At 42.2% G+C, this 144179-nt stretch overlaps 2 protein-coding genes across 3 annotated transcripts; one reads left to right on the forward strand and one right to left on the reverse strand.

The window, feature by feature from the left end:
• Positions 1-20061: 20061 nt before the first annotated feature.
• Positions 20062-68066, forward strand: LOC147439772 (protein MEI2-like 2). Of its 2 annotated transcripts, none has more exons than XM_086485541.1 (13): positions 20062-20863; positions 47102-47435; positions 47519-47964; positions 48057-48215; positions 48674-48790; positions 48867-49018; positions 49204-49289; positions 49715-50122; positions 50197-50893; positions 66234-66318; positions 66412-66480; positions 66570-66749; positions 66970-68066. In XM_086485541.1, exons 2-13 carry the CDS (start codon positions 47198-47200, stop codon positions 67084-67086), a joined length of 2754 nt encoding a protein of 917 aa, XP_086341667.1. In that variant the 5' UTR covers positions 20062-20863; positions 47102-47197; the 3' UTR covers positions 67087-68066. The 2 variants fall into 2 exon arrangements, with proteins under 2 accessions (XP_086341667.1, XP_086341666.1); XM_086485540.1 differs by having other exon boundaries at positions 20063-20863; positions 47120-47435.
• Positions 24254-24646, reverse strand: LOC147439773 (uncharacterized). Its single transcript, XM_086484065.1, has one exon. The coding sequence runs from the start codon at positions 24644-24646 to the stop codon at positions 24254-24256; it is 393 nt and encodes a 130-aa protein (XP_086340191.1).
• Positions 68067-144179: the final 76113 nt, after the last annotated feature.

Consider the following 144179-nt stretch of genomic DNA (forward strand, 5'->3'; position numbering starts at 1 on the left):
TTGAGAGCAAAAATAAAGCTATTGTTGAAGAAGCAAGTAGATAACTTGTAGATGATAGCTTGATAGAGCATGTAACTAAGTGTAAGACCCAACACATGTTACGATGTGTATGTTAGTGATGTGAACATACTTAGGACCAACGAAGCGCTTTTTTCACTCACTAAGAGGTGTCTTTTCCCTCGTGCTTTATATATATACCCATCACTCTAGGGATATCTTATCTTGTATTTGTACACTTAGTAACAGAGTCTCTATTGTGTGCCTTAAGCTTCTTCTCCATCTTCTTCAAGGTGTCTGTGCATTCTTGCAACCCTAACTCCAACCACTAATGTCACAGTAGGTTACATCCTCCCAGGCATAGTTGTCAGTGTCACCAGCACCCCTTGCTCATGTTATCCAATTTTCGTGAGCTTTGGCAAGCATCAACGGGTCGATAAATACTTTGGGTAAGCTTGGTTTACTCAAAAATTTTATTTAGGCTCATTTTGCCCTCCATTTTCTCTACTATAGGTACTACGTAGGCAATTTTGTCCTTTGGTGCAAAATTTCTTCCGCTGTAAATTTTTGCATAACACATCTTTGAAAGTCTACTATGGTTTGCACTATATAGCATGTGCAGGTTTTATTTGATTTCTACTCACTTTGGGCATATTCTACATTAGGTTTAGTCTTTCACCATGCCTGAGAGCAATTATGTTTTCACTTGTTTTCACATGTGCAGATTTTATTTAATTTCTACTCACTTTGTAGCATGTACTTGTTTCCAATGGTGTATGGAGCATTGTTAAAGGTTATGATGAATGCCCAAGTTCAATGGATCTAGGTTCTAGAAGGGATGTTGCATTTTACGTATAGCTGAACAGGCTCGTCGAGATAGCAGAGATGCACAGGCACGTGTATTGATTGTGATGTCTATTTGCACCATTACTCTTCACATTCAATAAGCCAAAATAGCAAAACATGCTTAGGACATTCTAGCTAGATTGTATGTGGGTTGTAATGAGGCAAAACTATTATTTTTGCACAAACAGCTAGAATCAAAGAACATGCATATCAATAAGAAACTTATTGCTATAGGTGAATTCATTCTTGACCATTCACTTGTGCACACTGTCTTGGAGGCATTATCAGATATGTATCAGCAGATATGTACCAGAGCCTTTTGCTTCTACTTTGAGGCTTGTTACAGAGGGCATTGATAATGCTGTTAAGTTTGATGCGTTGGTCGCGTTTTGCTATTATAAGGGGCTATGTCAGGAAAAAATAGGGCTAAGAAACAGTTGTTGATCGAGCTTTTGTTGCTACACAAAAAAGAGGTAGCGGTAACAATGCTTCTTCTTCTACAATTCCTCTTTTGGGTAGCAATCCATCCGTGACAAATGCCTCCCATAACAACAATGCATCTGGTAAATTTCTTGAAAGAGGAAAGAAAAAGTTACGTTGCAAGTATTGTAGAGCTATTGATCATATGATAAAGCAACTTTCTAAGCTAAAGGCTCAAAAGTTAAGTAAAAAAGAAAGGGAATCTTCTTCAAATCTAGCCCTTGTAGAATCTACAAATTTTGTTGTTGATGTAGAATGGACTTTTAGTGCACAATGTTAGTATAACCCTTCTGTCCATGATGCATGCATGATTGAGATTGTGGATTCACATATGTGGTATTTTGATAGTGGTCCTACAAAACACATTACATCTCATCATGACTTGTTCACTTCTCTTGACATTGTCCCCAATGGGAATATTGTCACTTGTGCCAACAATGCTTATCCAGTTCAAGGAGTTGCAAAGATTGTACTCAATGCACTTCAAGGGAGTTCCTTCACACTTTTTGATGTACTTTTTGTGCTTGGGATCAGGAAGAATCTGTTGTCTATTTCTACATTAGCAAGACTTGGACTTTTTGTGTAAATTTTATAGATGATAGATTCACTGTTCAAGATCTCAATTTGGGTGATACTATTGTGGCATTAGGTACCTTGTCTCATGGGCTGTACAAGCTCAATTCTTATGACGTGTGTGGAAAACTTTACAAATATAGTTACGGATTCTAAAGCTATTTCATTTTGCTAAACTATGGAATGCACATTTTACACGTGAGTTTTGCGAGTTTGATGCGATTGTAGAATATGATATGGTTGCCTCATTGTCCCCTTCGGAGGCACCATCTAAGCATGTTTGTGAAGGTTGTATTTTGTGAAAAATGAAACATTCTAGGTTTTTGACGGGTGGTTCAGTGCGGGCTCCTTGCAAGTTGTAGGTTGTTCATAGTGATGTTTAGGGCCCGATGCACAATTTAAGGAAAAATTTTGAAATGTTTATATGCTTCGAATAGTTTTGTCGTCAACTGAAAATGTATATGATTGTAATGTGGGTACCCTTCGTTGTGATTGAGGGGGTATATGTCAAAAGAATTTAATGCATTTTTTACTTGCCATGGGATAAAACACCAATGTACAATGCCTTATACACCTCAACAAAATGGTGTTGCTTAGAAGAAAAACACGTCATGATGTATGGTCAAAAGCCAAGCTTTCCATGCACTTTGTGTCTATAGGTTTCATGTGTGCTGCTTACATATTTAACAGGTGTCCCACGAAAGGTTTGCATTCTATGACTCCAAAGGAGGCATGGCATGATAAGAAGGTATCTATTGGTCACTTGTGTGTTTTTGGTTGCTTGGCTTTTTCTCTAATGCCACAACAACAATGCAAGAAATTGGATGATAAGGCTATCAAATGAATCTTTGTTGGTTACATAGTTGAAAGCAAGGGTTATATGTTATATTATCCATAGTAAAGACATATCTTGACTTCTCGAGATGTTTTCTTTTGTGGAAGATGCATGTCTAAGCCCTTGTAGTCATGTACTAACAAGACATGTGTAAACCCAAAGGATGTTTTTGATACTTTCTTGCCTCTTTTCAATTGTGGGAATACAAACTTAAGTCCACGAATGAAAATATTTAGCTTACGTAGGTTTCAAGTGATGTAGAACCTTTTATCTATATCTACAATTGCAATACTTGCTTTTGTTGTCAAATTTGTGGATGATAGATGTACAATTTATGATCCATTTTTTGGTGATGAAATTATTGCATCTGGCATTTTGTGTCATGTGTTCAATAAGCTCACTTTGTATAACAAGGGTGCGTAAAATTTTGCAAATGCAATTGTGGATTCAAAGGCTATTTCAGATGCTAAACTTTGGCATGCATGTTCTAGGCATCTGAATTTTAGCAGCTTGCTGCATTTACAAAAAGTTAATATGGTTCCTTCTTTGCCGCCTCTTGAAGCACCTTCTAAGAATTTTGTGAAGGTTGTATTTTGGGTAAGATGCAGTGTTCAAAGTTTCCAAAGGGTGGTTCAATAAGGGTTATATGCAAGTTGCAACTTGTGCATAGTGATGTTTGTGGGCCTGTGCAAACTCCATCCTTAGGTAATTACCTGTACTCCCTGACTTCTATTGATGATTACTCCAGGCATGCATAGGCGTACCCACTTAAAGCTAAGTCCAAGCTGTTCATGTGTTTCAAGCAATTTCTGGTTATTGTTGAAAATATCTCTAATGTACTATGGGCACTCTCCATCCAATTCAAGGGGAGGAGTATATGTCTCATGAATTTGATGCATTTTTGGCTAGTCATGGGATAAAAAAGAGCACTCTTGTAGCCTCTTTTATATGCTTAATTCTTAGTTTCATTTGGGTCTACACTATAGACTAATCTTTATTGCTTAACCCTAGTTGATTAAGCTTGTAAATAGCATGTCATTATCATGAATGCCTCTCTCTCTCTCTCTTATCCCCCACAATCCTTACAATTGGTATCAGAGCTTGTAAGGGATTAGCATCTCCTAATCTCATTAGTTAGGATCATCTTAATCAATTTCCTAATCAATTTATGTGTGGGCAAGTTCTTGGTAATCCAATGAGTCACTACTCTCCATTGGTCGATTAGAATTGATAAGGGTTGCATTTGCATCAACTCTATGCTAGATTAGTTGGGAATCTCCTTAATCCCAATTGATTGCTAATCAATTTCATCTCATTTAGGTGCATTTTAGTGCAAATTTTTTGGTGTCTTTGAGCTCCGATTACTCTCTCATCTGGCACATGTTGGACATGCCACTTGTGTGTGGAGAAAGCTCTTAGCGTGGTCTTTCTATTGAGCCCTCAAGCATCTCAATTGAAGTTCTTTTGGTGGTTCAACTACCTGCACAAATCCTTTCTTTTTCAGTTTCCTTTTTTTTAGATATCAACCTCTGATTTTAAATTTTAATTAATAACCTAATCATTATCCTAAAATTGTGTGTGTGTGTGTGTGTGTGTGTGTGTTGATTCTACTTTCTGGGTGGGAACCCAATTGCAAGAGCCGACTGGTCCAGTTGGGAAAAGGCAAAAACGAGAGCATTAAAGGTGGTCAAGGGCTCTAACTAACGCCAACTGGTGGATCTCAAACCGGTGCTCAACCACTCTTCATAAAGCTTTCGGGTTCGTGGCTGGCATTTCTCATCGGATGAAGTGATCAGGGCATAGACCTGCGCAGTCTGCTGGCCGCTTGTGGGTTCAGCAAGCGCCACGACCGAATGCTAGTTGGAAACTGACTATGATCCCCAATCTGTTTGGGGCAGATCCGTCCCACCGACGGCTGCTCCCACCTGCCGGCATAGCCGGCTGCACCTGCCAGTGCTCCCAACGTTCGACGATCGACCGGTGCTACCAGACCAGCCCAGCAAGGGAGCTCTCTCGCATAGCCAGAGTTGAGGCCCCTAGGCCCAGCAGCCAAGGCCTTTAGAGCTCCATTAAGCACCAAGTGCCAAACCCATCCAAGGGAGCACTCCCACTGCATCACTCAGTGCTCTTTCAAGTAAGATGGTTGTCACACAAGGCCTTAAGGTCTCAGCAACACTCCCACCCAAGGACTTGGTTTCACCTCCTACTAGGATACCCTTCACACCATAAAAGGTACACTTTATTTTACGCATATGTACAGAGTTAGACACTGTTCTTGGAGAGTCTCCAAGTGATAAGACCTCTCCACAATGAGTGAAAAGGGAATATAAATGTTCAATGGGGCCAGGTTCACACATGGCAGATAAAACGGCGGGGTTACTTAATGAAAAAGGAATTATGGGGAGTCATCAAGCAAAACCAAGAAAAGAGTGAAGGGGGTACAGACAAGGGCCGCTAATGCACAATCTTTAGCCAAGGATGAGCAAGCATTGGGTGTCATTATCACTTCACTACACGACAACTACATTCATTTCATTGGGGAATGTGAAAGTGCATAATAAGCATGGGCAGTGTTAGAGACCACTTTTGGTGCCAAGACCAAGAATTCCAAAGTGAGTTTGAAACGTCAGTTATATGAGCTAACTATGGAGCATGCCAAAGACATAGCCAACCTAGTCAACATGCATTAGAGTCTTCTCACACAACTCACCTACCCAAAGTGCAACATCCCTGAAGATGACCAAGTGGTGGTACTTCTTAGTGCATTACTTGAAGCATATGACAACATAGTCCCCATTCTGGACGAGAGAGCGCCAGAGCCAACAAAGCTTCAAGAAGTGATCAGTTCTTTGCAGAAGGAGGAGAAGAAACATGCAAGTCTAGCATCATCATCAAGAGGATCTTTCATTGCAAGGGGAGGAGCCTTTGTAGCCTCATCCAGCAACAACATCAAAGCATGCTTCAAGTGTGGGAAGCAAGGACACATTGCCAAAGATTGCCTCTCTTCCAAGGCATGCAGCAATTGCGAGAAGACTGGGCATCTTGCTTCAAATTGCTTCTTCAAGGATCGAGGAGCCAGTACCAGCAAAAGAAGCGGCAGCGGCAACGGCAGCGGCAGCAACAACAACCGAGCATATCAAATATGATTGAAGAAGAAGAGAAGGTAGCGAAAGAAGTCGGCAGCAACAATATTGTTTACATTGATGTTTTGTAAACTCTGACAAAAAATTTTACCCTTGTAATGTAGTCATGGTATTTGACCTCATTAGGTCAAGGGGAGATGTATTATCTCTTGGATTAGAGATGTTGGGTCTCCTCGATTGAAGACGCCATGTATTGCTCCTACATTGGAGTAGATTCCTGGATTCGAGTTGGTCAGAGTCATCATTGTCATCATCATAGACCAAATCCCGTGGGGAGACTTGTTGGGTTTGTGGTCTTTATTCTATGAGTGGGAACTACCTCTAGTCTACTAGGATGCTTAGTTGGCCTAGGGCACAGTGGATACCTAGGTGGATGGTGATGTGGAAAGCTTGTACTACACATTGTACTACCCTCGAGCTCTCCTATATAAGAGCACTCTTGTAGGCTCTTTTATATGCTTAATTATCTAGTTTCATTTGGGTCTACATTATAGCCTAATCTCTATTGCTTAAATCTAGTTGATTAAGCTTGTAATAAGCATGTCATTATCATGAATGCCTCTCTCTCTTATCCCCCTAATCCTTACATATTTGTGGAAGATTCTGCTCAACCTTTGCTGTTATGTACCATAGACAGTAATTTAAGCTTACAAGACATTTATGACACTTTGTTGCATCTTTTTAATGGTGGAAACTTAAATGTAAATTCTAATGAAGAATATGTACAACCTTATGGGGGTTTCTAAAAATGTTACGAATCAGCCTATTACTGATGCACATGTACATGATGTACTTGATGTGGAAAGGGTTGAGAATGAAGAGGCTAGAGGTATACCAATATGGCTAGTACATATTTTGTGTGATAGTAAATTGGACACACCTATGTCTAGTTGTACTTGTTCAAGTTCTTGCCATGCATCTTATGCATCATATTGTTATGATTTGGATGTTTCTAGTTTACGTGATGAGGAGAAAAATCTTTCTTTTGATGAAGCATAGAATTTAGAAAATTGGATGGCGGCCATGTGATCAAAATATGATGCACTTATAGTGAATGACACATGGACTTTATGTGATTTTCCTCTTGGCAAAAAGGCCATTGGTATGAAGTGAGTTTACAAGTTGAAATGTAAGTAGAATGGTGAGATTGATCGCTGTAATGCTAGACTTTTTGAAAAATTTTATGCACAATAAAAAGGCATTGACTATGAAGGGACTTTTGCTCCCACTTATTGTATGACTAATGTTTGTTTTCTATGTGCATTGGCAACTCATTTTTTATGGAATGTATTTCAATTAGACATTGTTACTACTTTCTTGAATGGTGATATATTTGAGGAAGTACATGTAACGAAGCCGTGCAATTTGTCAAGAAAGGACAAGAAAATAAAGTGTGCAAACGTAAGAAAGAATTGTATGGGTTGTAGCACTCTCCTCATGCTTGGTATGAGAAAGTTGACACTTATTTGGTTAAACAAGACTTTTGTAATAGTCCAACTGAGAGAATTTTGTATGACAAACATGAGGGTGATGTATTTTGCATCGTCGTTTTGTATATAGATGATTTTCTCATTACTGGTCTGAAAGAGACACGCATTGTTGAATTCAAAGTTGGGTTGAATTCCACTTTTAAGATAAAAGACTTGGGCCTTTTGCATCATTACTTGGGCATACAATTTAAGTAGTGTGATGGAGGGATTGCTTTGTGTTGGAATTAGGGTTGTAGGAGAACACACACAGCTTGGAGAAGACGAAGGAAGCTCAAGGCAGACAACAGCAGTGAGTGTATTACTTAGTGTGAAATGGAAAGATAAGTTAGCCCTAGAGTGATGGGCGTATATACAATGCCCGGGGGGGAAAAACTCCTAGTGAGGGAAAAGATGCCCCCACGGTCCTAAGTGTGTTCACACACATCACTACCACATGTATATGGTAACAAAACCCCTTGGGAGTGATGTGGTGAACGAGAGCTGGCACCTAGAGTAGCGGGAAGTGTCATGCCCTGTGAGAACATGATCAATCCACAAGGGGAGTAAGATCAAAGCTTTGCAGAAAGCTTCAAACTTCTCACGAGACAATGCCTTTGTGAAAAGATCTGCAAGGTTGTCCTTTATTGGCACATAAGCCAAGATGATCTCTCCTGTTGAGACCTTTCTTGACAAAACCGCGAGATTGCATTACATAAACTTCCTCAAATATGTCACCATTCAAGAAAGCAGTAACAATGTCTGATTGATGTACATCCCAACCAAAATGAGATGCCAATGCACATAGAAAATGGAGAGTAGTCATACGACAAGTGGGAGCAAAAGTCTCTTCATAATCTATGCCTTTTTGTTGTGCATAACCTTTTGCAACAAGTTGAACCTTATAACGATCAATCTCACCATCCGGTTTGCGTTTCAACTTGTAAACCCACTTTGTACCAATGGCCTTTTTTCTAGGAGGCAAATCACATAAAGTCCATGTGTCATTTTCTATAAGTGCATCATATTTTGATTGCATGGCAGCCGTCCAATTTTCTAAATTCTGTGCTTCATCAAAAGACAAAGGTTCCTCAACATCATGTTAGCTAGACACAGCCAAAGCATAACTTGCGGAGCAAGATAAGCTTGCAAGAGAATCATAAATAATCACATAGAGAATTATTGATATTGATTTTAATCCTTGAGGATAAACACTACTGATCACAATTACACTTTAACAAAGATGCAGCAAATAATTACGGTAAGAGAGAGAGAACGATTATGATGGAGGAGGAGAAGAGCTTATATATGAGGCCGATCAAAGCCTAGGTGATGCAAAGGTGAGAGAGGGTATCCTCATTGAGGCAAGATGAGTTAGTGAGGTGGCAGGTAAGGAGGAAAATGTAGACATGTATCTTTTTTATTCTTTTTTACTAAACTTTCTTTATTCTTCTCTACGTATGGGGTTGACCACTGTTATGTAAGTCATTTAATGGCCATGGAACAACTAGCCATGATGATACCCACCCATTTCCACTCCCTAACCCTTGTTTCCCCCTCTTCTGAGTATGGCTAGAGAGAGAAAATCGCTATTTCTTGGTCATTTTCACTCATTTCGATCTTGAAAATTCCTATTGGAACCACAATGGTATTTCTCCAAAAAAAAAAGGGCCATTACCACTTGGACCCATCAATCACCACTTCCAGAGAGAGAAAGTCACATTCCAAGGCTTTTTCTAGATTATGCTAGTCTCGAAACAACTTGTCAAACTAGCAAAAATTTATCTTGCATCTTTTGAATGCTTCACATGTCTTGCCCATTCTTATTATTTATAGCTTAACTAGAAGCACCTTTAGGTCTCTCTCTCTCTCTCTCTCTCTCTCTCTCTCTCTCTCTCTCTCTCTCTCTCTCTCTCTCTCTCTCTCTCTCTCTCTCTCTCTCTCCATCGAGAGAGGGATCACTATTTCAATTTCATTCATACATTCCGACTTCACAACTAACATGGAATGAGATCAAAGTGATTAATTAAAGCTCTAGAGACCCCTTTTGATGGCATTGCTCCATCTTTATATCACTTTCATCCTTGATTATGCATGTCTTCAAGAAAGGTAAGTACATTTCTCCTTTGGATCCAACCTGTATAGTTGAGACATCTTTCCACAATAGATGGCTAGTCTACTCGGTGCTTGAGGGGAGTTTTTCGTCACAAGCATGTCATTATCATGTAGCCTACACCATTCTACCGACAATGTCTACTTTATACAGTGCTTGTGAGACATAGCCTACTGCAAGCACGTATGTTGTACGTATATCTTGACACACGTCATACGAAAAATGCTTCGTTACTATATTCCATTAGAGAAGTTAGTATTCCCATGGAAGGAGTCTTTGTTCCCAAAACTCTTTATAAGTATTCACACTTAATCATCACATAAGTAACATTAACTAAATCTTCTCATGTCCCGCAATACGTTGAGGACATCTTTTATCTTCAGGTTGAGTAGTCACAGGAAACTTGAAAGCTTTGTTAGCATCTCCTTCATTTAATTGATAAAAAGTTTCTTTCAATTGAGTCATGGATATTCCAACATTATGTATGTCATTTAATGGCCATGGTTTGATCAGCCATAATGATCCCCACCCATATCCACTCACCATATCCTACTCCTTGTCTTTCGAGGATGGCTAGAAAGAGAAAATTGTCATTTTGGACCATTTTCTACAGTTTGGTCATGAATTTTGATGGATTTTTCTTAAGTCTTTTGGGTTTAATTCAACCTTAGCATACCACTTGGGCACATCAACCTCAACATTACCACTTATAGAGAGAGATATTCATAGCTTAGTTAAGAGGCATTTTTTAAAGCATTTTCTTCGGTGAGTGGGGTCGATGGGTGCTGCATGGCGCTAAGTTTAAAGCCATGCTTTGTAGTGGCAATCGTTGCCAAGGCGAGCGCACACCTCGCACACACACAAGCATACTATTTTAGCCTAAGAGTAGTTTCACACAGACGAGAGTAGAGCCCTTGCCACTTGTCAATAATTTCATTGAATTCTATTACCAATAGTTGAGCACCACACAATAGGTTTTCAGAAGGGTAGGGATGGAAGACTAAGTTTGTCAACTCTGATGATTTTGACAAGGTTTAGACCTATTGGGAATAGTTTACTGATGTAAGTGGGCATGCTAAACGTTGCCCATGTGAAATCACTCTAAATTTTGCGGAACATATAAGTTTAGGTCGTTTACACATAGGTTGCCAAACTTGGGAGGAGACGAATGGGCTCCCACAAGTCAAAAGAAGAGATGTCACGCAAAACAAGGATTGGTCAAAACAATGCGACGGACGACCCAAAAATGGGTGTGAATTGTGCTCATGACCCCACCTCAAATCAACACACTCCCAACCAATATGATAACTACACAATAGATATCTTTTGGTGTGTAACCTTGTGTCATAAAATCTAATATCTAATATCTAACCAACCCAAATGATTTTCTCATATTAAGTTGATCACTTAATGTGGGAGAATAAACGGGAACAAGTGTTAAGATATAGACATGTGCTTATAGATCTATCTCAACACGGGGCCAATGGTAAAGGGGCCCAAATGAGAGATAGTCTATCAAAGAGCAAGGCTAAAAAATGGAGCACAAGACCTTAGGGTTAGCTTCATTGAAGACCTCCAATAATGTGTGTAAAAGTCCTTTGACCTTAGGTAAGCTAGGGTTGAGCTTGAGGCGCGGGAACCCAACCCAGCTCGAGGTGCTTGTCATGCTTGATGACTAAGGTGCTTGTGGTGCTTGATGATTGAGGTGCTTGAGGTGCTTAATGATTGAGATGCTTGAGGTGCTTGACATGCTTGAGATGCTAGGGTTGCACTTGAGGTGAGAACCTAGCCCAAGCTTAAAGTGCTTAAGAGCCAAGCTTGTGGTGGGAACTGGGCCTATGCATGAGGGGCTTTAGGTGTCAAAAAGTCAAATATTCAATCCCTACAAGGAGGGAGCGAGCCCTACATGAGGGGGGATGAGAGAGAACACCCAGACACTCACACAAGGCATGCATGGTACAAAGAAAGCAAAAGGGACACTTGTTAAGTTCCTCCTCATGTTGCCCTCATGGTGTGCCTGAAGCCAATCGTTGGCCACCCAAGGGGTCCAATGATAATTTAGGAGATTTAATTAATTGATTTAGCATTTATCTAGCCCTCTCTCTCAAAGGGGAAAGGGGGACACTTGTCTCAAGGCTACCCTTGCTGCTTGTAATGCCTCCTGCTTATGATTGGCTAGGCGTGGAGGGGTCCAATGAGCTTCAAGCATGAGCTACAAGGGGGGGTCGACCCAAGCAAGCTAGGGGGTTGCTTAGGGGGTATACTCACCCACACAAACTCACAAACACTCTCATTGTGTGCTATGCAAAGTGCAAGAGCTCCCTCTCCTTCTCCAAGCAAGTAGAGGTTGAGAGCCTACACCAACACTCTTGAATATGGAGTGCAAATCCAACCAAGAGCCATGCTTCAATGCTTAAGCTTGCCATCTCCTTCTTCTTCATTACTATGCTATTATGTATGCTAGCAACAAGAGTTATGATAAGTGAGGAACTAATTCTTTCTCCTACGAAATGTTTCTTCTTCCTCTTCCCTACTCTCATTCCCTGATAGCTCTCTCCACCTTCGAAGGTGTTTGAGGTCTTGGGACTGAGGCTTGGGATAGTTAAAGATTTCTTCAAGTTTATGTTATGTTTGTGATGCATGAAGCTTTCCATCTTCATTGCATCACCTAGGTCACAAGGAACACAAAGATGTATTGTAACAAGTCTCTCTTAATGGGAGAAATCATAATACAAATGCCTATTGGAGGGGGGACCGGCTCCACATAAATCCGGTCCTCAACTGTTGTCATGTTCTCTAAATTCTCTCTCTTACAAAATTATTGTTCATGCCAAGTTAACTAATTGCTATGATTATGTTGCTATCTTCAACTATGTTCACCCGCTATGCTCACAAAGTCATTCTCAAAAGTACTTTCATTAATTTTAGCTACTCTCAAATTAAATAGGCCAATTCCATTACATTGGTATCAGAGCATTTGGTTTCTCTTTTCTTGCTTAAGAAGAGAGGTCCTTAAGTAGCCTATAAATGGTTGATGTTGTTAATTATATTAGGGTAAGTGGAAATGGGATCTATTATCGGTTTTGTTGAGTCCACTATGTGGGGATGGTGCACACCTCGGGAGCTTTGGACTTAATAATGGAGTCTTTTTAGACTTGCCTATGGCTTTACCATTATTGAGCCATAACAAGTCCGAAAGGAGCTAGCCCTCGGCAACTCTGCTATGTTAGACCTACTCCTCTACTCTCTATAATTAACCACTTCGAGCCGTGGGTGTAGATACTTAAGAGCCGATTTTCAAAGGCTAAGAGGAGTGGCTACTAAGGTTTTGAATTGCCAAAGCATACACTAAGTACATACATAAATTTTGCTAACATGGCTGACAATAATCAAGAGAGTAGAATGAACATTGATAGCTTTGATTTTGCACATGAAGGTGCTAATGATGATGCTCCCATGTTTGTGAATTATCTCGTCACTAGGTTGCAACAAGCTATGGGCAACCCTGCTTTGCAAGCCAAAGTTAACAACTTCGTGCTTATGGAACCTTCCTCTCCAAGAAGAGAGAGAGCTTAGGAGGCCTCTTGAAGAGACCCCCAAAAGAAGACTCTCTCCCATTCGGGAGGAGGAATCCAAAGAGCAAGAAAGCAGTGAAAAATTAAGTTTCTCTGAAGATGTGGCTCCACGAAGACGGCAGTCTAGACGATCGTCCACTCCTCCCAAGAGGAAAAGATCAACACATAGTCCTTCTCCTCATCACTCTGAAAGGCAAGAGAGGAAACGAAGGAAGAAAAGGGCTAGGAAGAGGTCACCCTCTTCTCCTTCTTCTTCACCTTCCTCCTGTTCCGACGAAAGTTATGGCTATTCTCCTAGAGAATACAAGAGGGGAGGACATCGCAAATCATTTCCTGCATGGCGAAGGTCACAAAAGCTAAAGAAGTTCAAGGAGGGAGGAAAGAGTATCTCTTTTCTCACCTATGATGGCACCTTTGGTGCTACCGACAAAGTGTTGGCCTTCATCCTTCAATTTGATGCGGCCTTTGGAGATGAGGGCTTCACAGAGTCCTCCAAGCTATGCCATGTAGCTATGCAATTCCAAAAATCAGCTCGTCAATGGTGGGCTAGCCTTCGTGGCAATGTGAAGCCCCAAAGACATGGAAAACTCTACGAGTTTCCATCATGAAGCAATTCCTTGCAAGCGATGCAAAAGACAAAGTGCTTATTGATGGTGCAGCTTGAAGCTTCTCTCTCATGAGTCTATCCATAAGTACGTAGACAAGTTTTGGGATTTACATCTCAAGCCTACTGTCTTTCAAAAGATAGACTTTGCCGAGTAAAGGCAGCAATTTTGTGTGGGATTACCTGAAGAGATGGCCAAATACATCAACTCTCAACGGCCTGGTACTATTAGCGAAGTAATCCATCACACCATGGTTGCTTCGCGCATCAATTTCCATCAAGGGGCTAGACGTAATGTCAAGCCCATGGAAAACAAAGACAAAAATGATGCAAAGGGGAAAACCGATGTTCAAAATACTTCCCAAGTCACTTCCAACAACAACAACAATCGGTCCAAGGAGAAGGGAGTTTACAAAGGTAAAAACAAACTCTCTCTTGAAGAGCTTGAAGCTTTTCGCAAGGACCATAAGTGTTTCAAGTGTGGGAGCAAGGACATGGCTATCGTTCTTGCCCCAAGAAGAATACTCACAATGAGACTCCTAGGGCTTCCACCATCGAAGCTCCAAAAGAGGATGCTCATTGCAAAGGATCATCACTTTCCTATGCTTGGGGAAAGGTAAGAGAGCATGATGCCTTCATCTTGTTTGACCCTGGCTCTACTCTGAACTTCATATCAATGGAGTTGGCCACCAAGTTGGGCATTCAAGCTTTTGATATGGGAGATATGGTAATGGCTGACGCAGCTTTCAAGGGACAGCAACCCTCTGTTACTCCCTTGATTGGGAAGTTGAGGCTTCATGTCCAAAGCTATGTCGACAAAGAAGACTTCTTCATCTCTCCTCTCCAGCATGAGGATGCTATCCTAGGGGCGCCATGGTTTGATCGCGTGGCTGCCAACATGAAGTTCCCTGAAAGGAGAATCTACTTCACCTAGAGGAGAAAGAACATGTATATAGATGCTAGTGAGCGTGGTCGCACTATTCCACTTGTAAATCCTGTTGCTTTTGATAAGTCAATGAAGAGCTCAGTTTCTGCGTACATGATTTTTGTCAAAGAGTCTCTAAAAGATACTAATGTTTCATCAAATGTAAATGGTAGGAATCAAGAAGAGTTAGACTTGTCTAATTTTCTAAAAGGATTCCAATGTGTTCATTGATGATATCCCTATGGACTTACCTCCAATACGAGCGGATGATGATCATCGCATTGAGCTCCTTCCAGGAAGCTCAACGCCTAACAAACCTCCTTATCGAGTCTCACAAGCTCAACAAGAGGAGATCATGAGGCAAGTACAGGAATTGGTAGACAAAGGGATGGTGAGGCCTAGTTCCTCTCCCTTTTGTTCTCCAGTCCTTTTAGTGCAAAAGAAAGATGGTACATATCGTATGTGTGTGGACTATCGAGCACTAAACCATATCACTATCAAAAACAGATTTTCCCTGCCTCGGGTAGAAGATTTGTTTGATAAGCTACAAGGCTCTACCTACTTCAGTAGGATTGACCTTAAGAGTGGCTATCATCAAATAAGGATAGTGGATGAAGATATCTTAAAGACCGCATTTCGCACAACATTTAGTCTTTATCAATATCTAGTCATGCCTTTTGGCTCGACTAATGCACCAGCTACGTTCAATCGTCTGATGGAGAAAATTTTTAGAACATACCGCAAATTCACTGGAGTGTTCTTTGATGATATCATAATCTACTCCAAGTCTTTGGAGGAACATAAGCCACATCTCCGAGTGATTTTTCAAGCATTGAGGGAGAACGAGCTTTTTCTGAACCAAAAGAAAAGCGAATTCTTCCTTCAAGAGATTCAATACCTAGGTCATATTATCTCTCACGATGGTATCCGTATGGATCCATCAAAGTTAGAGGTAATAAAATCATGGCCTAACCCAAGAAATCTACATGAGCTAAGAAGCTTTATTGGTATGTACGCATACTATAGACGCGACATAGCAAAATTCTCTCAAGTAGCAGGACCACTACACGACTTAACTAAGAAGAACGTTAAGTATGTATGGACTGCTAAGGAGCAAAATGCTTTTGATAAGCTCAAAGAGAAGCTTACTTCGCAACCAGTCCTCGTGCTTCCGCATCTCTCAAAGCCCTTTGAGGTCCAATGTGATGCTTGTGGTGATTGCCTTGGAGCAGTTTTGCTTCAAGAAGGGCATGCCATAGCATATGAGAGCCGAAGGCTCAATACTGATGAATGAGTCTTGGGCATTTATGAGAAAGAGCTTTTAGCTGTTCTACATGCCCTAGACACATGGAAGCACTACCTATTGGGGACTCCATTTATCCTACGAACCGACCACCAAAGTCTCAAGTATTTCATGATGCAAACCAAGCTTTCCGACAAACAAATGAGGTGGAAAAATTTTCTTTTGCATTTTAATTTCCATATTGCTCACATAGCTGGTAAGCACAATCAAGTGGCCGATGCACTTTCACGACGACCCAAAGTTAATGCGGTGTCTTAGCTACTCACAATGATCTATCCTCTATGATAGATGAGTATGCTACTGACCCTGGTTTTAGAGACATAATGTCAGCCCTTGCTTTGGGAAAGAAAGAGGAACCATTCACCTTGCAGGATGGTTATCTTCTCCACGGCAATAGGCTATGTGTTACCCATGCCCTTCATGAGAAAGTTATGTATGAATCCCATGCTCCTCCATATGCAGGGCATAGAGGTATTCAACCTACAGTCCGAGGAGTAGCGACGTACTTCTATTGGCCTACCATGAAAGTGGACATACAAGAGTATGTTTCAAAATGTGTAGTATGCCAAAAGACCAAGTATGATAGAGGGAAGCAACCTGGATTACTCCAGCCATTGCCTATCCCAAATTCACCATGGGAGAGTATATCCATGGATTTCATCTTTGGATTACCCAAGTCTATCCATGGGAATATAGGAATATGGACAATAGTCGACAGGTTTAGCAAGCAAGCACATTTTATTCCTGTCAAAAAGACTATTAAGGCACATCAATTGGCAACTCTCTTCATATCTCAGATTTTCAAGCACCATGGATTACCCACATCCATCGTGTCAGATAGAGATCCTAGAATGACCAATAATTTCTGGAAAGGTCTCTTTGAAAATCTAGGAACAAGATTGAATTTCTCTTCGGCCTATCACCCACAAATGGATGGCCAAAGTGAGATAGCCAATCTTACGATACTCGATCTACTCAAGACTTATGTTACCGAAGTAGATCAACGCTCACAATGGGAAAGTACTTACCTCTTGTAGAGTATGCCTACAATAATACTGTACATACTTCTACAGAAAAAGCACCTTTTGAGATCATTGAGGGAAGACCTAAAAGTCCCTTGCTACTCAAAGTACATGGGAAGATCTTTGCCACCGATGAGTATAGCCGTGACCTACAAGAATCTTTTCAAAAGATTAAGGAGGCTATATCCATCTCTCAACAAAGGCAAAAAGCTGCTGCTGATAAGCACAAAAGAGCCTTAATGTTCAAAGAAAATGATTGGGTCTTACTCAAGTTTCCTAAGGCTCGATTAAGGCAAACGACGAGCAAAAATCCTACAGGCCATCAAAAGTATTATGCTAAACTAGCAAAAAGATACTATGGTCTTTTCCAAATCTTGAAGCCCATCAATGAGACGGCTTATCAACTCAAGTTGCCCAACCATTGGCTCATACACAATGCCTTTCATGTAAGCCTACTTAAGCCCTACAAAGGAGAGCCACCAACTGAACCAATTATTGAAGACCCTCCCGAAGTTGAAGACCAAGAAAAGGTACTACAACCCGAAGCTATCCTGCAGCATGAAGACAAGGTACTACGACATGATAAGATTATCCGACGGTATCTTATTAAGTTCAAAAATTATCCTTTTGAAGATGCTAGATGGATGCAAGGAATACAGCTTAAGGATAGTATGAACCTTGTCAATGCTTACAATGCTACATTAGAGTAAGCAAATGTACAAATTTCTTTTAAATGACTCATGTTTTTGTCTTATAAGACTAGTCCTTTTTTTAATTGTGCACAAATTTAACTAGTACGCATGCTTAGAATCATGTTTGTGATGACGACGTCTCTCAAACACCAAGTAGAATTTGTCACTCTACTTTGGAAGAATGAAATGGACTAAAGAGCAGACATGCTTGCGGCAGCTATGTCTTCTAAGCACCAAATGGATTAGTCATCCATCTTGGAAAGATGTCGTGGGGTAAAAAGGGATCCTCTACTCGTTAAGTAAAATTGACTAATGACTAAGGCTTTATCTCTTCTACCTCATAGTTGAGGACGACTAAGATTTCAAGAGAGAGGTAATGTCATAAAATATAATATCTAGTATCTAACCAACCCAAATGATTTTCTCATATTAAATTGATCACTTAATGTGGGAGAATAAACGGGAACAAGTGTTAAGATATAGACATGTGCTTATAGATCTATCTCAACACAGGGCCAATGGTAAAGGGGCCCAAATGAGAGATAGTCTATCAAAGGGCAAGGCTAACAAATGGAGCATAAGACCTTAGGGTTAGCTTCATTGAAGACCTCCAATAATGTGTGTAAAAGTCCTTTGACCTTAGGTAAGCCAGGGCTGAGCTTGAGGCGCGGGAACCCGACCCACCTTGAGGTGCTTGTCCTGCTTGTCATGCTTGATGACTAAGGTGCTTGAGGTGCTTGAGATGCTTGAGGTGCTTAATGATTGAGATGCTTGAGGTGCTTGACATGCTTGAGATGCTAGGGTTGCACTTGAGGTGAGAACCTAGCCCAAGCTTAAAGTGCTTAAGAGCCAAGCTTGTGGTGGGAACTGGGCCTATGCATGAGGGGCTTGAGGTGTCAAAAAGTCAAATATTCAATCCCTACAAGGAGGGGGCGAGCCCTACATGAGGGGGGATGAGAGAGAACACCCAGACACTCACACAAGGCATGCATGGTACAAAGAAAGCAAAAGGGACACTTGTTAAGTTCCTCCTCATGTTGCCCTCATGGTGTGCCTGAAGCCTATCGGTTGGCCACCCAAGGGGTCCAATGATAATTTAGGAGATTTAATTAATTGATTTAGCATTTATCTAGCCCTCTCTCTCAAAGGGGAAAGGGGGACACTTGTCTCAAGGCTACCCTTGCTGCTTGTAATGCCTCCTGCTTATGATTGGCTAGGCGTGGAGGGGTCCAATGAGCTTCAAGCATGAGCTACAAGGGGGGGTCGACCCAAGCAAGCTAGGGGGTTGCTTAGGGGGTATACTCACCCACACACACTCACAAACACTCTCATTGTGTGCTATGCAAAGTGCAAGAGCTCCCTCTCCTTCTCCAAGCAAGTAGAGGTTGAGAGCCTACACCAACACTCTTGGATATGGAGTGCAAATCCAACCAAGAGCCATGCTTCAATGCTTAAGCTTGCCATCTCCTTCTTCTTCATTACTATGCTATTATGTATGCTAGCAACAAGAGTTATGATAAGTGAGGAACTAATTCTTTCTCCTACGAAATGTTTCTTCTTCCTCTTCCCTACCCTCATTCCCTGCTAGCTCTCTCCACCTTCTAAGGTGTTTGAGATCTTGGGACTGAGGCTTGGGATAGTTAAAGCTTTCTTCAAGTTTATGTTATGTTTGTGATGCATGAAGCTTTCCATCTTCATTGCATCACCTAGGTCACAAGGAACACAAAGATTGTATTGTAACAAGTCTCTCTTAATGGGAGAAATCATAATACAAATGCCTATTGGAGGGGGGACCGGATCCACATAAATCCGGTCCTCAACTGTTGTCATGTTCTCTAAATTCTCTCTCTTGCAAAATTATTGTTCATGCCAAGTTAACTAATTGCTATGATTATGTTGCTATCTTCAACTATGTTCACCCGCTATGCTCACAAAGTCATTTCTCAAAAGTACTCTCATTAATTTTCGCTACTCTCAAATTAAATAGGCCAATTCCATTACATCTTGTCTCTGCTCATCCCGTGTATAAACGCCCTTAGGCTTCGTTTAGACTGCACGGAGGCATCGAGGGCAATCAAAGAGTTTTTCACAGCAAGTTGTTCACAGTGTGTGGGGAGCACGTCATGTTGTAATCTGAGAGCAATCATGTATCCAATCATGTGCACCTTCATGGCTAGCTCCTATGAATCTGCTCAACAACATTTAGAGCGATGCTTCTTCGCAACCTGCGCTGCAAAAGTGCTTCGCTCAAAGATGTCTCGTCTCTATTCCAGGGGGTTGAGGCCGCTTGCTACTTCGTGGGTCCGGAAGAAGCCACACAAACTTTTGAGCAAATAATCCTTCACCACGTCGGTCGCAAGTCCCTGTACTTTTGCATTTGCCACGCAGTCTGAACGCTCTCTTAGAGCCTCCAATCCGTGAGCACTGAGTTCAACTCCTTGCCTTCAAAAGATATAAGCATACATCAAAGCCACCTCAACATTATCAGGATTCTCCAATTTCTTCTCTCTCTCTCTCTCTCTCTCTCTCTCCAGACAAACGCACTGCAGCACAAACCTTCTCAGGTAGCCAGGCTTTTATCTCCACACGTGGGTGGGTCGTTGAGAAAGCGAGCTGCATCGCATGTCTCTCTGCTGTCTTGTACTTTTCCAGCTTTCATGGAAGCTCCAGACTCATTCATTTCAGTGATAATTGGTTTCTTTCAAACCGAGCGCAAGCGACCAGAGTTAGGGTTTCCAGCATTTGAGCAGAGAGGATACCGCCATTTTAACCGTAAAGTAATCTAACCGTGAGTCATTAGGGAGTGGATTAGGGTTTGAAGAGTTCCACAGTTGAAGCAGTAAATGCTCGAAGAATTGGTCGGGAGAGTTGCAGCTCTTATTACCGCAGTTACTGAGGTCTCTTACATCTCAGGCTCCAAGTAGTCTAGCCAGCGGTTTGGGATTAACCGAAGATTACCTCTGCACCTGAACGAAAGAATTGCAGCCATTTGAAGCTTTCTATGGCGTTGAGAGGGTGACATCTTCAAGTTGCAGCACGAGTTACTGCATTTTTGCAATCCAGCATTTTGGGTTTTCAGAATGTGGTGATAGTGTCGAACCAGTTTTGAAGAGCCCTTTATTGGAATTATATGTGGCATGGCTATCAGCTGATTAGCTCGAATGTCGTTGAAAGCTGTACGGCCTGCATCTACATGGAGGCAGATCATGTTGAGTGGAAGAAGACCTAAGAGTGCTCTAATTGGCAGATCGTCTTGCCTGTTTTCTGATATTGGATACTACCAGCTCAGGTATGGCCCTTTTGTTCACCCTTTTTGCTTTTTCGTCGAGTTTCCTTGTAGTCTAACATGTCTGCAATTTCACATCTGGTCATCCCATTCTAAAGCTTTTGCACTCGCTGTTGTGACTGCTGTTTCGGGCTTTGGAATTTGTCTTCATCTTGCCTTCAAATGCCTTAATGCATGCTATCTTGATTTGTATTGTTAATGTCTGTTTTCATTGCATACCTGCCTGGTATAATCCACTGCATGTAGGGGTAACCTCATCTCTATGAGATGCACAGGGAACTTGTGATATACTTTGCCTTTCAAAGTTAAGTTGCAGGAAACGTATCAAGCATGTTCGCAAATTTTTAACTGTCAAAATTTTGAAATGCCAGGAGTAGACTCTTAATACGTAGTAAATAAGCTCAAGTTCAGAGTCTTCTTGCGGTTCACAGGACTATATAATTAGTCACTCTACGACCTTCGTCGTGATATGCGATCTCATTGGGAGACCCTCTTCATACCACCATTGTTTGCAGGTTTACTTTGGAACCCCCCCTTCCCCTCTCTCTCTTCCCTCTCCCCTTTTTCCGCTTTCTCTTAATCCACTCAATTGCTTGTTTGTTGGTTCTTTTTTGTCCTTTCTGTTTTAAAATTTGTTTCTGTTGTTTTCTTTTCATGTTTGCCTTTCTGCACTTTTCCTCTTTGTTGTCTTTCTTTGCTTTTGTGTATATTTTTCACTTTTACAACCAACAACACCCCCACCCCAACACACACACACACACAACCCCCTTCCGGTTAATCCCTTGCTGGATCCATCCTGCACACATGACAACACAAGCCAAACTCACACTTAGACACACGTAGTGAGCGGACAACAAGCTCACCTCCCAGCCATAGAGCCAATACGGGCTCATCCCCGAGCTTGGGAGCATGTAGCCAAGCGGGCTAGCCTCTTGCCACAAGGGCCGGTTTCCCATACCACGAAAGCCACACCAGTATGGGTGTGCGGGTAGAGCTGCCAAGGGCCAAGAGTCCAAGTGTGGTGATCACACAAGATGTCTCACAAATGAGGCTCAAGTCCTATTTATAGGACTTTATAATTAAACGGCCAGGTTCACACTGGCCGGACATACTGCAGGCGCCCAAACATCCACGAGAGGAATGCGCTTCCGCGTAGATTACAAAGGTCTCAATAGAACCTTTGGCAAGATAGGCTTGAAACTCCCTAGCTATCTCATAACTAAACGGTTCACACTGGCCGGACATACTGCAGGCGCCCATCCTTATGTCTGGGGACGTACCCCCCCCCCCCCCTCCCTCCCCCCGTTTTCTTTCCCCCTTCTTCAAACAAGTTTTTCTTTTGAGTCTCTGTTTTGTTTGTCACGATTGTGACTATGCTGCAGTATTACATCTACTCCTAGTTGGAGATACGCAAAGTGCCGTGTCAAGGAGAACCCCTACGCTTGGATGGTCACGACCCTTCGCTCAAGAGACGTGCCTCTTCTCCAAAAGCCACACTCCTTCGACAATTGGTCACACCCCTTCGCTCTATGGTTGCGACTCTTCGTCCAATGGTTGCAGCTCTTCGTTGAAAGGATGTGTCTTTGCGTCTAAAGTTACGTCTCTTCACCATGAGACGTGTCTTTTCATTTGTGTCTCTTCGTCTCCTATATAAGGAGCCTATTGTACTCAGTTTTCAAACATTCGTTCAATCAATCAAACACACATTCAGTGTTTTGAATCTCAGTTTGATCTTAAGTATGAAGTTTAAGTCTTAATTATAGGATTAGCACCACTAATCCTCACAGTGGTATCAAAGCAATTTTTTTCCCCGGGACTCCAAGGTTGTGAGCCTCTCACCCTCGCCGCTACACTCTACCCCCTTCCCGGAGTTCTATGGAAGCAGAAGAAAGGTGGTACACGTGTGCATGCAGGCATGAGGTAACTTGAATTTTTCCTTCTTTTAGTGCAATACACTACAGGATAGAAGAGCTGTGTGCGTGCGCCTGCACATACCCGTGAATGGTGATGCTCATAGTTTTTCCATACGTCAATCACACGTCGGACACACACGGGTATGGAAGTACGGATCAGACCACCCGAAATTCCACATGTTAGTCTTCAGATAGCCTACTACATAGAATGCTACATGGTAACATTGTACATACTATACTACACCACCATGTTTAAATCTTCATAGACAAACAAAAGTTAAAACTTAAAACCATAGAAACTTTAGAAATTAAAAGTGGACTCTGGAGAGAATCGAGATGGTGCCTCAGACCTCTAAGTAATGATTCATGAAGTAACCTCCAAACAAAAAGGAGTCAGGAGTCAGGACTATAGAAGCAGATCAAAAACATTGAGGAGTGTAGTCTCCTGAAGGTTGAATCCAAAACATAAGTAGAGAGGCGAGACTAGAGGCTAGAATCTAAAGTGTACACTGTAGAGTCAACAGTGAACAGTGAACACCATATGGCATAAGTAAATGTCCAAAACCATGGTCCAGACTCCATAAGCAGGTGGCTAGGCACAATGAGCTCTAACTTTCACCATAGCTCACATCCTCATCATCATAAGCAGCATCATCCTCGTCCTCGTTCTCATTCTCATCCTCATCCTCATCACCACCAACTGAGCATGATGCTCCAATATGACTGGTACCAACAATGGAAATAGGCTTATTGCATCTGTAGTACTCTCTGCAATGGCCTCCTGAATCTCTTGCAAGACAAGCAAGTGGTCCTCATCTTTTTCCTTATTGAGCATTTCCAATGTGACCTCCATTCTCTCATAGTTGCACTCTTTGATTTTGGATATGAGCCTCAAGCTTGTGTATGTACACAAGCTTCTCTGTATGAGATGGGAGTAGCCTATTTCTTCTCTTGGCATGAATGAGAGAGAAGATGCTTCAATTTCTCACATGGAGAGGCACATGTCCCTTGCGAAAGCACTCTCAAAGCAGGAGCTTGCAAAGCGGGTGTGCAAGCAAGTTTCCCACCATTTCACTCCTTCTTGAATCCTCAATGCATCTTTTGCAATTGGATGAGCAAACGACTTGCTTTCAGCTTTATAAATGTCAAACTCATCAATAAGGGTGCCTTGCAAGGTCAAATCACCCTTGGTGTACCTGTCCAAGAATGTCATCCATTCTTCATGCACCTCGCCATCACTTTCTTGCCCTCTTCCTCGCCATATGGGATGCAACATGTATCCAACAACATGTAACGATGTGTGCAACATATTCCATCTTTCAATGCATAGATCCCTAATCTCTCTCATCCTTGGAGCATCAATGCCTTGCATGTTTTCAATTTGCTCTGCCATGCGATCTGTAAGCTCGTACATAAGCCCCATGGTGGCTCCTTCCCTATCAGCCAAACGGAGAATTTTCGAAATCGGAGCACACATTTTCTAAATCAGCCTGGCCTCTTCCCAAAAGGATGCATTAAACACAATGTTCAAGACCTCGATAGCCCTTTCAATCTTGGATCTCTTCATCTTCACAAATTTGTCATCAATCATAAGCTTGTGCGTACCTTGCATGCATCTCTCATCCACAAGATTGGCCAACATAATAAAGTAGTACGCAAATCGAGTGGCTGACAACTTGACCAAGTCCTTCTTGCTAAGTTGCCGAAACAATGCCAACAGAGTAGACTTTCTTGTCACAAATGTGACAATCTTTGTTGCATCCTCAAGCACTTTTGCAACCCAACCAATCTCTCCAATGTCCTCAAACAGAAGGTCCAAGCAATGGCAAGCACATTTGGTAAAAAATATGTGTTGCCACTCCCTTCCAATCATTTTCGAGCACCAACACAATTGGTTGCATTGTCTATGCATACCTGCATAACATTTGCTGGGCCAATCTCTCTGATAACCTGTTTGAGATGCTTAAAAATGAATTCCGATGTCTTTGTTTCCCCAGATGTGTCTATAGCTTTCAAAAACACCGACCCATGAATAGAGCATGCAAGAAAGTTAATGATAGGCCTACGCCTAGTGTCAGACCATCCATCACACACAATAGAGCATCCATATCTTTTCCATTTCTCGCGCACACCCATGATCTCAGTCTTTACGCATTTGACCTCCTCATTCAATTGTGTGGTGCGCTAAGCATGATAAGAGGGGGGAACATACGAAGGACCTGCTTGTCCAATAGCTTTCACCATTTGCAAAAAGTAAGGGCTTCTTACTTTCCATGTAGGAACGTCCTCAGCATAAAAAAACCTGCGCAAGGCTTTGCTTCCGTGCTTGCAAGCCAAATGCACTTGCCAAACCCCCTTGAGAAACCTTCCCCTTTTTGCTTGAGGACCCCACATTGGACTTGGAAGAGCCACTTACATTAGTTGTTGTTGGGTTAAAGGCCTAAATAACCCCTTTTTATACATTTTTATACTTTGTCCAGGTTCAGGTTCCTGTTCATGGACACATTTTTTAAAGGTCACTTATAATAAAAGTGGGAAAACCCAAAACTCACTTATTGAGTTGTCCCCAAAAACGTGAGCCCTCTCTCTTCTGCTAGCGCTTCCTCTCCTGCTGGCCTTCGCCTCCCCTCTCTGCACACACACTGCACTTCCTCGCGTGCTCTTTCACTTGCACATAGCGCCGCGCGCTCATCAACTGGTATCAGAGCCTTGATTAGGGTTTGCCCCAAACCTGCAAACGCTGAATTTCAGCCAAGAAGGTCAACTTTCACGCGAGATTTTGCAATTTCGTCGCCAAAGGACTTGTCCCCGGACACTAGAGAGCTCCCGACAACCCTAATTGACCCAAAACAGGCTGAAATTAGGTCGAAAACAGGAAATTACAGGTTATGACAACAAAATACAGGTTTTGCAAATGATGTATTAAGGTGTGGGAATACTTTTGCTAAGTCTCTGCTACCCGAAAACGAAATTGCCGAAAAACAAGCCCTAAAACAGGTGTTTTAAGCAAATTTCAGATTTGCGCAGGTTTTTGCAAGTGTTTTTATGGTGCGATTACATTGGGGAAAGTGCAAATTGATGCAATCTACGCACATTTGACAAATTTTGTTGATGTATGACCATTTGTGGCTCAATTTCAAGCAATTTTGATGCTACAAATTGGGGCTTTTGCGCTTACATGCTTCTAAAGGCTGTGTATTAGTCTTATGTATGTCTTCTGAGGTTAAAAACAACTAATATTTGTTGTTTTTGAGCACAAATTTGCTCGCTGAAATTTTCTGCGCATAAATTTCAGAAATTGAAATTTGTGTCCAAATCGACCTATTTTACCCCAAATTGCTCCTGTGACCATTTGGAGCTGTAGTGCACATCTGTGTGAGGCTATACTCCGATTTTTGCGCATTTTGCCCAAAAATTCAGCGTATTATCCCTCTTATCTCGTGCAACTATGGCTTCATCTTCTTCGGATGTGAAGAATCTCTTCGAGATTAGGAGGTTCGATGGAACAGGTTTTGATCTTTGGAAAGACGGGATTCAAGGAATCTTATTTCTTAAGGATTGCGAAGGGGCACTTGAACAGGTGAAGCCACAGAATATGACGGATGAAGCATGGGTTAGCATGAACAGGAAGGCCGTTACATACATTAAAATGGCCATGACCGATGAGACTGTCATTGATGTGAAAGGTCTCACGACTGCTTTGATGTGTGGGAGAAGTTGAAGGGAATGTATGAAAATACGTCTGTCAACCAGGTGCACTTGATGCGAAAACTTGTTGGCATGCAACTAGATGAGTCCAAGAGCGCGGTAGAGCACTTGTCATTATTCGCAGGTACTTTGTCGCAGTTACAGGATTCTGGCTTGCCCCCTTTTGATGATAAGCTGAAAGCTATCTTCTTGCTTATGACCTTACCTGAGTCATGGGAAACTTTGGTGGTTTCGTTGTCTAATAACCCCAATTTGACCTTTGATGGTGTTAGGGGTTCTATCTTGAATGAAGAAATCAGGAGGAAAGCAAGTGGAGAAGGAGGCAACTCTGCCAACATGGTTAGAGGCAGGACAGAAAAGAAGAATGCTTATGCACAAAGGAGTAAGAGTAAGAGTAAAGAAAGGGGAAATGCAAGCAAAGGCAAGCGTGATGTGACTTGCTATCAATGTGGCAGGAAATGTCACAAGAAACCCGATTGCAGGTACTATAAAGCTGAGTTAGAAAGGAAAAAGAATGGTGGAGACAAAAAGAAAGAGAAGAAGGAAGTCAAGGCAGATGCACAGGATAGCTCAAAGGACAAAGAGAAGGCCAATGTGGCTTCTAGTGTCGTGATTGAGGAGCTGTCAGACGTAGAGGACATCTTGTGTGCCACTTTGTCAGATGATGATGCTTATGACTTTGATGCCTCTCTAAATGTTCATTCACAGGACATGCAGATCACCAAGAGTGATCTTATTGATGCTTTGTTGACTGTCAATGATGCATTGTCCCAGACTTGGATTGTTGATTGCGATGCTTCATTTCATGTGACTCCTATTAAGGAGTGTTTCTCTACTTTTGATGCGGGCAAGCGTGGCCATGTATACCTTGGAAACAATCATGCATGTTCTGTTGAGGGTATTGGCACTGTGCATCTCTCCATAGATGGCACAAATGGCTTGTCTTGCATGATGTTCGATATGTGCCGGGAATCAAGAAGAGTCTGCTTTCTGTTGGTCGGATGGATATGCATGGTTACAACATCTTGTTTGAGAGAGGGTCATGGAAAATGACTAAAGGCTCAAGGCTGATTGTAAAGGGCACAAAGAAAGGGACACTTTACTGCATGCATGGAAAGGCTGTGTTGGGCAAGTTTATTGCATTGGCTGAAATTAACTCTCACATGGAGTTGTGGCACAAGAGGCTTGGCCATATGAGCCAAAAGGGCCTTTCTAAGCTTTGTACTTTGAACAAGCTTGATGCTAAAGGCACAAAGCTTGACTTTTGTAATGAATGTCAATATGGCAAGCAAGTAAAGTGTTCTTATTATTCTGGTGTCTCTCGTAAATCTTGTGTGCTTGATCTTGTACATTTTGATGTATGTAGCATGCCTACTAAGTCTATGGGTGGTGCATGTTATTTTGTCTCCTTTGTTGACGATCATTCTAGGAAAATTTGGGTTTATTTGCTTAAATCTAAGGATGAAGCCTTTGCTGCGTTTAAGAAATTTCATGCATTTGTGACCACCCAAACAGGTAGAAAGCTAAAATGCTTGCTTACAGACAATGGGGGGGGGAGTACACAAGTGCTGTAACAAGTTTTGTGAAAATTTGGGCATTAAGAGGGAGCTTACTGTGCCATACAGTCCCTCTTCTAATGGTGTGGCTGAAAGAAGAAGCTTGATGTTAAATTGCTTGAATCATATAATGGTCGCCGCGACAAGCGCGTGTTGGACCAATGGCTGTTCAAAATGGAGGTTTATTTATCAAACAGATTTGGTCGGGAGTAAAAAAGTTGCACTTACTAGTTCTCTGCTCAAGGACACAACATTTCTTTCGTGGCAACGACGGGTTGCTGATGGTAAACACACACCCTCTTGGGATAAATTCTGGCATGCAATTCATAAGGCGTTCGAATCTGCCAATGCGGTTTCATGCCCGATCCTCTCTTCGCCGCCTGAGCCAAACAGGTTCCTTGGCCACATACATCACAGAGTTCCAAAGGCTAACTCTGGAGATAGAGACTCTTGGTCCCTCTAATAAACTTCACAATTTTATCGACGGACTCGAACCCAACGTGAAGGATGATGTGCACAAATACAACCCTACCACCTTGGATGCTGCAATTGCCTATGTGGAGCTTCTTGGCGATAATCGGTGCCTTACACGGAATTTTCTATCTGGTGACAGATCTTCAAATAGCACTCGCTTTTCACAACGCGATCACAAAGACAATTATAGCCAAAGTCAGCGACATCAATCTCAGTTCAAATAGCAAGCCACAACACCTTATTCAACTTCAAGGTTCTATTCTCAAGATCGACATCTCAAAGCAGATCTTCTTCAAATGCTCCACTTGATCGTGGTATAGGACGTGATTTTTCTCTAGATCGGCGTTTTAATCCTCAGCAAGGTTCTTCCTCAAATGCATCTTCGACTTCATAGAAGGATTGTTTATGTACAATTTGTGATGGTGACCATTGATGGTATCAATGTCCAAAGAGACCAAATTTGTCTAATCTGAAAAGAAATTCCAACGTTGAAACATCATCGAATTCTGAACATCTAGATTCTGCTAAGGATAAAGAAAAATCAGTGGTCAATACAATTCATGTCTCAGAGGATACGACTATTCTTATGAAGCATGCTCATTGTGGTTCATCAGTTTTGGAGCCTCTTTTAAAGCAAGTTTTGAGTCTTATTGGAACTCTCAATGGTCGCTCCATCAACGTTTTGGTGGACAACGGATGCTCTAATAATCTCATGAGCTCTCAGATCGTTCAACAGCTTGGTTTGCAAACTCAAAAGACATCTCATTTGTATGATGTGGAATTAGCAGATGGATCAATTTTAACTTGCGATGAGACAATTCGATATTCAAAATTATGCAGATCAACTGGATTTCGAAGTCATGCATTTATCTTATTACGACATGATTCTTGGTCAGCATTGGTTATTCCAATATGATCCAGCCATTAGCGTTCGAGGACATACTATCAATTTGTTCAAAGATGGACGTGAATTGATTTTGCACGGGCTTTATCATGCGGAACGAGTGTGTCACAGACGGGAGCGCATAACAATATAAAATATACTCGGATAAATAGAATTTATCACTTAATACTGAAGGATATAGAGAGAAATAAATATAGAGAGAGAGAGAGTGAGAAGATCGACACAGTACGTGATTAAGTGATAAATTCTATTTATGCGAGTATAGTTTATATTGTTATGCGCTCCCGTCTGTGACAGTGGTATCAGAGCATAGTCTCCTCTCTTTTTCTGTAAAGGAGGACGACTCTGGGAAGATACGGGAAGAAGCCATGACAAGCCAAGAGAGAAGTAAGCAGGCTGAACCCTAAGTCCTACAAGAAAAGCTTACAGAGTTGGGAAATTTTATTTTCTCTCTGCAAGAAGTCGACACAAGACTTGGGATTCTCTGAGAAGGCGACAAGAGCATGATGCTCAAGAACCTAGAGAATCCAAGGAGCAGAATGCTCAAGATCCTTCAGAATCCAGAAAATATCCATGAACATCAATCGAGAACCATAGCTAAGAAATCTGGTCATTCCAGGAAGGATATGAAGAAGGTCTTTAGACCTCAGAACACTCCGGTTAAGTTTGATACTTTTGACGGAAGGGAAGATGTCCCGAAAGCTACAACTTTCACTCAACAGTTTTAAGTTGCCTTTGCAAATGGCAATTTCTGAGAAGTGTCGAAGGTGAGGCATGTGACCAAACACCTCAAGGGGGATTGCAAGTACTTGGTGGTATACCAAAGCTTTGCAAGGAACTTACAACAAGACTTGGATTCAATTCAAGGTTGAATTTTCGGACAAAATTTTTTTATTCTACGCTTTGAGGAAGGCATTTAAGAAGATTGGGATCGTTTTGCCCAATAGGAACACAAGCGAGTCAAAGCAAACAGTGGAAAACATTGCTGGTGGTATTAACTCGGAAGAGGTAAAGATTGGAAAGAAGTGCCGCCGTGCACAAGGAATTTTCGGATTAGAACCGTCTGCCTACGTTGAGCGACGGCCCGAAACAAGAACCTTCTTTAGCGAACTCTGTTTGTGAAAGAAAGACATCAAGCTTAATGCTCTATGACTTGGGCATTCCCTATGTGGGAGGACACAAGAGGTTTAATACCCTCTGGACTAATAGCGCATGATTATGCGCAAGGACAGATATTTAGATTGATTTCTAGGAGGAATATTCTTCTCGAGGTTGAGAAGGCGAAAGTGAGTTAACAGATTCTCAGAAAGATGTGAATGATGAGTTCTTACATGGTTCGTAAGTTTATGATTGATGAAGGATATCCTCGAGGTACTAGAGGAAGGACATGAACCGGTAAGGTAAGTATTGAATTATTGGATTTTTGTTTAATTTAATTTTTAAGTTCTCTTTTGAGAAAGGACTAGCTCAACTCACCATTGAGCAAGCTTTGAAATTTTCCGGCAGTTGAGTTCGACCTCTACAATTGAGGAGAACTGTTTATAAGTGAGAGGGATGCTAAATTGGCTTTATTTGACAGAAAAATAATTCTAAATGAATTATTGGATTTATAAGTGAGAGGGGTTTCTCGCTTGGAACACCAAGAAAATAATTCTAAAAGAATTATTGGAATTTTAAGTGAGAGGGTTTTTCTCACTGGAGACATCCGAGTACAGAGTATCTCTAGTGCGTCATTCAAAGTAATGACAGGAGCACTGTGAAAGGGAATATCTGTAAGGCCACCAGGAACGGGTACTTCTGATGCGTCACAAAGGATGAATGACATGGAGCATCAATAAGAAGTATTCGACCATCTAGGAACGGACATCTCTGATGCGTCATAGGATGGGTGACATAGAGCATCGTGAAGGGGATTGTATCGTAAGTTCGGTAGGAAAGAACTAGGTGATGGGTATTCCTGATGCGTCATAAGGTGGGTGGCGGGTGCATCGAAAAGGGGATATCCATAGTAAAGAGGAAATCCGAACTAGAAAAGAGGAATATGCGTAAAGACGCAAGCACAAGAATAAAGATGGGTTTTGAGAAGCTTTTCTCAAAAAGCGGAATATTTTAACGAGTTTTGTGAGAAGAGCAAACGCTTTCTCGCGAGGAATCTATGTCTGCATTGCATTTGTGCATGTGGTTGCATCCAGGGACGCTTGGGAAGTGTTGTGAAAAGCATTGTTTTAAGCGCCCACTTAATAAGTGGGCAGCCACTTAGAAAATAAAGCAATAAAACCAACCAACGAATTCTTTAGAACAACAAAAAAAATAAAAATAAAAAAACCACGAAAAACAAAACGACCGCGATCTCTACGCGAGCAGCTATTTGTGCCGTGGCCAAGGAGCTATAAAAGCACCACATGCCCTCACCGAAAAGGAGTTGCCAGCGCCAACAAGAGAAGACTCTGCTGCCAGTAGACGCAAGAGATCGCGAGACTACGAAGCAAGGAAGTCGCTTTTCCCGCGAAAGAGCGACAGGTATCTATTGTGGAATTCGTCATACGAATTGTTGTCCCGTGTTTGTGTGTGTTTGCAAGTACTTCATCGCGAAGGAGAAGTGGGAAGGCTTCGGCCTACGCTTGGGAATTCCGTTTCAATTCCGGAAACGGAATTTGGAAATTGTCTGCCGAGTCTCAACTCCGAGTACAGACGGAAAAAGGATTGAGAGCTCGTCTCTCGGATTTTCCTTACGGGAAGGAACGACCATCGAGTAAGAGAATTAGAACGGAGGGGTTTTCTCCGGTTCTTGTGCTTGTAAAAAGATTCTCTCTAATAAAGGATTCTCTTTGAGGGCGGGGACCAGTCCATCTTCTGGTCCCCATTACTGTGTCGATCTTCTCACTCTCTCTCTCTATTTATTTCTCTCTATATCCTTTGGCTTCAGTATTAAGTGATAAATTCTATTTATCCAAGTATATTTTATATTGTTATGCGCTCCCGTCTGTGATAGAGTGATTCAAGCCTCACGTGTACTAGTCAAACAATATGATACAGTGGATTATGAAGAGAATATGATTTTCGATGCAGATGTGGATATTATTATTGATGAATTTTTGAATTCATTAATGTAAGGATTCTAGGTGCTAATCCTTAATTAAGTACTTAAACTCATAATTAAGACTTTAGAAACTTGAACTGAACTTAGAAACAAGACTCAAAAGACTCTGTGTTTGATTGATTGAAAGTGTGATACAAGGGCTCCTTATATAGGAGATGAACAGGTACATATGAAAAGGTATGACCCTTCACGAAGAGACACATCCTTTAGGTGAATAGACATGTCTTTAGGCGAATGGACACATCCATTCGATGAAGAGCCGCAACCATTGGTCGAAGGGACATGACTGGTTGTCGAAGGAGTGTGGCTGTTGGTGAAGAGGTATGGCTTTTGGGCGAAGGGTTGTGACCATTCGAGAACAGGAGTCCTCTCGGGTTGGTCACACTTCGCATCTGCATCTGTAATGAATCAAGAAGAGTGTAATTAGTCACAATCGTGACATTCCCTCCCATTTAAATAAAAACCCTGTGTTCAAATGAAAGTCATCCGCTTGTCAAAGAACTCTTGAAGAAGGTTTGGGTACTGCTGCATTTCTTCATCCGTCAGCCAAGTTGAATCCGACTCATCAAGATCCATCCACTTAACAAGAAATTCTGTTGTGATCTTTCGTCTTGTCTCTTTTTGTTGAGCATCAAGAATCTTTTCTGGAACAAGAATTATGTGTTTATTCTCAATTTCTGGCACATAAGAAGATAAGTCGGGAATTGGCGAATCTCCTTGTATATACTATTTGAGCCAAGAAATGTAGAAGGTTGGATGAAGTTTTCCCCATGAGAGAGGAAGCTCCAACTTGTAACTGACAACCGAGTACTTCTTGATTATTTTGAACGGTCCATAGAAGCGATGGCGCAACTTTGGAAGACCGATTTCGCAGTTTTGTAGCGATGAGGTGCTACATATAACAAGACCAAATCTCCTTCTTGGAAATTTGCATGTCATCGATGCTTATTGGCTTGTTTTTGGTACTTTTGTTGGACATGAACCAATTTGTCACGTACTTGAATAAGTACATCTTGTATTTCTTGAACCAACGATTGCTAGAGCTACTTTGTGTTGAAGAATAAAGTTTGTCGGTACAAGAGGAGTATGCCCATAAGCTGCTTGGAATGGAGTCATGCCAGTTACTGAATGGATAGTTATTGTATGCAAACTCTACAAGTTGCAAATATTCTTCCCATGACCCCAATCGAATTTGTATGTAATGTCGAAGCATTTCTTCCAAAATTTGGTTCATTCTTTCTGTCTGACCATCAATTTGAGGATAGTATGCTGAGCTAAATAACAAATTTGTACCAAGAGATCTGAAGAGAGATGTCCAAAAATGTCCTGTGAATTTTGGATCTGTGTCTGAAACAATAGACTTTGGTAATCCATGTAATCTGAAAATGTGTTGCACAAACAATTACGCAACGTCTGGGGCCGAAGCAGCCTTCTTGCAAGGAATAAAGTGTGCCATCTTTGAAAACCGATCAACCACTACGAGAATGTGTGCATTGCCTTTTTGAGAATGAGGCAAAGTAGTGATAAAATCCATGCTGACACTTTCCCATCTTTCTTGAGGTATTGGCAAAGGATGAAGTAACCCTTGCGGAAGTTGTCGAGAAGCCTTCATTGTTTGACAAGAATGACAAGCTTTGACAAACTTGATGACATCTTGCTGCATTTGTGGCCAAAAATATGTTGCAGGTAACAATCTGTATGTCTTGTTGATGCTTGGATGAGCAGCAAAAGGGACTTCATGATGTTTTTGGATCAAAATTTTTCTCAATGGCGCATTGTGTGGAACACAAATGCGATCAATGTAATACAGCAAGTCATTGACGATGGTGTAAGCTGCAAACATGTTCATCTCTGTAGGAGTTGGAGTAGAGGATTTAAGAGCTTGAAATGCATCTCCAAAATCTCTGTCTGTCAAATACTCATGTTTGAAGCAAGCAGGTATTTCCATCTGCACACCAGAAATGGCAAAGTTGATAGCGCGAGGCATGCGGCTCAAGGCATCTGCAACTACATTTGCAAGGCCTGGCACGTATTGAATAATCATATGAAAATTTGCCAAGAACTCAACTCATCGTCCTTGACGAGGATTCATCACTGGTTGAGTAAAAATGTATGTTAATTACTGATGTCTGTCTGCACCACGGAATCTGCGCCAAGAAGATAGTGTTTCCAAGTGCGGTAAGCATGAACAATGGCTAAGAATTCCTTGTCATAAACTGGGTATCTCATTTGAATGGTTGAAAATTTTACAGCTGTCAGAAGCAATGACGCGCTCATTCTGCATAAGGACACCTCCAGAAGCACGATCTGACGCATCCGTCATTACCTGAAAAGGTGGAGTGGGATTTGCAATAGCCAAGACTGGAGTTGTCGTCAAGGCATGTTTAAGGGCTTTGAACGACTGTTCTGCTTCTTCAGTCCATTGAAGTTTATCCTGCTTGGTAAGCTCAGTCAAAGGAGCTGCAATGTCTGAGCACTTGTGCACCTTGGTATGATAGAAATTTGCAAGTCCCAAAAAAGAGCGCACATCTGAGATGGTGAGTGGTAAAGGCCAATCCGCAATGACCTGTATTTTCTTGGGATCTACTGCAATGCCACTAGCAGAAATAATATGACCAAGGTATTCCACCTGATTCTTGAAGAAATCACTTTTCTTCTTGTTGATGTATAGCACATTGGTTCGCAGAATTTGGAAGACAAGCTGAAATGTTCCTTGTGATCAGCCATCGTTCGACTGAAAACTAGAACGTCATCCAAATATACGATCACGAACTTGTCCAAGTAAGGTCCGAAGATTTCGTCCATCAACGTCATGAAAGAGGCCGGGGCATTGGTTAACCCGAATGGCAATACCAAAATTCATAGTAACGATACTTTGTGCGAAAAGCTGTCTTGTACTCATCACTAATGCGAATGCGAATTTGGTGATACCTTGACTTTAGATCAATTTTGGAGTAGATCCTCGCTCCCAATAATTGATCAAATAACTCGTCAATGTGAGGCAGGGGAAACTTGTTTTTAATCGTCAACTTATTCAAAGCACGATAGTCGATGCAAAGAAGCATAGACCCATCTTTCTTTTTGACCAACAGGACAGGAGCTCCAAAGGGACTTTTGCTTGGGCGAATATGATCTTTATCTAGCAAATCTTCTAGCTGCCGTTGTATCTCTTGAGATTCTGAGTATGAAACTCGATAAGGGGCTCGAATTGGTGGAGGTTGGCCGGGGATCAAATCTATGGGATGATCCACTGGACGTCGAGGAGGCAACGTTGTTGGTAGCTCGTCGAGAAACAAGTCCAGATGGGGTTGAAAGAAGGGTTGTTGCAAATAAGCAATGTTTGACGAGGATTTAATTTCTTCTTCTTCTGCACCAGGTTTGACATCTCGCAACATGATTAAGGCAGTAGCACAATCCCTTTTCCGAACCAGCCGTTTGACTTGTAAAGCAGAAACCAATATAATGGGTTTGGTACTGAAAGACAACGAAGCTCTATTTCCTGTTGCCTGTGATAGAGCCGAATTGAGTGATCTCTGAAACTGATTATTGGATCATACTGAAATAACCAAGATTGGCCAAGGATCAAGTCGTAATGTGAAAAGGACATAACTAAAAAACCAAGTTGATCTTGGTAATCCTGAATCTGATAATCCAGCTTTTTAATCCTTTTGTTGCACTCGAGGAAGGAACCATCATCAAGTTCTACTTGGTAAGCCGCCTTACTAGGTTGTGTTTGAAGGCGAAGTTTAGTAATCAAAGATGTGCTGACGAAATTAGTAGAACACCCACGATCCACAAGAACATTGATTGGTTGCTTGCCAACAAAGCCAAGGAGGCTAAGAACCTAGTTCAAAAGATCCACTGGAGCAGCGACATGATTTCGAGCATTCAAGATTAAGGCAATCACCATCTTAGAAACTCGAACACAACGGGCTGCTTGCTTGCCTTTGTCTGGGATAGGAGGTTGGCTGTGGATAGGTTCTAAAATTGTGGTCTCCATGTGAGAATTCTGGCGGGGATTTAAAGGGTTTGGCTTCTTGGGGCATTCATACCACTTGTGCGGTCCATTGCAAATTGTGCATAATCCTGGACGGTTGGAGTGGGAGTTTGAAGCAGCCGATGAAGAGGCTTGCTGCCTAGAAGAAGTATCCTGTCGAAAATCACGACGACCATTTCTTCTATGATTGTGACGATTGTGTCGTCGAGTCTGATTATTTGCAGAAGAAGAGGCTCTAGAAGTGGCTACTTGTCCAGAAGATTGGGTCGAAAAGAATTTTGTCCAACAAAGTATTGTCTCGAAGATTGAGGTCCTGAGAAAGAACGCTGATTCTGACCACCTTGTCCTTGATGATTACGCTGTGAGGAGCCTTCAGGATTGGAAGCTCGATCGCCAGAAAGGAAGGTTCTGAATGATCGTCGATTATCGCCGAGACGCTCAACATAAGCAATTGTAGCATCTAGTGTGGCAGGGTTAAATTTATGGACATCATCTCGCTGGGAAGGCTCAATTTCGTCAACAAAACTGTGGAGTTTGTCGGAAGGACTGGGAGTCTCTATTTGAAGAGTTAGTTTCTGAAACTCCGAGATGTACGCGGCCAAGAAACCAGTTTGGCTCAGGCGGCAGAGAGAAGACCGGACGTGAAAATCTGCATTTGCAGGCTCAAAAGCCTTGCAAAGAACGTGCCAGAATTTGTCCCAAGTAGCGGTGATTTTTCTATCTTTAACTCGTCGATGCCACCAAAGGAATGCTGTATCCTTTAGCAGGGAACTTGCCAAAGCAACCTTCTTACTTTCAACGAGATCGGTGTTTGCGAAATAAACATCCATCTTGAAAAGCCAATGGTCCAGCACGCGCTTATCGTGGCGACCGTTGTATGGCTCGGGCAACTTTGCATCAATTTTCTTTTTCTGTGCTGTGTTTATTATTTTAAAAAGTACTTTAATTCTTGATTGTCTACCTCTGGTTCTGGAGATTCGACTTGCTCAGGAACTGACTCTGCTACCTACAGAGGAAACTGAATGTGTAGCTGACTGCGTCCTCGAAGAAGAAAATACCTGTAAGACATCCAAGCTGGCTGCCATCGATGCAAGACCGGTGGAAAGGGCCTCTTGGAGGACGGACATATGCTCTCTGAGGATGGCTATCGGATCGTCGGGTGGAACAGGAGCACTGCCTGTCTCTGACATTCTGACAGCTCAGAGGGAATATCTTGGAGAAGTGTGGTTGCCATAAAAAAGGCGAAGCTACTGCTGATGCTGCGTCGAACTCCAGAAATCTGCCCCAAGGTCCGAATCCTCTATATCTTCCATCTCGTTGATAGGAGGTGTGTCGTCTGGGGTCAAAGGGGTATAGTCCAGAAGCTGTAACTCTGTGTGAATCCGAACTAGAGGCCGCTGTGAGATGGTCTCGTTCACTGTATCCACTCGACACTCCGTCAGAGAATAGACCAAGTGAGGGTACCGTCCCAAAATGTGCTCGAAATGTGGCAAATGAAGAGGTTCGCACGTAACAATTATGTGCCACACCACTTAGATCTGTAATTGAGAGGCGTAGCGATGGGTAACATATACCAGATAATTCTGCGGCAAAACTGCTGGCTGTAGTGCAGGAACAGGAGCAAGTTCTGGTGCTAGAACGGGTTCGGAAACGGGTATCTCTTCTGGAACTGGTGCGGGTTCTGGAGACGGGGAGTCCGGAATGATAATCACTTCCGGTTCGTGTGCAGGTTCCGGTTCCGGGGTATCTAGTATAACGATCACTTCGTGAGCAGGAGGAGGATTTTCTGGCAAGATGTCTCTATGCACGAGAGAAAGGGGATTAGAACATCGAAGGCATTGTCGGCCATGATGGAGAAAAATCCCGCGCGCGCAGTAGGTGATGGCCAGACTCTGCAGCGTTGGAAGTTGGCAGACGAGGGTGCGGCACCAAATTCGTACACTGGTTCGATTTCTTCATTGCGTTGGCTGGCGTGGAGTATTTTTTTAATGTTTAGTAACAAGAGGGTGCCCACTTGCACTTTTTGGGCGGTCGGCCAAACCTATTAAAATTTTAATGGGTGGCAATTTAACAAAATACTCCAGCGTTGGTAAGTGAAAAACGATACGTTGCCTAGGAAAAAGTGCCAAACGCTACCAGCGTGGGCCGTAGCGTGTGTGATGCCGGGTGAAGGGACGGCCAGATGCACATGCCAACGTTGGATGCGCAAGGGGGGGTGCGACTCTTCATGGGAAAAGACGCAACTCATCTACGCGAAGAGGCACCACCTGCTGGAGAAGCTTACTCCAGAATGGCAGCCGGTATGCCGCAACACCCATCTCCATCTTCTGCTTGACTTTATTTATTTAGAAGAGAAGGTTACCTCATGTTGGGTTGTGTATTGTCCATCTTTCTTCTGCTCCCATGCAACTCCGGGAAGGGGGGGAGAGGGTAGCGGCGAGGGTGAGAGGCTCACAACCTTCGGGTCCCGGGAAACAATTTGCTCTAATACCTCTGTAAGGATTCTAGGTGCTAATCCTTAATTAAGTACTTAAACTCATGATTAAGACCTAAGAAACTTGAATTGAACTCAGAAACAAGACTCAGAAGACTCTGTGTTTGATTGATTGAAAGTGTGATACAAGGGCTCCTTATATAGGAGATGAACAAGTACATATGGTATGACCCTTCATGAAGAGACACATCCTTTAGGTGAATAGACATGTCTTTAGGCGAATGGACACATCCATTTGATGAAGAGCCGCAACCATTGGTCGAAGGGACATTAGTGGTTGTCGAAGGAGTGTGGCTGTTGGTGAAGAGGTATGACTTTTGGGCGAAGGGTTGTGACCGTTCGAGAACAGGAGTCGTGTCAGGTTGGTCACACTTCGCATCTGCATTTGTAATGAATCAAGAAGAGTGTAACAAAGTCACAATCGTGACAATTAACTTCTCTCGAATCAATTGATGAAGACAAAGATTATCTCGAGCAAGAAATTTTTCCAAGTGATACTTCATTACGAGACAAAGAAAAGGACATAGTTGCAGATTCTGAGTCTGAAGACGACTATGCTTTCTTTGATTCTTGGTGGATGATGATATGCCAATTACAAGTCATGATGTGACAATTTCTGAAGTCGATTTTGAAGAATTTTGGGATTCTTTATTGGAAGATGATTACAATCTCAATCCAAAATTCTCTCCAGTGATTACTAAAGTTGAAGTTACCCAATCTGAAGAATGCTTTGAGAAGATTTGCTCTTCAACAAATATTTCACAGTTATTGGAAGATTTTGAACCAGAAATCTTACATCGCATGAAGAATTTTGAAGATCAACCTCTTGTTGCAGTCAACCTGATTATGCGAGATTCCTCTAAAAAGTCTTTGAATAATGCAATGACATGGGATTTAGCAGTCAAAGCAAAAAGGTTTCGCAAGAAGCAAAGGTTCAAGACAAAGGTTTCCGATAACTCAAAGATTAAAGATTTTCGGCGGTTCAATGATTTTCCAGAGTTTTATCAACATCAGAAGTCATTTCTTTGACACGGGCTCTGATTTTAAGTGGGAGGGAATGTCACGATTGTGACTATATTGCAGTATTACATCTACTCCTAGTTACAGATACGCAAAGTGCCATGCCAAGGAGAACCCCTACGCTTGGATGGTCATGACCCTTCGCTCAAAAGATGTGCCTCTTCTCCAAAAGCCACACTCCTTCGACGACTGGTCACACCCCTTCGCTCTACGGTTGCGACTCTTGGTCCAATGGTTGCAACTCTTTGTTGAAAGGATGTGTCTTTGTGTTTAAAATCGCGTCTCTTTACCATGAGACGTGTCTTTTCCTTTTGTCTCTTCGTCTCCTATAGAAGGAGCCTATTGTACTTAGTTTTCAAGCATTCGTTCAATCAATGAAACACACATTCAATGTTTTGAGTCTCAGTTTGATCTTAACTATGAAGTTTAAGTCTTAATTATAGGATTGGCACCACTAATCCTCACACTGTTTCTCCTCTTTTGATTGGCACTTGTGGGTGTATGTGGTGCGCTTGTGTGCATCTTGTGAGTTTGTGCCATGTGGGGTCATTTTTGCAAACATGCATATGCAATATGAAGATTTTGTCCATGAGTATCAAGATTTGCTAGCTACATACGATGACAAGGAGAGGTGACATCCAAATTAGCCTATTGTGCCTGCAGCCTTGGCTTTGTTGGGAAACCATCTCTTCCATCTCCATTTGCAGGAGGTATGGGATCATCACCAATGTGTATAAATGTTTGGTGGCACATCAAATCCACACCATTTACATCTTCTTTGAAACCGGGAGACACCAATATGGAGCCAAAGGGTTCCAATTAGAGGGATCAGCCTATTACTGATGCAGATGTACATGATGTACTTGATGAGGAAAGGGCTGAAAATGAGCAGGCTAGAGGTATGCCAAAATGGCAGTAATAGGCAGATGTACATGATGTACTTGATGAGGAAAGGGCTGAAAATGAGCAGGCTAGAGGTATGCCAAAATGGCTGGTGCATACATTGCGTGACAGTAAATTGGATGCACCTTTGTCTAGTCGAACTCGTTCATGCTCTCGCCATGCATCTTATGCATCATATTGTTATGCTTTGGCTGTGTCTAGCTTACATGATGTTGAGGAACCTCTGTCTTTTGATGAAGCACAAAATTCAAAAAATTGGATGGCTGCCATGCAATCAGAATATGATGCACTTATAGAAAATGACACATGGACTTTATGTGATTTATCTCTTGGCAAAAAGGCCATTGATACAAAGTGGGTTTACAAGTTGAAACGCAAGCCGGATGGTGAGATCGATCGCCATAAGGCTCGACTTGTTGCAAAGGGTTATGCACACCAAAAAGGCATAGATTATGAAGAGACTTTGGCTCCCACTTGTCGTATGACTACTGTGCGTTTACTATGTGCATTGGCAGCTCATTTTGGTTGGGATGTACATCAATCAGACATTGTTACTGCTTTCTTGAATGGTGACATATTTGAGGAAGTTTATGTAAGGCAGCCTCGCGATTTTTTCAAGAAAGGATAAGAGGACAAAGTGTGCAGATGTAACAAGGCTTTGTATGGGTTGAAGCAATCTCCTTGTGCTTGGTATGAGAAAGCTGACACTCATTTGGTCAAACAAGGCTTTCGTAACAGTCCAACAGAAAGCACATTGTATGTAAAGCGTGAGGGTGATGTACTTCTCATTGTGGTTCTTTATGTAGATGATTTACTGATCATAGGACCAAATGAGAGACATATTGTTGAATTTAAGGCTGATTTGAATGCTACTTTCAAGATGAAAGATTTGGGGCTGTTGCATCATTATTTGGGTATACAGTTTAAGCAGTGTGATGGTGGTATTGCCTTGTGTCAGAAAAGTTACATAGAGACATTGCTATGTAAGTTTGGACTTGAGGATTGCAAACCTATTGCCACTCCCATGGAAACAGGTTTGAAGTTAAGTTTACATGATGTTGGTGATCCTGCTAATGTCACTCTTAACCAAACTACTGTTGGCTGCCTCATTTATGTATGCAACACGAGGCCGGATATTCAGTTTGCAGGCTCACAGGTCAGCAGATTTATGCATAGCCCAAGGTCTAAGCATTGGCAGGCTGTCAAGAGGATTTTCGGCTACCTTAGTGGCACTTTACATCTTGGCTTGTTTTATCTCAAGGGGGGATCATTGCCGCCAGACTTGCATGCTTTTTCGGACTCAGATTGGGCTGGTTGTTTTGACACGCGAGTGTCCAGAAGTGGTTTTTGTTTCATGCTTGGCAGTTCATGTATATCATGGTTGAGCAAGAAGCAACCTACTGTGGCCACTTCGAGTTGTGAGGCTGAGTATAGGACAGTCTTCACAGCTACGGTTGAGTGTGTATGGCTGAGACGCCTTATGGCTGATTTGGGTGTTGGACAGTACACTGCCAACACTATCTACACTGACAGTCAGAGCGCATTGGCAGTTGCGAGGAACCCAGTTTTTCATGCTCGCACAAATCACATTGAGGTGCATTACCACTATGTCAGAGAGAGGCTCTGAGCAGGAGAGGTCAGCTTGGCTGATGTGCCAACACAAGACAACCTTGCAGATCTTTTCACAAAGGCATTGTCCCGGTGAGAAGCTCGAAGCTTTCCGCAAAGCTTTGGGCTTACTCCCCTTTGTGGATTGATCATGTCCTCAGGGTATGACACTTCCCTTTACTCATGTGCCAACTCTCGTTCACCGCATCACTCCAGGGGGGATTTGTTACCATATACATGTGGTAGTGATGTGTGTGAACATACTAGGACCGCCGGGGCATTTTTTCCCTCTTTAGGAGGTTTTTTTCCTCGTGCATGATATATACGCCCATCACGCTAGGGCTATCTATCTTTCCTTTGCACACTAAGTAATACACTCTCAGTTGTGTGCCTTGAGCTTCCTTCGTCTTCTCCAAGCTGTGTGCGTTTCTCTGTAACCCTAATTCCAACAAAGGTTAACCGGATGATTATCAATTTCAGCTTGCCGTAATGCATCATGAGGCTCTTTTTCAATATCAATGGGTGGCACGAGAGGCTTAAATCTGACAGTTTTCTTGTCAGAATCAGATTTTGTAGCATTCTTAAGCAATTTTGCCTCATTGAACACTACATCTCGGCTGCGAATTACCTTTCTAAGTTGTGGTAACCACACTCTATAGCGCATTTCACCTTCTTTCCCATAACCTAGGAAGACTCCCTTAATGGACTTCATATCAAGCGTTGTTCTCAAGTCATTGCGTACATGAACAAAAGCTTCACATCCAAATACTCTCAAATGATCATAAGAGGCAGGTTTGTCAGACCAAACCTCCTTTAGAATGTCATTTTTCGGAGAGCGATTGCAAATATGAACTGCAGTTTTTAATGCCTCTCCCCAAAACTCTTGGGAAAGATTAGCGGTGGACAACATGCAACACACTCTCTCACATAAAGTACGGTTGTACCTCTCAGCCACACCATTAGAAGACGGATTATAAGGGCGTTGACTCCCTTTAGATCCCATTATCATTACAAAAACGGTGAAATTCTACAGATAAATATTCTCCTCCATTGTCAGACGTGAGACATTTAAGCTTAGCACTCTTTTGAGTAGTGACAAAAGCATGAAACTTCTTAAAAGCATTAAAAGTCTCATGCTTACTTTTCAACAAATGCACCCATCCTTTCCTAGTACAGTCATCAATAAATGTAACAAAATACAATGCACCACCAAAAGACCTAACAGGCATAGTGCATACATCGGAGTGAATAAGATCAAGAGGATTAGCTTTGCGAGAGACACCAGAGTAATAAGAAGATTTCTTTTGCTTTCCATACAGACAATCGTTACAAAAATTTTGCCTTTTACATCAACCTTTAAAGAGGAAAGCACATCAATACCCTTTTGGCTCATATGGCCAAGTCTCTTATGCCACAATTCTGTATGTGAAGCAACTTCAGCAAAGCAAGAAACTTGCTAGGCAAAGTTTTGCATCGAAGATAGTACAAAGTATCTCTTTTAGACCCTTTTGCAACAAGCATAGAGCCCTTAAGCAACTTCCATGAACCCCCAGCAAAGATGGTAGTAAAACCATGTGCATCTAACCGGCCAACTGATAGCAAACTTTTCTTAATGCCTGGTACAAACCTGACATCATTCAATAAAAGCTCTTGACCATTGTTAAGAGCCAAGCGCATGGTGCCCATTCCCTCAATATTGCAAGCAAAATTATCACCAAGGTACACCTTGCCATAATTGCCTGCAGCATATGTAGCAAAACACTCCAAAGATGGAGTCACATGGAAAGAAGCACCAGAATCTACTATCCAAGACTGGGATAGGCCATCATTAGCACTAAGCAATTCATCAATTACATCTTTCTTTGGGATAAGCATGTCTTCTGCATTAGCTATCACCAAATCTGAGGGGCACGAAACCGCAACCAAGATTTCCTCGACGTCTGACAACTCCTCAATGACCACACTAGAGGAAACATTTGCATTTTCAGTATCCTTGGAGGAATCACCTGTTGATTTTTTCCCTTTCTTCTCATCTTTCTTCTTCTTCTCTTGCGCTTCCTTCTTCCTATCCTGTTCTTTCTTGAAATACCTGCAATCGGTTTCTTGTGACCCTTCCTTTGTCTTGCTCTTATTTGAGTCGTGTTGCCAGCATCATGCTTTTGATTTCTACCTCTTGCATAGTAGGCAGAGCTGTCACCTTCCCGACTAGACTTGCGTCTGATCTCTTCATTGAGAATAGACCCTCTTACACCGTCATACGTGAGGCTGGGACTGTTACTCAAGGAGACAACCAATGTCTCCCAAGTATCTGGCAATGTCATAAGCAAGAAAATAGCTTTCAGCTTATCATCAAATTGCTGAAGCCCACTGTCTTGCAATTGACTCAACACACCTGTAAAAGCACTCAAATGCTCAGAAGCTGACTTCAAGTCATCAAGCTACATATTCACCGACTTTCGCATCAAATGCACCTGGTTCACAGGTGTGGTGTTCTCATAATTGGACTTTAGCTTTTGCCATATAGCATAAGCAGTGTCCAAACGAAACGCTTGATGTCCGTCAAAATGTTTTCATTGATAGCCATTTTGATGTAGGCCATGGCCTTCTTATTCAACCTTGTCCACTCTAAGTCGGACAAACCTTGCGGCTTATTCTCTTTCAATGCATTTTCACAACCCTTTAAGAAAATGATACCTTGCATGCGTTCTTGCCAAAGGTCGAAACCTTGACCATCAAACCGTTTGATTTCCATCAATTTTTTGGTGTCAAATGCGGAAGAGATAGCAGCCATCTTAACTCAACCACAAGTGTGTATACAAGATAGATGCAATAGGCTGAAAATTTCATCAAATAGGAGCAATCACAAGACTTTGCATACAAAAGACCACAGTTTCTTTATATGAAATAGTCCATCTGAATTTTCAGCTGAATATACGATTTAAATCACCTGTACTCAGCTTTTCACTCAAATCCTTGCACTAAACATACCACTTGTAAAACACCTGTTTTGACCTAAAAACAGTCTGTTTTGGGCTGTTTTGGTAGTTTCGGTGACCTTCTTGACCCCGGAAGCAAGGAGCTTCGTGATGGAAGTGAAAACCGTCGCAGGAAAGCAATATAGCTTGCTGTCCAGCAGCTTGCGCAGGTCTTGTTTCGGACCCTAGGGATCTGATACCACTTGAAAGCGCGAAAGAGAGGCTACCGGGAGATGCGCGAGGTGGAAGAGTGCAGGTTTGGGCCGGGTGGAGCCAGGCGTGAGTGCAGGAAGGCTATGGCGTTGCAGATCGAAAGGAGAGAGAGAGAGAGAGAGAGAGAGAGAGAGAGAGAGAGAGAGAGAGAGAGAGAGAGAGAGAGAGAGCTTGTACGATTTTGGGGAAACCCATGTCAGTGGTTTTGTGGCCTCCCACTTTTATTATAAGTGACTTTTAAAAATTGTGTCATTGAACCTGGACAAAGTATAAAAATGTACATAAAAGGGGTCATTTAGGGCCTTTAACCCAACAATACTCACCGACTTATAAAGTCTCGTCGAGGGGCCTAAATGACTTTAATTAAGCCTAGCCACTTCTTTACTAGTCAGATTCCAGTGCCGATCAACCCAACCATCTCGTGCTACCTGGCCTTGACTTCTGCGGGTGAAACTCTCGGCCAACGATCGTTTCACACTTGCCATGCAATGTCCGGACATTTGTGATTTTAACAAGAGGGTCCCAAAAATCAAATAAAATCAAGGGAAAGAAACTAACAAATATATATAGTGGGGGTGTTGGCAATGCTGACAACTATGCCTTGGAGGACGCAGATGCCTTTAAAATAGGAAAATAGTAAACCAATAAACTGTACATACAGGATGCTCTGTCCCTCTCTTTCCGTGTTCTCTTTGGCATAGCCTAACATAATATTGATAATTGATACACGGGAGGAGGTGGCGGCCAGCTGAGCCGAGTGAAGAATCGAGTAGCGGCGAGCGAACCGGAAAGAGCCCGGTTGTCACAGTCTCGTGACAGGTTTTCTGGGTTTTGTTGTTTTGGTTGGTTGTTTGTCATGGTTAGTTAAGGCTTGGGGGTCAAGAATTCTGCTGCTTAGTGTAGAGACGTATTGTTTGGCGGCTGGCATACCCAACTTCCTTATAAGGGAAAGGTGTCTCGCTGGCAGGCTATGGTGGGAGGGCTTGCATTGGCAGCGAGTTTGTGTAATTGTTGTCTTTTCTTTTGCACCACTTTCAAAAAAGACAATAGACATCGCTTTATTATTTACTCTCTTGCCAAGAAAATATGGGCCTTTGTTTCATCCATCTGGTTTCATGTTGCTGGTGAATCTTTTTCTCCTCGTGACTGGGTTTTTGGAAAGCGCTTTCATGCATGTCATCCTCAGCATTTTCGGTTGCATTTTGATATGCTAAGTTACTGGGCTTATATCAAGGTGACTGAATGGCAGCATTATTTACACTTTAATACTGAACTAGGTGCTTAAAGGGAAGCCACAGAACAATGGTGTTTGTAAATTTGCAAACAAATTACATGCAATTTTGCAGTTTAATTTTGTCTTACACAGTTGCAAGTAGATAATCATGTGATTGCAGGTGCTGACCATTTACTGGGAGGGTAACTGCACGGAAGATTGAAAAGCATATTTTCGACTCTCTTAAGAGTAAACTTCGATGGCGAAAGACGTATTGTCAAAATGTTCTCCACCACCAGAAGGTGGGATCTCCATTGCACGTCATCGGTTGCCTGGCGAAGAGAAGAAGTCCAACATATCCTTAATTGATGGGAGCGGAGACAGCTCCACGATTGTCCCATCAAGCTTAGAAGTGGGCCAATCTCCCAATTTGCCGGCCATGATTACATGTGAAAAGGCTTTTTCTAGCTCACTACCTGCTTTACTACATGAGAAACGTGAGATATATATCTTTTAGTTTGTCATTTTCTTTTTGTTTCGTATGACAAACAAGTTGATGAGGATGTTTTTTGAATCGCAGCAAATGTGGAAAAGTTGATCGTGGATTCCAATGAAGAGGGTGAAGAGACCGCTGCTGAGAATCTTGAGGATGATTTGATGCCACATACCATTGGAGACCTCCTTCCTAATGAAGAGGAGCTTTTTGCAGGGATAGTGGATGGGTTTGACATGATGAACCTGCGTCACAACACAGCAGAAGACAGTGAAGAGTTTGATCTATTCAGCAGTGGAGGTGGTATGGAGCTGGATGGTGATACACAAGAAATCATGGGATCACACTTGGATGGTTCTAGAGGTAGCATGAATGGTCTCTCTGGCTCCAGTGTAGCATATCAAGGGACATCTAATGGGGGTTCAGGATGCATAATTGGGGAGCATCCATTCGGCGAACATCCCTCCCGGACATTGTTTGTTCGAAATATCAATAGTAATGTTGAAGATGCTGAGCTTCGAGCTTTGTTTGAGGTTTGTTTTACACTTGCATGATACAAAAATGATTATGTTGTCTTGGGTTCATGGTGACTTACTTTTCCAGCTTTTCTGCTTTGTAACAACAGCATTATGGTGCCATTCGAACTCTTTACACTGCGTGTAAGCATCGAGGTTTTGTCATGATCTCATATTATGACATTCGTTCTGCTCGAAATGCCATGCGTGCCCTGCAAAATAAACCATTGCGTCGAAGGAAACTGGATATTCACTTTTCAATACCGAAGGTACTACTCTCTTCTTGCTCAGAGATTCTACCAGATAGAGGAAGCACTCAAAAAGGTGCTTTGCAAGTGACTGACAGCAGGATTGTGATAGCACTGCTGAGTTCCCAACTTCAAGAAAAAAGGAAACACAGATCAGTGAAAAATGTAGGTCAATACAAACATCATGTGAAACTTAAAAGGGCCTTCTTTGTTTGAGCCCAAGAAAGAGCTTGCTTTATCTAGTTAGATACAAGTGTATATTGGATTGTCACAAGGGCAAGAAAATGCTTGCCTATTTGCTTTACCTGAGTGGGTTAATCCACATTTTTCCGAACGACTCTTTTCACTCCCCCACCCCCAAAGAGAAAAAAATAAAAAACCTTTTCCTCTTCCTGCTCGGTATACTACTTCAAATTGCTGATTCCTTCTTGATGCATACAAGTAAGTTATGCTCTAAGCTTGCCTATGTAAACATGCAGGATAACCCTTCCGACAAGGATGTCAACCAGGGAACTCTTGTTGTTTTTAATTTAGAGGCATCCGTTTCTAATGAAGAACTTCGCCAAATCTTTGGGCAGTATGGAGAAGTGAAGGAAGTAAGACAGGAAGAATTGTCAAACTGTTTCATGTTGTCAAGTCCCTTCGTTGATGTGGATTGGAATTCTTTTACAGATTCGTGAAACGCCCCACAAACGTCACCATAAGTTTATTGAATTTTACGATGTGAGGGCTGCTGAAGCTGCACTGAAAGCGCTTAACAGAAGTGACATAGCAGGGAAACGTATCAAACTGGAGCCAAGTCGACCAGGTGGTGCTCGAAGAAGGTAATTTCTCTTTTTGTAATTATTCAGCAAATGTGTCAAGCCAATCATTTTACAGCTCTTCCTCATAAAGTTGATTGCAAGCTTTGAGCTTGAATTTAAAAAGGGAATCAATGTGTTGCATGCTAAGTTTGTGAGTTATTCTCTCCGCACTAACGCACTAATGGTGGTTTTTCTCATTTTCTCAGCTTGATTCAGCAACCGGGACCAGATTCCGAACAAGATGAAAATCTTTTGTTCGGATTCAGCTCACCCATTGCGTTATCTCCTCCAGGTGCGTTCTTGTATCCTGACATCTTAACAATCCACAAGAAGATATATAACACTCGATAGGTAAGGCAGGTTGCCTTTCTCTTCATGTATCTCACTCTGGTTTTGAGGATAAAATTGTTTCTTACCATAAGATACAGAGAGGTAATGTATGCTTCAAGTGGTTTATATTGATGGTTTTCTCGGCAATGCTCAAATATGGGCAATGCTATATTATTCAAACAATAGGCTTGTTTGAACACATACAAGCACCACTCTGGACAAATGCCTACTAATTAATTTTGAGTACATTTGAACTGACTATACTTTGAGCAGTGGGATTGCTTTCAAGGTTGTATCATTTGTATGCCTGACCTAAAGACAAAAAATGGTCTGGGAGATTTCTTGGATTCAGTGGTTTACTGATGTAACTTGGGTGGTTTTACGCAGGGAACATTTCTTCTTGGACACAATTTGGAAGTCCACTGGAGAACAGCCCCCTTAGGTCTCTTCATTCAGCGCTTGGAACCCTAGCTGCTAATGTGGACAAGCTTGCATCAACCTCAGGTTCTTTACGGGTTGGAACGATAGGGAGTCACCTAGGCAGAATGGGCTCAATAGATTCAGCGTTTTCTCCTACGCCTGTAGGAGCTAAAGGACCATCACCTTATCGGGCCCATTCCTTACCGGATCATAGCAATAGCTCATTGCCTTTCTCAAAGCCACCAATACCTTTCCCTGCAAGAGGCGGGGATGTATCTCGTGGCAGTTATGATGTCGTCGACTCTCTACAGCTACCAAGGTGTTCTGCTGGTGGAAATGGAGATTTTACATCTATGTATGAACATGCATCTGGAGGTTAGCGTTTCATCGTCTGACATAAACATTCGCAGTTATGCCTATTTTTGTTAACAGCGTTGCCATCAATGCAGCTATCAAGGTACCAGGAGGGGGTTCACTACAGCGATCTGGGTCTGCTTCATTGTCAGGGTCTCAATTTCTTTGGGGACAGTCAAAGTCAAGTTCCCATCAGCCAAGTTCAGCGTTAAGCGGATGGGCTGGAACATCACCCATAGGCCACAATCTTCACCCTTCTTCTCATGCTCAGCCTCGACCCTTCGTGTATACAGGTGCTCATGGACTTACTCCTGTTACAGTTGTGCCACCTCATAGGTATCAACTAGGGTCTGCTCCCTCTGGTGATCCGTCCTTCTTAGAAAAGCATTTTGGCTTTTGTATGGAGTCACCTGATATGAACTACCATTTTGGTCCTAGCTCACTAGGGCCCATTGGAGTAATTGGAAACGTTGGTTCTCCTTCTTCGGTTTTGAGTATGAATGTGAACACTGCCCATACCATGGTCAACCCGGGCAGTCTTGGTTCAAGTGGTGGTAGATATGAAGGTGGCTCTTCTCCAAATTTTGGATTGCCACCATATCGGAGGAATTCAATGTTCCAAACTGCTGCATCAGTGGGCTCGGATGGTCAGGCTGATCGTGGGAGAATCCGGAGGCGTGAGAGCAGCAGTATTCAACTTGATGGTAACAGACAGTACCAGCTTGACATCGAGCGGATCTTGCGCGGAGAAGACACTCGTACTACCTTGATGATAAAGAATATTCCTAACAAGTATGTACACTGGACCTACCCTCATGAGATAATGTTAGTTGTGTTGTTCTTCTCTTCTCATTCCCAGGCTTCCATTTTCATGAGCTTATCGCACTCAAAATGTAGATATAGACACTGGCAACCATATGTGGCTGAATTGGAGCATGGGCAGGCATGCACACCGTTTTAACTCCCCCCCCCCCTTTTTCTTTTGTGCGCTCAAAAATAAGAAAGCACGCGCATACTAGATACACAGGGAAAGCAACAAAAACATCAGCTTGTTCCTGGAGGCTGGGGCTGAGCCCTGCTTGCTCACCATTGGCTGTGCGTTGTGTGTGTGTGAAAGAGAGAGACTATGTTTTCGACCCAGCAGCAGTCATGGTCATGACTCATGGGTTCAAGTCTAATTTGCCACAGGTGGTACCATTCCAGTTGACGAATCCAGGGGTTGCTCTCTTGGCCACCTTTTTATATGGGTTTGACTGCCATCTGGACTATCATCTGATTCTCTCTCTCTCTCTCTCTCTCTCTCTCTCTCTCTCTCTCTCTCTAGTACTAGTATCTTTGTTAGTACTTTTCTACCCAGACATGGTATTAGATTCCATTTTGGCCTTTTGAAGACGTTAATATAACATTTCATTTCATCTCTCTCTCTCTCTCTCTCTCTCTCTCTCTCTCTCTCTGTGGATAGATCTTCGAAGGTCTCTTGGGATAGTTTCCTACGACGTTAAAATTCTCTTCTTCTTCTTCTGCCTCTCTCTCTCTCTCTCTCTCTCTCTCTCTCTCTCTCTCTCTCTCACTCACACACACACACACACACACACTCACACACCAGAGGCACACTGATCGACCGAACAATTGAGCTGGTGAGATCCAGACGCCCACGACTGCGGAAGATTACACAACATCGACAGAGGCTGCATCAGAAGATTCTGATCACTTTGGCTAGACATGCACGACGCCCGGTCAGACTACTTACCATGGAGGAGATTGATGAGATCTGCCAGCGACCGATGTCTTATGAAGACATTAATATAACATTTCATTTCATTTCATCTCTCTCTCTCTCTCTCTCTCTCTCTCTCTCTCTCTCTCTCTCTCTCTCTCTCTCTCTCTCTCTCTCGGAAAAGGCCTTATTTTGTTAAAATATAGAATCGTATAGACTATAGTATCCAGGATAAATACTAGTCTCTATTGAAAAGAATGGTCTTGCATGGCGAGGGCATCTCCAACATCTTTGTTTTGATATTTTTCCATGGCATCTCTCTCTCTCTCTCTCTCTCTCTCTCTCTCTCCATCCAGAGTGCAAATGAGGATGGTTTCTAGTAGTAGTATCTTTGTTCTAGTTCTTTCTTTTGTACCTAGACATGGTATTAGATTCACTATTTTGAAACAGATTGGTCTCATAGGTCATTTTGGCCTTTTGAAGACGTTAATATAACATTTCATTTCATCTCTCTCTCTCTCTCTCTCTCTCTCTCTCTCTCTCTCTAGAGGGGATGCAACGTCATTTGGATGCATTGCATGTATTTGCACGGGACTGTGGATTGCCTGTGAACCTTGGTAAGACCAAGGTAATGGTGTTTAACACCACGACGCAGTGGGTAAGGAGGTCCGTCCCCACTTAAACATATGGTCGAGAGACTGTGGAGTATGCAGATACATACACTTATCTTGGGGCGGTTTTCAGTGGTCCAGTATTTTCCCTGAGGCGTGGAACAGATACGCGATTGACCTGAGCCTATGCAGCATTGGGGAGACTTGAGAGGATATGTTCGCAGGTTCAGTTCCAGGAACCTCGGACAAAGCTTTGGCTCGTTGACACTTTGGTCACTTGGCCATGCTGTACGGAGTGGAGATATGGGGCCCCTCATTTGATCATCATAGCAGAGCTGGCAGTACTGATGGATGGAGATGTATGGAGAAGCCCTTGGTGTCTATGATTTCTCGGATGATTAGGGCCAAGGCCTCAATACCACATGACATTGTTAGGGCGGAGCTCGCTGCTCCTCCATTGGTAGTGGAGGCACTCACTCGATCAGTTTTATCTATGCATAGCACTTGGGCTTCCTAGAGACAGATATGCTCGATTAGCACTAGAGTCTTCGCGACAGTTGGCATTACAGGGAGATAGATCATGTTGGTATGCAGAGATGGCATCTTGGTTTCAGTTACATGGCTTTAGTATGGACCGGCTACCCCCATTTCAGTACTCTTTGGATGCACCCTCCATCTCTCTCACTAGGGCAGAGATTACTAGGCTCATCAAACAGGACTCGATTCAGTTGGATACGAAGAGGACATAGATACAGTCTACACATGAGCTAGGTACGAAGATGACTTTCTATAGAGAGCATCTTCTCCAACACACTGAAGATGGTTTTGTGATCAGACCAGGATACATGGATACTAATCTATCCCATGGGATACGATGTGCTATTGGTCAGATACGCACATCCTCACATCAGCTAGAGATCAAGGCATGCAAATTTAGAGGAGTACCCGCTGAGTCCAGGATTTGTAAGGTGTGCCACATAGAACCAGAGATAGAGCTACATTACATGTCATTGCCCAGTATACTATGAGATACGAGGCCGCTTTCACTGTCTATTCAGAGAGGGTTTTGGGCCACTTTCTAGAGTCATGAGATACCAGGATCAGAGATGCCTTGGATTATACTTACTGGAGATTCGCAAACACAGAGAGGACCTCTTGAAGAGGGGCACAATGAGAGAGATCTAGCGACAGCGGAAGATTACAGATTTCTTTCAGTCACAGACAGAGGAGTTCGAGAAACCTCCACAGCATAACAACACCAGAGGCACCAGACGCATACTGCTTGATCGGGCGATAGAGTTGGGGCGGTCCCGTCGCCCACGGATGAGGGGGACCCTCTCGATATCGACGCAGATTGCGACAGAGGATCCATACCATATTGTCGCGACATAGGAGCTGTCTCGGATACTGAGGTATATGTATATGATGCCTCGACTGTCAGAGAGCTCCATTGTATCAGCTCACCCTTTGTATTCCCTTTGTATCAGCTTTCACCCCACCCCACCCTTTGTATCAGCTTTCACCCCACCCCTACCCACTACTTTCTTTTGAGTTCTTTGTACTTTTTGTACCCATACCTGGTATTAGATTCACCACGTGTAACCTTTTGGTGTCATAGGTCATTTTGGCCTTTTGAAGACGTTAATATTACATTTCATTTCATTTTCATCTCTCTCTCTCTCTCTCTCTCTCTCTCATAAGAGGTCTTGAGTTCAACTCTCCTCATCGGATAGATCTTTAAGGTCTCTTGGGATAGTTTCCTATGACTTTAAAAATTCTTTTCTTCTCTTCTTCTTCTCTCTCTCTCTCTCTCTCTCTCTCTCTCTCTCTCTCTCTCTCTCTCTCTCTCTCTCTCTCTCCGTGTGCCCATACTCACACCTACGGCACTGTCATTGACCGAGCATTGGAGTTAGGGAGATTGAGATGCCCCCGACCGAGGAGAGGAGCTTCACAGCATCGACGAAGACTTTAGCAGAGGATTCGAGCCATACTGTCTCGACATCCAGAGTGCAGATGAGGATGGATTCAATGATCACTCATACCTACCCACACAGTTCCAGCTAGTAGTACTGCTAGCTTCATTTTATTTTTTGTACCCAGACATGTTATCAGATTCACTAGATTGTATCAGCTTGGTCTTATAGGTCATTTTGGCCTCTTGAAGACATTAATATATCATTTCATTTCATCTCTCTCTCTCTCTCTCTCTCTCTCTCTCTCTCTCTCTCTCTCTCTCTAGTAGTAGCATCTTTGCTCTAGTTCTTTTGTACCGAGACATGGTATAAGATTTTTGTCATGTGACACATCCAACCCCATGAGCAGGGTTCAGTTAGTCCAGACAGTCTAGATTAGAAGTGATCTGACACTTTTGTGAGTCTATTTGTAGACCATGCATGCCCAATCACTTAGTGTAGATGCATATCCTCTGGTTGCACACAGCATGATCATAAGCATTCCCATTAGAATCCATTAGAATCAGTTAGGGGAATTTTCCAGTGCATTTAGCCTATTTTACCTATTTTTGACATTTTTCACTTATTATTTTTAAGTGACTTTTGTTGGAAAGTAGGTAGGGCAAATTGAGTAAGTTTGTATATAAGCAAACCTAAACTAGCACTAAATGGCAGAAGAGGCAACAGGAGCCAAGCTTAGCAGGCAACTTCTCAAGCAAGAACTTGGTGGATTTCCTCCAAGCAAAGACCATCCCTCACCTAGCGTTTTGCATCAACATGTACCCTTGGCGTTTTCTCTAGCATGTAGCCATCGCCAGCAGATCTAGACCACAAGCCTAGCGTTTGCATCAACAAACCATCGCCAGCAGAGCTTCCACAACCCTAGCGTTTTTCCCAGCAGCTAGTGTTTTTGGAAAGCTACAACCCTAGCGTTTTTGATATCCCAGCGTTTGCAGATTTTAGCCTTTGCAGTCTTCAGCCTGGCGATTTTCAGCAGTAGAAAGAGTAGCAGATTCAGCCCGGAAAGACTATCAGTTTTCAGCCTTAAGAACCTCAGTTTTCAGCCCTAAACCTGCAGATTTTCAGCGACAAAGAGCTACAGAAATAGCCCCAAAATCAGCGTGTTTGGACTAGTCGCAGATTTCAGCCCATAGCGTTTTTGGACAGCAGATAAAAGATTGCAGATTTCAGCCTTAGTGTCGGCCTCGTCATCTCCGTCGTCGTCGTCGACATAGCCTAGACTTGCATCAGTCACATGCATACAGTTTGTACCAGTTTGTGCAATCATAAGTAGACCACTCTCGCCGACGAGAGTGGGGCCTTCGGAGGAGGGTTTTACAACGTCTCTGGTGTCGTATCTCTCTTCTCTCTCTATCTCTCAATCTCATACACTTGCACGCACAGTGTCCATTCACTTTGTTTGTGATCATAGCATTCTCTCATTAAGAACGGAAGGTTCTACCTTCCATAAGAACAAAAGGAACCTTGAGCACAGTTTGGAGCACTCATCTTGAGCAAAGCGCAAACATTCATTCCGCTGCACCTAACAATTTCATTTTGGCCTTTTGAAGACTGTAATATAACATTTCATTCCTCTCTCTCTCTCTCTCTCTCTCTCTCTCTCTGTGGATAGATCTCTAAAGGTCTCTTGGGATAGTTCTCTACGACGTTAAAATTCTCTCTCTCTCTCTCTCTCTCTCTCTCTCTCTCTCTCTCTCTCTCTCTCAGAAAAGGCCTTAATTTTTTAAATATACGATTATAGTATCGAGGATATACACCAGTCTCTATTGAAAAGAATGGTCTTGCGTGGTGAGGGCCTCTGTAACATCTTTGTTTTGATCTATTTCCATGGCATCTCTCTCTCTCTCTCTCTCCACATCCAGAGTGCAGATGAGGATGGTTTCTAGTAGTAGTATCATTGTTCTAGTTCTTTCTTTTGTACCCAGACATGGTTTTAGATTCACTATTTTGAAACAGATTGGTCTCATAGGTCATTTTGGCCTTTTGAAGACGTTAATATAACATTTCATTCATCTCTCTCTCTCTCTCTCTCTCTCTCTCTCTCTCTCTCTCTCTCTTTGAATAAGAGGTCTTGAGTTCAACTCTCCTCGTCGGATAGATCTTTAAGGTCTCTTGGGATAGCTTCCTACGACGTTAAAAATTCTTTTCTTCTCTTCTTTTTCTTCTTCTTCTTCTCTCTCTCTCTCTCTCTCTCTCTCTCTCTCTCAGGCCATACTCACAGCTGCTGCACTCTCATTGATCGAGCATTGGAATTAGGGAGATTGAGACGCCCCAGATTGAGGAGAGGAGCTTCACAGCATCGACGAAGACTTCAGCAGAGGATTCGAGTCATACTGTCTCGACATCAAGAGTGCAGATGAGGATGGATTCAGTGATCACTCATACCCCACACAGTTCCAGCTAGTATTATTGCTAGCTTCATTTTATTTTTTGTACCCAACATGGTATCAGATTCACCAGTTTGTAACGGTTGGGTCTCATAGGTCATTTTGGTCTCTTGAAGACGTTAATATATCATTTCATTTCATTTATCTCTCTCTCTCTCTCTCTCTCTCTCTCTCTCTCTCTCTCTCTCTCTCTCTCTCTCTCTCTCTCTCTCTCTCTCTGCGCGTCTCCCCCTGGGCGAGGGCGGCCCTGTGGGGGGGCGTTACCGCTCCAGCACCGCCCAAGGCCGAGCCCGTTGCTGCACCTTCTGTCGAGCCCGTTGTTGCCCCTGCGCACCAGCTGTCCCGATACCGGCCCTGCACATCGGTTGTCAAGCCCGCCGCTGACGAGCCCCAGTACTTCGTCGAGCCGCTCGATACCCCGCCACAGTGCGGCCTCTGTCTCAACCTTATTTTTTTGCAAACCCAGTCAACCTAGCCTTATTTTCTTGCAAGCCCTACCTTCATACTGTGTAAGGGTCAGTTCCCCCAAATGGCAACTCGTGCTTCATCCCGAAGCAAGCCCACTTTTGCGGGGATCATTACGACACCCCCTAAAATGGACAATACTACTCGCCTTCAGCATGAAGTTGAAAGGCTCCGCAAGGAGAATGACGAGCTGAAACAAAAGCTCACCGCCATCGAGACACGACTAACCGCCGTGGAGCACCATCAGAAGGAAGAAATGGCACAACTGCAAACCAAGCTTGACAAAACAAAGGAAGAAGTGGAGACCACCCTTACAAAGGCGGTCGAAAACCGTACAGGAAGCCATCACCCACAAGGTTGACGATCGTGTGGCGTTCACCGCTACGCGAACGACAACGACAAGAGGAGATCGCCCTCAATGTTCGCATTGGTGGGCTGCCAAGTGACTGGAAAGGGGAGGGAGACCTCAACTTCCATGAATCCATTGGCCGCATCCAAACAACAACCCACATGATAGAGTGGGGACCAGCAACAATCGCCTCTATCACACATGAGCATCGCACCAATCATGCGATCCTCACTTTCAAGATCAAAGTGGACCGAATTAAACTCCTTGAGCAATCAAGGCTTCTCAAGGGCACCAAAATCTGGTTTGCAGAAGATCTTACCCCCACCCAACTCAAGCAGAAGAAGGTAGAACTACAAAAGGTGCGGACAACGCGTACGGCAGGAAAATTGGCAGTCTATCGAGAAGGCAAAGCCATTATTCAAGAGTTTCGCACTCCCAAAATGGTTCTCCTCTCACCCACCCCCCCTTAGGTTTTTAAATTTTGTCTTTTGTTCAGCCCTCATCAGACCCTCAGTCCTTAACTGAGATGTATCTGATAATCCCCTCGCTTAGAAGGAGCCTTTTGTAATGTGTTGTTTTACGGTCCCATAGGTCATATCTGACCTCCGTGGACAATAATTCAATCTCTCTCTCTCTCTCTCTCTCTCTCTCTCTCTCTCTCTCTCTCTCTCGTGCGCGCAAAGAAAAGAGGTTGGTTTTTATAACTTGAAAATCCCTCAGAATGCTCAAATGGTGCCGATTATGAGGGTAAGTACGAAACTGTTTACAAGAAGGCCCAAAGGCGACAATTGGAATAATCGGGTACATCCAGCCACTTGGACAAAACTGTAGATACTGAAAAGCCAGGGGAGAAAACCTCTCTTAAAGAGATCTTAAGGAGAAAAAGAAGTGCCTTAGCAAAGCTATGGAGAGAGAGGATGACATTTATCTTTGAAAGATAGGCACTTCCACCAAAAGTTCTTTGCAACTGCATACCTTAAGCGAGATCTATCAAAAAGCTAACAACGGTGATATGGAGAATGGAACAACTGCAATTGCAAGAGCTCAAAGTCTGGAATTGCTTGCCAATTGGTGCTAGGTGACAACTAAGGCATAGGAACAACAAATGGGAGGGAGCAGTCGATGACGGAGATGATAGATAAAAAAAGTTGACATCACTAAGAATGCTGTAGAAGGTATCCACAAGATGGCTCGTGAAATCCGGAGTTGGGAAGGGAACTCCAAGAAGGCAGTGAAGGAGGCTCTAATGAGAAATATGAGATATCCAGCCGACCAAAAACAAAACACCAAAATGAAAAACGCGAGCTCAAACGAAAACAAGTGCAAAAGACTAAACTTTACACACACACACACACACACACACACACACACATTTTTTTTTTGTAAATCAATTCGATTTATCTATCTGTGGGAAACCTCAAAGAGAGGAAAACCCACCAAAAACATGAAGTACAAGAGAAGGAGCACAAAAGTATTCGGCTCTACAAAATAGCTAAAAGCATTCCTAGGAAAGCTGATGTATCTCTGCAGTGATATCACCAACTTCCAAGGCGAATCGTAAAGACTGGCTAACGGAAAGCTTGAAGAAAGGCAGGGGATCTGCATGAATGCGATGGAACATATAGACATTACGCTGTCGCCACAGGCTCCAATAAGCCCAAAACCTGACCCACATGAAGATGACTGCAAAGCGCTGCAACGCCGGTGGGAAGATACCAAAAGTCCAAAACCGTTTATGGAAGACCGTCGTGGGAAAATGGAGCCGTATACACGCACATACCCGACGAAGGAAATCTCGAGTAACACACACCTTTTTTTTTAAAGAGCACATAACTACTCAGCTGTATAGAGTAGCTAAAAACATTCATAGGAAAGCTGATGCATCTCTGAGGTGATATCACCAACTTCCAAAGCAAACCGTAATGATTGCCTAAGAGAAAGCTTGAAGAGAGGGAATGGGTCTGCATGAGTACGATGGAACATGTAAGCATTACGCTGACTCCACAAAGTCAAGTAAGCCTAGTATCTGACCCACATAAAGAAGACTGCAAAACGCTGCAGTGACGGTGACAAAATGCCCAGAACCTTTTGTGAAAGACAACCCCAGGAAAACGGAGCGGTATACATGCCGACACACGACGAACACACACACACACACACCCACCTTGAAGCTAGTCTCAAGAGTAAGAATAAAGCATGCATAACGTGCTCTGTCACAGACTTGGGCACCCCAAGTCGAGAATCCGGTACGACACACGAGAGAATCACTTAAAAAACTTCACAACTTTAAAAATCAAGTCGACACATTGCGCCATAGTTCATTGCCCGCCCAAAGGCGTTGGCCCCAAAACCTGGCGTTCCTTTCGGTATTTCTTTATTATATTAATGCTTGAGCAAAGTACAACACTCAAGGGGTCCTCTGCTCTCAGAATGTGCATCCAGATGCTTTGAAGAGTGAGGCCCCTAGGGCTTATTTATTCTTACTAGGGATGCCCAAAAGCAAAGCTGCAAAAGCAAAAAGTCCCAAAAGCTAAAGCAATTTGCGGAAATCCAGGAGGTTGTGGCAACCACTAACCTTAGTTGCTCCTTTCTTTCCCTTAATTTTTATTTAATTTTTGGGACCCTCTTTTTAAAGGTCACAACTGGCCGGACATTGTATGGCTAGTGTGAAACGATCGATAGCCTAGAGTTTCACCCGCAACAGTGGAGGGCAGGCCGCCATGAGATGGTCGGGCTAGTCAGCATTGAAATCCGAGCCGTAAAAGTATGTCTAGGCTTAGTTCAAAGTCGTTTAGGCCCCTCACGACATGTATAAGTTGGGGGGTACTAGGAAATTAACTCAAAAGAGGCATAAGGGACTCGGGCGGCTCCAGGTGAAATTGCCAGACTCATCCCAAGAGGGGGGGTGCCCCATTTGAGAGTGGAGGCTGATTTTTGTTGGTAAGTGACTACAATGTGTGTGTGAGTAGTGGATGCAGGTGATCACAAAGCTTAATAAAAAGTTTGCCTTCTCCCTTGTCTCATGCAGTGCGACGACTTGCTCGTGCATCTCTCTCTTTGCAAATATGGTAAACATTGGTAATGCCCCACTAGTTGGGCTTCTCAGTTGACCATGTACAGGTGTCTCGGGGTTTTATGCCCGTTTGCCAAGGCAAGAGCCCTTCGAACAGGTACGGGATTAGCTAATTGCTAATCCCCCATAGGTACGCACAATTCCATCGCGAAGGATTGCGAAAACGGAGAGTTTTTGCGCGTGAAAACTCGTATGATTCAAAGGGGAACTATTCCATTGTGTGCAGGAGCATTTGAGACATGCGTGGACGTGTTCGCCTTGCTCGAAATGATTCAAAAGAAAAAATTACAGCTTGCTGTGTTTTTCTGCAAGTGTAGGGTTTCGCACCTAAACTGCAAGAGATCACAGGGGGAGCCTCAAGAATGCCTTGGGATGCGTGCACAGGGTTTTGGGCACGCGACATTGACAAAACAGAGAATTACAGCAGGTTGAAATGGACTTGCAGCTCATTGGAAAGCTTCCTAATTGCAAGGGAAAGTGTCCTTGATGTGTACTTTTGACCTACATGGGTTTTTGTGCCGTTGGCAAAATTGGATCAGAAACCTGCAATTACAGCCATGGACAGGTTTGGTGAGAGTTAGGTGAAAGCGTTCGGATTGTGTATTTGCAATAAGAATAAAGAAACCGAAAGGGGCGATAATCTTTGGGGCCTACAGGGTGTCGTTGTGTGCTTGGAAGTACTCTAGCTCTCAGGCCTTGTTTTGTTTGAAGTGTAAATTTCCAATCACAGGTCTATTCGTGAAGTTCCTCTATGTCGTAAGGTTTAACGGTGTAAAGATCGGGTGAAAGCTAAAGTCTACCACCCTACGGTCTCAAGTTAAGAGAGAAATAACACGCTCTCAAAAAAAACATAAGAAAGTTGCGGACAAGCACAAAAGAAATTTAGACTTAACAGTCGGTCAATTGGTCCCACTCAAGTTTGAGAAGGCAAGACCAAAGAAACAATCGCCTTATCAAGGGAAAGTGGTAAAACTTTCCAATCTTTATTAAGACGGTTTAAGTTAATCGACCAAGTGAATGAAGCAGCTGATGGTTATATTGTCTTGTGGATATATTGTCTTGTGGGTGACTACCATGGGTCTATACCTTGCACTTTCCTTCAAGGGTGATTCTGGGCTTATCCTGGATTCATCTAGGTATATTAGTTAATTGACTAGGTGAATGATGTGACATTTTGATTAGTGCTATTGCCTAATTGGAGGATCCATGATGCTTTCTATGTTAGTTTACTCCGGCTATATGCGTGACCATCTCCAAGTCAGCCTATTGCCGAGGAAGCTCCTGAGGTTGAGGAGACGGAAGAAATACTCCAACTGTAGCTGGTCATTCATCATCATGAGCGGCCACTAAAGTTCGAAAAGATTATACGGAAGTATTTGGTAAAGTTCAAGAACTATTCTACTGTGGACAACAAGTGACCGAGTAGGAATTAGCATCTTATTGCGAGATGCTGGACGGATATGTACAAGCACTATATTTGCGGACAAGTGTTTAAAAGCCAAAGGGATGTTGCTAAATGGACTATTTTCTTATTTTTTTGAGTAATTTCTAGTTATGAAATTAGGATATTTAAATGTGTACACTTGAATTGTCAGAATTAGGAATTGTAGATCTATTGGAATTGATAAAAGGCATTAGGAACGGACAACTTTGATGTGTCATATGATGGGTGACATTAAGCATTGCGAAGAAGTTGTACCGTTGGTTCGGAGGAAATGGGTAGTTTCGATGTGTCTTATGATGGGTGATGGAGCATCGGATAGGGAATATCCCATTGCTCTCGGAGGAAATCCGAACTGGATGAAGGAATATGCGTAAAGACGCAAGCACAAGAAAAAGATGGGTTCTTAGAAGCTTTTTCGAAAAAGCGGAATTTTTTGTGCGTTCCGAGAAAGCTAATGCTTTTCCTTGCGGAATTGGTGTCTGCATTGCATATGTGCCTGAGAACTGCGTCTAGGGACACCTGGAAAGTGTGATGTAGCATTAGTGTTTAGCTCACTTAGTTTTATTGAGTTCTTAAACAGGTTTACATATTTTATTAAGTGATCGGCTGGCCACTTATTAGCCGCCGCCCACTTAATAAGTGGGCAGGCACTTAATAAGTAAGCGGCCACTTGTTAAAATTGGAAGCAAGATTAAAAGAAAACACCAGCGAACCGCTTGTTTGAATTTTGACTAAGATTCTGAACTTTGTTTGAGAATCCTGTTTGCAGAATTGTTTGAAATAGAATATATCTGTTTTGAACTTGACTTGTTGCTGATTGAAAAAACTCTGATTGAACGCTCTGAATAGCTCATGGCTCGGGTCTTTGATTTTGGGAGGAGCGAACGTGTGATTAGGAACCTCTAAATGACCTAGGATGCGGTTTGGGGGGTGTTTTGTTGTAAATGACACCTTTGAACAACATAGGCTGCGATCTGGGGAGCCGTTTGGTTGTATCGGGCCTGTGAATCTCATGGCCAGGACCTCGATTATTGGGTGGAGGATTCGTTGGGAAGTCTGCCTGGATTTCTCATGGCTTGGAACTTCGGTACTCGGGGGGAGTATTCATTGGGGAATTCACGTCTTTATGTCCTTTGACGACATCTATAATCATTTGTGTTGCATCTTAATGTGCCAACTATATTTCAAATTGAGTGAGATTACCTGTGCATGTAATCTTAGGGCATTGAGACATCTCTTTAAAGATCAACGTGGTCTGGTGTGACGTGCTAGAATATCAAGAGCTCCGATACGAATTGAGAATACCGAATGACCCTCGGATATTGAACTAACTTGGTATAGTTTGCATGTCTACTGGGGGATGATTACTCTTCTTTCAACGGGGGGGGGAGGGGGGGGGGAGAGTCACAAACTACTGATGTGTCAACCATTGAAGACGAAGGGGGTTAGGACTCCAAAACCAATACCCTTGCCAACATACTAAAGACGAAAAACCTAAGAGAAGGTGGAGGAGAAAAACCTAAACCCCAATAGAAGGAGAAAAACCTAACCAACTTACTAAAGCCGACCGAGGGGCCTAAAGACTAAAGGGGTTAGGACTTTAAAATCCTAACCCTACCAACTTAGAGAAACTAGCCAAGGGGCCTAAACCCTAAAATGAACCAGCATAACCGACAATTAGCGTAGACCTTGTTGCCGTGGCACGTGCCAGCTAGTTCTGGGAATTCTTGCTGACGTGGCAGTGCTGTACGAACAGCCCAAAGGGTACATGCTTTTGGACCGGAAGCTTTTAGAATTGACTCTTTTCATGTAATTGCTTTTGGATAGGTCAAGGGCCTCTAAATATGCCGTGTGGGCTCTCTCTCTAGCATTCTACCGCGTGGAGAAGCAGAGCAGTGTTCCCAAAGCTTGTTCCTCGTTGAAGCAATATAAAGAAATACCAAAAGGGGGGCCAAAGTTTGGGGCCAATGCCGTCTGGGAGTGAAACTTCGCCACTCTGTGTCTCTTGCGTGGATTCTCTCTCTCTCTCTCTCTCTCCAATTGTTTTGAAGTGCTAAAATTTTGTTCTAGTCTATCCTTTTAAGTTGGCATGTAGAGCCGTCCCGTTACAACGTCACAAACTTGTGACTAGAGCCGGTTTGAGACCCCATCCGGTGTTATTCTTCCTTGTCTCTCTATCACTCACAGAATCTTCACTTACAATATCATTCTCTCTTCTCTCTCTAGTCCGTTGCACATTTCTCATGAAGTAGAAGGAACCTTGAGTATGCATGGAGCACTCATATCGAGCTTCACCATCAATCTCTTTCACCACACATTACATTATCGTGGCCTTGTGGCTTTGTTCAAAAAGTGCAGGAAAACAAGGTGTGTAGGCTTAAGAAGACTTTTTATGGTTTAAAGCAAGCTTGACGTGCTTGGTATGGAAAGCTAACTTGGTTGCTTATGGTTTTTAGAATACTTCAAGTAAGAGCACCTTGTATGTCAAGCGTGCGGATGATGTAATTGAGATTATTGTGCTTGCATCATTATTTGGGCATACAATTTAAGCAAGTTGATGGAGGTATTGCTTTGTGTCAAACAAAGTATAGTGAGACATTGTTATGTAGATTCAACTCTGAAGATTACCGATTGCAACCTCTATGGAGAGAGGTTTGAAGCTTAGCCTTCATGATGGTGGAGACCACTTTGATGTCACTCTCTATTAGTAGGCTAATGGTTGCTTGATTTGTGTATGCAGTACGAGGCCAGATTCTCAATATGCAGTTTTGCACGCTAGCAGATTTATGCATACCCCAAGGTCAACGCATTGGAAAGCAATTAAGTGGATCTTTCACTACTTGCGTGGCACTATACATCTTGGGTTCAAGGGGGGATCACGTCATGCTTCTTCAGACTCGGATTGGAATGGTTGCTATGATACACAAGTGTCCACTAGTGGTTTTTGTTTCGTGCGCGGCAGCTCATGCGTATCTTGGTTGAGCAAGAAATAGCATACAAAGGCCACTTCTAGTTGTGAAGTTGAGTACAAGGCAACCTTCACAGCTAGTGTTGAGTGCATTTGGCTCAGACGCCCTTCGACCGACATGGGTGGACAACAGTTTTGCCACCACGAGCTTTTGTGCCAGTTAGAGTGCTTTGGCAGTTGTGAGGAACCCCAGTGGTCCATGCTCGCACAAAGTAAATTGAGGTGCATTATCATTAGGTTAGGGAGAGACTCTTTGGAGGAGAGGTCAGCTTCTCTTGTCTGCCTATGCAAGACAACCATGCTGATCTTTTCACAAAGACTCTGCCTCCTAAGAAGTCCGAAGCTTTTCGCAAAGCTTTGGGCTCACTCTCCTTTTTGAATTGATTATGTAGGGTTGGGCACTTCTATATACATGATTGCTAGCTCATGTTCATCGCATCATTCCCAGGGGGGATTTGTTACCATATTAGGGGAGATGTGTGTGTGAACTCCTAAAAAGTACCCTGGTTATCCTCAGTGTGTGAACACACTGAGGATAACCAGGGTACTTTTTAGGAGTTTTGTTTCCCTTGGCTTGTATATACGCCCATCGCTATAGGGCAAGCCAAGTTATCTTTGCATTAGAACACTTAATAATACTACTCGTGTTGTGTGCTCTTGAGCTTCTCCTTCATCTTCTCCATCTTCTCGTGCATTCTTTCAACTATATTTCTAACAAAATCTGGGGCTGATTTGCACAACTGATGTGAGACGAATCAAGGGCTGAATGCTGGCTGCAAAACACAGATGCAGTGGCCCATGATAGAGTTTATGTGATGGTACATATGGTAACATTTTGGCAGATATGATAGCATCTGGTTTGCTGATTCAGATATGTTTACATTTTTAGCATTTTACCTTCAAGTCTTCTATATTAGACATTTGGATTATGTGACAACGATGTAATTTTTGGTCTCATAGGACCTTTTGCAGAGGTAAATAAATGCTCTCTCTCTCTCTCTCTCTCTCTCTCTCTCTCTCATACATTGATTAATATATATATATATTTTACTTATCTGCTTTCTCTTTCTCTCTGTCAGTGTTAATTACTCTCTCGCTTTTGATCACTGCATTTCAACTATTAAGAAACCTGTTATGGAAATCAGGTACACGTCAAAAATGCTTCTAGCAGCAATCGATGAAAATCACCGCAAAACATATGATTTTTTGTACTTGCCAATCGATTTTAAGGTACTATTCCCTGAGAGTTAGTGCGATTGATTGTATATTACATTTCAGCTTCAGTCAACCTTACCATGTCTGACTTATGATTGTCCCTTTCAGAATAAATGTAATGTGGGGTATGCCTTCATAAATATGACTTCACCTGCCCATATTATCCCTCTTTATCAGGTTGGTCAGATCAACTATGTAAAGAGCTTGTTTTATGTCATGCGTTCTCATGCTTCATGACATAGCGTGGTTGTTCTTGTATTGTACAGGCATTCAATGGAAAGAAGTGGGAAAAATTCAACAGTGAGAAAGTTGCTTCTTTAGCATACGCCCGCATTCAAGGTAAAGCTGCACTGGTGGCACATTTTCAAAATTCTAGTTTAATGAATGAAGATAAGCGATGCCGCCCCATCCTTTTCGACTCTGATCGACCAGATGCAAGTGAACAGGTAAATTGCAAAACTGCTTTGTTGTATGCTCTATTCTAAATCTTGCTCAATCTGGAAGGGCCCCTGCCAGAGTGTAGTATTCTTTGTGCTACTTGCAACATTTACACATGGGATCAGTGAGAGACGACCAGCAGTGGATCTTGCCTGTTTCATAGTGTGTTTGATAATTGGACATGTGAAGAACCGAGACGACCTCGTAATCAAATTGCTATGATTGTAGGATCAATTTAGCTCGGGTAGCAGCATGGTGGATGTTGGATGGCGGGAGAGTGATGGGATTACTGATTTTATAAATGAATTGAAGAGGCAGACCGGTGTTGGAGAGCATTCAAGGTGATTGGAGAAATTGGCAAAATAAGCAAAAAGTCACCTATGAGAAGGGGCTACAGTTTATTTGAGGACGTCGTTTTGTTTTGCGTACAGAAAAGACACTCAATCGGTTTGATTCTTTTGCAATTCCTTCGTCGTGGTGTAGCATGTAAAGGAGCTGATCACAAGTTTTGGGTTTTTTTGTAAAGAAGAGAGTTCGAGGTCACTTAGATGATTTTTTTGTAGCTGGGTTATCATGATTGGGACTGATTTTGAGGGAGAAGGCATGGACGTTGGGCATTTGTCAAGTTTTGGCTGGGGAGTGCAGGACAAAAGGCTCTACTGGGATGAACCTTCCTACCTCAAAGTCCGATTTGTTGAAATTGTACAGTTGGATGAAGAACACACACTTTTTTGTCGAGGCGAACATACCATGCCATATAGCTTAAAGATTGAACACATGATTTTTGTCGGGCCCACAAAGTGGACCAACGAAGTGTATAGGTACTGTTGTAAGTATGAAGCTAGAATTTTTGCAAACCAAAGATTCATTTTACCCATTTTCCGTGGGAAGGTTCCCTGCTGGGCCCTCTTGTGGGTGAATTTGCTCCTTGTATGGCGAAATGTTTTGAAGATCCTTGGAGCTTTTGGACTAGAGTTTAAACCTGGAGTGTCGATTTGTTCATGTCATAAGCGCTCTTCAGATCTTGTGCAAGGTGAGGCTGGAAATGCTCTCAATGTTCTAATAGTGCTCAGGCGATGACTTAAGAATTTGCAGTTGCAACTTTTGGTTTTCGGTGGAATGCCACGAAAACAGCAAGCACTGGCCCCGGCCTTTACACATACTTGCACTTAAACATTTTCTGCGAGATTGTATCGCATAACTGAAATAAATCTCTGCCCTATTTTGAGTTCTCATAATTAAGCTGCCAGTCTAAAAGCTGAGGACTGTATTTATGACAGAAAATTGCGTTTTCCATGCTGCTAAAGATAGAAAAGTTCTGAATCTTTAAGGCCTTAGTAGAGCTATTGTGGACCGGTGGTTAAAGCTTGTTGAGATCGGTGCCACATGGCAAGTTGATGATGGCAAACTGTCTTTCTTCCTATTTCCTAAAAGAGGGTATTAACTAAACATTGTCTTATGTAGGTTTCTGTAGGCCATTATGATATATACACTCGAAACTTTTCATCAACAGAATTCCAATAAGAAGCTGTAGTATTCCTCCTTTTAAGTGATGATCATTTTATGAAGGGAACTGAACCAAAAGGTTTTGAAAGTTTGATTTCAAACATGTTTACAATATATCGTATGCTTGGGAGAAACCAAGTGAGCATGAATAACACCTTTCTTCATCGCCGATGTGCTTGTCTGCCCTCCAAACGTATTAATTGTCAAAGATGGCCAAATAGTCGTTATGTCAAACAAACAATGCCATAGTTCAGACATTGAGTGCATAATTTTTGTTGGGCTGGCAAAATTTATGTTGACCATATCATGTCTGATTGAACACATAAATTTAGACAAAGTGGACAGAAAGTGTATAGGTACTGTTGTAAGTATGAAGTTGGAAAGTTGCAACCCATGTTCCGTTGGAGAGTTTTCTGTTTGGCCCCCTCGTGGGTGGATTGCTATCTGTATGGAGAAATCTTTTGCAGATCCTTTGAGCTTTTGGAATATAGTTTTTGGTTTGTGTTTTAGATATGATAGAAGCTGTATCATTAGCATACAATTCTAGTTTTGAAACTGTAGCCAAGAATAAAGTTGTTCAAATGGCCTGAAGGCATATATCTTCAATAGGTATCACGATCGTTGGAAATGCTGGCGAATTAGGACCGTCATGCCTTGGGCCTGTGTATTCCAGCACATCAAGCAATCTCAACCGTCCATTGCATTAGCATTCTTACAGTGAACAGGACAAATGCATGACGGATGGGAATCTCCCTCACCCCCACCGTTTTGGGACATGGAACAGGCTCGGCCGTCGCCTCGCCTATTCCAGCCCGGAACAGTGGGGGTGAGGGAGATTCCCCACCTTCATTCCTTGAAATTGAAGTCTTTTATCTTGCAAACTGGTTTGGCTTTTCAGTCTTTCCCATGTTTGCTTTCGTCCATTGAGTACTCCAAGGGTGACTCCCAGCTTCATTGCTACAACCTATGTTCTTAACAGTAACCTTATCACCTGTGTTTCTTTTCATCATTTGATAATTGAAAAACATCATGGACTTAGGTCTAACTCCCTTAACTAGTCCTCTTTTGAAAAGCACTATTTGACATCTTGAAGGCTGTCATCCTCCTCACTTCTTTGTGCTCTGCCAATATTGCTACATCCAACAACAGCCCCTTAGCACCGTAAAGATTTGTCATTAGAAGATCATTTTGTCGTTATAATAAAGACAGATCTATAATACCTAAAATGCTCAAAATTATAATAAAACAAATAATATCTTTTGAGCATATTTTTGTAAAAGCTCGTGAAAAACGTTAAAAGGATGCATCCAGGGAACTTAGGGAAGTGGATTTAAAAAAAAAAAAAAGGGAGTGGGCTCGCATTCCCTACATAAAAGTCCTAGTGGCTACTAGTAGTAGTGGAAATAATACACCATACTACTGCAACTCCATAGGGATTTCATCAATTTTTAGAAAAATACCTCTGAAAACACATTTTTCAATGTTGTTCACGTGCCACAAAGTGTGGTTATCTGGAGAAAGACCCAGTACGCTTATGTATTAATTTCATTTGTCTTCTTCTTAACCACCTATAACCGCCCATAGGGCTAAATCCAGAGATGGGAGGAGGGAAAAGCCACACAGGTGGACGGTAGGGCCATCTGGGCTCACCTTGGACCATGGTGAAGAAAGGCCCAGGGCGTCATAGTCGCATGAACGCCTCTCTGCGCTCCCACGTGCGGTCGGAGATGCCCTTCATCTGTCTTTTTGAACAAGAAAATGATCGTAATGTATCTGTCAAATCTGTTTTTTGGGTTGTTAAAGGAAATCTTTGTAGGTTTGCTATGGTAAGTCAAAAGCCAAGCAAAATGAAAGGAATCACGGGAAGGGCGTGCATCGAGGGAACCCAGAGAGAGAGAGAGAGAGAGAGAGAGAGAGAGGTTTTTCTGATAAAGGCGCAGAGAGAAAAGGAGATCGATGTCTGACGGAGAGATCCTAGGAGACAGACGTCATTTGTGATGGCAACATTTGCGCAGAGGCGATTGTTGGGGGTTTGCACGCCTGGCAGAGTAGGTGGTGATGACACGTTTTAGACTTTTGCCTCCAAATTCAAAGATTATTTGGGAATCTCTGTGAGAAATTAATGGGTTTACATAGCATAGACCGAGTGTGCAAAATAGAATAGAGAGAAAATCTATTTCTGATGGCTTCAAAAAAATTTAAAAGGTTAAAAAAGCTCAAAGATTCCTTTAAACTAATTGGTATGCATGATAATTCTCTTCTAATAAAGCAGACGTCTCCTTGTCAAACACATACAAAGTAAGATATAGCGTAACTCACTATTGAGAGAGAGAGAGAGAGAGAGAGAGAGAGAGAGAGAGAGAGAGAGCGCGTTAAAAGAAATTTACTCTTGGAAGATTTTTATCTATTTATGCGCATTGCATTTAACCTATTTATTTGTATTTTTAATAATGAAATTTCCTACGATAGCTTGTTTACTTGTTCTTCTAATCCACAAGTTTGCACATCTGTGATATCTACATGAAAATGATCAATTGAGGACTTTAATAATTCAAATGATTTTGCGAGAAAATCTCTCAAGGATGTTAAATCTTCAACATTTGATCCATGAAGCTGTTTCCAAATCTTCACCACACATTGACGAAGCTTTTTAGCTGTTGTATCATCCATAGGAATTAATGATACTCGAGACTCAAGGTTCTCTTGACTATCCATTTTTGTTTTGGGATCTAAACACAAACAATTCAACTAGAGTGCTTCGTTAGTTGTGTTCGCATCGAATTGAGATCAAGCAAAGTATTGAAAAACGATATATATGCCATTTCAACACTTCTCAAATGAAAAGAAATCGATAAGTTTTATTATTTGATGCTATTAATTATGTCTAATTTATGTATTAATTGGGAAGAGAGACATTAAGATGAAACACACACACACACACACACACACACACACACACACACACACACACAAAGATAGATAGATAGATAGAGAGAGAGAGAGAGAGAGAGAGAGAGAGAGAGAGAGAGAGAGAGAGAGAGAGTTTTGATCAAAGCGTTTTGATCAAAGAGAGAGAGATAGATAGATAGATAGAGAGAGAGAGTTTTGATCAAGGATGTTAAATCTTCAACATTTGATCCATGAAGCTATTTCCAAATCTTCACCACACATTGACGAAGCTTTTTAGCTGTTGTATCATCCATAGGAATTAATGATACTCGAGACTCAAAGTTCTCTTGACTATCCATTTTTGTTTTGGGATCTAAACACAAACAATTCAACTAGAGTGCTTCGTTAGTTGTGTTCGCATCGAATTGAGATCAAGCAAAGTATTGAAAAACGATATATATATATCATTTCAACACTTCTCAAATGAAAAGAAATCGATAAGTTTTATTATTTGATGCTATTAATTATGTCTAATTTATCTATTAATTGGGAGGAGAGACATTAAGATGAAACACACACACACACACACACACAAAGATAGATAGATAGAGAGAGAGAGAGAGAGAGAGAGAGAGAGAGAGAGAGAGAGAGAGAGAGAGAGATAGTTTTGATCAAAGCGTATTAGAGTTTTTAAAACCTGAGAGCGTGTTTGGGATACCAATCGTAGTGAATTTTAAAGGTGTACCTCGCAAAAACCCACAAGAAGGGTTAGAGTTTTGTCAAGCTCAATGTTCGTAATCATACAAAATGTCAATGTTATTAATTGCTTGTTGTTCCATTTTTCTGTTTCAAAGAAAAGAAAACTCTCATAAAATTTATTATCTAACCAACCCAAATGATTTTCTCATATTAAACTGATCATTTAATGTGGGAGAATAAACCAGAACAAGGGTTAGAATATATCTCAACACGGGGCCAAAGTTAAAGGGGTCCAAATGAGAGATGATCTGTCAAAGAGCAATGGTAGCTAATGGAGCTTGAAAGACCTTAGGGTTAGCTTTATTAAAGACCTCCAATGGTTAGTATAAAAGTCCTTAGACCTTAGGTAAGCCTAGGGCTGTGCTTGAGGTGGGAACCCGGCCCAGCTTGAGGTGCTTGTCGTGCTTGCTGACTAAGGTGCTTAAGGTGCTTGTCATGCTTGCCGACTAAGGTGCTTGAGGTGCTTTATGACTAAGGGGCTTAAGGTACTCTATGACTAAGATGCTTGAGGGGCTTAAGGTGTTCCCAAAGTCAACCAAGATCCCTACTCATTAAGGGGGGGGGGGGGGGGGGGGGGACACACACACCCTCACACAAGGAAAGCCTAGTTTAAAGAAGCAACAAGGACACATGTCAAATTCCTCTCCATGTTGCCCTCATAAGGTGCCTAAAGCCTATTGGTTGGCCTCTAAAGGGGTCCAATAATTTTTTAGCTAAATTAATTAATTGTTTATGCATTTATCAAGTCCTCTCTCTCAAAGCGGAAAGGGGGACACTTGTCCTAAGGCTAGCATGGTTGCTTGATATAGACTATGCATGTGATTGGCTAGGCTTGTAGGGGTCCAATCAAAGTCCAACATGAGCTACAAGGGGGGATCGACCAAAGCAAGCGGAGGGTGTGCTTGGGGGTATGCTCTCTCTCACACACACTCACATGCTCATTCTCACTTGGAAAAGTGCAAGAGCTCCATCTCCTTCTCCAAGCTTGTTGAGAAGTTGAGAGCCTGCACCAACAGTCTTGGCTTTGGAATACAAATCCAACCAAGAGCCATGCTTCAATGCTTAAGCTTGCCATCTTCATCATCATCATCATTATGCTATGCTATGCAAGAAGAGTGATGATAAGTGAGGAACTATCTCTTTCTCGTATGTTACTTCTTATTCCTCTTCCCTACCCTCATTCCCCGCTAGCTCTCTCCACCTTTGAAGGTGTTTGAGGCCTTGGGACTGAGGCCGGGGATGGTTAATGCGTTACAAAGTTTACGTTGTGTTTGTGATGCATGAACCTTTCCATCTTCATTGCATCACCTAGGTCACAAGGAACACAAAGATTGTATTCTACCAAGTCTCTCTTTATGATAGAATCTATAATACAAAAGCCTATTGGAGAGGGGACCGACTCCACATAAATCCGATCCTCAACTGTTGTCATGTTTTCTAATTCTCTCTCTTGCAAAAGTATTGTTCATGCCAAGTTAACTAAGTATAATGGTTGTGTTGCAACCGCTAATTAAGTTCACCCTCTATGTTCCCAAAATAGTCTCATAAAAATGCTCACTATAATTCTCTTAATTCCGCTATTCTCAATGTCCATAGGCCATTTCCATTACATTGGTATCAACGTTATTGGTTTCTCTTTTCTTGCTTAAGAAGAGAGGTCCTTAAGTTGTCCATGAAAGGTTGGACGTGTTCATTGCAATAGGGTAAGTGCGACAAGGATCTATTATCTTGGTTGAAAATGACTTAGTTCGAGGTACACCATTGGGAACTATAGTAATAATGGAGTCTCTCGAGGCTTTCCTTTGGCATTATTGAGCTACTAGCAAGCTCAACAGGAACCATAATCAAACGAGCAATGTTAAACCCTCGCCACTATTCTTTGCAATCAACAGTCTCTAAACCACACGTGTGGCTGCTTGAGAACTAATTTTCAAAGGTAAAGAAAAGTAGCGACTAAGGTTTTTGAGGGTGCCAAAGCACAAAGTAATTTATACATAAGTTTAATTAGCATGGCTAACAATAATTAAGAGAGTAGAATGAATATTGACAACTTTGATTTTGCACATGAAGGTGCTAATGACGAGGCCCCCATGTTTGTTAATTATCTTGTTACTAGGTTGCAACAAGCTATGGGCAACCCTGCTTTGCAAGCCGAAGTTACTCAACAACTTCGTGCTTATGGGATTTCTCTTATTTTACAAGAGGAGAGAGATCTTAGGAGGACACTTGATGAGACTCCCAGAAGAAGACTCTCCCCATAAGAGAGGAGGAATCCAAAGAACGAGAAAGAAGTGAATCACTAAGTTCCTCTGAAGATGTGGCTCCACGAAGACGTCAGTCTAATCGATCGCCAACTCCTCCAAAGAGGAAACGGTCAACCCATAGTCCTTCTCCTCGTCATTCTGAACAAGAAGAGAGGAAACAAATGAAGAAAAAGGCAAGAAAGAGGTCACCCTCTTCTCCTTCTTCTTCACCTTCCTCCTCTTCCGACAAAAGCAACAACTATTCTCCTAGAGAATACAACAGGAGAGGATATCTCAAATCCTACCCTGCATGGAGAAGGTCCCAGAAGCTCAAGAAGTTCAAGAGGGAGGAAAGAGTATCTCGTTTCTCACCTATGATGGCACCGTTGGTGCTACATACAAAGTATTGGCCTTCATCCAATAATTTGATGTGGCCTTTGGAGACGAGAGCTTCACAGAGTCCTCCAAGCTACTCATGTGGCTATGCACTTCCAGAAATCTGCTCGTCAATGGTGGGTTAGCCTTCGTGGCAACGGAGAAGCCCCAAAGACATGGAAAACTCTACGAGTTTCCATCATGAAGCAATTCCTTGGAAGCGATGCAAAGGACAAAGTGCTTACCGAATGGCGAAATTTGAAGCTGCTCTCCAACGAGTCTATCCACAAATATGTGGACAAGTTTTGGGATTTCCATTTCAAGGCTATCATCTTCAAAAGATAGACTTCGCCGAGAAAAAGAAACAATTTTTGTGTGGGATTACCTGAAGAAATGGCCAAGTATGTCAACTCCCAACAGCCTGACACTATGTTTGCTTCGCGCATCAATTTCCAACAAGGGTCTAAAAGGAATGCCAAGCCCATGGAAAACAAAGATTGAAGTGATGCAAAGGGGAAGAACAATGCCCAAAACTCTTCCCAAGGCAACTCCAACAACAACAACCACAACAATTGGTCCAAGGAGAAGGGAGTTTAGAAAGGTAAAAATGAACTCTCTTCTGAAGAGCTAGAAGCTTTTTGTAAGGACCACAAATGATTTATGTGTGGGGAGCAAGGACATGGCTACCGTCCTTGCCCCCAAAAGAAATGCCCCCAAAAGAAATGCCCGCAATGAGACTCCTAGATCTTCAACGATCGAAGCTCCAAAAGAGGATGCTCATTGCAAAGGATCACCTCTCTCCTAAGCTTGGGGAATGGTAAGGGAGCATGATGCCTTCATCCTATTTGACCCTAGCTCTACTCACAATTTCATATACACTGACTTGGCCACCAAGTTAGGCATTCAAGCTCATGAGATGGGCGATGTAGTTGGAGCCGATGGAGCCTTCAAGGGGCAAGAAGCCACAATTACTCCCTTGATTGGGAAATTGAGGCTTCATGTCCAAGGCTATGTTGACAAAGAATATTTCTTCATCTCTCCTCTCAAGCATGAAGATATCATCGTAGGGGCACCATGGTTTGACCGTATGGATGTTAATGTAAAGCTCCCTGAAAGAAGGTTGTATTTCAAGTATAGGGAAAAGAACATGTACATAGATGCTAATGAGCCTGGTCATACCATACCCCTTGTAAATTCTCCTGCTTTTGACAAATCAATGAAAAGCTCAGTTTCTGTGTACATGATTTTTGTCAAACAATCCATAAAAGGTTCTAATGTTTTATCAAATGAAAATGGTAAAATCAAGAAGAGTTAGACTTGTCTAATTTTCTAAATGGATTCCAAGATGTTTTTATCGATGATATCCCTTTGGACTTACCTCCAAAACGAGGGGATAATGATTATCGAATTGAGCTCCTACCAGGAAGCTCACTACCTAACAAGCCTCCTTATCGAGTTTCCCAAGCTCAACAAGAGGAGATCATGAGGCAAGTATAAGAATTGGTAGACAAAGGGATGGTGGCCTAGCTCCTCTCCCTTTTGTTCCCCTGTTCTTTTGGTGCAAAATAAAGATGGTACATACCACATGTGTGTGGACTATCGAGTGCTAAACCATATCACTATCAAAAATAGATTTCCCATACCACGAATCGAAGGTCTGTTTGATAAGCTACAAGGTTCGACCTACTTCAATAGGATTTACCTTAAAAGTGGCTATCATCAAATAAGGATAGTGAATGAAGATAGTGTAAAGACCGCGTTTCGTATAAGGTTTGGTCTTTATGAATATCTTGTCATGCCTTTTGGTTTGACAAATGCTCCAGACACGTTCAATCGTTTGATGGAGAAAATTTTTAGATCCTACTGCAAGTTCACTGGAGTGTTCTTTGATGATATCATCATCTACTATAAGTCCTTGGAGGAGCACAAGCAACATCTCCAGGTAATTTTTCAAGCTTTGAGGAAGAACAAGCTTTTTATCAATCAAAAGAAGAGTGAATGTTTCCTTCAAGAGATTCAAAACTTAGGTCATATTATCTCTCAGGATGGTATCTGTATGGACCCATCAAAGTTGGAGGTAATAAAAGCATGGCCTAATCCAAGGAATCTAAAAATTCTGTAAAATAGCATGACCATTACATGACTTAACAAAGAAGAACGTTAAGAACTCATGGACTGCCAAAGAGAAAAATTCTTTTGGCAAGCTCAAAGAGAAGCTTACCTCCCAACCATACCTTATGCTTCCGGGTCTCTCAAAGCCATTTGAGGTCCAATGTGATGCTTGTGGTGATTGCCTTGGAGTAGTCTTGCTTCAAGAAGGGCATGCCATAGCATATGAGAGGCGAAGACTCAAGGCCGATGAACGGGTCTTGGGAATATACGAAAAAGAGCTTTTAGCTGTTCTACATGCCCTAGACACATGGAAGCACTATCTATTGGGGACTCCATTTATTTTGCGAATGGACCACCAAAGTCTCAAGTACTTCATGACGCAGACCAAGCTTTCTCACAAACAAATGAGGCGGGCAGATTTTCTTTCACAATTTTATTTTCATATGCTCACATTGCTGGTAAGCACAATCAAGTGGCCGATGCACTTTCACGACGACCAAGAGTCAATGTGGTGTCTATAACAACTCATAATGATCTATCTTCTATGATAAACGAGTATGCTACTGACACTGACTTTAAAGACAATGTTAGCCCTTGCATTGGGGAAGAAATAATAACCATTCACCTTGCAAGATGGTCGTTTTCTCCATACAAATAGGCTATGTGTTACCCACTCCCTTCGTGACAAAGTCATGTATGAATCCCATGCTCCTCCCTATGCGGGGCATAGAGGCATTCAACCTACTCTTCGAGGAGTAGAGACGTACTTCTATTGGCCTACCATGAAAGTAGACATACAAGAATATGTTCCAAAATGTGTGGTATGCCAAAAGACCAAGTATGATACCTGGACGCAACTTGGATTACTCTTGCCATTGCCAATCCCTAATTCACCATGGGGGAGTATATCCATGGATTTTATCTTTGATTACCCAAGCCTATCCATGGGAATACAGGAATATGGACAATAGTCAGGTTTAGCAAGCAAGCACACTTTATTCCTATCAAAAACACTATTAAGGCACACCAAATGGCAACTCTCTTCATATCCCAGATTTTCAAACACCATGGAGTTCCAACATCCATTGTGTCAGATAGAGATCCTAGAATGACCAGTAATTTTTGGAAAGGTCTCTTTAAAAATCTAGGTACAAGATTGAATTTCTCTTTGGCCTATCACCCACAAACGGATGGCCAGAGTGAGATCGCCAATCTTACGATTCTCGATCTACTAAAGACTTATGTTACAAAAGTAGATCAACGCTCACAATGGGAGAAGTACTTACCCCTTGTAGAATATGCGTACAATAATACTGTCCATACTACTACAGGAAAGACACCTTTTGAGATCATAGAGGAAAGACCTAAAAGTCCCTTGCTACTTAAAGTACATGGGAAGATCTTTGTTGCTGATGAGTATAGCCGTGATCTACAAGAATCTTTCCAAAAGATTAAGGAGGCTATATCCATGAGGCTATATCCATCTCTCAACAAAGCCAAAAAGCTGTTGTTGATAAGCATAGTGTTGGGATTCAGGCCAACTGGCCGGACATTCCACTTACTACTAACCCATCTACTAACTTAACCCATGTATACACTTATTCTTTAATACAACAGAATAAGGAGCTGCAACAGGATAACGTTGCTGTGCACTCCACCCAAAGCAGGTCTCTCTCTCTCTCTCTCTCTCTCTCTCTCTCTCTCTCTCTCTCTCTCTCTCTCTCTCTCTCTCTCTCTCTCTCTCTCTCTCTCTCTCTCTCTCTCTCTCTATGTGCTCTTGCACTTGCACTTGCACACGCTTCCCGCGGCACCTTCAACTGGTATCAGAGCAGGGTTTGTGCTTGCCTTTTTCGTGTCCACACGCGCGTGCACTTTCAAAAGTGCAAACAGGTTTTCGATTTCGGCATCGGCAAATTCAACGTTCCGAGAGCATTTCCAACAGGCGTCCTATGTTTTACCCCCCTTTCGAAGCTGTTTGTGCAGTCGAAAGCTTCATCCGAGCTACGCTTCAGGAGTTGTATTTTTCAACTTCACTTTTGCTACAGCTACAGGTTGTTCAAAAACTATTTTGGAATGGTATATAGCCGTTTTATGGCTATTATGTGCTATTGAGACGGTGTTTATGGGCTGATTATGAGCACTTTTTGCATTGACATTGTCTCAGGTTTTTCAGGCATCCATCTCCTCACAGGTTCTTGCATACATACAAGATATCCAAGTTTCTTACAGGTTGCAGTGTTTTGCATCAGCACAGATTTCACTGGGAGTATTTGATGTGCATATGCATTGTTTTGGCACTTTTGATAGTGCTTGAGCTCTTTTGAGAGCGGTTTCACTCCACGCAGGGATTTTTTTACTGCTTGCACATTTTGTTTAGCGCCTGTTTGAGCGCGTATACTGCACCTTGCAGTATTGTTGATAGTGAATGTACGTTGAGTTGCGAAAACTACCATATGTACCTTTTGTGGAGCCGATTTGGCTTGTTTCTGGCAGTCCTGACCGTTTCTGAGACTTGGTTCAGAGGCCCTTCCTGAGACTGGGCTGGTTTCTTGTCTGCATAACCTTTTGTGAGGGTTGATAGAGTGAGGTTTTCTTGAGCTAGGGGATTCTTGACTGTTGAGATCCTTTCGGTGATACAGGTTGCTGGAGTACCCTTTTTTCGTGGCCTTGCCATAGGACATGTATAGAGAGGGCTAGGTGCATTTGACGTCGTGTTGGCAGTCTTGGGTTAGCTTTTTCACTTTTATGCACAGTTAGTGGTTGATGCGCCTGTCTTATGCTCTGAGAGCATTACTTTTGATGCGTTACTGATCTCTTGTGATAGTTTTGGACTGAGATTCTGTCAGTTTTTCTGGGGAAATCTGCCGAATTTTTCCTAGAATTACCAGTGTTTATCGCCATATTATCTTTAGTTTGCAGCCACGTCATCTAGTGGTGAAAAGGATATTTACAATTTCCGGAAATTTGATGGGATGAATTTTGTTATCTGGAAAGAGCAGATTCAAGATGTTCTTATACAAAAAGGCTAGCTGGATCCTATCATGGAGCGCCCAGAGGGCAAGTATACAGATGTTGAGTGGGAAAAACTTGATGCTAAGGCCAAATCTACCCTCCGTTTGCATTTGGCCGAATCTGTGCACTTTACTATAGTTGGAGAAAGAACTGCTAGAGATGTATGGGATAAGTTATGTTCGAGTTATGAAAACAAAAGTGCCACTAATAAGGTTTTCTTGATGAAGAAGCTATTTGACCTTCGTATGAAGGAAGATGGCACTATTTCTACTCACATTAATGTGTTCAATATCATTTTCACTCAGTTGACCACTCAAGGTTTGGTCTTCGATAAGAAAATCAAATGTATATTCTTGCTATGCAGTTTACCCTCATCTTGGGATACGTTCTGTACTGCGATTAGAAACTCAGTACCTGGTACTGGTCTAGTGTACAATGACGTCCTTGGGAGTCTGTTTACTGAGGAGATTTGCACGAAATCTCTCAAAGGCGAGAAGGATGGTGATGCGTATGTTGCTAGAGCTATATAGACAGAGGGGTCACGCTTAAAGTCGTGCCAAAAGCAAGGAACGTGGGGGCTCATGCAGTAAGTCTCGGGGTTCTATGCGTAATGTCGAGTGCTACCACTGCCATAAAAAAGGGCATGTGAAGAATATTGCAGGAAATGACAACAAAGCAAGAAGAATAAACAATCCGGTGAAGCTTCTAAATTTGATGATTCAAACAAGGGCAAAGCAAAGTTAGAGGAGATCAATGTGCTAGAGTCTTCAAATGCTCCTATTGTAGAGACTCTTCCAGCGGTTGTTATGCCACTTACCTCTGACGTATTGGTCTTCACAGCAGATCTACCTGTCGAGGCTCTTGTTACAGAAGATGCGAAGTATGCACAGAATTGGATAGTAGATTCTGGTGTGAGTTTTCATGTGACACCACATAGAGAGTGGTTCTCTACTTGTTCTCACTCTTGTGGCAAAGTGAGACGTGGTGATGCTTATGAACTAGACATTGAGGGTGTCAGAAATGTCAAATTGCATCTAAGGAATGGCACGCACTTTACTTTATGTAATGTCAGACATGTGTCCAAGTTGACTAAAAGCTTGATTTTTGTTGGTTAGCTTGACGATTTGGGCTACAACACCACATTTGGCAATGGTTCGTGGATAGTACACAAAGGTAATCTTGTTGTACTTAGAGGTCAAAAGCATGGTACCTTGTATTCCATGCATGTGTCAGATGTTGGTCATGATTACATATCTATAGGCGAGCTGCCGTCTACTGAGTTGTGGCATTGCCGGCTAGGTCATATTAGCCAAAAAGGAATGAGAACTCTGACTTGTTTTGGCTACTTACCTGTCTTGTCTTATGTTGACTTTCCTGTTTGTGAGCACCGTATCTATGGCAACAGACTAGGTCCGTGCACTTACCATTGGATCAAAAGCGAGCTGAACCTCTAGATTTAGTGCATAGTGATGCTTGTGATCCTATGTTAACCAAATCTCTAGGGGGAGCCAACTATTTTGTGACATTCATAGATGACTCTACTCGAAAGATGTGGGCATATCCTTTGAAACATAAGGATCAAGTTCTTCCTATGTTCCAAAAATTCTTAGCACTCGTTGAGAATCAGTCTGGCAAGAAACTCAAGAGGTTGCGGACTGACAACGGTGGAGAGTACGTCTCCAAGGAGTTTAACAATTTTTGTGCTAAAAGGGGGATTAAAAGGCAGTTTACTGCACCATACACACCAGCTTAGAATGGAGTTGCTGAGTGCATGAATCGTACGATTCAGGAAAGAGTCACAGCCATGCTTTCTAGGGAAAATCTCACACAAGGCTTTTGGGTAGAAGCCGTCTTGACCGCAATGCACATTATAAACCGTTCGCCTAGTACGCCATTGAATTATGAGATTCCAGAAGAGTTATGGTTTAAAGGTAAGACCCACTATGACCATCTATGTGTTTTTGGTTGTGAAGCTTATGCTCACGTCCCTAAACAACTTTGACAGAAGTTAGAGCCAAAGTCACAGAGCCAAAGTCACACAAATGCATTTTCATTGGATATGGTGCAGATGGAGAGATGGGATATCATCTCTGGCACCCGGAATCTCGTCGAGTCATTCGTAGTTCAGATGTGATCTTCAATGAGTCGAAGATGCATAAACAACCTATCAAGGAAATAGAGATTCGGAGAGTCACTTTTGAGGATGTTGCCTCAGAGACAGTGAAATCAACTCAGCGGGCTAGTGATGTACCTTCCACTAGCAATGCTCTAGAGGGAGTAGATAGCAATGGTCAAGGAGTGAGATGGTCTACTAGAGTCTCTCATCCACCTGTGCGTTTCGAGCCAGGTCTTGATTACATCATGTTGACCGATTGTGGTGAGCCAAGGTGCTACCAATAAGCCATGATGACAGATGATGTGGTGAAGTGAGAGCAGGCTATGGAATCTGAGTATAACTCGATTCTGGCTAATGACACTTGGGACTTGGTAGAGCTGCCAAATGATGCAAAAGCTTTACCTTGCAAATGGGTTTAAAAGAAGAAATTTACCTCAGGTTATCCAAATCCAAAGTACAAGGCTAGACTTGTAGCCAAAGGGTTCAAACAGCAAAAGGGAGTCGATTTTAATGAAATCTTCTTGCCTGTGGTCAAATTGACAATGCTTAGAACCGTACTTGGTCTTGTAGCGATTGAGGACATGGAACTTGTCCAAATGGATGTGAAGACAACATTTCTTCACGGGGATCTCGATGAGGATGTTTACATGCAGCAGCCTGAAGAGTTTGTTAAGGAGAACGCATCTCGTGAGGAGCTAGTATGTAAGCTCAAAAAGGCACTTTATGGCTTAAAGCAGGGTTCAAGGCAGTGGTATCATAAATTTGATGCATGTATGAGGTCTCAAGGATATAAAAGGAGCGAAGAGGATCACTGCTTGTACACAAGAAAGCTAGATGATGGCTCGATGATCATTCTAGTTTTGTATGTTGATGACATGCTTATAGCTGGGAAATCCATTGCGGAAATTGCCAACTTGAAGAAAACACTTAGCAATAATTTTGCAATGAAAGATTTGGGGGATGCCACACACTTTCTTGGCATGCGAATCAAAAGAGATCGCAAACGTCGTATTCTTGAGTTATCTCAGGAAACATACATTGAAATTTTTTGTAGCGTTTCAATATGCAGGGGGAGAAAGCATTGAGTACCCTAATGCAGGCATTCTTGAAACTCGGCAAGGAAGATGCACCCAAATCTGATGCTGAGAGAGTTGAAATGGCTAAGGTACCATATTCTTTGGCAGTGGGCAGTCTCATGTATGCTATGGTGGCCACAAGACCAGACATTGCTTTTGCAGTGGGAATGGTGAGCCTATATATGGAAAATCCTGGCAGCAAGCATTGGAAACCAGTGAAAGCACATTCTTAGGTACCTCAAAGGTACGGTCGACAGGTGTTTACGCTTCGGGAACAGTGATGCATCCATCGTGGGTTATGCGGATGCAAACTATGCGGGTTGTGTCGACAATAGGAGATCGACATCTAGCTATGTATTCATATTTGCTGGAGCAGTAGTATCTTGGAGGTCACGTCTTCAAGATTGTACGTCGTCTTCCACTACAGAAGCAGAGTACGTTGCATTGTGGATGCAAGTAAAGAGGCTGTATGGTTATCTCGCTTGGTCAAAAATCTTGGCATTGATGAGACTCCAATGATATATTGTGATAGTTAGAGTGCTCTTGCATTGGCAAGGAATCCCGTGTTTCACTCCAAATCGAAACACATTGAAGTCAGGTATCATCTCGTGAGAGATTTCTTGGCCAAAAAGCTCATTGATTTGGTCAAGGTACACATTGACGACAACCCAGCAGATGCTTTGATGAAAGGCTTAGCTTTGGATCGGTTTACACATTGCAGTGAGTTGATGGGTATAGGTTGAAGCCACTAGATTGATTCACAGTTGTACATACCAGGTCACTTGGGCTGCGTTGGCCTTCAAGTGGGAGTTTGTTGGGGTTTAGGACAACTGACCGGACATCCCACTTACTACTAACCCATCTACTAACTTAACCCATGTATACACTTATTCTTTAATACAACAGAATAAGGAGCTGCAACAGGATAACGTTGCTGTGCGCTCCACCCAAAGCAGGTCTCTCTCTCTCTCTCTCTCTCTCTCTCTCTCTCTCTCTCTCTCTACTCCCACACTTGCCCTCGCACACGCTTCCCGTGGCACCTTCACATAGAAGGGCCTTAATGTTCAAAGAAAATAATTGGGTCTTACCTAAGTTTCCCAAGGCTCGATTGAAGCAAACGACATGAAAAAATCCTACGGCCCATCAAAAGTATTATGCTAAACTAGCAAAAAGATACTATGGTCCTTTTTAAATCTTGAAGCCAATCAATGACATGGCTTATCAACACAAGTTGCCCAACCATTGGCTCACACACAATGATTTTCTTGTGAGCCTACTTAAGCTCTACAAAGGAGAGCCACCAAGTGAACCAATTATTGAAGACCCCCCAACAAATCGAAGACCAAGAAGAGGTGCTGCAACCCGAAGCTATCCTTCGGCATGAGGACAAAGTGCTACGGCATGGTAAGATTATCCGACGATATCTAATTAAGTTCAAAAATTATCCTTTTGAAGATGCTAGATGGATGTAAGGAATACAGCTTAAGGATAGTATGAACTTTGTCAATGCTTACAATGCTATTAGAGTAAGCAAATGTATATGTTTCTTTTAAATGATCAATGTTTTTATCTTATAAGACTAATTCTCTTTTTCTTGTGCACAAATTTAAGTAGTATGCATGCTTAGAATCATGTTTGTATTGATGACGTCTCTCAAACACCAAGTAAAAATTGTCACTCTACTTTGGAACTATGATATGGACTAAAGAGCAGACATGCTTGTGGCAGCTAAGTCTCCCAAGCCCCAAATGGATTAGCTATCCATCTTGGACTGATGTCGTAGGGTAAAAAGGGATCCTCTGTCCGCTAAGAAATATCGACTGATGACTACGGCTTTATCTCTTCTACCTCATAGTCAAGGACGACTATGATTTCAAGAGAGAGGTAATGTCATAAAATCTAATATCTAACCAACCCAAATGATTTTCTCATATTAAATTGATCATTTAATGTGGGAGAATAAATGGAAACAAGGGTTAGAATATGGACATGCGCGCTTATGGATCTATCTCAACACGGGGCCAAAGTTAAAGGGGTCCAAATGAGAGATGGTCTGTCAAAGAGCAATGCTACCTAATGGTGGATCTTGAAAGACTGTTGGGGGAAATCATAGCATAACCTAATCAACCCAAGACCAACAAAATTATCAATCCTAGGATTGGCAACCCGGCTAGGGCATGGAAGCACGAGCATCATTGGATGTACCGAATGAGAGAATTTAAGAGAATGCTCTTCCAATGCAACATAGATTAGATATGAATGACTAACTCTAATCACATCATCAATAAAGCATCACCTACACACATTAAGACCACCAAAGTTCGACTTACCATAGACTAGAATTTCAAAGCACACTCATGACAAGCACGTTTTGGTGTTGGCCTCTCCAATCACCACATGCCAATCAAGATACTTCATCAAAATCTACACACACAAGGTGAATGGTGGTAGAGTTTCATTAAACCCATCCACAAGCAAACAATAGGGCACATACACTAATCACAAGATTAAGAACCAACTTAATCAACCTAATTAGAGATGTTAAATATCACAAATCGAGTGCTCTTAGAAGAATAGAAGTGGTCAATAAGCAACTCAAATCTAGAATAACGAGGAGGTGAAACTACTTAATGACATAATGAAATATAGAAGAATTAAGACAAAAGCCCCATATCTGACTGTACTGATTCTAAGCACTACAGGGCCACTTGTTGCTGTGCTGAGTTCTTGATTTTCCAAGAAAACCCGTATATAAGTAGACCAATTTCTCCACAATTCTACAAAGGGCATACATTGTACAGATGTGGACATCCACAAGTGGTATTTTCAAAATCGGTTGAAAAGCAGGGTCCTCAATGTGACGTGTTGGAGCTTTTCTCCACCACTTTGGGTCCATGACCTTTGCGGGTTCCATGCAGAACAAACACGGTGACTTTGCCATTGCACCCATTCCACAATTATACATGCACTTTAATGTTTTGAGGTCACTTACAAGATGCCACTGAACTTGAAAGTCTCCCCTTCCATCTAGATGTAGTACCTCTCCCTAGTTAGTTTGTCGATCAATCACCTCCGGAACATTAGTTTGATGGAACACCCAATATAGAATCTCATGATCTTCTTTCTTTACCTGCAACACAAAATAAATGAGACTTAAGTAGATGTAACATTTGAGCTTAGCTGAGAATCTCGCTTACCTCAAAAGCACCAAGCCACCATATGTTAGATTCTGATTGAACACTAAAATACAAAGGATCATCATTGGGACACTTTGATAGGGCTCTATTCATTAAATTAATAGTAACACGCTCTAGCTTCTTGTGTTTAACAAGCTCACACTCATCCAGTTTCAACACAAAATGTAATACCCCTTGTGACTCTTCAAATGTGATGTTGTAAAACTCCACCATTCTCTTCTACAACATCTGCAGGTCCATAAAAATATTATTGAACTCATCATATGCCATGTTTGCTCCATGGCCATTGTAAGTTGCTTTAATATGAAAGGGCTGTCCAAGATATTCTCCTTGTGCGTCGTTAAGCTGAAGCCTCTCTTTCCAAACACTTGAGGCTGATGGTAAAAGTTTGGATTTTATTCCCTTCTTAACAAAGACGGATGACACAAATTTCTGTATAGCCGAATATCCTCTTTTGCTTACACCAAGTGAATCAAGTGTGCCTTGTATCTCTTTTGCAAGCACTGAGTTCTCTAAAATAAAGCGGTCCACTACATTTCGCTGTAGGACCTTAAACTTCTTGTCATGTACTATATCTGTTGCAAGGCTTCTACTTATAAGTGGCTTCAATATCTTTCCTATATTGACTTTGGGGTCAATGTTTTCCTTGTCAGGATAGATTGAATATCTACATGAAGACAATGCATAAGTAAATAACATAAAATTTACTTCACTAACACTATTTAGGCACATGAAAACAATGCATAACAAGAAAAAACAAAAAATTTACTTAGCTAAGACTATTTAGTCAACCAAGAAGCATCACCTTAATGCTCAGATTCTTTTCTTGAGACCTCTGGATGCAACCTACAATGTTTCAAGATTGCGCAATTTCTTCTTTCGGATACAACCACCCAAGATGGTGTCCTTCATTTGACAACTTCGTACCTTTCCTTTCAATTCCTGTACCTCTGTTTTGTGTTGCAAAATGGTAACTGATCTGTAGAATGCAAATATGAAAGACGAACAATCTCACATTGTTGAGCTTGGAGAATGCCCTTATAAGTTTCAGCTTCCCTTGTAAGAGATTTACAATAACCCAGAAGGCCCTTTTCTCCATCACCAGCAAAGGTCAATAATCTTGTAGGATTGACAAATGGTGGAGACGCATTAGTCATTGGATTCTTAGGATAGAGAGAGCCTCTCATCCAGATATCTCTATGTTTAGCTCCCTGAGCTCGGAGTGTGTCTATGGATGCGGGAGGTATATGTGTGTTTGCTTTACTACGGTTAATCAATGGTTGGTACTCATTGTCCAAATCAATTTGAAGGTGATATTTGGCTCATTTCTACGTAACATTTGTGCCATTTGAGGAGTGCGCCATTAGCCAAAGGTGCAGGTTTAATGAAAAGTGAATAGGCGGCTGTGGCTTCATCCCTCCATGTTAGCCTCATTCCCTCTATGTTGACGAGGTTCATTCAATGCAACTGAAAAGAAGATTATCCCTCAATCATTACGGACAAATGTTCAGAAGAGTAAAGAATCTACTTAAATTACGCTTTTTGAACTTTTACCATGAAAGACCCACCTCTATTATTCACCATATTTTCTAGAAAGAGAGTGCAAAAAATACATTTTCTTAAAAGGCTCTCCAAATGACCTCCGAAATTTCCTAATGTCACAGCTAGTTGACTGGCATCAGTATGCACATGAAAAGGGAGAGGCCAATTTGGAGCCACTAGGATAGGCACTTCAATGAGGCATTTTTGAGGTATGCAAAAGCTTCAGCCTCTGCATACGACCATTGAAAGGGAACAATAGCACTTGCTAGGCAGGTTAGGGGTTGAGCCACCTGTGCATACATGCGTATAAATCGGTGATGATAGCATGTATGGCCTACAAAGCTCTGCACCCCTTTTGGACTGATGGGAGGTGGTAACTTTAAGATTGCCACAATTTTCTCTGGGTCAGGTGCTAAACCTTTAGCAGACACCACATTGCCTAGAAGTGTGTCCTCAGTGACCAAAAAAGGACATTTGTTAGGATTTAGCTTTAGGCGTGCCTCTCTGCACCTGAGGAAGACAACAGAGAGCTGAGCGAGGTGTTCCTATAGATTTTCCACTAGGGTTGAATATTGAGCACCTTAGAAGGTCGAAAAATTGCCCATGAAGATGCGAAGATGATCCGTAAGCAGAGGACAAAAGATGAGATATACCGCCCGATTGAAAGAAGGTGGAGCGTTTTTCAACCCAAAAGACATTCTAGCGTATATAAAAATACCCCAAGGAGTCACAAAGGTCATTTTCAGCTGATCACCTGGATAGATGTCCAACTGATTGTATCCACTAAAGCCATCCATGAAACTGTACAATACATGCCCTGCTACATCTTCAAGCACACGCTCAATGAAAGGTGTGGAGAAACCATCTGGGATAGTTACCTTATTCAGAGCGCGATAATCTATGCACACACAGATTTTATTGGATTGCTTCTTAGGAGCTATCACCATGGGTGATAAACACTCAGAGTGCTCCACAGGTACAATGATCCCTGTCTCTTGCATTGTTTCTAGCTTTGACTTGGCCGCCTCAGCATACTTCGGGTGGAGCTTATAAGCTCGGCCTCTTACAGGCTTAGCCCCTTCAACCAGAGGTATAGTGTGGACACCCAATTCTAGTGGGATCCCCTCCAAATCCTTGTAAGACCAAGCAAAAACATCTTTAAAAGGTGTTATAGGTTCCCCGAGGCCGACAGCTTCCATCAGAGGTTCATTTGAATCATGAGAATCAGGGGCTGACACACTTACTTCTTCAATTGGTGCACTGTCTGCTGTAGGACTTGGGACATTGGTGTCCGCCTGAGGAGCTGGGAGAGAGAGTGTTATTGGCACAGGTGAGTTTTGAATAGAGACCACATAGCATGGCATCGAGGTGGTAGCTTCCAACCACTACAGCAGGTCTTCGTCAGACCCGTCAGGTGGGATGGGCTGCTCAGGGTCGGGGTTGGACTGTACTGACAATGAGCTGTGATGAGCCACTGGATCCATCCCTCCTTCTAGCCGAATTGGTTGCATGGGGGAGCCAGGAGTATGTATCCACATGGCTTCATTTACCCAATCATGAAGTGCCTTAGTATGCCCTCGGGGGGTTCACTATGTGTAAAACTACCATATCACGTGCGTTCAAGACATGTTTGTAAAACCCCTTATCTGTGAATTTTGTTAGGAGTATAATGTACCCTTTTCTCTTAAAATCTGTAAGTTTTTTTCAAATTTGAAAAGATAAGGTCCTTTTGTATATATATGTCTGTAAGTTTCAAGAGCTTTAAATACCCTTCTGTTGAACTCACGTGATAGGTTACATTTTTATTAGGTGACCTCCCCGGGAGTATGCCGCAACCATGGTCTACCAATCAGCAAAGTAAATCCTCCCTCCACTTGAGGAAGACTACCCACCACAAAATCCAAGCTAAATGTGAAGTATTGTACCCTCAGAGGCACCTTCTCTACTATGCCCACAGGGTAGACTATCCTCTGGTCTGCCAATGTAACAATGAATGGAGCAGGGCGGGTAGGCTGTAAACCTAAGGTCGACATAGTAAATTCTGGCATTAGATTGATCCCAGATCCACCATCCACTATGAAGACTGAGAATTGATGCCCAAGAATAGATACAGTGAGACGAGGACTTTTGTAGTTGGTGAGGGGAGTAAATGGATATGAAATCATGTAGGACTCCAAGGGTTGCACAGGTAGGTGCCCGCCACTAGGCCCTGCACCAGCATACAAAGATTGAATTACTGAGAGGGTGTCACTTCTGAGGGTTGCATCTAGCCGTAGCATCTCATAAAGGGACACTTGTTTAAAGGTGTTCTTCAAGATTGCTTCCACTGTGGGCTTAGCTCCTACAATCTGGGCCTCCTCGAAAGCTTTGACCTGTTGCAAGTCAGCCACTGCTGCCAGGAAGGCTCCATCAATGTCCGAAAGCATAGAGATTGGCCTATTCTTTTCACCACTTAAGGGTTAGACTGTTTGATTAGGTTGCGGAAGTGATGGATGAGATGGCCCTGTTGGCAAGCTTAAACCCAGGGCTGCTCTTTGTGCCCGAGTGAGCACGCCAGCGGGCTCTGCCACTTGTTGTGACCGAACTGTATGAGTAGCAGGTGCTGGCTGAGGGGTAGTGTTCACTGTGATTAGATTGATCTTTGGGAATGTGAACTCTTGTTGGTTTTGAGTCGGGCCTGAAGATGAGGATGCCCTTTGCTTGGGACAATCCTTACTGTAGTGGTCCTTAGACTCCGGACAATGTTTGCAAGGAGGAGACCCTTTAGGTAAAGGACACTTACTTTGGTAATGCCCATATTCACCACATCTGTAGCATAGGATTGGCCGACTAGACGGATGAAACGGGGGATGAGGTGGTCGTTGCTCTTGTTGTTGCATGGAGTTGGAGGCTGAGGTATAAAAGCTTTGGGGAACTAAAGGAGTACTAGCATGATAAAAGCTGGGGGATGCAAAGTTGTTGTGCATACCTTGTTGCATAGGAGGTGTTGTCAGCAAAAGTGGCAATGGGTTTTGATGGCCATAGGGTGAGACCATGTTGGATGCAGGTGCTAGCCCTTGTTGGAGAGAAGGACCTAAACTTTGTTGTATTGGCCGCAATCCCTTGATATAGTAACAATCCTTGTCTTCGTGCCCAGATTTTTCACAGAAGTGGCAATAAGTCTGAAGGGGAGAGTGCTGTGGGGGATGTCCTGGAGAGCAACAAGAGTTGCACCATACCATAGCTTTATTCTCCTGCTGAGATCGAAGCTCTTCTAGCTCTCTCTTGATTTGATCCAAGGCCTCAAGATGCGGTGATTTCTCTTGTCTAAGAGAGATTGATTTCTCTTCTTGGAGAGCGCATTGTAGTTTTAGGGCTTCAAGTTCTCTGTGCAGAGAAGCCAATCGATTAGCAGAACTACTTTTCGGGAACAAAGATGGAGTCTCTATGTGAGGGGAGTTGTTGAACAGCTTCCTAGCCCCCTCTATCCTAGTAGCAGCTGCGATGAATTCCTCCAGAGTGGCGTCGGGTCGGAGACTCTCTCGGAGTTTTTGCTGAGAGGTTTTGGGAAGTGCCTTCTCCACCCACTTCTTAACCATGAATTCACCAGGTTGTTGGGGAAGCTTGGCAACCAGAGACTTGGTTTTAGTAATAAGCTCTGCAAAAGTGTCCTCTGGTTGGAGCACCATGTTGACCAACTCATACAACACCTTCTCTTGGTAGTCACCTGGCCTGAAAGCTGCACAAAACTGTTGTCTTAAGGCTACCCAAGTTGTAAAATGGTTCTCTGCAAACTGGCTGTACCATTTGTCTGCTAATCCATCCAAGGTGGATGGAAAGAGTACCAAATATGTGTCTTCTTTGTTAAGACCGTGACCCCTACAAAGAAATACAAACCTCCTTGCATGGTCGTCAGCATCTTCTGAAGAGATTCCTTTGAAGGTGGGGAACTTGATGTTTACCTTGGCCAAAACACTAGCCAACGCCTCCATGGCCCCTTGCTGAGCCTGTTGGTCAATAGCCTGCTGTAGCAGAATAGGAGAGAGCTTTACTGGAGAAGGTGATCTGGAAGATGTGGAACCGGATGATGGAATGGGTGATGTCGTATGTGGAGGTATGGGTGATGAGGTTAATGGACTTCTACTAGGTACCAAAGGTCGTCTTCTGTTATAGTACTTCAGAGGCTTTAGAGGGCTCAGTAGTGCGCTTTGACGCTCGACTGACTGCCTTGTATGTGTCATGCAGTGACCACCAATCCAACCAAGCTTTGGGCAAGAATACCCTTAAATGCGGGGATGAACGAACATAGGTCTAGACCATGACAAGTGCGGACAGTGACTAGACCACCTGCAAGTGAGAATAGTGACTAGACCACTTGCAAGTGAGGATATTGACTAGACCACCTGGTCCAGGACCAGTGACTAGACCACCTAGCTGGCTAGGACGAGGAGGACTCGAGCAGGCTAGGAGGGACTAGACCAGGACTAGGGACAAGGACAAGGACCAGGGACAAGGACGAGGACTGGTTGGACCAGGGCGAGAGAGGACTAGACCATCAGACTATCTACACAATGCAAGCAAGTGGGCAAAGCTAGGTAACAACCAACTAGCTTCACGCTTTGTATCTCAAGAACGAGTGAGACTTCATTTGAGGTCCCACGGTGATTGCCAAAATGAGAGCACGGGTAATGTGTCGTGTTGTCTACAGTGGGTGGTCCTCAGTGCAATGTGCGTGACAATCTCACTCAAACAGACTGAAAAGAAAGGAAACAATAGACAATGATACAGACTCTGGCGTGGCAGCACACTCAGCTCCAACCCAGGACTCACAGGTACAATGGGGTGTCGAGGCTCAGATGTGCCGGGATGGTGAAGACGTGCTCTGTGTATAAACTCACTCTAGACGACTACGTAAAAGATAATCCTGACCAAACCACTACTACTCATATATACAACCATAAAGAGCCACCAACGGCTCATAAATGAGAGCACCTAAGTTTATCTCCACTAGGTGGCGGTGGTGACCTGGCCATGATGTCCATTAAACCACCGTATCCCTGTCACGTGTCACTGCCCAGCGAGTCCGTCTAGTGTGAACCGACCAGACCAAAGACCAACTGTAAAGTCCAAACTGTATTAACTGTCCTGTGAAAGTGACACTGTAGCTTGCTACAATTATGTTTTCCCCCTTATATATATATATATATATATATATATATATAAGTATTCTTGTTATGTTTCTCTGCTTGGAAAAATCTGTGACATCGCGAGGCATTTAGAAGCCAACATGGCACGCCTGGCATGGGACTATGGTTGTTGCGAGGTGGGGCTCAAGGACCGAGATTCTAGGCCAAGGTGGGTCGCTAGAATGGTAGCTTTTGTGGGGGAAGGGGTGAGAGCATAGTACGTGTGTTTGGTATGGTGAGCATAGAGGCCTATCGTGCAAGCGTTTTGTAGTTGAGAACTTTGGGGTCTGTTTTGTAGTCGAGAACCACGGTGGAGACAAGCACATTAACAGGAGCTGTAGCACGATCAATTGCCCTGGTGAGTCGACGCAGATGCCCTGCGCATCCGTCTGCAATGAGTGCATTCATCAGTACTTGCAGACGCATGAGCAAGATTGTGCTGAGGTGGCCATAAATGCCATGGCCAGAGGCCCATAGTGGGTTAGAGTGAGAGAGTAAAGATAGGGCAAGATTGTGCCAGTACCCCTATCGCAACACAAAAATGTGGGGCAAGTGGACCTGAATGGCATAGAGAAAGGTGATGAGGGAGCACGTGGCCCTGGATTAGTGCCATCAATAGGATTCCAAAGGAGATGCATGTGTGTGGGTCATGACTCGTGAGCTGGAATCTGGCGGCATTCGCAAACATGGGTGTGCACTTAATGGAAAGAAAAATAGTGTCTTTGTGTGTGTTGGAGCAAGTTTCACAAGGCAACCGAATGGCGCAGGTGCAACTAAATGGCATTTCTAATAAAGTTTCTCTTTTGTTCTTTTCAAAATCTTTCTTGGAGGACATTCCCACGGCCATCATGTTCAACAATACCCAAATTTCCATCAATTAGCATACGTGTATACTAATTTTTTTTTTTTGTCTTCATAGTTTTTGTTTTACGAAATCCTATAGTGATTGACTGCTCACATCTAACTTCGGAACTACTTCACTGATCAATAAAGGTCAATGTCAAAAGTGATACAAGAATGGGTTTCAAACTCAATCTATTTCGTAAAATCATACACCTCTTGGTCGCAATTGAGCTTTAAAATCTTTCTTCAAGTCATTGGTAAGATGACAATCAAATTCTCATTCTCTATTTGTACACAGTATCAATCCATTCCCTATCATTGGGCATATTTTTTAATTGGAAAAAATTCATGCACACATTTCCGGGTGATTGACTGCTCACAGCTAACTTCGAAACTACTTCACTGATCAATAAAGGTCAATGTCAAAAGTGATCCAAGAATGGGTTTCAAACTCAATCTATTTTGTAAAATCATACACCTCTTGGTCGCAATTGAGCTTTAAAATCTTTCTTCAAGTCATTGGTAAGATGATAATCAAATTCTCATTCTCTATTTGTACACAGTATCAATCCATTCCCTATCATTGGGCATATTTTTTAATTGGAAAAAATTCATGCACACATTTCATTTCTAGGCGATCAATTGGTCAAATGTATACTCACAAAATGAATGAAGAAGTTCTTATTAGCCACTTCAAACTCAATTTTTAATCATTGCAACATGGGTTTCTCATATCCAATAGCCCTACTCACTCAAATTCAATTGGATTTTTTTTTGTTCATTTTGATGCACAAGGCTAAGAATGCCTTGTCATCATGGCATTTGCAAATTCCATTCATTTGGCGTACATTACAATTTTCATACTTCCAATTGAGTATCAATTGAATCATCCCAAGTCAACCATACACATCAACCTTTTAGGTCTTTTAATCATCACAATTGGCAACCAATACCAATCATTCATCTTCAATTTGGACATCAAATGCCATTGAGTAGGCACACACACCCAAATTTAGACCGAAATTATATGCAAATAATCCTTCAATTTCTCATTGCAATGCTAAAATGCAAACACAATCAAGCATAAATGAATGCATACATGCTCAATTTCTAAAAAATTAACACTATTTTGACCCAATCAAGCAATGCACACACTAAAAAACTAAACATAAAAGTTCAATTTGGCTCAATTGGCAATGCATTTAGGCTTACCCTAATGATTGCACACACTTTTCGTTCATATTTCACAATAAAAAATCATTTGGGTGCCCCAATTGACCATCAACCATTTTTCTTGAAGACCAGAGTAAAACTACTTTTACTACTGAATGGGGTGCATTCATGTATCTGGTTGTTTCATTTGGTCTTTGCAATGCTCCAACGACTTTCCAACGATGTATAATGGAAATATTTAGTGAATTTCTCCACCGATTTCTCGCCATATTTATGGATGACTTCACTGTATATTTAACTGAAGAGAAGCATTTACTCTTTCTGGAAATGGTTTTCTAGCATTGTAAGGAAAAAAGGATCTATTTGAACCCATTCAAATCTGTTTTCTTGGTTTGGAAAGGAAAACTACTGGGACATATAGTGTCCAGGAATGACATAGATATGGTCAATGACAAGATCGAGTGTGTCCAGCAGGCCAAGGCACCCCGTGCAGCATCAAAGTTAAGTTCATTCTTGGGATATATCAATTTTTATAGAAGATTTGTTCATATGTTTGTTTCCAAGGCATTACCTTTGTATGATCTCACAAAGAAGAACATCAAGTTCATTTGGACCGCTAAATGTGAGGAGTGTTTTCAAAGTTTGAAGAATGTCATTATCAGTAAGCCAGTACTTCAACAATCGAATTGGGATGTTATTTTTCATGTGCATGTCGATGCTTCAGGACTGGCAATGGGAGCAATACTGGCTCAACCAGAAGGGAGGAATGATTATCCAACCAGTATATTTTGCTCGTCGGAGATTTAGTCAAGCTGAACAAGGATATACCACTACAGAGAGAGAAGCCTTAGGAATGGTTTTTAGTGCTACTAAGTTTTGACACTATTTGCTGGGCAAGCTATTTCATTTTTATGTGGATCATCAGCCATTATTATTTTTGATTAACAAAGTTATTATTCAAGGAAGACTAATCAAATGGATGATGCTCCTGATGGAGTTTGAATTCTTCATATTTCACAAGCCCGATAAATCCCATTGTGGTACTAATTTCCTGTCTAGAAGTACTGATGGCTACTCTAAAGTGTCCTTTAGAGATGAGCCAATGGTGGAAGTAGAGCTGTTTTAGGTAACAGCTGAGGAAAACACCGATCCAGAATGGTATGATGTATATCAGTTCGTTTCTAAAGGAGGATTCCTAGAAAACTGGACTCAGAATCAGAAGAAGGCTCTAATTATTAAGAGTTTGAAGTTCACCATCGTAGGAGGATTTCTCTATAGAGTGGGAGTAGATGGGGTTCTTCGAAGGTGTGTGCCAATGGAAGGGATAATGCAATTTATTTCTAAGGCACATGATGGGGATTCTGGAGGACGTTTCGCCATTGATATTACTTACAAGAAGATTTTGCAGGTTGGATTGTGGTGGCAAACTTTAATATGTGATGTTAGAAGCTTTTGCAAAACATGTGATATATGCCAGAGGATGGGCATACCAACAACAATTGATATGACTCCTCTTACTCCAGTTCAACCACTGGGAGTATTTATGAAATGGGGCCTGGATTTCATGGGTCCATTCAAGAAAATTACTCCAAGGAAGAACCGGTATATATTGATGGCCACTTGTTATGTCACCAAATGGGTGGAGGCCAAGGCTCTTCCAGATAACACCGCAAAGTCCACTATTGTATTCTTATTTGAAAATATTATTAACCAATATGGATGTCCTGTGGAGATTGTGTCTGATCAAGGGACACACTTTATTAATGATACTATGGATATTCTGATGGAAATGCTCTCAGTAAAGCACCAAAAATCAATGCCATATTATCCTAGGTGCAATGGGCAAGCAGAGAGTAGTAATTAAACCATCAAGACCATTCTCACCAAGTTTGTGCAGAAGGAGCCACACCAGTGGGATCTTAAGCTCCAGACTGCTCTATGGGCCTACGGGACAGCTTATAAAGTCACTACTAAACTAATACCGTTCAGAATGGTGTATGGTACTGAGCTGTAGTGCCTATAGAATTCATGATTCCTAGTCTTAGGATGGCGGTAGAGTATGGATTGGATTTCAATCACAATATTACAAATAGACTGGAGGAATTAGCACATTTGGATGAGTTAAGACAACGTGCTATGCTGGAGCAAAAATTGTTTAGCAAAGAGAAAACACTGACATGATAGAGGAATCAAAGTTAGGGAGTTCCAAAAGGGCAACTTGGTTATGCTCTATCAATCCAAACTGGGCCCTAAGAAACCAAATTTAAAAATATCTTGGGCTGGTTCGTATGAAGTCGATTGGGTGTTTTCCAATGGCACAGTTAGGTTGAAGGATTTATCTGGATTACTATTGCCAAGTGTTTCTAATGGGGCCAAGATCAAGCTATATTATTCTAATGAGAAAGAGACTTCCAGAGAAGAAGATACTGGCATTCTGGAACTGATGGCTAGGAAAATTCAGAATCAGCCATTCTAAACCTTTTTCATGTACAACCAGTACCAGAGCAAGTCAAGGTGTCAAAAAAGTCTCAGCACGACAAAACAATGCCAGTGGTGGAGACAGTAGAGTATCCGAGCTAGTATCCATTTTTATGGGAAAAAGGGCTAGTAGGACTGTATGTGATACTCATTAAAAGGAACATGAGGAGTATAAGCCGATGCATGTGTGCCACGTTGTTGACAGTGCACAAAACTCTAAGAATGATAAGTAATGGAGCTTTTATGGTGCGAACGCGTATAACAGTAAGGCGATTTGGCATTCTTCCTATAAATCTCCTACGCGACGCCTGCCTGCTGTTACACACTCACCATTGCCAAGCTCTGAGGCTTCTTCACTACAACCACACACCTTCTTGTCTGAAGAATCTGTCGATCATTGTCTACCCTACTCGACACACCTTGCTACGGCTTTGACTATCCAAGTAAGTCTTCTTCCTCTATAGACTTACTTTCCTCACAGTGCATGGGTAGAAGGAAAATGTCGGAGAAGATATAGGATACCATAGATGAAACTTCGGCAATCATCATCTCTCTTAAAGCTTCACTACTACTTATTCCCATAGCAAGATACAACGATATGTGTTCATTGAGCGGGCGAAAGCGTTGCTGTGACTGTGGGATTTGCATGTGGTGGTGCAAGCTACAAGAATAGATTTTGATACGGCTATAATCAAGCTGGTTCTTGATTCCTTCAATACCAAGGATGGCAGTGCTGTTGTCAACGGTAAAGTGATAGTAACTCCTGACAATATTGCTTATGATTTCAAAATGCCCAATGAGCCAAAATCGACCACAACATTTGCAGAACAGATAAGTTCAGCTGTGAAACAGGATGAAGCAGCCAAGAAGAAACAAAAGGATAGTGCTCAAGAGGTTCCAGTAGCAGGATTGGACGTCTCCTCAGCCTACAGATTTGTTGCTGAGGCCATTAGCCTGAAGAACAACCCTACCTATGTGTCAAAAAAGCTGTTTGCTATGCTACTTGAAAAAAGATTAGATGCTACAACTAAAATTAACTTATGTCAGATTTTATCTCATAATGTGCTCCAGCAAACTGCCAAACTGAAATCTCAGAATGTATTCAAAGCTTAGTATGTCTAGAAATTTCTATACTGGACAACTACTCTAGATGCTCATTATCAGGTACGGATGGCTTGGAGTCAGAAGCCCATTCTAGAGACTAACAATGTTGAGCTCTCTTCAGATGAAGAGGCTCCAGGCAATCAGTTGGCTCTAACTGTTGGCTTTAACTGGACCAAAGAGGAAGGCCACATAGGTGGAAGCCAGTGGTTGAAAAAACCAAGGATTATGTTGGCCAAAAGCACTGCTTTATTAAAGAAACTAGAGAGTCAGATTAAGTCTCTGCCTCCTAGTAAACTTTCAATAGGCCAGCAGACTTCAGCCACACCTAAAGAACAGACTCCAGCACGGACTAGTGCTGGGATAGGCTAGCAAAAGCAGACTCTAGCAGACACCAGTGCTGGAAAAGACCTTCAAGACATGTCTAGTGCTGAACAAATGGCAGTTCATACTGACAAGGGAAAGGGTCCAAAACCTGCTAGTCCAGCCAACAAAATTTCTTTCAGTGAATTGGCTTTTTCCTTAGCCAAAATGGACAGACTGCAGCAGTTACAAAATTACCCTCTCAAAGGACGACTAATTCTTTAGAAACCTGACTTCACAACATTACCATACATGGCTCCTGTTACGATTTTTGAGTCAATCCACTCTGACCCGGCAACAGTAGTGGATGGCTATCGGTGCTTATCCAATGATCATGGAACACAATTGTCAATGCTTTGGGACAAATGATGGATGCTTAAGCTTCCTCTGATGAAGTGTCTAAATTAAAAGAAGAACTGGGAAACAGCCAATAGAGCAAGTTCAAAAATGAAGTAAGATATAGGGGCACAATCTTTGAGGCATAGTATAGCTTAAAACTAGCCAGTCAGAACAATTTAGGACCTAGAAGCGAAGCTGTCCAAGCTTGAAACTGACCTGGCTGATATTTTGAGTCCAAAAGGCAATGTCACTCTGAATATGGATAATTTGAAGACACTTATGGAGACCATGCAGAGTGATTTGCAAGATAAAAATCTAAGTATAGCAGTGCTTTAGCAAATCAAGCTATCCTGGATTATATTGATAAGCAGAATGATCCTGATGAGGATTCAAAGAAAGCAGAAGAGCAAGATGAGGAGGGGAGGATGACCCAACAAAAAAACCTGATGATGATGATCATACTCCTCCTTCTCCACCTGTGGGTTCTGGTGCTGGTGGATCAGCGGCCACTGGGGACAGTCAGCCCAACACATACCAGCTAGACCAGCAATTGGGGGACCAACGAGCTGATGACCAGGCAGTGGGTAGACTCACAACACTAGAGCCTTCTTCAGTACATCAGTCACAATACAGTCCAGATGGAAAAGAAAAAGCCAAAGCTGCGACTGAGACCTTAAAGGGTGATGAGGAACATTCATTACAACTCATCACACTGAACAAGATATTGAGACATCAACAAGCTCCTATTACTAGGATGTATTTGGAGGATGATGTTCTTATCTTTGATCTGGAACACTTTCAAAGGCTATATGTCGGAGCCAGAGAAATGATTCAGCATTGGAAATTAGCTGCCTTCCATGATCAAGAATTGTGTTAGCTGCCTGTGCATCTCAACAGAATCCAGCTGCTAGAAAGGGTTCCTGAGTGGGTGCTGACTTTTGATGATAAGATAGTCAATCCACACTAGAAACAACAGTACACTGCAGACCGACATTCTCTAGCGCCTGACCTAGATCTACTGCTTGGAAACATGCCTACATACAAATGCATGAAGGAAGTGAGAAATCAACTAAAAGAAGTTTTACTTCAGATGCAAATTGCCACAAGAGTTTTGGACCAGAGGGTGCAGGCTATTATTGAAGATCAGACTTCCAGTACTAAAGGACCTCAGACTCAAATGACAGTAGGGGAACAGGCAACTACTCTCTGAATACTCTTTGAGCTAGTCCGCGTTACTAGGAAGATGATGCAGCAGGAGAACCAGGTTGTGCTCAATTTTCTAGAATTTGTGCCCGATTCACTAGTTCTCTTGTATGCATTGCCTGCGAAAGAAGCTGAACTACCCAAATTTTTCCCAGCTTGTATCCTCAGAATCCAAAACTAATGGACGCTCACCTACTTTAATATCACTGATGAACTTTAGGACTGGTATGAGCGAGCCACTGTAGAATGGAAAACCTAGCAAACACTGATCAATGATGCTATCAAATTGAATGATGTCATGGAACTGCAAAGAGAAATACAGAGGGTCAAACTCTGTATGGGACAATGGAAGATCCAACTCCGTGGTCTATCGAAGGTCACAAGTTAATTGCTTCAATTGACTGTGGAGTCTTCCAAGATCCCTGAAAAGGATATCACTGCTAAACCAAGACTGGGGCCATAGTACAGAGAGATGGTTGAGATTCTCTTTGAAGCAAGAATTAAAACAAATCAGCCTCTTCCACAGGGATGGATCCACACAGTCTCACGTTGTCATAAATTGGCCAGAACCCGTCTGACAAAGGGAAGACGCACTCTGCATGATCTCGACACCAAAACTTACAATCCTCTCACGCCTTATGAATTGGAGATGTCCACTGAAAGGCGGGATGAGCTTGAGCAGGAGGCCATTTACAAACTTATCTAGAAGGAAAATGCTGGCATTGGGACTTCTGAGGCGCCAGCATCGAAGAAGGGCAAGAGGAAGTGGGTTCAATGGAAGGATACTAGACAATTCCATCTCAGAATCAGATGATGGATTTTCCCAGTTAGGCACTAGAATTTCTTTGGCTGGGCACCCTTGGAATTACAATTATAGGGGTGTCAAGCACTCAACAAGCATAAAGTATGGTATAAAGCTAGCAATATCGAAAGAGTATTGCCATGAGGAACATCGGCCATACCATGAGGAACATCTGCCAAACCAGCAACCAGAAGGGTTTAGGGTTTAGGGTTTAAGCCAACCAGAAGGCCGGATGGTTTCCTCAACACCCAATCAAAATCAGGTGGTGGATTTTTTAATAGAAATTTTGGAGTTATACCAAAATTCAAGAAAGGAGGGAAGGATGTAGAAGGCGAGGACAATCCCAGCAGGCGAGAATTGTCCCTTAGAAGGCCGAACAGTGGATCAGTCATGCCACCAATAATTACCACGGGTAATTACTATAGTAACTCCTGGGAGCTATAAATAGGACTCGCTACATTGTAATTGGGATTCTGAACTTCTTAGTTGTACAGAGCTTCCTCACTTCTTGGCTTAGTTGCTTGTATTTTGGCTTTAGCTCTCTAAGCATTCTCGGGTTATGAGTTCTTTGCCTCTAGCTTCACTCTGTAATCATTGCTTCGGTAACCGTTTGAGGTTAAATCCATTATACACTGTACTCTGGTTGTCCTTGAGCTATCAATCTGAATCTGCAAATACTCTTTCTAGTCTTTTAGTATGTCTCTCATCTCAGTATAATATTTCAATTCAGATAACTATTTCAGTCCAGTCAGTTCCAGTTTCACTAACTAAATTGACAACATAACCAGTAGCTTTAAACGCTAACACTGGAATCAGTTGTCTAAAGAGATCAACTCCAATTCTACAGTACTACATGTAGTGGAAACAAAGGCCAAAAAATGAGCCCGAATCAAAAATTTGAGCAGACTCAGCTCTTCTATAATTTTTGTCGACCTACAAACGCTCGCCAAAGCTCACAAAAATCAAAGAAAGTGAGGAGGCATGTGTTGGAGCTGCTGGGGACTAGGGAGGACACAACCTACTCTGATACCAATTGTTGGAATTAGGGTTGCAATAAAACACACACAGCTTGGAGAAGATGAAGGAAGCTCAAGGCACACAATAGAGAGTATTTTACTTAGTGTGCAATGGAAAGATAGATAGCCCTAGAATGATGGGCGTATATACAATGCACGGGGGAAAAAACCTCCTAGTGAGGAAAAAAATACCCCGGTGGTCCTAAATGTGTTCACACACATCACTACCACATGTATATGGTAACACTTAAGGTGCCTATCATTCTTGCTAGCTAAGGTCCTTGAGGTGCTTGTCCTGCTTGCTGGCTAAGGTGCTTGAGGTGCTTGTTGTGCTTACTGACTAAGGTGCTTGAGGTGGATTATGACTAAGGTGCTTAAGGTACTCCATGACTAAGGTGCTTGAGGGGCTTAAGGTTTTTCCAAAGTCAACCAAGATCCCTACTCATGGGTAGGCAAGCCCTAATTGTAGGGGCATGAGAGAGAACACACACACACCCTCACACAAGGCAAGCCTAGTCTCAAGAAGCAACAAGGACACATGTCAAGTTCCTCTTCATGTTGCTCTCATAAGGTGCCTAAATCCTATTGGTTGGTCTATTAAGGGGTCAAATAATCTTTTAGCTAAATTAATTAATTGTTTATGCATTTATCAAGTCCTCTCTCTCAAAGGGGAAAGGGGGACGCTTGTCCTAAGGCTATCCTGGTTGCTTGATATACACTTTGCATGTGATTGGCTAGGCTTGTAGGGGTCCAATCAAAGTCTAGCATGAGCTACAAGGGGGGGTCGACCACAGAAAGTTGGGTGTGTGCTTGGGGGGTACACACTCTCTCACGCACAATCTCACATGTTCATTCTCGCTTGGAAAAGTGAAAGAGCTCCATCTCCTTCTCTAAGCTTGTTGAGAAGTTGAGAGCCTACACCAACACTCTTGGCTATGGAATGCGAATCCAACCAAGAGCTATGCTTCAATGTTTAAGCTTTCCATATTCTTCATCATCACTATTATGCTATTATGCTATGCTATGCAAGAAGAGTGATGATAAGTGAGGAACTATCTCTTTCTCGTATGTTTACTTCTTCTTCCTCTTCCCTGCCCTCATTCCCCACTAGCTCCCTCCACCCTTAAAGGTTTTTGAGGCCTTGGGACTGAGGCCGGGGATGGTTAATTCTTTTACAAAGTTTATGTTATGTTCGTGATGCATGAAGCTTTCCATGTTTATTGCATCACCTAGGTCACAAGGAACACAAAGATTGTATTGTACCAAGTCTCTCTTTATGGGAGAATCTATAATACAAAAGCCTATTGGAGTGGGACCGGCTCCACATAAATCCGGTCCTCAAATGTTGTCATGTTTTCTAATTCTCTCTCTTGCAAAAGTATTGTTCATGCCAAGTTAATTAAGTATAATGGTTGTTTGTGACTGCTAATTAAGTTCACCCTCTATGTTCTCAAAGTAGTCTCATAAAAATTCTCACTATAATTATCTTAATTCCGCTATTCTCAATGTCCATAGGGCATTTCCATTACAAAAAAAATCAAGTCTCCTTGCACGGGGGATTTTGCACAATCCTCCCCAATTTTTATAATACGAAAGAACAATCCATTACCATGGCAGCGTGCAATTTTCATCATGTTTATTAACTACGTTCTCAGTGGCAAAAATAAAAAATGGTAATGCTTACTCATTGTGCAATTGAATGTCTATCCATATGTTGTATTTAACCTTCCGTATGACCACACTGCTCGAAACAAAAATGATAGTGGAGGTGGAGAGAACTTGCAAAGCCTGAAGTTGCGTAACCAAGCTTTGGTATGGAATAGCTGAGAGGGCTCTTTTACAATGATAGAGGACCATTTTTAGCATTTAGTAGGTGCATACTAGAGAGGATAAAGGTTTTCCCACATAGTTGCCCCCTATGAGAGTGGAGATAAAATATAATATCAAAAGGTTGAATGTCACTAGGAAGCTAATAATGCAAATTGGCAAAAAAGATGAAGCCAACTAAAAATCTTAGCACATTGGGGATTCATGGAATCTCTTTTCAACCCAAATTGGCAAAAAAGATGAAGCCAACTAAAAATCTTAGCACATTGGGGATTCATGGAATCTCTTTTCAACACAATTTGATCCAACCAATTGACCCATTCCCTATGGTTTGCGTCCTAGTAGAATCTGGGCGTATACATGGGCAAGCCGCATCTAGGACTTGCATCATCTACTCTTCATGCCCCTTACTCAACAAAGAAGTATCAAAGATTTTCTCTACTCTGCCAATGCTTTGACATTGAAGAACCCATGAAACAAGATCACCGACCCATTTTCCTTTCCAAGTACTGACAGGCCGCATCCGTGTGTATCTCTACTACACCAAAGCTGTAAATATCTCCTCTTGGTCAATGCATGACAATACTCTGGAGGAATGTTCCCCAATGTATTGACCACCTCTATTGGTCTCTGAGATTTCATAGAGGCAATGGCAAGGATTCTTAGCCCATGTCATCGGCCCCTTGGACACCTCATGTTGCACAGTTCTCTTTTGGAAATACATGAAAGCCTTCCTCGATTGCAGGTTGACTTGCAAAATGAGATAGGTATTTGAGACACACAAATTGATATTTTTTCACTTGCCTCGTTATCCAACAAGAACTAGACATAAGTTTGGTTTACGATGTCCCCTAATAGGTCAAGAGATTCCATAACATCTTTGGAATTGATCCATCACCCTTGCCAACCCAAAATAAATAGGATACCTACCACACATGGTGGTAGAGGATTGAAGAGAGTGTTACCTTTTATATGTGATGTAGAGGTAGGCTAATAATTGAGGCTGCAGGGGTTTGTGCATAGATGTGGGTCTAGTCTCTTCCCCATAACTACAACAATACTATCCAATTAAGCCTTGTGCATAGTGAACTAAGGGTGCCTAGTCTATTGCCAATACAAGCAAGGGTTTGGGGGAGGTCCCCCCCCCCGGTCTACCAAGACAAGCAGAGGTGCATAGGTCGTCCTGCGAGGGATGAGCCCTGGCCGCCCTATCCCTTGCTGCATGGGTGACATCATTGCCCTTTTGATTTATTTAATCAGGGTTTGATGGCACCCATCACTTTGTCTCAAAGTGATGAAGGCTCACAAGGTGGAGATTTATGTTAGCTGTGGGGGAAAGTGGTATGTGGGTGGCAGCATAGGTCCCCTGGTGGAACCCTCACTCCTTGTGGTGAAAGTCTGCTTGTTAGTTTGAATCTCTTAGAAGTTGTTGGGTGGATGTGGAGTTGCTTGCATTGATGTTGTGTTGTTCCTTAAAGTTGTAGCTTGGTTTCCTTGCTTTCAACTTATTGGGGTCATGTGGGGACAAGGTGACCACTCTCCCCTCATGGTGGAAACCCCTCAGGGTGGAATCTTGAGCTCCCCCCTTTTGTGGGATAGTATATATCTGCTCTCTTCTTTATTCCTGGTATGGATTTGCATAAACTCTTTTTTTGTGTCGTAATAGTCACAAAATGTGAGTAGAGATTATATTGGCAGAACCACAAAAAGAATTACAAATCAAGCCATGGTCAATTTGAGCCATGGCACCCATTGACCACAATTTTTTTTTTAAAAATTCAAAGGCTAACAAGGTAGACACCCCATCACAACCTATAGAAAACTAAATAGCTTACATAGGAAGCTTGCATGACTAGTAGAGGAAGAACATACCACTGCAAAAGGGGGGAGTCCACAAACTCCATCACTTGGGGACAGCGGGATTGGTTTTGCCTGCCCCCAATTAATAGATACCATTGATCCCACTGACAGAGGGGGTGTCAAATAATCACGAGGGTAGAGCAGGGAGTAGAAGCAAACAAGGAAGGGGTGGCCAGGTGCCCCCACAATGCTACTTGCACATTGTTCCCTTCACACCTAAGTGGGCCATTGCACATCATCCACAAAAACACAAAGTGTTACAACACACAAGTTCAAAGAGGCAAAAAACAGTCTTATCCTCTCCACCACTACATTCAGTACATCATCCTCAAGATGCCAAGGAACTTCTAAAGTTATCTATATCCACAATGCTAGCTTATGACCTGAAAAGAACATGGAACCTTTTGAGTGGGTTTGAATAGCATTTTCAAACCTCACTTGAGCCAAAAATCATGTGCTATTTTTGGGCAATTTTCATGAAATTGGCATTAGATCACCCTAAAATAAAGCTTGGTGACCTCAAAAGTACTACATACCTAGCATCATAGGTATTTCTAAAGGTGTTGTTTTGGTTCTAAAAAATGGAAAGCCTATGGATTGGAAGCTATACCCCATTTATGAAAAACTCTCTGTGCTGACTTGCTAGTAAAATTCATACTTTAATGAATAGTTTGGAAGTGTCTTTGTAATCAAAAGGGAAGTTTGAGTGTGTTTAGTCAACATAATGCAAAAAAGGCACTTTTTTTACACTCAATTCTATGTTCAAAAGAATTGTTTTGGGCCTAGAACCACCATAGAGTGTGGTCTAGAATATGCTCATTTTTTGGAGGGTTTTGTACTTGTGTAAAATGGGGTTTATCTAGAAAATATGCTATTTTTTGGTCAAATTGAGCACTCCTTGGCTTTGAGAGCTTCTCATGACTATAAATCAAGAGTTGTGAGTGTTTCATATTTTTCCCACATAAATTGTGGTGTTATCTTTGACCTGAATTATGGTAGGAGTATCTTATTTTTTTCCAAAATCATGAAAGGACACTTTTATGTCTTGCTAGGTTACAAAATTATTATTAAGAAGGTATGGGTTTTGGATGGTTGGTAAAGGAAAACCCACGCGTGAATCGGTTGCAAATAAGTGAAAACCTTTCAATATGTTTTTTTTAAAAAAACTTCCAAACCTGACATGCATGCCAAATAGCACTGCGTGGACATCGGCAATGAGGATGGCTTGCATGCAAAATTTCAGGGTGCGACCATTGACAATGAGGATGAGGTTTAGACTCGGATGCTTGGTAGCTTTGACAATGGATTGCCACAATTTCAAGAACCACTTGGAAGCTTTGAATAGATTGGCCTAGCTAATAAAAATTTCAAGAATCACTTGGCAGATTGAACCAGCTAATGCACTTGTAGACACCTTCCTTGGGTAATAAGCGCATGGCTTGATTGAGAGATAGATCATATGTCACATTGACGGTAGCTTGTGGTATATGGTAAGCTACCAAGTGAAGGGCTACACTATAAAAAAACAAAACAAGTGCTTCTTTTAGTCTGAAAAGGGAAAATTCAAAGAAAAGCCAAAATCTAAAGTGGAAGGATGAAAACAAGCAACCACCACTCACCGAGGTGCAGTGATGAATTTGAATATTGACTCAAAGTGATGCACGAGGCTATGATTAAGCAAGATAATTAGTGTTAGTATACATGCAATGCGCACCTGTTATTTTTTCCACCACAATATATGTTGCATAGTTTGTAAGGTCCCCATATGAGGAAAAGCCAATTGTGCACATACTACCAATTTTTATTCGCCAAAATATTCCTTTTCGCTGGATATCTTGGCCGGGTCGGAAGACAATAAAAAAATGGCCATCCCCCAATGGCCGGTGGCCGATGTTCTTTGGTCTTTAGCTAGTGGCCTAGTTCTAGGCGAACTTGTCTACCCAAGAGTGGCTACACATGGGTGCATGATAGAGTCCTACTTGAACTTGATTACACAAGGGCGGTCAGACACATGGACACATGGTAGCTACACATGGGCGTTTAGAGGCTCCTTTATGTGAGGGCCATACCCAGACTCGACCCTACTCACCTCCCTCAGTCCTCCAGATTGTTCCACGGAATGACATAGATCTATCTGCAGGTATCCCTCCCACTTGGGACTGACACTCAGACAAGACTCCGGCCTATCTCGAACGCCAACCCAATGTGAGGGCCATACCCAGACTCGACCCTACTCAACTCCCTCAGTCCTCCAGACCGTTCCAGGGAATGATGTAGATCTATCTGCAGGTATCCCTCTCACTTGGGACCAACACTTAGACAGGATTCCTGTCTATCTCGAATGCCAACCCAAGGGGGTAATTCCGTTACTTCAATGATTCTATCCGCTTCTCATAATCAATCTGTCCTTGACAGCTTTTTGCACCCAAAATCGTGGTCCTTAGTCTTGATGCTCTTGATCTTTAACTTGAGAATCTGCTCTTGCTTTCTTGTTCTCCCTTGGTTCATGGTGATAACTCCTTTTTCCTGACAAGCAGGCACGACAGTTATCACTTTCACCTAAGAAGAGGGATCTTGCAATCCTACCTGGTCTCGCTCGTCCCTGATTACCCATTTTTATCCCACGTAGACCTAGCGTTTAACATAAAAATTTTAAATCAACATCCAGCCATCTGACCTTCCGGATCCGCCCACTCACGGAACCATTTCATGAAAATCCCTTCCCGAGGTAGTACTTAACTACTAGAAAATAAGGAAGACAGTAGTCTATCAGACATCATCAAACAACAAGCAACATGCAATCTGTTGCATACCCTCGTTCAGGGAAATTCATTTGGTTGTTCCCACTAGATCTTTATTTAGAAACTTTTAATTCATTTCCTTTCCTTTATTTGCTATAATTAGCTTGTAACTAGTTTTATTACTAATCATGCAACACATTTAGTTTCAACCAATTCATCTTGCCTCCCCATTCAGGCCAAGATAATCGGTTACAAGCCATCAAAATGGTAGCACCTTCACAATATTCCCAGAATTAAGTGTTTGGGAAAGGCTTATCAAGTAATTTAATCATTCCTTCCTAAGCAGTTTATTTCGAGAGGTATAGCACCATCTGCTGATAGATGCACAGGATAGCCCCTATATTCCTAGCATTTCCAGTTCCTTTTTAAGCAACCATGTCAAACAAATTTCCTTAAGTAAATTCACATCATCCTCCCTGAGTATAACCTTCTCATCCAACCATTGGCATCAGGCCATACCCGGATTATGGCCGATTTCCAATAAGATATCGCGGGTACTTCACCCGGCCGGGCAAAAATAAAACAAACCCACTCATCCCTTATCCCTCGGGCATGAATGACCTAGGTATAACAACTTGCCGGTTACGCTGCCCTAGCCGAAAAGGGCCAATCTCCGACAAGTTCCCCAAGAGAATCCTCTCAATGGGCCGGCCGTCCAATCAAATTGACCCCAAGAAGATCCATCTTGGTTCCCGGTCATTTCCAGACAATATTCAAAACTCCTTGTTAGATCTATGTTTTGCAATGGGCTATCCCTATCACCTCTCGAGATTCCTTTTTAACTCCTAGTTGGTAATTTCCAGGTTCATTCATTTATCAACCTTAATTCCTACTTTCATTAATTATCTACCAGCCAAGTTTATATAGAAAAGACAAGCGAGTTTTTGCCATAGGCATTTGATGGTTAATGTCTCTTCGGAAATGCCAACTTTTTAAGTTCAATCCCCGTTTTGTTGATTCCCAGGTTTTTGCAATCCTTTGCCATCCATGGGACATCTCCATGGAAGCTTGTAGAGTTTTCGGTTCAAAAAACACGGAGATGAATTCCGCGAAGTTATCCCCTATCTCCCCCATCCCGTATTTGCAAACAAACTTGAAATTGAAAACTATAAAAATACTCTTCAATACCAAAAGTTGAACTACTTGTATCCAGCTTAGACAATTACTCTTTTCTTATGGTACCTAGATTTCCATTTTAGAAAGCTAGAAGGTCATCCTATAATATTTGAGTTTTTGAGCTTTCCATTAAAGCTTAAACCTAAAATACAAGGTAGTCACTAAAGCTTACACCTAAGTTCAAAGTTACCATTAAAGTTTAGCTTATGAGAGCAAATCTACCTTTGAAGCTTAACTTTATGATGTACCGCTACTCTTATCACTTAATCCTAATTGCAAGGTTTCCATTACAGCTTAAAACCTAAAAATGCAAGGTAATCACTAAAGCTTATATCTAAGTGCAAAGTTACCATTAAAGCTTATCTTACGAGTGCAAATCTACCTTTGAAGCTTAACTTTATGATGTGTAGATACTCTTATCACTTAACCCTAATTGCAAGGTTTCCATTAAAGCTTAAAACCTAAAAATGCAAGGTAATCACTAAAGCTTACATCTAAGTGCAAAGTTACCATTAAAGCTTAGCTTACGAGTGCAAATCTACCTTTGAAGCTTAACGTTATGATGCGTAGATACTCTTATCACTTACCCTAATTGCAAGGTTTCCATTAAAGCTTAAAACCTAAAAATGCAAGGTAATCGCTAAAGCTTACATCTAAGAGCAAAGTTACCATTAAATCTTATCTTACAAATGCAAATCTACCTTTGAAGCTTAGCTTTATGATGCATAGATACTCTTATCACTTACCCTAATTGCAAGGTTTCCATTAAAACTTAAAACCTAAAAATGTAAGGTAATCGCTAAAGCTTACATCTAAGAGCAAAGTTACCATTAAAGCTTAGCTTACGAATGCAAATCTACCTTTGAAGCTTAACTTTATGATGCGTAGAGACTCTTATCACTTACCTTAATTGCAAGATTTCCATTAAAGCTTAAAACCTAAAAATGATGCACATAAACCTTCCTATTTTTAAAACACATGGATTAATAATCTTACTAGGAATGAAGATTACCTCCTCTAAGCAAGAGGGATGTGGGGTTGAAGTCCTTCTTGAAGAGATGTGAGGCTTAAGGAGGAAGGAAAGGGATTTATGGTGAAGAGGAAGGAGAGAGGAGCTTCTTCACAAAACCCTCAAGGGTTTGGCCTTCAAGAGAGGAGAAGAGTTTAGGGTTTGGCCTTCAAGAGAGAGAGAGAGCAAGAGCAAGGTTTAATGGAAACCTTGAGTTACTTAAGCATAGTCTTGAGCATGGCTCTGAAGAGTATTTCTAAAGTTTTCAATTTCCAAAAACCTGGCTCTGATACCACTTGTGAGGGCCATACCCAGACTCGACCCTACTCACCTCCCTTAGTCCTCTAGACCGTTCCAAGAAATGACGTAGATCTATCTGCAGGTATCCCTCCCACTTGGGACTGACACTCAGACAGGACTCCGTCCTATCTCGAATGCCAACCCAAGGGGGTACATCCCTTCATTCAATAATTCTATCCGATTCTCATAATCAATCTGTCCTTGACAGCTTTCCGCACCCAAAATCGTGGGCCTTAGTCTTGATTCTCTTGATCTTTAACTTGAGGATCTGCTCTTGCTTTCTTGTTCTCCCTTGGTTCATGGCGATAACCCCTTTTTCTGACAAGCAGGCACGATAGTTATCACTTTTACCTAAGGAGAGGGATCTTGCAATCCTACCTGGTCTCGCTTGTCCCCGATTACCCATTTTTATCCCACGTAGTCCTAGCGTTTAACGTAAAAATTTTAAATCAACATCCGGCCATCTGACCCTCCAGATCCGCGCACCCATCGAACCATTTCATAAAAATCCCTTCCCAAGGTAGTACTTAACTACTACAAAATCAGGAAGACAGTAGTCTATAAGACATCATCAAACCACAAGCAGCATGCAATCTATTGCATACCCTCGTTCAGGAAAATTCATCTGGTTGTTCCCACCAGATCTTTATTTAGAAACTTTTAATTCATTTCCTTTCCTTTATGTGCTATAATTAGCTTGTAACTAGTTTCCGAACTAAGCATGCAACACATTTAGTTTCAACCAATTCATCTTACCTCCCCATTTAGGCCAAGATAATCGGTTACAAGCCATCAAAATGGCATCACCTTCACAATATTTCCCAGAAGTAAGTGTTTGGGAAAGGCTCATCAAGTAATTTAATCATTCCTTCCTAAGCATTTTATTTCCAGAGGTATAGCACCATCTGGTGACAGATACACAGGATAGCCCCTATATTCCTAGCCTTTCCAGTTCCTTTTTAAGCAACCAAGTCGAACAAATTTCCTTAATTAAATTCACATCATGCTCCCTGAGTAGAACCTTCTCATCCAACTATTGGCATCAGAACATACCCGGATTATGGCCGATTTCCAATAAGATATCGCGGGTACTTCACCCGGCCGGGCAAAAATAAAACAAACCCACTCATCCCTTATCCCTCGGGCATGAATGACCTAGGTATAACAACTTGCCGGTTACGCTGCCCTAGCCGAAAAGGGCCAATCTCCGACAAGTTCCCCAAGAGAATCCTCTCAATGGGCCGGCCGTCCAATCAAATTGACCCCAAGAAGATCCATCTTGGTTCCCGGTCATTTCCAGACAATATTCAAAACTCCTTGTTAGATCTATGTTTTGCAATGGGCTATCCCTATCACCTCTCGAGATTCCTTTTTAACTCCTAGTTGGTAATTTCCAGGTTCATTCATTTATCAACCTTAATTCCTACTTTCATTAATTATCTGCCAGCCAAGTTTATATAGAAAAGACAAGCGAGTTTTTGCCATAGGCATTTGATGGTTAATGTCTCTTCGGAAATGCCAACTTTTTTTTAAGTTCAATCCCCGTTTTGTCGATTCCCAGGTTTTTTCAATCCTTTGCCATCCATGGGGCATCTCCCTGGAAGCTTGTAGAGTTTTCGGTTCAAACAACACAGAGATCAATTCCGCGAAGTTATCTCCTATCTCCCCCATCCCGTATTTGCAAACAAACTTGAAATTGAAAACTTTAGAAATACTCTTCAATACCAAAAATTGCACTACTTCTATCGAGCTTAGACAACTACTCTTTTCTTATGGTACCTAGCTTTCCATTTTAGGAAGCTAGAAGGTCATCCTATAATTTATGAGTTTTCGAGCTTTCCATTAAAGCTTAAACCTAAAATACAAGGTAATCACTAAAGCTTACACCTAAGTGCAAAGTTACCATTAATGCTTAGCTTAAGAGTGCAAATATACCTTTGAAACTTAATTTAAATATATACAGTTCCCCTACCCAGCAAGTATCAGGTTGGCTTGGTTAACTGGCTCTGAGACTTAGTTACTGGCTTGGCAGCTTTCCCAGGACTCCCACAAAGACAAAAGGCGTCCCCTAGCTGCTAAAGCTAATCTGGAGTGGCCTGGGACCTGTTTCCACACAGTCCTGGGCTCCGGTGCCTCCCCGCTCAATTTTTGGAAAAATTGATTTTAGGCTAAAATGGGTCATACGAGTCGGATTTTGATGCCGTAAATTGCTATACGGAGCTCTAACTAAGACGTACTGGCCCGAGTACCTGCCATATTTACCAGCCCTCAGGATCCGAAAATGCATTTTTTCAAATTTGGGAACTACCCTTTACAACTTTTCACACCCAAAATCGTGGTCCTTAGTCTTGATTCTCTTGATATTTAACTTGAGGATCTGCTCTTGATTTATTTTTCTCCCTTGGTTCATGGTGATAACCCCTTTTTCCTGACAAGCAGGTGCGGCAGTTATCACTTTCCTCTAAGAAGAGGGATCTTGCAATCCTACCTCGTCTCGCTCGTCCCCGATTACCCATTTTTTTATCCCACGTAGTCCTAGCGTTTAACATAAAAAGTTTAAATCAACATTCGGCCATCTGACCTTTCGGATCTATCCACCCACCAAACCATTTCATGAAAATTCCTTCCCGAGGTAGTACTTAACTACTACAAAATCAGGAAGGCAGAAGTCTATCAGACATCATCAGACAACAAACAGCATGCAATCTGTTGCATACCCTCGTTCAGGGAAATGCATTTGGTTGTTCCCACCAGATATTTATTTAGAAACTTTTAAATTCATTTTCTTTCCTTTATTTGCTATAATTAGCTTGTAACTAGTTTCCTAACTAATCATGCAACACATTTCGTTTCAACCAATTCATCTTGTCTCCCCATTCAGGACCAAGATAATCGGTTACAAGCCATCAAAATGGTAGCACCTTCACAATATTTTTCCCATAATTAAGTGTTTGGGAAAGGCTCATCAAGTAATTCAATCATTCCTTCCTAAGCATTTTATTTTGAGAGGTATAGCACCATCTGGTGATAGATGCATAGGATAGCCCCTATATTCCTACCCTTTCCAGTTCCTTTTTAAGCAACCAAGTCGAACAAATTTCCTTAATTAAATTCACATCATCCTCCCTGAGTATGACCTTCTCATACAAGTATTGGCATCAGGCCATACCCGGATTATGTCCGTTTTCCAATAAGAAACCGCAGGTACTTCACCCGGTCGGGCAAAAATAAACAAACCCATTTATCCGTTATCCCTCATGCATGAATAACCTAAGTATAACAACTTGTCGGTTACGCTGCCCTAGCCGAAAAGGGCCAATCTCCGTCAAGTTCCCCAAGAGAATCCTCTCAATGGGTCGGCCTTTCAATCAAATTGACCCCAAGAAGGTCCATCTTGGTTTCCGGTCATTTCCAGACAATCTTCAAAACTCCTAGTTAAATCTATGTTTTGCAATGGGCTACCCCTATCACCTTTCGAGATTTCTTTTTAACTCCTAGTTGGTAATTTCCAGATTCATTCATTTATCAACTTTAATTCCTACTTTCATTAATTATCTACCAGCCAAGTTTATTTAGAAAACACAAGCAAGTTTTTGCCATAGGCATTTGATGGTTAATGTCTCTTCGGAAATGCCAACTTTTTAAGTTCAATCCCCGTTTTATACGATTCCCATGTTTTGCAATCCTTTGCCATCCATGGGGCATCTCCATGGAAGCTTGTAGAGTTTTCGGTTCAAAACAACACGGAGGTCGATTCCGCGAAGTTATCCCCTATCTCCCCCATCCCGTATTTGCAAACAAACTTGAAATCAGAAACTTTAGAAATACTCTTCAATACCAAAAATTAAACTACATCTATCGAGCTTAGACGACTACTCTTTTCTTATGGTGCTTAGCTTTCCATTTAGAAAGCTAGAAGGTCGTCCTATAATTTATGAGTTTTTGAGCTTTCCAATAAAGCTTAAACCTAAAATACAAGGTAGTTACTAAAGCTTACACCTAAGTGCAAAGTCACCATTAATGCTTAGCTTAAGAGTGCAAATCTACGTTTGAAGCTTAACTTAATGATGCATAGATACTCTAAGCACTTAACCCTAATTACGAGGTTTCCATTAAAGCTTAAACCTAAAATACAAGATAGTCACTAAAGGTTACACCTAAGTGCAAAATTACCATTAAAGCTTAGCTTAAGAGTGCAAATCAACCTTTGAAGGTTAATTTAATGATGCATAGATACTCTTAGCGCTTAACCCTGATTGCGAGATTTTCATTAAAGCTTAAACCTAAAATACAAGGTAGTCCCTAAAGCTTACACCTAAGTGCAAAGTTACCATTAAAGCTTATCTTAAGAGTGCAAATCTACCTTTGAAGCTTAAATTAATGATGCATAGATACTCTTAGCACTTAACTTTGATTGCGAGGTTTCCATTAAAGTTTAAACCTAAAATACAAGGTAGTCACTAAAGCTTACACCTAAGTGCAAAGTTACCATTAAAGCTTAGCTTAAGAGTGCAAATCTACCGTTGAAGCTTAAATTTATGATACATAGATACTTTTAGCACTTAACCCTAACTGTGAGGTTTTCATTAAAGCTTAAATCTTAAATACAAGGTAGTCACTAAAGCTTACACCTAAGTGTAAAGTTACCATTAAAGCTTAAATCTTAAATACAAGGTAGTCACTAAAGCTTACACCTAAGTGCAAAGTTACCATTAAAGCTTAGCTTACGAATGCAAATCTACCTTTGAAGCTTAACTTAATGATGCATAACTACCATTAATACTTAACCCTAATTACAAAGTTACCATTAAAGCTTAAACCTAAAATGATGCACATAAACCTTCTTAGTATTAAAATACATGGGTTAATTAATCCTACTAGAAATGAAGATTACCTCCTCTAAACAAGAGGGGAGTGGAGTTGAAGTCCTTCTTGAAGAGATGTGAGTATCAAGGATGAAGGAAAGGGATTTAGGGTGAAGAGGAAGGAGAGAAGAGCTTTTTTACAAAACCCTCAAGGGCTTGGCCTTCAAGAGAGGGAGAAAGCAAGAGCAAGGTTTAATGGAAACCTTGATTTACTTAAGCATAATCTTGAGCATGGCAAGTATGCAAGTAGATTATCAATATGTGTATAAAATTACAAAGGAGAGGGGGTGCTTATATAAGAAATGGTGGGTATTCTCTTCGCAATTCCTATTGGACCCCAATTCTCATTTCAAATCCTATTGGAACCCAATTCTCTTCTCAATTGCTATTGGACCCTAATTCTCTTCTCAATTGCTATTGGACCCCAATTCTCTTCTTAATTTCTATTGGACCCCAATTTTCTTCTTATCTCTTAACTTTATCTTTCAATCAAGTTAGTCCCTTTTTCTCCCAGTTCTCGATCTAGATCAGTTCCCACGCGGCTTTTGACTAAGAAGTATAAAAATAATCTTAATCTTTTTGAAAAAATATAGGGATGACGTAATTTCTTATTTCGAATATCCTTGTCTTTTCATTCTGGAGTAAAGTCTCGTTGTCCGCATGACTTCTTTGTCGGTCTTGCTTTTTCTAAATTATTTTCTAAACTGAAAAAGTTCTGAATGGCTCTAGTGTTTAGGGAGGGACCTTACAAACTCCCCAACAAAAAGAAAGAGCTGTCCTCAGCTCGAGACATGCTTTAGAAAGTAGTTAGACTCGATCTTCGGTCAACTTATGTTTGGAGATGGTCCGTAACTTTAGGGTATTTAGATTTAAGGATAGTGAAGCTGGTATGGACCTTGAATAATACACTTCTCTTCCATTTTTATTTTTTTTATTTTTTTTAGTATTGACTCAAAAGTCTTAATCATAAAGAAGTCTTAATGACTCGGGGTTACTTTAATTACTGAGTGTGATCTTACTCAAGTAGGTATCTATCCTTTGGTGTGATCGGATTGTGTTTCTCTTGTTAGGTCTGAAGATCATTTCTTCACTTTGCTCTCTATCTAGCCTTAATACGCTTTGTAAAAATCTTACCATACTTTAAGTTTTTTTTTTCCGTTTTGAGTGTTGACTCATTTGTCTATTGATATCATCCAACTAATACCATGTTCTTGACAGTTAAAGGATTTCATACTGATCTTTCAATTAATCTTGCAATATCTCCTCCCTTCTGTACCCAATTTATTTCCTCCATCCTTATTTCTCTTTTGTCTATAGCTTACTACCTTGTATTTCACTTGGTAATAAGATATTCCATGTAGATGCACTACCAAAGTTGTATGAGACTTTTGGTTCCACTTGGAGACTTGTTACAAAGGATAGACCTCATGCTGTCAAATATGATTCATTAGTAAACAAGCCCCAAGAAGATTGAGAGTACGCTTGCATCCATGAATACTTTTTCAATTACAGAGATTGATCTAAATGTTTTTCTGATGTATAAAGAACAAGTTGAAAGACAAAGATGACAATATCATGACCAATTTATTGAATTGAATCTTGGTGAGAGAACATATCAACTTTATGGGCAAACACTAGACCAGACGGACTAGGAAAGGCAAAACTTCATACTCAAGGTTCTATAGGCAGGCGGTAAATAACGCCCCATTATCGCAGCTTTGATGTCTTCCCAGGATTGGGAAGATCCCTTAATATCCATGTCCCTGCAATGTTGCTTCCACCATATCTTGGCATCGCCAGTCAAGCAGAACATCGCAAGCATGGTCTGATTTACGGGTTGGGTCCCCGTAGCTTCAAAATAGTCGTCCATGGCTTCCATCCACACTTCCGCATCTCTCTCCACATTTGCCCCCTCGCCCTTAAATATTGGAGGTTGGGCTTGCTTAAGGAGGAGCTTCTTCTCTTGCGCTACCGAGTACACAGCAACAGGCGGTGCCTACATGGGTTATACAAAATTCTTGATACCATTACTTGGATTTCAAAATAGACACGAGACTTTAATAAAATTTCAAAATTCCACTTTATCAAGAGACAAAGATTCAGAGACAAAAAGCACTTTATTGATGAAAATTTATTACAATCGAAACCCCTAAAGGTTTAGGATAACTATGATCAGCTTATTACATGGCTTTATGGATTGCGTATGACATACGCCTAGGAGATGGTATTTGCATGATGCACTACTTCATTCGTGAAATAGTTCCTGTACTCATTCTTGAGTGGATAATAAACTAAGATATCAAGCCGGAATTCCTTTTTTGGCACTCCAAAGGTTTTGACTCTGTTTACTGGGATCACATTGGTGACCTTCTCCAAGAGCCAGTCGTTGAGGGTTTGATTGGTGTCGTCTGAGACAGTCTGGTCCAATCGTGTAGGCACCAAGTAGAATATCTCTACTACCCTCAACTCTTCTCCCCAACGTATCTTCTTCAAATCGATAGCCAGGCATCCTAGCTTGCGAGTGTTGATGTAGTAAACCCCTCCTGGAAATGTCCAATCAAGTTCCCATCCTCTATCAATGCGAGTGGAGTGTGGCGTATGAGCCTTCATCAGGATCTCCATGACATCTCGCCTGAACTGGTAAACTGGGGATCCTCGAGCTTTCTCATAAATAAGCTCAAACACTTGGAACTTTCGATATTCGAGCACGGGGTCTTCCTGCAACACCAATGCAAGGAATTCGGATCAACTACCTATATACTTTCAGTTCCTTATTTAAATATTCGAACAGTACGACTTTATTTCCCAGCCTAACCTAGGCTCTGATACCAAGTGTGAGGTCCCCACCCCACCGTATCAACCAACGGATTTGATGGTGAACCTGGTGGCCACTAGATCTTTTGCGGAAGCAAGCAAAATGGTTCAGGGTTCGACTAGTGGACGATCTCTCATCACAAAGTGAGTCGCGCTCGAGCCTACTAGCAAGGAGATCTAGCTCCACCTCGCTGGGAAAGCGTACTTAAACTATCTAGTGATCCTAAGACCCACCTTCCAAGAGGAGAGAAACCCCGAGTGCCTTTTTCCCCATGTTTCAGAGGCACGTACTCTCGAGATTTCACCGCTCTAGGGGCAATGAGTATTACTAATATCGAAGTAAGCATTATGGGGACAGAGAGTTCTCGACCAGTCGGGACCACCCATCTCATAGGCATTGGCAACCTGAGCCAAGTCCCCACACTCACACTTCCTTGTGTGACCTAATTACTACCACAATGATTGTTCAACATAAACATTCCTTGATTAATTCCGAATCACATTATTCGTTAAGACAGCCCTTCTACCAGTATTGCAAACAACACCAAGAAAGAATTCTAGTAAAAATTCTACTCAAACTTATTCATAAAAATTGCAATGTTCTGGAGGTACAACATCCCTCCTCCAGTGAGAGTTCACTCCTCCCATTGTCGCCTAGCTGCCCATACAACTAGGTATGTCCACCGCATAGAAAGCACTTCATGGACACTCCCACCGCATAGAAAGCAAGAGGTGGATTCCCACCGCATAGAAAGCAAGTCGTGGTTATCCGCCGCATAAAAAGCAAGTCGTGGATTCAAGAGCCCTTAACGAGAAAATCTGCCCCCTGTGATTAGTAGGGGGGTCAGAACTGATTCAACATTGGAAATAAAATGAACATGTCGAGCTAAATTTTCCCTAGAAGACATTCTTTGCTATTGCAAACAGCATACCCATCAATCATTTCTTTCCTACCTTAGACTTAAATGTACAAATAAATTCAATGCCGAGGTTTTCGTCGGATTTCTCCAACATGTTTGGGGATATGTTCATTCCTAACTAAACGTGTGCAATGTTAATTCAAACGACTTAAATAAAATTATGACCTACCTCTTCCATTTCTTCGTCAATGGCCCATGAGATGGCCGGTATTTGTTCCTCCATGGGAGCTTTTCCCTTTCCATTGACATTGCTTGTTCCTGCCTCGCGGTCGTGGGCACCACCGAAGCGAGTTCTCTTAACCGGGGCCATTTCACTCACTACTTTAAATAGTTAGCTTGGAGAAAAAACTAAGGTTTGCAAGCATCACAACAACCCAATAGATAGATTAGTAACATCAATTAATCCCTCCTATATGAGAGGTCTAGATTTTTCATATATCAATCATTATGGATGACACATAATCCTATGGGAACCGGCTCTAAAGATAATTACTCGGCTTACATGATTAAGAATAATAGGATTTCACTAATGGGATTACCAGAGAGACAAATTAAGCACGATTAATCTCTTTCCTAGCAATTAGAGGGTGTAGAATCACCGCATGCATAGGTGTGAGAAAAACCACCTCTTAGAGACTTAATGACAGATTAATCTTACCTTAATTATATCTTAATGCATAAGAGAAATGAATCTAACTCAGCTACAATATTAATGTGTGATAGAAAGAGTGGTTCTCATCAATCTACACAATTACCAGCTTACCGATTAATTACTATGCTACCTAGAGAGAGAAAATTCTAATAATCATGCACTAATCATTAATCAAGAGTGATGAATGGCTGATAATTCAGCTATGGGATGATGATTACATAACAGAATATGGTCAAGGAGAAATAAGAGAGTAATTATAGAGAATTACGACTAGGAATAAGCATAATAGACGAGAAATTTAGATGGTAATGAAAAGAATTTACAGAAGGCATTAATTAAACCGTGGTTACCGTGATTAAGGGATGATAATCCCCTCGATTCTCTGATTTAAATCGAGCTTCTTGAGGCAAGAATTTGACAGCACCTCCCTCCTTGCTTCTCCTTCAAAGGATGTGTGTACCGGCAGCACCTTCCCAGTGTGTATAGGTGTGTGTGTGAACTGTGTGTGTGAGCATATGTCTCTGTGTGTGTGTGTGTGTGTGTGTGTGTGAGTAGGGCTTTAAATAGGCTCCTACAGGCTGAAAATAGACCAGCCTTGCTAATTGCATCTGAAGGAGCACTCAATCTCTACATTGGCAATTCTGGGTGCAGTTTTTCGAGACGATCAAAACTGGACGGGTCGGGTGACCAAAAACTTACTATTTTTGGAATTTTTTTACAAAAATTATTTTAGTTCATATTTCGAAGCTATGAAACATTTTAAACATCATGGCACTGACAGAATTTGAAAAACTACTAAAAATAGTAACTTATTCAATTATATTCATTTCATGGTACAATGGTGCTCTTTTGATCGGGGTTAGAGACCTTACAACAATCTATACAAATTGTATGGTTTGCCAAGTAACATTGTTAGTGACCCTGATCCCAAGTTTAACAGCCACTTTTGGAGAGCTGTATTTAAACGATTGGGTACACAACTAAACCTCAGCACATCTTATCATCTAGAAACGGGTGGTCAAACGGAACGGGTTAACCATGTAACAATTAATGGCCTAATAACTTATGTGTAGCGGAAATTAGCAGGAACATAGTGGGCATTTCATTAGAATAGATTCCTATTGAGAATTACAAGAGTGCTTGGGTGGAGCGAGCAACAAAAGCATAGCACCTAGTTAGATAGCATCGACAATACTTTCAAAAGAGAGAGAAACTAAGCTATTGACAATAGTTGAGGACCGGATTTTCATGGAGCCGGTCCCCCCTCCAAAAGGTTTTGTATTATGGTTTCTCCCATCAAGAGAGACATTGTACAATACGATTCTTTGTGTTCCTTCAAGACTAGCTAGTGCAATGAAGATGGAAACTTCATGCACTAAGCAAAACACTTAACAAACACAACTTGAATTATCCCCGTTCTCAGACCCAAGACCTCACACACCTTCGAAGATGGTGAGAGCTAGCAGGGTATGAGAGTAGATTGAGAGGAAGAAGGAGTATCTTACGAGAAAGATGTACATCTCCTCACATAATCACTCATATGTAGCATAGCTTAGCTTAGTAATTAGCTTGGTAGAGGAGATGAGCATGCATTGAAGCTTGGCTCTTGGTTGGATTTGCATCCACATGCCAAGAGAGTGTTGATGTAGGCTTCTATCTCACAAGCTTGGAGTAGGTGATGAGTTCTCCATTAAAGCTTGGGAAGATATAGTCTTCTCTTTCTTCACACATGAGCTTGTGTGAGTGTGTGTGTGATAATGCCTTGCAAAAATCAGCCCCCTCTCTCTCTCTCTCTTGGGCGAGCCCTCTTGCTAATTGCTCTTGCTGAAGCCTCATTGGCCCTCCCCAAGTCAAGCCAATTACAATTCAGCAGAATGAGTGATAGCCTTCTGACATGTGTCCCCCTTTCCCCTTTTGTGAGAGCTTTAGGTAATTAAATAATTAAACTAAACTCTCATTGGACCCCTTTGCCTCCTGGCCAATAGGAATCAGGCAAGCCATGGGGCTCCTGAATGCTCATTGGACCCCTTGGGAGACTGCCCAATAGTCTTCTAGGAGACTTAATTCTCATTGGTTTCTTTTATTAAATGTTTTTAAATTAATTAAACTAGATTTACTATATCTTAATTCTCATTGGTCCACTTCAAGGGTCATCCAATAGAAATTGGGCACACCTTGTGGGCATCTGGCCTAGGGAGCTGACATGTGTCCCTCATTCCCTTTGTGTAAAGGGAGCCTGTGTGTGTGTGTGTGGCTTTCTCTCTCATCCCCTACCTTTAGGGCTCGCCCCCTCCCATGTAGGGATGTGCAAAGACTTTTAGGGCACACACAAAGCATCCAATTTTCCCTAGGGTTGACCTTTGGACACAACCTTTGAATTTTGGAACCTTAGCATTTTGGACGTTGTGAGCGGGATGAAAACACACACAGCGCCTCTATAACGACCCGACATACACTCTTGGGAAGATACACACACACACTATGGGGCACCACTCGGCTTACACAACACACCTGGCCGAGACAGGGAACACACCTCTGGAGTGAGAGGAGAGAGACTATCCACTTGCCCACTCCACACAGACACACACATACACACACACACACCCAAAAAACTCAGCTCAAAAGAGGAGAATTTCTGATGTTTAGATACAAATGAGCTTGGGCCAACACCAATGGGGCAAACAGCTCACACAATATGGGTAAAATAAGCCAGATACAATCACAAACTAGAGCAGAAACTTCGCTCATAGGAGAAACTTACACAGAAAAACAGCAGGAAAAGAGTGAGGAATTTGGCAAAATGGACAGCGCCATCGCGTCCGGAACGGCCCAAAACCCCAGTCTACAATGTCAAAGTGCTCAAATCCGACCTCGGATGAGCAGTTTACGGCCAAAACAGGCTCCAAAATGAGCAAAAACACACCTGCGGCTGTTCCTCCTCTCTTCTCCACGTTTTTTCTGGTCTTCTCTCAGTTTTTTCAGTTCCCACACTTAGCTTTATTAGTTGGGCACCCTTGGCCTTTTAGATGACCTCAAACGGACCCCGAACAGGCCAAAAACTGACCTCGCAGTGCATAGTTGTCACCTTTTTGCATCATTCGCACACCTGGCACTCAGCTTTTTTCCAATAATGCATCTCGCCACCACGTGAAGTGGACCCAAAAAAAGGTCCTCATGATGACCTTTCTGCATAATTCTCACAAGCAAACACCCACGTTGTGTCCGTCCTCATCTGCGTGCAAATATTGACCTCGTTCGGCCTCCTGACGCCACTCGATGCCATCTGACGCACCTGCTTACCTCATGTCGTCGGCCCGCGGATAGCTTCCTCGAGAAGTTTTACGTGCTACCAACTCCTCCTCATTGTAGAAAAAACACAGTGGTACTGGTAATAGTGAAAATCGATGCACTATGTACATGCTATCCTAGCTGTACACATGTGGGCCCCACGCAACCACCTGGCTTTGGAAAATGGGCAATCCTTTATTTGATGCACCATGCATGTATATGTACATATGCGCAATCCCTTGCTCCAAAAAACTCCTGACATAATTTGCCCATCCCCTAGCCTGCTAGATCATTCATGATCAGCAGCAGCAAAAAGAGATATTCATGCCACCTGGATCCCATACAAAAACACTTTGCATTCCCTGCATCAAAAGATTAATCAAGGTTTCACCTGGTTCCCAAGGAAAACCATACATCAACCTTGCATCAAGAAAACCATCAATTACTTTGGCATAGACCGGCATGTGCAAATATATCTTCTTTTCCATAGCTGAGAGGTCTCCACCGATCATCTGTGTCATTAATTCCTGCTTCTTTGACAACTCAACCTTGGTTTGCATCAGCCCTTGAATCACTTCATAAGGCCCTTCACTTTCATCTTCAACTTCATTCGCAAATGCGACTAAACCACACTCCTGGATTTCTTTATCCATCAAAAGAAATGCAACATCAGCATCCTCATCACTGCTGGTAGTGCTATCACTGTCCTCATCTGTCACCGTGGAAGAGTCTTCATCACTAGACTCATCCTCATCTTCATAAAGCTCCTCTAATCGTTTCCTTGTGTCCATATTATAAAGCTTCTTGGTACCTGTCTTTCCATAGAGGATAATCGTACCATGTCGCCAATCTTGAACAGCTCCCACTGCACGTAACCATGGTCTGCCCAGTATAATAGGATATGCTCCCAACCCTGCTGGCATCACATGAAAATCAACCACTGCCTTTGCATCATATGCCTCCACTTCTAAGCTCTTTACAACACCCAAGCATTTTACTTTTTGATGGTTTGCCAATCTGATCCGAAAACCTGACACCCCAGCCACTGTGAGACCCATCTTCTCAACGCATGAGTGTGTTATGACGCATATTTGGGCTCCGCCATCCACATAACCTTGTCCCAAATTTTTCCTTTTATGCCACACATCTACTATTGGACAAATGTCTGGTAGCTCGTCCATTGCCAACACCTTCACTGAACCTCTCTCTGGCTCTTTCTCCATTGGGTTAACCATCCTCTTCCACTGTCGCTTTAGTTTAGGAACCATTTCTATGAGCTGCCCAAAAGTAACATCTGCCTTCCTGCTCGTCAGATCCTCCTTCAAGTCATAGCTTAATTGCCCATCCCCTAGTGGAAAATCTGAAACATGAAACTTTCGACGAGCTCTCCTTTTCCTCTTGGCCTTGACATCCTCACCTTCATGGCTCTTTCCTTTCTTCTTACTAGGACCTGGGGCACTTCTTCCTTCCTTATCCTCTGTGGTCCTCTTCCCAATAGGCATCACTAATGTATCCTCTAGCTTTGATGCCTTCTCCAAGGTGACTACACTTAGCACTTTTGTCTTTCCCTTTTCCTCCTGGGTCAGTCCACTGGTTCCTTCGTCTCCCTTAATTTCGATGCCATAATCATTTGACCTAGTTAGCACCTGTCTTGGCAATGGATACATGTCTCCCCCCATCCTTGGTGGCTTATCACATTGCGGGCTGATGTGACCCAACTCTCCACAATTATAACATGTGGGCGTCTGCCTCCAAAACCTACTATTACTTTGTCCAGCACCATTCCTAGGTCTTTCTTCACCTCCTGGCTGATTTGCAAACCGCCCTCGACCTCGATTATTTCCCACTTGACCTAGCATGTTTAGGCTGAGATTCTTCATCAGATCAACCACTTGCCTCATGTCTTGCCTTAGGCCATCATCTTGCACTGCTGTAGTGACCACTGCTGGCATAACCTGAGTAGTAACAGGAACCACTGGTTCATGATGAACCCCTGACATGCGCCCTTGTAAAGACTCTATAGGCTGAAATTCAGACCTCATTGGCAAAGACTCCACCCCTAACTGGCTCATTTTCCTCAGCTTCCACTCTTTGTTCCTTGCTACCTCTAGTGCATCTTCATATGTCCTAGGCTTCTTTAGCTCTACTCTCCAACGTATATTCTCCCAAAGACCAGCCAAGAACCTGTCCTTCTTCATCATGTCAGGCGGGGGTACCTGTGGTGCTAAAGCCTTGCACATTCGCTCCCATGCCAATGAAAACTTACGTATGTACGCATCTACTGGCTCACCTTCCTTTTGCACCAAAGCCTGTACTTCTTGCCACACTTTGTCAGGGTCTTCTATCTTCACAAACTCCACTTCCAATCCATGCCTTAGATTGTCCCAACTCAATCTTATAGGTGGATCAGCCATACGCAACTCCTCTTCAAATGCTTTGGACCAAGCTCGTGCATCACTCTTCAAACAAATTTGGAGAAGGCGTAACATTTGCGTAGGGTCATGAATCTGGTTGCTAATGCAGGCAACCTCCATCTTTTCCAAAAATTCTTCCACATCTTCATCACTTCTTCCATGAAACTCGGGATAAGAGAAAGCCATGGCCACCCAAATTATGATGCTTTGAGAACCCCTTCGAACACACGTGCAAGAACCCAAAACTTTTCACTTCCCAATCCCTAGAAACTTCAATGGAGCTCAACTTTAGATAAGGACAAACACATGCACATCAAATGAGTTTTCATAGTTGATCATCGGAATGACAACAGGCAAAGGACATTCCAGGATCTCTCTCAATCTTCTTGGCCCAAACATAAAGACTATGCGCTGCTGGAAAAAGATCTTCCTGGACACATGAACATTAATCTGAATTCTTTGCGTTAAATGAAAAGGAGTGAACTGAGGGCCATTTTGATCATCCATTAAAGCCAACCATGAAGCTCCCAAGAAGGCACACCTGACTCAACCTCTGATTTTGCCAAAATTTCAGCAGCATAACAGCATAAATGGCTCAAAATACCAAAAAACCAGCCATCATAACTTGGGCAAATTTCGACAGAGTTTCCCCAGAAGTAGAGCAGTAGGAACCCAAAATATAGACTGTCTATGTATGCATAAACTGTCAACAATAGAACCCGAGCATCAAGTAGGACTCACTAGTACATAGCCTATGGCGAGGTCACGAAAAGGGTGCTCCAGCTACCTGTATCACCGAAAGGATCTCCACATTTGAGAATCCCTCAGCTCAATAAAAACCTCACGCTATCGACCCTCACACGAAAGCTAATGCAAATCGCGTATAGTCAAGTCTCAGAAATGACTATCTTCCAGACCAAGTCTCAGAAATGGCTGGGACTGCCAAATAAAACCATATATGGCTCCACAAAGGCGTACAATGGCAGTTTCCACAAGTAACGTACAATCCAACAGACAATGCGCTCAAATAGGCGCCAAGTGATGCATTCCCACAACAACTGCAAGTGACATCACTGCTAGTATATCACTGTACTCCAGCTACCTGTACCTGTGTGAATCACCTGTACTTGTACCTGTACCTGTACCTGTACCTGTAACCGTAACCTGTAACCTGTAACCTGTAACCCCGAATCTCGAAGCTCGAAGCAGAAGGTACTCGAAGAAGATCCTCCGTGGGGGCACCAAAAGAATGTGAGCGGGATGAAAACACACACAGCGCCTCTATAACGACCCGACATACACTCTTGGGAAGATACACACACACACTATGGGGCACCACTCGGCTTACACAACACACCTGGCCGAGACAGGGAACACACCTCTGGAGTGAGAGGAGAGAGACTATCCACTTGCCCACTCCACACAGACACACACATACAGACACACACACCCAAAAAACTCAGCTCAAAAGAGGAGAATTTCTGATGTTTAGATACAAATGAGCTTGGGCCAACACCAATGGGGCAAACAGCTCACACAATATGGGTAAAATAAGCCAGATACAATCACAAACTAGAGCAGAAACTTCGCTCATAGGAGAAACTTACACAGAAAAACAGCAGGAAAAGAGTGAGGAATTTGGCAAAATGGACAGCGCCATCGCGTCCGGAACGGCCCAAAACCCCAGTCTACAATGTCAAAGTGCTCAAATCCGACCTCGGATGAGCAGTTTACGGCCAAAACAGGCTCCAAAATGAGCAAAAACACACCTGCGGCTGTTCCTCCTCTCTTCTCCACGTTTTTTCTGGTCTTCTCTCAGTTTTTTCAGTTCCCACACTTAGCTTTATTAGTTGGGCACCCTTGGCCTTTTAGATGACCTCAAACGGACCCCGAACAGGCCAAAAACTGACCTCGCAGTGCATAGTTGTCACCTTTTTGCATCATTCGCACACCTGGCACTCAGCTTTTTTCCAATAATGCATCTCGCCACCACGTGAAGTGGACCCAAAAAAAGGTCCTCATGATGACCTTTCTGCATAATTCTCACAAGCAAACACCCACGTTGTGTCCGTCCTCATCTGCGTGCAAATATTGACCTCGTTCGGCCTCCTGACGCCACTCGATGCCATCTGACGCACCTGCTTACCTCATGTCGTCGGCCCGCGGATAGCTTCCTCGAGAAGTTTTACGTGCTACCAACTCCTCCTCATTGTAGAAAAAACACAGTGGTACTGGTAATAGTGAAAATCGATGCACTATGTACATGCTATCCTAGCTGTACACATGTGGGCCCCACGCAACCACCTGGCTTTGGAAAATGGGCAATCCTTTATTTGATGCACCATGCATGTATATGTACATATGCGCAATCCCTTGCTCCAAAAAACTCCTGACAACGTCTTAATGGGCTGAACCTTAGGGTCTTTTTAGCCCATTGTTGCACATGGCTCTTTTGCAGATGCCCCCCCCTTTGGATCCCTATTTTCCCTCCTTTGGATCCCTACTGTGGTCGGTCTGCTAGCTTAACCAATATTCTAGCTTTTTTCTCCCCTGGCCTTCCCCACATTAAATGATCAGTTTAATATGAGAAAATCATTTAGGAGAATTAGATATTGATTATTATGACATTATCTCTCTCTTGAAATCATAGTCGTCCTTGACTACGGTGTAGAGAAGATAAAGCATGTTCATGAGTCCTTTTCTTAGCGGGTAGAGGATCCCTATGTTACTCTACGACATCATTCCACAATGGATGACTAGTCCATTTGGCACTTGAGAGCCTGAGGCTGCCGCAAGCATGTCTGCACATTAGCCCTATCAGTCTTCCATAGTAGAGTGCAAGCTCTTCTTGGTGTTTGGGAGACGTCGTCTCCGCAAACTTGATCTAAGCATGCATACTACTTCATTTTTGTGCACAAATAAAGAAAAAGAGTGTCTTATAAGACAAAAATTTTGTTCATTTTTAACATTTTGTACATTTGCTTACTCTTGGGAAGCATTGTAAGCATTGACAAGGTTTAGGTTATCCTTTAATTGTATGCCTTGCATCCATCTAGCATCTTCAAAAGGATAATTCTTAAACTTAATAAGATATCATCGGATAGTCTTATAGCCTCTTAGTACCTTGTCTTCATGTCGGAGAATGGACTCGGGCTGCAGCACCTCTTCTTGGTCCTCGATCTCCGGTGGGTCTTCAATAGTTGGTTCTTGAGGTGGATCTCCTTTGCAAGGCTTTAATAGTCTCACATGAAAAGCATTGTGTATGAGCCAATGATTGGGAAACTTGAGTTGATAGGCCATCTCATTGATTGGCCTAAGAATCTGAAAGGGACCATAGTACCTTTTTGCTAGTTTAGCATAGTACTTTTGGTGTCCCGTAGGATTTTTGCCCGTTGTGTGCCTTAATCGAGCCTTGGGAAACTTTAACAAGACCCAATCATTTTCTTTAAAGGCTTGGGCTCTTCTGTGCTTGTCAGCAACAGCCTTTTGCCTTTGCTGTGAGATAGAGATAGCATCCTTAATCTTTTGGAAAGATTCTTGTACGTCTCGGCTATACTCATCTGCAACGAAGATCTTCCCATGTACCTTAAGTAGCAAGGGACTTTTTGATCTTCCCTCAATTACCTCGAAAGGTGCTTTTCCCGTGGAAGTATGTACAGTGTTATTGTAAGCATACTCCACTAAGGGTAAGTACTTCTCCCATTGGGATCTTTGATCTACTTTTGTTACATAGGCTTTTAGTAGATCGAGAATGGTTAGGTTAGCTATTTCACTTTGGCCATCAGATTGTGGATGATAGGCCGAAGAGAAGTTTATCCTTGTTCCTAAATTCTCAAAGAGACCCTTCCAGAAATTACTGGTCATTCTAGGATCTCTATCCGACACTATGGACATGGGCAAGCCATGGTGCTTGAAAATTTGTGAAATAAAGAGGGTTGCCATTTGATGGGCTTTGATAGTCTTTTTGACAGGTATAAAATGAGCTTGTTTACTAAACCTGTCTACTATCGTCCATATTCCCATATTCCCATGGAAAGACTTAGGCAATCCAAAGATAAAATCCATGGATATGCTCTCCCATGGTGAATTAGGGATTGGCAAGGGTTGAAGAAATCCAAGTTGCTTCCCTCTATCAAATTTTGTCTTTTGGCATACCACACATTTGGAAACATACTCTTGTATGTTCACTTTCATGGTAGGCCAATAAAAATATGTTTCAATTCCCTTTAAGGTAGACTGAATCCCTCTATGCCCCGCATAAGGTGGAGCATGAGATTCATACATTACTTTCTCACGTAGTGAGTTAGTAACGCATAGTCTATTGCCATAGAGAAGATAACCATCTTGTAAAGTAAATGGTTCTTCTTTCTTCCCTAATGCAAGGGCTGAAATCACATCTCTAAAATCGAGATCAATAGCATACTCATCTATCATTGAAGATAGATCATTGTGAGTTGCTATGGAAACCGCATTCACTCTCGGCCGTCTTGAGAGTGCATCAGCTACTTGATTATGCTTGCTAGCAATGTGAGCAATATGAAAATGAAATTGCAAAAGGAAATTTGCCCACCTCATTTGTTTGTCGGAGAGCTTGGTCTGCGTCATGAAGTACTTAAGACTTTGGTGATCTGTTCGTAGAATGAAAGGAGTCCCCAATAAATAGTGCTTCCATGAATCTAAGGCATGTAGAACTGCAAGGAGTTCCTTTTCGTATATACCTAGAGCTTGCTCAACAGGGTCGAGCCTTCGACTCACATAGCCTATGGCGTGCCCTTCTTGGAGCAAAACAGCTCCAAGGCAATCACCACAAGCATCGCATTGGACCTCAAATGGTTTTGAGAGATCCGGTAGTGTAAGCACAGGTTGAGAGATAAGCTTTTCTTTAAGCTTTTCGAAAGCATTGTTCTCCTTAGCAGACCATGTATACCTAACGCTTTTCTTTGTTAGGTCATGTGATGGTCCCGCAATTTATGAGAACGTTTCTATGAAGCGTCTATAGTATGCACACATACCTATGAAGCTTCTTAGTTCATGAAGATTCCTTGGTTTAGGCCATCCTTTTATTACCTCTAACTTGGATGGATCCATTTGGATGCCATCTTGAGAGATAATGTGACCTAAATACTGAATCTCTTGCAAGAAAAATTCGCTTTTCTTTCGATTAACATAAAGTTTATTCTCTCTTGAAACTTGAAATATTACCTGGAGGTGTTTCTTGTGTTCCTCCAATGAATTAGAGTAGATGATAATATCATCAAAGAACACTCCAGTGAAGGTTCGATGAGGCCTGAACAGCTTCTCCATCAAGCGGTTGAATGTGGCTGGTGCATTGGTCAAGCCAAAAGGCATGACAATGTATTCGTAAAGACCAAATGTAGTACGAAATGCGGTCTTTACAATGTATTGATCAACTATCCTTATTTGATGATAGCCACTTTTTAGGTCAACCCTACTGAAGTAGGTCGATCCTTGCAGCTTATCAAATAGGTCTTCTACCCGTGGAACGGGAAACCTATTCTTGATAGTGATCCTATTTAGTGCTCTATAGTCGACACACATACGATATGTGCCGTCTTTCTTTTGCACTAATAGCACAGGTGAGCAAAATGGAGATGAGCTTGGCCTAACCATACCCTTCTCAACTAACTCATGCACTTGCCGCATAATCTCCTCTTGTTGAGCTTGAGAAACTCTATAAGGAGGTTTATTAGGTGGTGAACTTCCTGGAAGAAGTTCAATTGCATGGTCATCATTACCTCGTTTAGGAGGTAGCTCACAAGGGATGTCGTCAATAAAAACATCTTGAAACCCCTTGAGAAAATTGGATAACTCTAATTCCTTTTGGTTGCTTTTATTTTCTTTTGCTAAAGCATTAGGTTCATTTTGAGAGTCTTTAACAAAAATCATGTACACGGAAATAGAGCTCTTTATTGACTTGTTGAAAGCTGGTGTATGTACAATGGGGATGGTGTTACCCATTTCCTTAGCATCTATATACATGTCTTTTTCCCTGAACTTAAAGGAGATTCTCCTTTCAGGAAATTTAACATCGACAGCCAGGCGGTCAAACCATGGTGCCCCTAGGATTACATCCTCATGCTTGAGAGGAGAGATAAAGAAGTCCTCTTTGTCCACATAGCCTTGGACATGAAGCCTCAATTTACCGATTAAGGGAGTGAATGAAGCTTCTTGCCCCTTGAAGGCACTGTCTGCGGGTAGGACATCTCCCATCTCGTAGGATTGTATTCCTAGCTTGGTGGCCAACTCTATAGATATAAAATTGTGAGTAGAACCAGGGTCAAAGAGAATAAAAGCATCATGTTCTCTTACCTTTCCCCAAGCATGGCATAGAGGAGATCCTTTGTGGTGAGTTTGGTGAGTCTCCTCCTCTTGGATTTCAACCAAGGAAGCTCTAGGAGGATCTTGGCGGTTGTTCTTTTGGGGACAAGCGCGGTACGCATGCCCTTGTTCGCCGCACTTGAAACACCGGTTATCCTTACGATAACGCTCAAGCTCTTCACGAGAGAGTTTATTCTTACCTTTGTAAACTCCCTTCTCTTTAGCTTTGTTGGAGTTGCCCTTAGGAGACTTTTGGACATTGTCCTTCCCCTTAGGCTCATTGGAACCCTTGTTTTCCGGGGGCTTATTATTTCTTTTTGCCCCCGTTTGGAAATTGATTTGAGAGGCAACCATAGTGTGGTGTATTACCGCCGATATGGTACGTGTTCTTTGGGAGTTGACATACTCCACCATTTCATCGGTTAAGCCCGCACAAAATTGTTGCTTTTGCTCTCCAAAATCCAACTTTTTGAAGATAGTGGCTTTGAGTTGTACGTCCCAAAAATTGTCTACATATTTGTGGATAGATTCATTGGGAGAGAGCTTTAAGCTTCGCCATTCGGTGAGTACTTTGTCTTTGGCATCGGTGGCCAAAAACTGCTTCATAATGGAAGCTCTTAAAGCTTTCCATGTTCGTGGAGTTGCACCGTTGGCTCGTAGGCTAGACCACCATTGTCTGGCGGACTTTTGAAAGTGCATAGCTACATGGCATAGCTTAGAGGACTCCGTGAAGCCCTCATCTCCAAACGCCGCATCGAATTGTTGGATAAAGGCCAAGACTTTGTCCGTAGCACCAAAGGTACCATCATAGGTAAGGAAAGAGATGCTCTCCCCTCCCTCTTTGAATTTCTTCAACTTGGACGACCTCTTCCATGCGGCATAGGATTTCCTATGGTCTCTTCTTTTTGATGGTTCAAAGGTTGCACCATCACTTTCTTCAGAAGGTGAAGAATTTGAAGAAGGTGGAGAAGAGGGTGGCCTCTTTCTCGCCTTTTTCTTGTCCTGATCTTTGTCGTCTTCACCATAGCTTTCATAAGAGGAAGAGGATGAAGAAGATGGAGAAGAGGGTGTCCTCTTTCTCACCTTTTTCTTCTCTTTCTTTTTATCATCCCTCTTTGAATTATGGCGTGGAGAAGAGTGTGATGGTCTTCTCCGCTTTGGTGGTGATGGAGAGCGTTTAGCCCGCCGTCTTCGTGGAGCCATCTCCGCCGAGGTGGCGGGAAACTCGCTTATTTCTCGTTCCTTCGATGGAGGCTCTTGAGTTCTCCTTTGGGAAGGAGATGCATCATCAAGAAGCAAATTCTTGAGCCCTTCATATGGATTCTCTTCTTCTTCCCGAATCGGAGAGAGACCTCTTTTGGTAGTCTCACAAGGAGGCTTCCTAGGTGTTCTCTCGTTATGGTGATGAGCTTGGAGAATCCCGTGAGCACGGAGCTGCCGTTGCACTTCACTTTGGAGAGATGGATTGCCCATGGCTTGTTGAAGCCTAGAAACAAGATAGTTAACAAGCATTGAAGCATCATTAGTAGCTTGCTCATGAGCAAAATCAAAGTTATCAACATTAATTTCACTCTCTTTACTATTGTCAGCCATTCTAACAACTTTTAGGTGTAAACTTTTTAGGTGTACTTTGGCACTTCAAGCCCTAGTTTCTACCCCTCTTTACCCCTTTAGAAAAAGCACTCAAGCTACTGTACCCGCGGCTCGAATACCATTAATTGCAAGGAATAGAAGAGAGGGTCTTTCGACACCAAAACAGCATCGGCTCCTGTCAAGCTTCTAATAGCTCAATAGTGGTTAAGCTATAGGCAAGCCCCGTAGGACTCCACTATTAAGACCATAGCTCTCGACGGTGATGCCCCGTTAACTGCACAAAGGCAGGTGCACTGCAAGGCTGAAAAATCCCTATTCTACTTACTCACAGGCAATTAATAATACCAACCATTTGTAGCTAGCTTAAGGACCTCCCTTCTTGAGCAAGAAAAGAGAAACCTTGAGCTATGATACCAATGTAACATTTAATGGCCTAATAACTTATGTGTAGTGGAAATTAGCAAGAACATAGTGGGCATTTCATTAGAATAGATTCCTATTGAGAATTACAAGAGTGCTTGGGTGGAGCGAGCAACAAAAAGCATAACACCTAGTTAGATAGCATCGACAATACTTTCAAAAGAGAGAGAAACTAAGCTATTGACAACAGTTGAGGACCGGATTTTCATGGAGCCGGTCCCCCCTCCAAAAGGCTTTGTATTATGGTTTCTCCCATCAAGAGAGACATTGTACAATACAATTCTTTGTGTTCCTTCAAGACTAGCTAGTGCAATGAAGATGGAAACTTCATGCACTAAGCAAAACACTTAACAAACACAACTTGAATTATCCCCGTTCTCAGACCCAAGACCTCACACACCTTCGAAGATGGTGAGAGCTAGCAGGGTATGAGAGTAGATTGAGAGGAAGAAGGAGTATCTTACGAGAAAGATGTACATCTCCTCACATAATCACTCATATGTAGCATAGCTTAGCTTAGTAATTAGCTTGGTAGAGGAGATGAGCATGCATTGAAGCTTGGATCTTGGTTGGATTTGCATCCACATGCCAAGAGAGTGTTGATGTAGGCTTCTATCTCACAAGCTTGGAGTAGGTGATGAGTTCTCCATTAAAGCTTGGGAAGAGATAGTCTTCTCTTTCTTCACACATGAGCTTGTGTGAGTGTGTGTGTGATAATGCCTTGCAAAAATCAGCCCCCTCTCTCTCTCTTGGGCGAGCCCTCTTGCTAATTGCTCTTGCTGAGGCCTCATTGGCCCTCCCCAAGTCAAGCCAATTACAATTAAGCAGCATAAGTGATAGCCTTCTGACATGTGTCCCCCTTTCCCCTTTTGGTGAGAGCTTTAGGTAATTAAATAATTAAACTAAACTCTCATTGGACCCCTTTGCCTCCTGGCCAATAGGAATCAGGCAAGCCATGGGGCTCCTGAATGCTCATTGGATCCCTTGGGAGACTTTCCAATAGTCTTCTAGGAGACTTAATTCTCATTGGTTTCTTTTATTAAATGTTTTTAAATTAATTAAACTAGATTTACTCTATCTTAATTCTCATTGGTCCACTTCAAGGGTCATCCAATAGAAATTGGGCACACCTTGTGGGCATCTGACCTAGGGAGCTGACATGTGTCCCTCATTCCCTTTGTGTAAAGGGAGCCTGTGTGTGTGTGTGTGTGGCTTTCTCTCTCATCCCCTACCTTTAGGGCTCGCCCCCTCCCATGTAGGGATGTGCAAAGACTTTTAGGGCACACACAAAGCATCCAATTTTCCCTAGGGTTGATCTTTGGACACAACCTTTGAATTTTGGAACCTTAGCATTTTGGAAGTCTTAATGGGCTGAACCTTAGGGTCTTTTTAGCCCATTGTTGCACATGGATCTTTTGCAGATGGCCCCCCCTTTGGATCCCTATTTTCCCTCCTTTGGATCCCTACTGTGGCCGGTCTGCTAGCTTAACCAATATTCTAGCTTTTTTCTCCCTTGGCCTTCCCCACATTAAATGATCAGTTTAATATGGGAAAATCATTTAGGAGAATTAGATATTGATTATTATGACAAACCAAGTGCTAGAGGATATGCTAAGAGCATACGTCAGCAACAAATAGTCAGACTGGGAAGAATACTTACCTATTCTCGAGTTTGCCTACAACAGTTCTAAGCATGTCACAACAGGTTTTAGTCCTTTCATGCTCATGTACGGGTTTCAACCTAGGTCACCAGTTACGGTGGGGTTGGCAATTGAAAAACTCCAACAGGTTAAGGATTTTCTCCAAGACCACATGGATATGCTGAAACTTGCCCGTCAGAATGTCCGGCAAGCACATGATCGGTATAAGAAATATGCTGATGAGAAACGTTGGCAAGTTACCTTCGAAGAAGGGGAGGAAGTATTTTTACGTATGCCAGAACATTCAGAAAGTTTAAAAACTGTACCGACACCTAAATTATCTCCCCGATATTGTGGGCCTTTCAAAATACTCAAGCGAGTCGATGATCGTGCCTATAAACTATTACTACCATCACATTCTCGTATTCATCTGGTGTTTCACGTAAGCCGTCTACGAAATCGGTTACATGGGGATGACAACGTCATTGACCAACAGGTTTTGGTTGATTACATTGAACCTCCTACCTTACCACATGAACCTGAACGTGTTCTGGATTATCATGAGTTGTGTACACGACATCACGTACGACAACAAGACTTAATAAAGTGGAAAGACCAACTTGAAGAAGGTACCACTTGGGAAAACATTAGTGTTCTTAAGAAGAAGTTTCCCACTTTTGTTTTCGAGGCCGAAAACTCTTCTTAAGGGGGGAGTAATGTTAGGACAAGGGTCCTGTAACCTAAGGACTAGGATGGTCATGGACTACGGCCAAGGGCCGGGCTAAACAATGTGGACAGGGGATCCATCTAGGGCAAGGGGCTAGGAGCCCGCCTATATAATCGGAGGTTGGTAGGAGGATCTCCAGTCTAGTTTTCCCTAGTTCTTACAATGAGCGCTATCTAGTCTCAAACTCTTTGATATGGTGTTTTCAATAAGATAATCTTCACAAGACTCTTGAAGACATGCAATAGACGTAGCCATCCATCTTGTCCCACTTCTACATATTTCTGTTATCTCTCGCACCATCTGGAAAAATGGTGCTTTAGGAATGCAATTTGTGGTTGCATCTTGTACTTTTCTGATTTGTCTTAGAACAACTAGATATTGAAGCCCTTCGTCTCCTTGGTATATTTATGCTTACACTAGAACTTGGTCTCTTGGGATGAGCTAGCACCATTTTGTCCAGTAAGCACTTCTGAAGTTGTTCTAGCGCTTGAGGGTTGAGAGACACAACCGCCATGACTTTTCTTTGTGGTTTGTTTTATCTTTTCCATTTTATTTTTTGAAGAGTACCTTTATCACAATAGTAAATTGATTTAATACCACAAAAATCTCTCTCTCTCTCTCTCTCTCTCTCACACACACACACACACACACACACACACACACACACACACACACACACACACACACACACACACACACACACACACACACACACACACACACACACACACACACACACACACACACACACACACACACACACACACACACACACGTCCATACATAGATATGTCTAGAGGTTGTATTTATCTAATCTATTTGTCTAGCTTTATTATATGATATATAATATGCATCATTTAAACATCATATTTATCTAACTATCATATATAATACTAGATAATATACATCATATATGTGTTTGTTTGGTAGGGGTCCCCAATTCATTTTAGATAGACTCTGGAAGGGGGAACCGACATGAGAAGGAGAGGAAAGAATCAGAGGTTTGGACAGACAATAGGAGCGAGATAGATGTTTGTAAAGGGTTGTGGACCGATTGAGTGTAAATGAGCAAGTAGGTTGTTGGCGCAACTTTGTGGCAAGGCTTGCCAGAGGGTTTGGTTAATTAGAAGAGCGAGGTTAAAGCTGCACTGATGCAACCACATAATAGTCTATCTTAAAAGTCTCCTTGAGGAGTCTCCCCCGAATTTATGCATGTAATAATACATATATAATAGACATATATAATAGACATATATATAGTATGTGTGTTTGTGTGTGTGTGTGTGTGTGTGTGAGTTTGCATTTTAGTTGGATGTGCCTGAAAAGTTTTAGATGCATTTTAAATATTTTGTAAAGGCAAAATAGCATTTCAAGTACATCCAATGAACATAGGATAAACACCCTCCCATCCACACACATGCTCATGCATTCACCTAGAAAGTCACCGCATTTATTCTCAATAAACAAGGTTCATAAACACATCTTCAACCAGCTAAATTGCAAAATATTACATAGATTTTAAGTTTGAATCAACAAAAATCAGTAAAACTTGTGAATTCTACTAAAAACTCCAAAAATCCTTTAGATTTGGACCTAGAGCTTGAGGACTTTTAAACATCTTATCACATACTGGCTCGTCTAATAATTTATTTTCTCTCTCTCTCTCTCTCTCTCTCTCTCTCTCTCTCTTCCCCCGCAAATCTGCTAGTGCTAAAAAAAAACCTAGGTATAATGTAATTTGACTTTTTTTAAAGATTTTCCAATAAAATTGAAAGTTGAAGACGAGGAAAACTTTCAAACTGTTACTCCCTCTCTCCCCCCAACTCCCCCCCCCCCCCCCCCCCCCCCCCCCCACACACACACACACACACACACACACACACACACACATGTACCTGCTGCTGCTAGTGTTTTGTGCTTTTGTGTGCACCTTCGTGTCATAGGAGGGTAACCCGCAAGCTCGTTAGTAGTGCAGGGCACTAGGGTAGGCTTCATACACCATCTTCAACAACGTTGCAAGCCGTCGTCAGCAAAGTCGATTGTCGTCTTCAGTAGCATTGCAGGCCCATTGTAGACAGCTCTATCGGCAAGTGAATTGCACATCATCTACAACAACAACAACGTTCGTCGTCAGCAGTGATAGCAACAACTCCATCGTCGTCAGCAACAACTTTGTCGCATCAACATCATCAACAAGCAGCTTTGTCCTCAGCAGTGGCAGCATCATGCACCCATCTCGTGATGATGTCGTTTCAACACAATTGAGATATATATATATATATATATATATATATATATATATATATATATATAGAGAGAGAGAGAGAGAGAGAGAGAGAGAGAGAGAGAGAGAGAGAGAGAGAGAGAGAGATATGAAATGTAATGTTGTAATAAACATCTTCAAAACGCCAAAATGACCTATGAGACCACACTGATAGAATCCTTATGGATCGAATCCAATGTCTAGGTACAAAAATAAAATGAAGTAAAATGAAAGATAGAAAAGACTAAAACTAAAACACTATAACTGTCAAACTAAAATCATCATCATCATCATCAATGCCCGAGGATGCCTGACATCGGGCGCTGTGCGAGAAAGTATTATTGCATCGATCGTTGAAGAGCAATGTCAATGTCCGCCTTTATAAATAGTTGTATCAAGCGTCTCCCATATCATTGGAGAGGGGGAATGGGGGAACACACCCGGCACACAAAAAGACTGCCTCTCTATAGCCCAAGGCATACACAACACCCCAAATCCACTAGAGTTCACCTTCAAAACTCTCGACACATGTTAGCAGGCCACCGCCCGCACACACATCGACGCACAAACGCACACACCACATCTAGCCATGCAATTCACAACTCGTTTTGAGCCAGGCCCAGCTGCACACAAAAAACCGCACTCACTTCCATTCCACACACAAAAAAAGGGCCCAAGGGGCACACAGATCCGCACCAATACCGCACACACAAGCAGAAGAAGTAGAGAAGGGGGCAGGGGAAAACGACGCGAGAGAAACACCATGGAAACTTCACCAGTGCTCAAACACCCTTTACAACTCATTTACATCAAATGGCGCACCCACATGATCACTGGGCGAGAAAACGCACACTTGGGGCTTTGCAGGCACACACCTCTGCACAAAAAATCCCACCCAAGAACTCACACACTCTCTTTAGCCTCGCCGGCTCAAGGTCCTCTGGCCAAAAACCTAGTATGGCAAAATGCATGAAAAATGGCTCAAATTTGACTTATATAGGATGCCCTCTTTCAATTTTGGAAGCCCGCATTTGATTGGTCCACCTTACATCTCAATTTGGTAACTTTTGGGAGGGGGTGCACCGCCTTGTATCTGCTCTCATGAGGGGGGGTGCACTAGCGATGTCGCTAGTGCCTCTTGGCATTTTCATATATTTTTTTAATCTTAATTTTCCTTCATTTCCACATTTGGGATGCTACCCTTTGACTAGCCTTTGATTCTCCTCTTTGACCGAATTTGCTAGCTTACTTCAACTCTTACTTTGATGGGCCCTTGAAATGCCTCCTGTCTCTCTTTAGCTCATACACCCTTTGAACTTTCCCTAATTTATCCTGCCTCTGGAATTGCCACCTTTGATCGGCCTTTGAATGGCCCTTTGACTAGCACTTTGGTCCACCCTTGAAGTTCTCTCTTTGGCCGCCCTTTGGGCTCTCTCTCTCTCTCTCTCTCTCTCTCTCTCTCTCTCTCTCTCTCTCTCTCTCTCTCTCTCTCTCTCTCTCTCTCTCTCTCTCTCTCTCTCTCTCTCTCTCTCTCATATAGTACCTCCCCCTCACCTTTAGGCCCCAAGCACCAGCGACCTCGCTAGTGGGGCTCGGGGTTTTGCCTCAAAAAGTTGGAGCCCTCAAGGCCGTGTGAACCACCTCCTCTTGGGCGCCCAAGCCACGTCATTACTTTACTATTTTTGCTTGCTCAGAGCTGCCACTTGCCGGCCAACACCACCTGCACGTAAAAACCACCGCCGAACGCCACCACACACATCGCCCGCCAAAGGAGCCATAGCCAAGCTCGTAGGGAGCTTTATCACCCCTTTACACTCCTCTCAAAGGTCCACATCCCAGCCTATAAAGGCCTTGCCATGCCTCCATTTTTACGCATCTGGGCTTAACGCCCTTCCACGTGGCGGTCGCTCCTGAACTGTCTTCAAGGACACCCTTAAAGCTCTTGAAAACTTCACTTAAAAACCTCCCCATAGTGCCTCTTTTGACCTACAACATCTCCCTGATCACATGCTCAATGAGCAGTCTGTAAAGCTCAGTGGGAAGACCCCCTTGCCTGCTCTGACCCCCCAGTCTTGCTACATCTTGACCTTGCCAAAGCCGCCAACCAAGGCCGCTAAAAATAAGGAAAAATCTTATGCCACTCTCCTCCGGGCAATTGCACTCAACTTTCAAACTGGCGTGTGTTACTGCATGGGAATCCGATTGATAATCCATTGACTCCTGTGGACTTCACACATCGCCCATCACCTTCTTGAACTTTGTCAAGGTCCAAAAAAATCCAGATGGCATGTACCCCAAATGCAATCAACTCGGCTCATAACTGGTACCTAGTAAATGTTCAAACCACCATAACCTGCAATCCATAGCTCATATTCTCAATCCAAAATGACTAGCATGGCCCATAAATTGAACTTTACACACCTATCCACTAACATCCGCTCGAGCCACCTGTCCCCAGCTGCCCTGTCTGTCGGGGATTTGCAACACCTTCCAACTTTGAACTGCAATATTTTTCACACTGGGGCTTTGTTAGACGAGACTTCATCTTACACAACATCTTGAACTCCACATTCTAGGGCCTCAAACCAGCATCTCGGGCACCTTGAATTTTCATCCCAACTGGACCATTTTGGAGCCCTTTTGGCCTAAAAAGCCGCATCAGGCATACATTTCCCATGGCACCTGCTTGCCCAGGTCTTCCATATTGGGTTTTGCACTTTGTCATGCACCTGCTAGAACCCACATCTTGGCATAGAGCACTTCCTTGCATAGACCAACTTTGGCTGCACCATCATTGCCCACCCCCTAGTTGAACATTTATGTTCAACCACACATAGGCTTATTGCACCTAAAAAACTACACACCCAAACAAGCTCTATGTACACCACAAAACCACTAGCATATGTACAAAATTTCCACCTGCTACCCGCCACCTTTGCTCATGAGGGTTTCCCAACCCCCTGCTTTACCGCATGGTCACCACCTAGGTCAAACACCTGTCACTGATCATCTTCATCCACCTTTAATACCTTTCCATAGTGCCACACCAAGGTACATAACCAACCATACACCCAAACTGCCAGCATCATACCTCTACCACTCCATGCACTCATTGGCATACCGCCTTCAAACACATCATCACCAAGCACACTTGGTCCTTCACTAATCCTCTTTTTGAAAATTCAAGCTTACTTTTACTTGAAGAAATATTTGTAGTAAGCACAAGAATGTAAAAAGTCAAGTCACCCGGGTGCAAAAAACACTCTTTGGTATAGTCAGAGTCGGGCTGTTGAGCCATAAAATGAGGAAAGCATTAGTCCGAAAGCTTCAAGTCGTATTAAACTCTATGCTAAGAGTCGTAGTTATTAGGCTTACTCTCAAGCTGGAAGATTTGAGCATATCTAAGTCATGTTGCTCATGCTGGATGAGATGAGCATAAGAGTTGAAGTCTATTAACTTACAATTGGTGTAGTGTCATAGAGTCCAACACTCACGCACAGTGCACAGCCAGATGAGAGCACATATCCTCGTCAACTAAAACCATTCTTGAAGGGGTGCCAGCTTGCAAAGCCATACCATATGCTTTTATAGCTACACCATCTTTTTGAATAACCCCTCAAAATTATTCTTACATAGCATATTGTTTCCCATGCATTTTTGTGTATGCATAAATAGGATGTCTTATCATTGGACATATGCATTAGACACTCTTTTTTTGCTTCCACCTATGCACCTTGAGTGGACTACAACAGGCAAACCAATGTTCCATCATAATACTCTCTCATATTTGTTGCCTTTTTAATTCCATATCTATCATCAAATAATCCCTTCAATACTTTATTAATATTTCCCATGCTAATAAGTCCTCCAATAATGTGCGTATCCCAAAGGCACTTTTTTCCCACTGGGTTTTTTCCTATGGTCATCCAAGTTATAGACCCTAATTAGAACCTCATCATTCTAATTCTCAGAACCTCATCATTCTACTTCTCTTGTACATACTTTTCATAAATAAACATCAGCCTCATCATTATGCTATTACAACGGACAAATGCAACATCATATCTCACATCAGACATATTCGGACCAATGAAGATGCTACATCAAATTGAACCTCATCAACAAATTCAAAGACAAATGAAGACAATCAGCCCATCAACAACCAATCAAATACCTTCCACAGCCTCCACAGACACTTTTCAACAGTGCCGGAGGACGGGCACTAAAATAAGAAGGGGGGAATGTTAACCGAGTCAAGTCAGTTAACAGAAGCTGTTAAAGATCGAAGACGTACGAATTCACATTGAGGATGAATGCAAAGAAGCAGTAAAGATTGGAGTTACACATTTTTTACGTTTTTCCAAAATGGTCACGTATTGTAAATTCCCGATTTATTTCAAGCCATTGTAATACTTCTAATGTGTTACAGGCTCAATGGGAGTTCCAACCTGTAAAGAATAGGTCACTTATTGTGCCTAGGTTACAGATTCAGTAAGTGGTGAGCCCTAAAGGCCTTGGGAGCCCGGACATTGCATATTTTTACCCTAGGTATATGAGGCAGTGTGTAAAAGAAATGAGGGTTCTCAAGATTATTTGTTGAGAGCACTCTTTGGTGAGGGCTCTTGAGGTGTGTGGCTATGGAGTCCTTGAGCTTCTCCTTGCTCATGAGACTTGATTAACACTAATCAATGATTCATTCTCTCTCACTATGCCTCTCTCTTACTTCTTATGATTGCCTATGATGCTTAGATTAACTAGATCTTAACTAATTAGTGGTTAATCTCTCTATAATCTTGTGTGATTTCCCTCTTTTTCTTGTGTCTGCATGTAGGTTTGATTGGAGTGTGGTGCTCGATAGATCTATGTGTGTGTGCTTGCGATTAGTGTGTTGCATGATAGGATTAGTGTTGTGTGTGTCTTGCAATCGTAGTATGTGTGATTGGGTTGATTGGAGGTGAAGAGAAGTGGATATGGAGATTTCCCTTCATTGTGGCTTAGCTCCTCCATAAGCCGAGAAACTCACCTCGTAGAGTTAACCATTTGTGTTGCCACTATTAGCTCACTAACAGTGTGAGTGTTTCCATGCCCTAGCCGGGTAGCTCATCCCTCTGGATTGATTATTTTGTTTGTCATTGGAGCTATTGCAATGATGGAACCCCCAACAGAAGCTTGGCTCGTGGTTGGATTTGCATCAGAAAGCCAAGAGTTGTTGGTGTAGGCCTCCCTTCTCACAAGCTTGGAGTAGGTGATAAGCTTTCCATTAAATCTTGAGAAGGAGAG

Source organism: Adiantum capillus-veneris, chromosome 16, assembly GCF_014529385.1.
Source record: "Adiantum capillus-veneris isolate H3 chromosome 16, ASM1452938v2, whole genome shotgun sequence".
NCBI lineage: Eukaryota > Viridiplantae > Streptophyta > Polypodiopsida > Polypodiales > Pteridaceae > Adiantum > Adiantum capillus-veneris.

Bases quoted from the DNA above. Each gene is read 5' to 3' on its own strand.
- LOC147439772 (XM_086485541.1), top strand. From the start codon at position 47,198: ATGGCGAAAGACGTATTGTCAAAATGTTCTCCACCACCAGAAGGTGGG. The intron at 48,791-48,866 runs GTAAGACAGGAA...ATTCTTTTACAG, and splicing joins AGTATGGAGAAGTGAAGGAA to ATTCGTGAAACGCCCCACAA. The intron at 49,290-49,714 runs GTGCGTTCTTGT...GGTTTTACGCAG, and splicing joins CATTGCGTTATCTCCTCCAG to GGAACATTTCTTCTTGGACA.
- LOC147439773 (XM_086484065.1), bottom strand. From the start codon at position 24,646: ATGATTGGAAGGGAGTGGCAACACATATTTTTTACCAAATGTGCTTGC.